This window comes from Malaclemys terrapin, chromosome 4 (assembly GCF_027887155.1).
Source record: "Malaclemys terrapin pileata isolate rMalTer1 chromosome 4, rMalTer1.hap1, whole genome shotgun sequence".
In the NCBI taxonomy this organism is placed as follows: domain Eukaryota; kingdom Metazoa; phylum Chordata; order Testudines; family Emydidae; genus Malaclemys; species Malaclemys terrapin.
Window position 1 is genome coordinate 43,952,644 of NC_071508.1, and position 105,507 is coordinate 44,058,150.

At 43.1% G+C, this 105,507-nt stretch overlaps 1 protein-coding gene across 1 annotated transcript; it reads left to right on the forward strand.

The window, feature by feature from the left end:
* Positions 1 to 22,412: 22,412 nt before the first annotated feature.
* LOC128836123 (mucin-2-like) lies at positions 22,413 to 78,781 on the forward strand. The gene is made up of 48 exons (XM_054026138.1): positions 22,413 to 22,507; positions 24,064 to 24,135; positions 24,613 to 24,874; positions 25,275 to 25,389; positions 26,396 to 26,486; positions 27,512 to 27,621; positions 28,241 to 28,457; positions 29,111 to 29,236; positions 29,784 to 29,901; positions 30,357 to 30,495; positions 31,130 to 31,240; positions 32,165 to 32,234; positions 32,900 to 33,037; positions 33,124 to 33,288; positions 33,848 to 33,942; positions 34,596 to 34,722; positions 35,555 to 35,810; positions 36,355 to 36,407; positions 36,842 to 36,942; positions 38,033 to 38,184; positions 41,005 to 41,143; positions 41,238 to 41,351; positions 41,941 to 42,120; positions 43,116 to 43,355; positions 47,806 to 47,962; positions 48,240 to 48,368; positions 48,941 to 49,085; positions 50,108 to 50,151; positions 50,253 to 50,447; positions 51,745 to 64,677; positions 64,907 to 65,142; positions 65,917 to 66,085; positions 66,667 to 66,914; positions 67,283 to 67,466; positions 67,894 to 68,098; positions 68,581 to 68,759; positions 69,191 to 69,260; positions 70,153 to 70,253; positions 71,117 to 71,148; positions 71,788 to 71,965; positions 73,247 to 73,351; positions 73,621 to 73,664; positions 74,668 to 74,790; positions 74,895 to 74,993; positions 75,495 to 75,623; positions 76,077 to 76,128; positions 76,590 to 76,701; positions 77,826 to 78,781. Exons 1-48 carry the CDS (start codon positions 22,435 to 22,437, stop codon positions 78,040 to 78,042), a joined length of 19,350 nt encoding a protein of 6,449 aa, XP_053882113.1. The 5' UTR covers positions 22,413 to 22,434; the 3' UTR covers positions 78,043 to 78,781.
* Positions 78,782 to 105,507: the final 26,726 nt, after the last annotated feature.

The window sequence follows — 105,507 nt, forward strand, 5'->3', positions numbered from 1 at the left end:
GGCTGTGCCCTAGAAGTGGCCAGCAAGTCTGGCTCCTAGGAGGCGGGGCCCACAGGGCTCCCACGTACTGCCCCTACCCCGAACACCGGCTCTGCACTCCCATTGGCTAGGAACCATGACCAATAGGATCTGGGGGATGGTGACTGCTGCGCACAGAGCAACGCACAGAGCCTCCCGGCCCCCCGCCTAGGAGCTGGACCTGCTGGCTGCTTCCGAGGCACAGTGAGATGCCAGGACAGACAAGGAGCCAGCCTTAGCCCCACTTCATCGCTGCCTGGGAGCTGCCCGAGATAAGCCTGTGCCCAAACCCTGAACCTCAACTCCCTGACTCAGCCCTGAGCCCCCCCAAACCCAGAACACCCTCCTGCAGCCCAAACACCTCAACTCCAGCCCCACCCCAGAGCCCGCACCCCCAGCCTAGAGCTCATACCCCTGCCTGCACCCTAACCCCCTTCCCCAGCCCAGTGAAAGTGAGTGAGAGTCGGGGAGAGCGAGCCAGCAAGGGAGGGGGAATGTAGTGAGCAGGGGCAGGCCCTCAGGGAAGGGGCAGGGCCTCTGGGAAGAGGTGGGGCCTCAGTGTTCAGTTTTGTGTGATTAGAAATTGGCAACCCTACCCAGAGAGCCCAGAGCAACAGCAAACTGCAGCCTACTGATTGGTCCATGCTCACTATTTAACCCTGGAGGGAGCTCCAGGATGTTGTCTGGGCAACCACACAGATTTCTGGCCTGCTGCGACTCCAGCTGTCACCTCGCTTACTGATCTCTGGCTTCTGACCCCACCCTGACTGACCCTGACTCTGGCCTCCTGATTCCAGCCTGGTGCTATGTCTCATCTCCGGTCTCCAACCCCAGTCTGACTCTAACTCTGACTCTTGCTTATCTATCCTGGCTCTAGCAATTACTCTGTCGCTGCTCATTGACTCCTGCCTCTTGGCCATCCTCGACTTGACACCAGTCCAGCCGTGACTGCTAGGTGAGACGTCCTACACCCCAGTCCCCTGCCCAGACCACCTTTCAACCCCCTCCATGGAAGCACCTTAGCAGGATTTGGAAGGAGTGGGTCTACCACAACCCACTGGACCCCCTGGGGGACAAGAGCTGCAGGAGAGGATCACTCAGCTCCAATCCAAGAACCATAGGCTGCGGTCCCAAGTGGCATAGCTCCTAGCAAAAAATCAGACACTCCATGAGCAGCTAGCATGCTTCCAGGAAGAGAAGCCCATGTTCTTTGCTCAGGTTGGGCAACTGCCCTCTGAATAGGGTTCCTCTAGTACGGCTACCCAAACGTTTTGATGGGAACCACAGGATGTTTAGGGGGTTCGTGAAGCAATCCCGTCTCATTTTCCTGCTCCGCCCTCGAATGTATCCCACTGATCAGGCCAGGATGGGAATACTGATCAGTTTGCTAGCTGGAGAAGCACTGGTTTGGGCCTCCCCCCTAAAACAGCAGGACATCCCAGTGTTAATTGACAAATTCTTTCCTGTGAGCATTTTCTGCAATTTTTGACAACCCTCATTGTACTCACTCAGCAGAAGCCATACTATGAAGGCTCTAGCAAGGGCAAGAGCCAGCTACCTCGTACGCTCCCCAGTTCTAGAGACTCACAGCAAATGCTGAATGGAATGAGGCAGCCCAACTGCCCCGGCCAGCTTAGATGCTTTTGTTGACCTCTTTATCTATATCAACAATTGGCTGCATGAGCAAAATGAGGAGAGGAGGGGAACTGTGCCACCACCTCACCCATACCCCAGGCTGAAAACCCCAGGCCCAACCACCAACCAATTCAGGGTGATCTGGTCTGCCAATGATTGACCCTGGAAGAAAAGGAATGGTATCAGCACAATAACTTTATTGTGTAGCACCAGGACATGCACTTGCCTCTTGTCCATTGCAGATTTTGATTAGGAAGGAATCAGGAAACAAACCCAGGCTGTACTGGGGAGAGCTAGCCAGGGCACAACCAGGGTACTATGCTGTGAAACTACCCCCCTACCCCAAACCTCAAGGAAATCCTGATTCAAGACATGTGTGTCCATCCCACACTTCCAAGTACAAATACAGTTATGTTCCATGGGCCAAGCTGATTCTCCGTCAGTGGGCCCTGATCAATTCATGGGCTGCTGATAATTTCATAGATGCTGCAGCCACTCAAGCCCTACAGATCCCCCTCTGTTTAAAGCCTACATCAGTTCTCACAGAGATGATAGATGGGTGACTCCTGTCCCTGGGACTAGTGATGCAGGAAACAGTACACCTAGCGGCTATACCTAAGGGACATCAGGAGGTGCTACAATTCAATGTGATTCATTCAGCACACTTTCCCCTGATTCTTGGTATACCTGGCTAGAGCAGCACAATCCTTGCATCTCCTGGTGAGAAGAGGATCAGTTTCTCCTGTGACTATTGCGAAAAGATCTGCCTGCCACATGAAGGCAACCCCAATCCTCCAGTCCTGGGCTTCTGTAGCCAATCAGAAGTGACAGCACTCGCAGGGGAACCCCAGATGGCAGTGGCCAGCCAGAAGGAACCACTCTCAAACCTGAGTCCCCATCTCCTTCATAAGTATCAGGATTATACAGATGTTTTTGAAAAGAAAAATGCAGATATACAACCTCCGCTCGGGGACTATGACTGCCCCATAGACCTGCAACCTAAGGCAAAGGACCCTTATGGATGGATCTATGCATTGTCTGAGCCGGAACTGACAGCCCTTCCTGTGTACATTCATGAAAACCTGGCCAAGGGCTTCATCTGGCACTTCACCTCCCCACCAGGGACTCTTGTCCTTTTCAAGTAAGAAAAAAGATGGAATGCTACGCCTCTGCATAGACTATCAGTCCCTAAACCAGGTGATAGTCTAAAACCAGCATCCTCTGCCCCTAATCTCAGAGTGGCTAGACCATGTGCAGTTTGCCAGAATTTTTACCGAACTGGACCTTCAAGGTGCTTACAACCTAGTACTCTTTATGGCAGGAGAAGAATGGAAGACTGCATTTCGAACCTGCTGTGGGCACTTCAGATATTTAGTAATGCCATGTGGTCTGACTAATACTCCCACGATGTTTCAACACTTCATGAATGATGTATTTAAAGACATCCTGGATGAGTATGTAGTTATCTATCTCAGGGACATACTTATGTTTTCAGACAACCCTGAACAACATTGTTACCACATTCGTTCCATCCTGTTAAGAGTACAGAAGTGTGGCCGGTACGTGAAACTGGAAAAACGTACCTTTGACCAATCCTCCCAGGAATTTTGGGTTATATTCTTACCCCAGTGGGCCTTAAGATGAACTCCCCAGAAAGTAAATGCCATCCGCAGCTGGGTAGTGTCCAGGTCCCCCTGGGAGTTACAGCACTTCCTGTGCTTTATGAATTTTTACTGACAATTTATTCCGGGCTTCGCAGGGCAAATAGCGCCCATGACTAACCTTCTCTGCAAGGCCATCAAATATGTTTGGATGCCTGAAGCTCACCATGTCTTCAAACAGTTCAAGGATGCTTTCACCTCCACTCCTGTTCTAGCATATCCAGACCCTGCCCAAGCATTCATAGTGGAAGACAATGTAGCCAATGTAACCATTGGAGCCAAACTCTCCCAGAGGCATGAGCCACAGCAATTGCTGCACCCCTGCACATACTCCAGAAAACTCACCCCTGCCAAATGGAATTATGAAATATTAGATAAAGAATTACCCACCATTAAATCCACCTTTGATGAGTGGCATCGTCATAGAATCATAGACTATCAGGGTTGGAAGGGACCTCAGAATGTCATCAAGTCCAATCCCCTGCTCAAAGCAGGACCAATCCCCAGACAGATTTTTACCTCAGATCCCTAAATGGCCCCCTCAAGGATTGGGCTCACAACCCTGAGTTTAGCAGGCCAATGCTCAAACCACTGAGCTATCCCTCCCCCCAATACCCAGGATCACATACGTTGATGGGCAGATATACATTCCACTGGGCAGTCCCTGCTAGAACTGCTTCATCTCTCCCACAACATCTTCGTGGGCCACCTTAAGTCTTTCTGCACTATTTTCTGATTCTTCTGGTGGCCTCATATGTGAACCAAAGCCCAGAGCTTCATTGACTCTGTGACCTGTGTGTGTGCACCAAAACGCTTCGTGCTAAGACCCTTGGCACCCTGGTGCCCTGGGTATCCCATGTAGACCCTGGGAATCTGTCACACTGGATTTCACAGTGGAACTCCCCATCTCTGACAGCCACACAATGGTCTTGACCATTGTAGACCAAATGACCAAAATGGTGCATTTCATCCCCTGTCACTGCCTACCATCTGCTGAAACAATGGCTCATTTCCGGATGGTGCACGTTATCCATTTTCATGGACTTCTGACCATATCACTTTGGACCAAAGCCTGCAGTTTGTCTCATACTTTTGGAATGATATTCTCCAGTTACTGAACATTCGCAATTTTCCCTTCTCTGGTACCACAGCCAGCCAGATGGGAAGACAGAGAGGATAAATCAGTACTAGAGCAATAAGCCACTAGCGAACACTTTTTTTTAATATCTACGGCTAGCAGACCCAAAACACTATCAGCTACTGAAGCTGCAATGCTCTAATTTAGATGTATGCTACAAGAAAGGGACTGAGATATACATAGCTGACCTCTTATCCAAAGCGACCTTACAGCATGAAAATATGGCAACTGAAGAAGAATTTGAAATCCTCAGAAGACACAGAAAGACCTAGAAAGCATCAACTAAATTAGTTATATACCAGTTTCATGGCAGGAGCTAGAAAGAATCCAAGAACAAACTATATATGATACAGATATACAAGTGCTCATGTCTAACATTGTATCAGGATGGCCAGACAAAAGGGATGAATCCCCGCCGGCCTACCAGGAACACAGGAACTACCAAGATGAGATGAGCTTACAAGATAATGTTGTATATAAAGCACCCAAATCAGAATACTCAGGTGATTGAGAACAGAAACTCTATGTTGAGTGGTTTGCTGAATGGCTCCAAACGACCTCATTACTGCAGACTACTATTCAAATTTCTAGGAACTAGGCAACCAGTCAGAAACTACCGCAGTGACTATCATAGACCAACCAATAAAGTATTTCAACAGCCACCGTATCACAAACTGTTTAACTTCAGAAAACAGACCCCAGATGACCTGCGGTGAGTTTGTGCAATTTAGATGGCAATGGGAATTCAGTCATAGCCCGTCACCACGTAATTATGGGGGACTTTAACTTCCCAGATATAGATTGGGGAACAAACGCTAGTAGCAATAATAGGGCTCAGATGTTCCTAGATGTGCTTGCTGATCATTTCCTTCATCAAGTGGTAGCCGAACCAACTAGGGGGGAGGCCATTTTAGATTTGATTTTGGTGAGTAGTGAGGACCTCGTTGAGTAAGTTGTAGTAGGGGACAACTTGGGCTCCAGTGATCATGAGCTAATTCGGTTTAAACTAAACGGAAGGAGTAACAGAATTAAATCAAAGACTAGGGTTTATAATTTTTAAAAGGCTAATCTTAATAAATTAAGGGGACTGGTAAGGGAAGTGGATTGGGCAAACATATTAATGAATCTTAAGGCAGATAAAGCCTGGAATTACTTTAAGTTAAAGATGCATGAGCTGTCAGAGGCCTGTATCCCAAAAAAGGGAAAAAGATTACTAAGCAAGAGATTTAGACCGAGCTGGATGAGCGACCGACTCAAAGGGGCGATTAGGAAGAAACAGAAAGCATACAAAGACTGGAAGAGGGGAGTGATCAGTAAGGAAACTTACCTTAGTGAAGTCAGAGAATGTAGAGATAGAGTGAGAAAGGCCAAAAGCCGTGTAGAGTTGGACCTAGCGAGGGGAATTAAAGGCAATAGTAAGAGGTTTTACAGCCATATAAATAGGAAGAAAGCAAAGAAGGAAGAAGTAGGACCGCTGAAGACTATAGCCGGAGAGGAGATTAAAGATAGTCTAGGCATGGCGCAATATCTCAACGAATATTTTGCATCGGTGTTTAATGAGGCCAATGAAGGTATTAGGGATACTAGCACCGTGACAGAGGGGCAAACAGAATGGGGGATTACCATTTCTGAGGTAGAAACAAAACTCGAACGCCTTAATGGGGCTAAGTCGGGAGAAGCGGTCGATCTTTATCCCAGAATATTGAAGGAATTGGCGCGGGAAATAGCAGGCCCATTAGCGATAATATTTAATGAATCAGTAAACTCGGGGGTGGTTCCGTTAGACTGGAGAATAGCTAATGTGGTTCCTATTTTCAAGAAAGGGAAAAAAAGTGATCCGGGTAACTACAGGCCTGTTAGTTTAACATCTGTAGTGTGCAAGGTGCTGGAGAAAATTCTGAAAGAGAAAGTAGTTGAGGACCTCGAAGTTAATGGCAAGTGCGATAAATTACAACATGGTTTTACAAAGGGCAGATCGTGCCAAACGAATCTGATCTCCTTCTTCGAGAAAGTAACGGACTTATTAGACAAGGGAAATGTGGTGGACCTAATATAGCTGGATTTCAGTAAAGCATTTGATACTGTACCCCATGAGGAATTGTTGGTTAAACTGGAAAAGATGGGGATCCATATGAAAATTCAGAGGTGGATAAGGAATTGGTTAATGGGGAGAATGCAGCGGGTGGTATTGAAGGGTGAACTGTCAAGCTGGAGGGAGGTTACCAGTGGAGTTCCTCAGGGTTCGGTTTTGGGACCCATTTTATTTAACCTATTTATAACTGACCTCGGAACCGATTGCAGGAGTGGACTGATAAAGTTTGCGGATGATACGAAGGTGGGAGGCGTTGCCAATTCGGAGGAGGATAGGGATATTCTGCAGGGAGACTTGAATGAGCTTGTGAATTGGAGTATCAGAAATAGGATGAAATTTAATAGTGAAAAGTGTAAGGTGATGCATTTAGGGATGACTAACAACAATTTTAGTTACAAGCTGGGGACGCATTGGTTAGAAGTAACGGAAGAGGAGAAGGACATAGGGGTTCTTGTAGACCGGAGGATGACTATGAGTCGACAATGTGACGTGGCGGTGAAAAAAGCCAATGCGGTCTTGGGATGCATTAGGCGAGGTATATCTAGTAGGGAAAAGGAGGTGCTGCTTCCGTTGTATAAGGCGCTGGTGAGACCTCATTTGGAGTACTGTGTGCAGTTCTGGTCTCCCATGTTTAAAAAAGATGAACTCAAATTGGAACGGGTGCAGAGAAGGGCCACTAAGATGATCAGAGGAATGGAAAACCTGTCGTATGAAAGGAGACTGGAGGAGCTCGGGTTGTTTAGTCTGACAAAACGAAGGCTGAGGGGGGATATGATTGCTCTTTTTAAATATATCAGAGGGATAAATACAAGGGAGGGAGAGGAATTATTCCAGCTTAGTACTAATGTGGACACGAGAACGAATGGATATAAACTGGCCGTGGGGAAGTTTAGGCTTGAAATTAGATGAAGGTTTCTGACTGTCAGAGGGGTGAAATATTGGAACGGCCTTCCAAGGGAAACGGTGGGGGCGAGGGACCTGTCTGGTTTTAAGATTAAGTTAGACAAGTTTATGGAGGGAATGGTTTAATGGTAAAACATATTAGCTGAGGAATACCGAGCAATGGTAGGTAAATAGTATAATGGCTAACAAGGGTCAGGCTGGAGACTCTTGCCTACATGCTCGGGGTCTTACTGATCGCCATATTTGGGGTCGGGAAGGAATTTTCCTCCAGGGTAGATTGGCTGAGGCCCTGGAGGTTTTTCGCCTTCCTCCGCAGCATGGGGCAGGGATCTCTAACAGGAGGGTTCTCTGCCAATTGAAGTCACTAAAACACAGGATTTGGGGACTTCATTAGCAGATTCAAGGAAAGGGTAGGGACGGTTTTGTGGCCTGCAGCATGCAGGAGGTCAGACCAGATGATCATAATGGTCCCTTCTGACCTTAAAGTCTATGAGTCTATGAGAATCACCATATAACAGTGAGTAAGGGTATCTAGCCTATAAGATATCATTCATTTTATATATATATATATATATATATATAGTTGAATATTTGGTGGATACAGTTCTTGTGAATACTGGATATATCAACAGAAATCAGAATCTGTTACCAAATGATCTCCAAACAGAAAAAAAAGCTACATTTGTTGGATAATTTCTTTACAATGAATAATGTTATCAGCTCTACGATCATGCATTACCAGTAAATGTGTCAGTATTATGTATGAATGTTTCATTATGGTTTATGTCAATAGTTTTACTTTAAATAAGGGTGTATATTTGTTTGTGATTTACGGTTTTAATCACCATGAGAAAGTATTCAAGGGTGGACCATGAATTGCTCATCTCTGTATGCTTGGGACACCTTATTCAGTGCAAACAAAGTTGGAGAATCCAGGCAATTCTTGGGCTAATCATAGTTAACTTCCCTAATGAAAAACCTCAGAAAAGACCTTTTGACTTCTTTGTGTGGATTTGCCGACCATAACACGACAATTTCTAATTTTCTCTGTACAAAAGGATTGCATGTTTTTCAAAAAGCAATGTAAGAAGCAGTGGCTGGTTTGTGGCTGTCAGTAAGACTGGGGAGCCAATAATTTTCACAGCATTTGGGCAGCAACTCCCCTCTTCTCCCTCCAAGATCAAATACACTGGAAAGTTCACTAAGAACCGACCATACACTGAGGATAAGAAAGAATCATAAATTTGGTGTGGTTTGATTTTGCAAAAATTAAATGACTGGTTTGGGTGTTGCTAATTCAACTGGATTGAACTCAGGTACCATTTGAAATCAATTCCCTTAAGCATCGGCAAGTTCAGAAAAATAAAAGATGGTCACAACTGGAGCTGGTTTTGATTTTCTTAAACCTAAACTAAGGATTGGTTTGAATCCAAGACTCATTTATTCAAATTTTCACATTTGAGAGGGCTTGATATTAATGGGTCCTTATCCATTATATTTACATATGATGGTATGAGTGAAGTCTTGACCATTGTAGACCAACTGACTAAAATAGTGCATTTCATCCTCTGTGACTGCCTACCTTCTGCTGAAACAACGGCTCACTTCCTGATGGTGCACGTTATCCATTTTCATGGGCTTCTGAACCATATCACTTTGGACCAAAGCCTGCAGGTTGTCTCATACTTTTGGCATGATATTCTCCAGTTATTGGACATCCGCACTTTTCCCTTCTCTGCGTATCACAGCCAGCCAGATGGGCAGACAGAGAGCGTAAATCAGTACTAGAGCAATATCTAAGGTGCTTTGTCAACTACCATCTAGATATATGGTTCTCCCTCCTGCTTTATGCCGAGTTCTCATACAACTACATTGACCATGTCTCCACGTGGAAGAGGTCCTTTTTTGCAAATTACAAGTTCCACCCTCACTTCCACCTAGCCTTGCCAGCAGCTTCCCCTAACCTAGCGACAGTCAACTGGATCCAACGAATTCCTCATCTCCAGGAGGACCTTAAGAGCCACTTTGAAGACACAAAAAAGGACTACAAGCAGTATTCAGACTGTCAATGCCAAGAAAGCCCATCTCTGATAGTGGGCCAAAGGTTTAGTTTGCAGCAAAATACCTCCATACAAACAGGTTATCCCACAAGCTAGGGCACCAGTTCCTCAGACCATTCCAGATTTGTCAGCAAATCAACCCTATCACCTTCAAATTGCAGCTCCCGCCATCCCTTAAGATACATCCTGTTTTCCATGTATCCCTCTTGAAACCTTATATGGAGAATCCCTTTCCCAACAGTTACCCACACCAGTCCAGGCCCAAGTGCATGAGACATATATAGTCTGTGCTATCCTCAATCCTAAACTGCAGAGGGGGAAGACAGTACTAACTCTTTGATTTTCAGGGCTGTAGGTCTGAAGCACACTCCTGGGAACAAGCTGCCCACATCCATGCCCCTGACCTGGTAAAAAGAGTTTTGTCAAGACACACCAGGTCTGGCAGCAACCCAGAGGAAGGGCAATAACAAAAAGATCCTTGGGAAGGGAACCCAAGTGTGTGGAGCCCAGGAGAGCTTTCATTCCCATATTGCCACCAGGAGGCTATGCAGAGCCACATCCAAGGAACACTGTAATGATTAGGTGCTGCAGGAAGTACTGCCCAAAGTGTCCAGAGTGACAGCACCCTGTGGCCTTCCGATTGGCCCATGTTCACTATTTAACACCGGAGAGTAGTCCAGGCAACCACACACACTTCTGGCCTGATGTGACTCCAGACCTCACCTTGCTTTCTGATCTCCAGTCTCATATCAATGCAACCAGGAAGATGTACTAAAAGGACTTTCAGGGATTAGCATCATAGCTGAGACTATTCTAGTGTATGAATGCAGAGAGAGCATGGTGAAAGCTATGGCAGATCACAACCACAACCTCATCTGTGTGCTAAAAAGAGCCATGGAAATAAATCTAAAACTGAATAAAAACAAAACAAAATGAAATTACAATTGACTGCAATCTTCTACATGAGACACTCGCTGAGCTCCCAAGGGCTACAGCCTGACCACCAAAAGATAAAAGCAATACTGCAGTTGTGAACACCTGAAGATATTAAATCAGTTCAGAAACTAGATTTGTAAACTATCTGACAAAAATTCTTCCAAGCATCTTTCTACTGACCTCTGAGGTGACTAAAGGACAGAGATGCAGTATGTACATGGCTTCCTCAACATGATGTAGCTATCATACATATCAAAGATCTGTGATTAATTATTTCATCATAAAATACTGCAATGCCAATGAAGAGGCAACTATATAGTGGGAAGCCAGTGAGATGGGACCTGGGGCATCACTCGAACAAAAGGGACAGCAGGTAGCTTTCACGTCAAGGCCATTATCACTAACAGATTAAAGATATGTTCAAATTGAAATTGAATGTGTTGTAATTGTGCTCACTTGTGAAAAATTCAACCAGTATGCAGAAGCACTGGAAAACTTTTGAGTATAATGTAGCCATAAGTCACTAGCGAACACTTTTTTAAAAAATCCACGGCTAGCAGACCCAAAACACTATCAATCTACTGAAGCTGCAATGCTCTAATTTAGATGTATGCTACAAGAAAGGGACTGAGATGTACATATCTGACCTCTTATCCAAAGCGACCTTACAGCATGAAAATATGGCAACTGAAGAAGAATTTGAAATCCTCAGAAGACACAAAAAGACCTAGAAAGCATCAGCTAAGTTAGTTATATACCAGTTTCATGGCATGAGCTAGTAAGAATCCAAGAACAAACTATATATGACACAGATGTACAAGTGCTCATGTCCAGCATTGTATCAGGATGGCCAGACACAAGGGATGAATCCCCACTGGCCTCCCAGGAACACAGGAACTGTCAAGATGAGATGAGCTTACAAGATAATGTTGTATATAAAGCAGTCAAATCATAATACTCAGGTGATTGAGAACAGAAACTCTTTATGTTGTGTGGTTTGCAAAATGGCTCCAAACTACCTGTCAGAAACTACTGCAGTGACTATCATAGACAAACAATTAGTATTTGGTGGATACAGTTCTTGTGAATACTGGATATAGCAACAAAAATCAGAATCTGTTATCAAATGATCTCCAAATAGAAAAAAGGGCTACATTTGTTGGATAATTTCTTACAATGAATAATTGTATCAGCTTTACTGTCATATATTAGCAGTGAACGTATCATTGTCAAGTATAAATGTTTCATTATGCTTTATGTCAATAGTTTTATTTTAAGTAAGGGTGTATATTTGTTTGTGATTTATAGTTTTAATCACCATGAGGAAGTATTCAACGGTGGATCATGACTTGCTCATCTCTGTTTGCTTGGGACACCTTATTCAGTGCAAACAAAGTTGGATAGTCCAGGCATTTCTTGGGCTAATAGCAGTTAACTTTCCTAATGAAAAACTTAAGAAAAGACCTTTTGACTTCTTTGTGTGGATGTGCCAGCCATAGCACGACAATTTCTAATTTTCTCTTTTCAAAAGGATTGCATGTTTTTCCAAAAGCAATGTAAGAAGCAGCAGCTGGTTTGTGGCTGTCAGTAAGACCTGGGAGCCAAATGATTTTCACAGTATTTGGGCAGCAACTCCCCTCTTCTCCCTCCAAGATCAAATACACTGCAAGGTTCACTCTAGAACCCACCACACACTGAGGATAAGAAAGAATCATAACTTTGGTGTGGTTTGATTTTGCAAAATTTAAATGACTTGTTTGGGTGTTGCTAATTCAACTTAATTGAACTCAGGTACCATTTTAAATCAATTCCCGTAATCATCTGCAAGTTCAGAAAAATAAAAGATGGTCACAACTGGAGCTGGTTTTGATTTTGTGAAACCTAAACTAAGACTAAGGATTGGTTTGAATCCAAGCCCCATTTATTCTAATTTTTACATTTGAGAGAGCTTACATCAATGGGTCTTTATCCATTATATTTACATATGATTGTCTGAGTGAAGTAGTTATGATATACATGGTTTTAAAGGTGATATAAACACCTTAGGTGACTTTTGTATTAAGTTAGTATAATCGGTGTCTTTTATCTTGTACGTTTTCAACATAAAGAGAAAAAAATACAGTGGAATCAAGTAGGAGAGAGTATGCCAGGCACTGGAACCACTGATCAGATAACAACAGATGATGTTATATTTACTGTTATACAAGCCAATGTTAATGACCAGTATCTACTATTGTAGCTTTTAGAGGTTAAGTTTAGATTTAAAGAGTCAAAAAAATCTGGACTCAGTTCCATTGCCTTCAATGGACCCAGGCTAATTTACACCTACCAGTGACCTGGCCCAAACTAATTGTGTGTTATTTTGACAATGACAGCCTCACTCTTAAGGCTTTAGGTTTCTTGAAATATTAAAATGAGAAAAATGGAAAGTACAAGAAAGAAAAAGGAAAAGGTATCATCACCTGCATGAACAAGTAACATTCCCTTACGCAAACCACAAATTTCAGTTTCACTGCCGGCGGTAATACTGGAAAGCAGCCCCTGAGAGAGGGATTCAGACTGAGTACCTCTTAATTATAAGCAAGATAAGGTCTTGTAAAAACACAAAGTAAACTTGTGTTACTAAAACACTTTCAACCTCGTTTTCAGGGTTTTTTCCTTGGTAATTTATTATACCATATCTATCTAGACTCCATATGGCCCTCCTCCCCATAGTATCTGAGCATCTTTGAGCATCTAAGATAACACTGCTCTACAGCCAAAATGCTTCTGAAATAAATGTAGTCAAACTTTACTAATTCTGGGTCACTGAGAACGAAAATGATGCTTAAAATTGTTGATTGGCTCTAGTTTTCAAGTTATGCTGTTGGGTCAGTATATATGACCCTGGACTTGGGAATGGCGGAGAATAAGCGAGTTATAAAGGGAAGGGATCTCAGTTTAAACCAGGAATGACTAAAATACATCTTTGACTGGATCTATGAATAAATCTATTACTGGGTTTGGACAGTACTTGCTTTTTAGGCAAAACAATGAATGATGCAATCTGAAGCTGGTATTGCATCATACATGATATGAATTGCATCATGCTATTCCTAGAAGTCATGGATGATGCAGTCATAACGAAGCTTACATCACTCTGCTGAACAAATTGCCCTATATCAGCTCTAGAAATCATACAGTGTTGTGCTCTCTTATTTGTCAGTGTTTGATTTTGCAAAGGGACACATTTCTGTTTAGCCAAAGTGAGCAGAGATGCCTCATACTTGTGTGAACAGTGCAGATAACTTCTGCTATGTTTGTGATGAAGTGACTTTTGCATCACAAAAGTGCAGTATAACCACTATGGTTAAGAAAGCCTATCACCTTTATTTTGGCTGCAAAATTGGAGATGAGGACAGGAAGTGGGCCCCACACATACGTTGCAACACTTGTGCAACAAATCTTCACCAGTGGTTAAACAGGAAAAGGAAATCTATGCCTTTTGCAGGTCCAATGATTTGGAGAGAGCCAACAGATCATACCAGCAATTGTTATTTCTGCATGGTGCCTCCAGTTGGGAAAGGTGTGTCAAAGAAGAAAAAGTGGACTGTGCATTATCCAAACATTCCATCAGCTATACGCCCAGTACCCCATGGAGAAGGACTGCCGGTTCCTGATGCACCAGAATCATTCTCACTTGAGTCAGAGGAGGAAGAGGAAGAGGATGAAACTTCTGGTCCTGAACCATCTATGTCACAGGACCCACATTTCTCCCATCCTCCTCCTCTGAACCACATCTCATAACACAAGGTGAACTGAATGACCTTGTCAGGGATTTGGAACTACCCAAGAGTAAGGCAGAGCTGTTGGGCTCCAGACTACAGCAGTGGAAGCTCCTGGCAGGTGATGTTAGGGTTTCCATGTTCCGTGACCATCAAAAGGATCTTGTCCCATTCTTCTTCATGGAAGGTGATCTTGTAGCCTGCAACAACATTGATGGTGTGATGGCAGCCCTCAACATCGTTCACGATCCAGATGAGTGGAGACTGTTCATTGATTCATCGAAGACAAGTCTTAAAGCTGTTTTACTGCATAATGGTAATGTTTTGCCATTAATTCCAGTTGGTCATGCAGTCCATATGAAGGAAACCTATGACAACATGAAACAACTTTTGAGGTGCATAAACTATGACCAACATCAGTGGCAGCTTTGTGGCGATTTGAAGGTTGTTGCTCTCTTGCTTGGTCTGCAGACTGGATACACAAAGTACTGCTATTTTCTCTGCGAATGGGATAGTCGTGCAAGAGATTCTCACTACATCAAGAAAGACTGGCCACTCCAACAGTCATTGGAGCCTGGGAGGAAAAGTGTTCAGCATCCACCACTTGTTGAATCAAGGAAGATTTTGATACCACCCTTACACATCAAGCTGGGTCTGATGAAGAACTTTGTCAAAGGCCATTGACAAAACACAAGCAGCTTTCAAGTACCTCCATGGAAAATTTCCATGGTTAAGTGAAGCTAAGATAAAGGAAGGTGTCTTTGTTGGTCCTCAGATTCGTGAACTTCTTCGAGATGATGCATTTGACCATGCATGCATGGCAAGGAAAAGACGGCATGGAAAGCCTTCCAGTTAGTGGCAATAAATTTTCTCGGAAACAACAAGGCAGACAACTACAGGCTGTTGGTGGAAAACCTCCTCAAGGCATACAAAAGCCTTGGCTGCAACATGTCACTAAAGATACATTTTTTGCACTCTCATCTAGATTTTTTTCCACTGAACTGCAGAGCAGTGAGCGACGAGCATGGCGAGCGATTTCACCAGGACATTGCAACGATGGAGAAACGCTATCAGGGCAAATGGAGCCCATTAATGCTTGCAGACTATTGCTGGACAGTGACAAGAGATGCTCCATTTAATGAATACAAGAGACAAGCCAAGAAGCGCCAAGTAGACACTGAATAGGACTAAACTATGTACATAATAGTTTTTTGCCTTTTGTTTCATAATAAATTTTATTTATATAACCCTTTTGCTGATTTTTAAAGTGTTACATAAACTGGACAGGTGAAATATTATCATGTAAAGCAACCATAAACACATGAAAAGACCTAGGTTTACAATTTATGATTAAAACTCTACTATCTACACAATATACATAGACATAAAATGTAAAAACTTAAATATCTTAGAAACAGTAGCCAATCAGTTGTTTTAATTGTCATATTTGAATTCAGCACATCAAAATACATAATAAATAGCACATTTTATCTCTGAAGCAGACGACTCCCCAAAAATTGTAGACCAGTGTAATTTATTCTTTAACCTACAAATATCACTTTAAGTAACTGTCCATTTGGCTGATAAACTTTTCTTTTGCTGCATACTCTTTAGTTGATTTGAGGCCATTACAATCAGTCAACTCTTACAGCGTGACAGTTTTTGCGTTTCACTTTCCATCAGATGGAGTGAACTAAAATTTCTCCAGACGCCTCAACCATGAGTAACAGGTTTCTGATTCCTCAGACAGAGGAGATTGGAAACAGAGGTTGATGCAACTGGGTAGGGTGGACATTGGAATTTCACTTGGATGTTGTTATTTTATTGGAGAGCAAAGATTTCTTGTTGAATCAGCCAAAGACACTTCATAGCAGATGACATTTTGAGCTGATATTTACAAGTCAAAATACCTGATCACTTTATTTTTAATACACGTGCTCATGCAGAGACTAATGTGCAGCAATTTAGTGAAACCAAGCAATACAGTGCACCGTAAAAGAGCACATTAAAGAGGAATGTGCATTCCTGTAGCCACAAAGAGTAGTGAAAAGCCAGAGCTGAAGAGGAGGTGCTGAAAAGGAAAGAGGAGGGGAGGGATAGCTCAGTGGTTTGAGCATTGGCCTGCTAAACCCCAGGTTGTGAGCTCAGCCCTTGAGGGGCCACTTAGGGATCTGGGGCAAAATCAGTACTTGGTCCTGCTAGTGAAGGCAGGGGGCTGGACTCTATGACCTTTCAGGGTCCCTTCCAGCTCTAGGAGATACGTATAGGAGCACATGATATTAATGGTCTGCCTAGCATCATCCCCAAATGACAAGCTGTGGTGAAAGGAAACCAGATCCAATCCTATTGGTATTGTTAACACCTTTCTCATCCATGTCCTTTCCCATCTGAGCTTAGAGTGCACCCAGTGGGATTTTGGCTATCTCCTGCTCATTGAGGGAAGGGCTCTCTGTGTCCCTACCAGCCCTTCTCCACCCGCTAAGACAAGATCTGTGTCCAAGGGTTTAAAGTAATAGATGAATCCCACAGAAGACTATGGGCCTGATGCTGCTCTCATTTACACTGGTGCAAAACTGATCTAAATGAGGGAATGGGCCCTTGTGACTGTTCTGTCTAGTGCTGACACGGTGAGCCCTACAGCCAGCATTCTGCACTCTTTTAAGCTTAGGTTTTGCCGTAGTTTTGCTCCCTTGCTAAGACATTGGGCCAGATTCTCCACTGGCCTGCATCTTGCACAGTCATTTACACCAAGCATCTGCTTACATCTTTAGAGCCTCTCACTTCTCAGCACGTTTCACTTCTTCCCAAGGGACGCAAGTTTTTTGCTATGTCAATGTTAAGAGCTTTTAATGGCACTGAATGTCATGTCCTGAATAATAAGCATCTCAGCTACCCCAGTGACATCTTTGTTTGTTTGGGAATCACTGACTTCTGTGATCTTAATTAAAATTATGTTCATGAATATTGAAGGTATAGTTTCTTACTATTTCCTTATTCTTTGGCTCTTATCCCAACAGGGCATCAATGTCTGGAACCCTATGCTCCATGAAGCACTGGCAGAATCCATTTTGTTAGGATAATTTATTTTTTTTACATGCTATAATTTGAACACAAATTGTCTCCCAGGGTATAAAAATAGGGTCCCATGCTTAACTATGGGAAGTCGTGTTTGTGTTTCCTAGCATACACTGATCACTAGATTGGCCCCAAAAAGGAGTCCTGACTCCTGACCATGGTGTCACAAGAGACCAAAGAGGCATCAATTGATTTCAGCCTCAACTATAGGCCAGCTAGAGCCCCAGTTGGCATGTGCATTGAAGTGCATGCTGATGTAGAACAACTGTTTCTGTGTGTGTCTGAGTAAATTGAAAATTCTGTTCTTGCACTGAAGTCAGTGGAGTTACTCCACATTTACACCATTGTGAGTAGAGTTTGGCTCTAAACATCCAATTGCAGAACAATGCTTCTGATTCTCTACAGCCATGTACCTCATGTAGTAATTTAAAGCTATGCAAAGCATAGGCATCAACCCCGTGGGTGCTCCGGGGCTGTAGCACCCATGGGGAAAAATTGGTGGGTGCTCTGCACCCACTGGCAGCTTCCTGACCCATCCCCCGCCCCAGCTCACCTCTGCCTCCGCTCCGCCTCTGCCTCCTCCCCTGAGCGCGCCGCCGCATCCTGCTTCTCCCCCCTCCCTTCCAGTGCTTGCACCATGAAACAGCTGTTTTGCGTGGCAAGCGCTGGGAGGGAGGGGGAAGGAGGAGGAACGCGGCACGCTTAAGGAAGAGGCGGGGCCGGGGTGGGGATTTGGGGAGGGGTCCAATAGGGGCAGGGAGGGGGTGGAGTCGGGTGGGGGCGGGGCCGGGGCCGGGGAGGGGGAGCGCAAGCACCTACCGGTGCCAAGGAAAGTTGGTGCCTGTGATGCAAAGCAGCTGTAAAACACTGCCCCAGTTAGAATTTATACGTGGGTGGCAGAGTTTACATCCACTTCACACTCCCTAGGCCCGATTCACCACTATGTCCTTCCACTTTTAGACAGGTGTAATTCCATTGAATTCAATGGAATGATAGCATCTTAAAACTAAAGTAATGTAGTGGTGCATCTGGTCCACTTTGTACCAGTACAAATCACTGCACAAGTGGAGAATCAGACCGTAGGGTATCAAACACAGGACTGGCCCTAGTAACCAATAATATCAGAAGTTGCATGGGGCACCTACAGGGAAGGGGGCAAACAGAAATGCCAACTCTGTCACTTCTGAGCACAGCGTAGAACACGATAGATTGACTAGAACTATATGTACAACAGTAGCAGGATGCCCAATTTGACATACTGTAGATATCTTGTTCAAATATCTAAACAAGCCTAAAGTATATTTATCTAAAACATTTAACTGGTTTGAGCCAACACAAAAACTACATGGCATTTGCCTTCCCCACATACAGATGTATTGACATTAATTACAGGGACTGGCACAGAGTAAATTAATGTCCTATGGGCAGGAAGTCCAGGTTTTTTTCTTTTCTTTATTCCATTTTCCAGGGCTTCTGAACCATGAAGATGTAAACAACTTATTACTGACTCTTCAGATATGATTTCATCAGACATCCTGGATGTCTCGATAGGGATCATATACCGTGCGTGGTATAATAGAAAGGTTAGCATGTTGACCTTATGACTAACGCTTGCGCATTTGGCCACCATCTGGAATTCAGTCCAAAAATCTATTAGAATAAAGTTTGAAAGTATTATTCGGTTTTGTTCATTTTAGTATAATAAAATATTCCATTAGGAACCTGTATTCTTAACATTACATGGGACTGTTGTTAAAAAACAGTTGTACTAACAGCACTTAATGGAATGTAAAAGGGAGCCGAGGTGCAATGCAGTAGCATGCAGAGTGTTATAATTGAAAGCATTATGATTAGGGAGAATGTGTTTCCATTTATAATTGCAAGCAGAGATTTTGAAAAAAGCCTAAGAGAGGGTGGACAACCTGAACCTGAGAAGGAGCCAGAATTTATCAAAGTACATTGCCAAAGAGCCACAGTAACACATCAGCAGCCCCCCACCCCCACCCCCCAGTGTCTCCTACCCGCCAGCAGCACCGCTGATCAGCACCTAACCCTCCATCGCTGCACCTCCCGCCCACCGCAAGCAGCTGTTTTGTGGTGTGCAGGAGGCTGAGGGGGGAAAAGGAATCATAGAATATCAGGGTTGGAAGGGACCTCAGGAGGTCATCTAGTCCAACCCCCTGCTCAAAGCAGGACCAATCCCCAATTTTTGCCCTAGATCCCCAAGTGGCCCCCTCAAGGATTGAACTCACAACCCTGGGTTTAACAGGCCAATGCTCAAACCACTGAGCTATCCCTCCCCCCGAAGAGGAAGCAAGGGCGCAGCAGACTCAGGGAAGGGGCAGGGGCCTTGGGGGAAGGAGTGGAGTGGGGCTGGGGCATGGGGCAAAGCCAGGCGTTGAGCAGTGAGCACCCTGTAGCAATTGGAAAGTTGGCACCTGTAGCTCCAACCCCAGGCTTGGCACCTATGCAAGAAGCCGCATATTAACCTCTGAAGAGCTGCATGTGGCTCCGGAGCCACAGGTTGCCCACCCTTGGCCTAAGAGAATTAGATGCCCATTTCCCACTGAAATTCAGCCCCTAACTTCCTTAGACTCCTTTGACTATCTCAGCTGTAAGAAATTATAGCTACTTAATATCCCAGTTGGTCAGGCAGAAGGGCTCCAGACTGGCCTGTGAGAGGTCACCAGTTTGAGTCCCACCAGACATGCTGGAGATGATACTTTCCCATTCTCCTGGAAACTTCCTCTCTCCTACAATTTTCCTGTCTTATCTCCACTTCCATATATCCTCATCTGCATGATTTTCCTCCAGCCACCTGCAAGCTAGACACACAGTTGTGACTTCTCCTCTCCCCCTACACACATCACACATGTGATCTTTCAGCTATCCCCACACATACTCTCTCTTTCTTTGATGCAATAGTCCTCCCACCCCATCCCACACAATGAACACACAAACACAGGCATGCACATGGAAAGAGTGGATACATGCACATGGTGCTGACTCCTGACTCGGTCTGCCAGCTCCATTCTTACAAACTAGCAGGAGATTGAAAATGATAAGAATCAAGCTCTAATATGCTCTCAGAGCAGGAATATCATCAAATACACTCCTCTGTGGGCTCAGAAAAACAGAGCAAACAGATACTACAGATAACTGTTGCAATGTTTATGTTATACCTGACAGGTGTATAACCATATTGGTGATCCTGACCAACACAATGTACTGGACTGCATGTTGGCTTTTGCCCAGTTCATCAGGGTTTTAAAGAATGCCAAAGCCCTAAATTTGAAGATGGATGGGTTTTTTTCCCTAAATAAAAGGAGTAAATTTTAAAATGGAAGATTTAAAAGGCACAAAGCAAGAGTCCAGAAATGTTGGCATTGTCTCTTTAAATATAAATTAATTCACATTTTTAAAATGATAAATTATTAATATCGGAGGTAACAATTGTGGAAAGGATTTGCAGGTCCACATCTGTGATCAGTACATTAACAGGTCTTGACAGATTTCTATTAACACAGAACATACACATACAGGGCCACAGTCCACACTCTGTAACACCACTTTTAGCTGTTGTAATTCCAATGATGTGAATGGAGTTAAGCTGGAGCAAAATTAGAGTAACACATTTGAGATTGAATCCCGCAAACATGATCACCCTGATTCTCCTTTCCCTTAAACTGGTGTTAGGCTGCTTGAGTTCAGTGGAATTACTCCCGATTCAGACTGGAGCATGTGAGAGCAGATTCAGACCCATAACTGACAATGGGATGACTCAGCAGCATATGGATGTGATTCTAGTTCAGCAGACTGCCAAAGTAAAAATGTGGGGTCCAGATTTTCACAGTAACTCATCTCTGAATTTGGATCCAGCATCTAAAACAAAATGGAGGGAAATCTTGTGAAGACAACTAATTTCTCTGGTTTTCACCTCAACCCTCTCAGGATTCCCTCTTACCATTGTCATATGATGAGTTGAGAATCCACAGGCCCCCCAACAATCACACAAGTGTTTCTGGGGTCTGAACTTCCAGTGGGTGGTGAGAGCAGTGTGGAGTGGACTGCAGTGTTTCTCACCACCCATGTCAATATGAAGGTCGGGTCAGGTTCCACCCTCAGTTAGACCCTTGTGAAATTACAGGGACAGTGGCCTGAATTTGCAGGACACAGAGAGGCAGCTGGGGAAGCGCCCAACTAATACCCCTCAATAGTCCACGATGGGGGTGGGGACCCCATGGGCTTCCTCCCACAAGACAACAATTCTGAGTCGAGAATTAAGGTGGAAATGGGGCACTGGGAAAAGAGTGTTGGGCAGAACTGAAGGTATAACCTAGCAGGGACAGAGCCTAATTTCTACTTTCAAACCTTGGCCGTAGAAATCAGCCTTCGATGGGCTCTGGAAGCCTGGAAGATAAACCCAGAGCCACACAACTGGAAAATCTGAAGAGTGTTTGGATCCAGAGTGCAGGGTTTGGACCAATCTTTAATATAAATCAGGATATAAAGCATGGATAAAAACAGCTCAAATCTCCCCAGGAAGATGCATAATGCTTGTTGTCTATGCAGCATGGAGAAATTCTCACTGTATGTGCTCACATAGTACCTGTCCTTTAGGGCTACAGGTCGCTTCGTATCACAAAAAGAATATCCACATCATGAGGCACCAAATTGTTTCTAAAGCAAGGAGGGTCCCCCATGCTGAAATGTTGCATCCTCTTGAGGACTAAGGAAGAACTGGTTTTCACCAGAGAGGAAACTGGTATCATTTACAGAAACTAGAAACATATAAGGTGACCTGCCTGTCATTCAAAAAACCACCAAGTGACTCAAAAGATCTTTGACTATTTTTTCAGGATCTGCTGTTAATGGGACAGGAATTGTTCTACTGTCATTCATGTTATGTTCCTTTATTAGCCAGAACCTTTAGAAAAATAATACTCCTCCCAAAATACAAACAAGCTTGGTCAGTCCCTGAGAAATAAAGAGCATCCTCTGTTTAAACCCCAAACCTCACCTTCTCAGTCCCTGTGAAACAATCTGGGAGCAAAGCCAAAGTTTCCTGCTATATAAGACCCAGACAGTGCAGGTGAACTATTTCTCCTGACCAACATCTGACTCAGTATCCTTGTGCCAAACTCCACTCAGGATGGGGTTTGGTCAGGGGATACGGGTGTCCGTATGGGCCTTTATGTTAGGTGTCTGCTGTGCCCAAAAACAAGGTAAGAACCCATTCACATTTCATTTTGCTCTGAGAAAAGAAAAGAAAAAGTCTAATTTAATTGGCTCTATATGGATATAGTTTAAACAGTTTTATTTCTTTTACTTTGCAAACCTTCTAGATGGTTGCATTTAAATGAGATTTCTTTGTGTCTTTTTATTTTTGTACCATTTCCATTAAATATTTAATGTTGTGTATTAACTGGACTGATTTAATTTCATCTTGCCTCAAGCCAGTACAATTAACAACATTTAGATGAAGATAGCTTTGAAGATCAAAACAAAATAATAACTATCCATCTCTTGAAATGTCATGATTTCACTATCAGTTTAAAATGTTTTAAAACATTTTATTTTTGGTGAGTTTTCCACTAGGATTGTTGTTAAATCCTACATTTTTATGTAATCATAAATGTAAAAATTACCCTATACTTGATCAGACCCCCATGGTCCATCAAATTCCAGTATCCTGTTAATCACACTCTCCAGTACCAGATGCTTCAGAGGAGGGTGCAAGAAACCCTGCAATAGACAGTCATGGGGTAACCTGGACCCAAAGAAAGTTTTCCTCCTCACTCACAATTGTTAGAGGTGGTCTCAAGCTCTGAAACATGAGGGTTTATATCCTTTTCAAATTATTTATGTCTGTTAGTATCAGTTATTAATAACTCTAGTTATTCTTGTGATCCATATAAGCTCTTGGATTCAGCGATATTGTGGTAATGAGTTCCCCCGCCTAACTGCATGTTGTTGAATTTGCCACTTTTCATCTGAGTTTCAAATTTGCCACTTATATTTGCCAATTTATATTGATTCTTCCCTTGTTTTTTTGTATAATCAGACAGGGTGAACTGAAGTACCTGATCTGTCTTCTCTATGTCATTCATCATTTTGTATGCTTTGTTATTATGATAATGTTACATTAATTAGAACTAATCCCAAAAGCCCTTACTCATGTGAGTAGTCCTATTAAATGTAAAGATTACTTGCATGATTAAGGGCTTGCAGAATTCCTCCTATTCGTATATCATAATTATTGCCACTTCTTGAGAAATGTTTCCATAATCCTTTGTGCTAATGTAAATTTTCTCTTTCTTGTTCACCATTCTCTAAACACTGTCAATTGTAAATATAATGATTTTCAGTGAATTTTGTTCTTCATAAAAGTAAGGGCATGCAGCAAATTGAATCAGGCATAAAATGGAGCAAGCAAGAATTGTACAAGCTTTTATTTAGAGTTCTGCACCTCAGCACTGATCCTTTGCTATTCTGGCCCAGGGACTCTTCTGGGCAGAAAAAGTTATTTCTACTGGATAATGATTACCTGACAGGTGGTTTTGTGATATGGACAGGTGGAGACTAGACTGAGGCCACCAAATTCCTTTTCTCTTGCATCCTACTGTTATGCAAGTGTCTCTTCCTCACATTCTCTGAGTAGAATGACTACAAAATAAGGATGCAATCCTGCTTTGTTAGAAAATGTTAAGGCGGGTGGATTCCTCCCACTACCACCACCCATAAACTTTCTATACTGATTTTTTTTCTTATTTGTCTGCAGCATTTACTACTAATACTCCATCTGGAACAGTGAACTTCATCCCGCCACTGACAACAAGCCCAGTAATAACATGTAAGTTAAGCAAATAGTCTCAAAAATTCCTCCATCTTTCTGAAGTACTGATCAGAAAGTTAAAATAAACAGGGAAACAGACTGATTAATAAAAAAAATGGGTAGATCAGTGGTGTAAGGAACAAATAGCTGGATAAACATGATATGATGGCAAAACAATGAGTTGATTGATAGGTAGATAGGTGGGCAGACATATGATAGATAAGTAGAAACCCAGAAATATAGATAGGGTTGTATATTATAAATGGCAGACAGAAGATGGGTGGAGGAACAGAGATGGGTTAAATAAGTAGGTGGATAGATGGACAAATTGATTATGTATAGTGTCACAATTGATAAATGGACAGAAAATAAATGGAAGGGGACAGAGCAATGAATAAACTAAGGAAATGAAGGCTTGGGCAGACTGATATAATAATATTCACATTAAGTCAGAGAATTTCCAGTTAATTCTTACAAAGAGTTTTCAATCCACAGCCTTCAACCCTGCTCACAATGGCCGCGTATGCAGTACGTGGGGCAATTTCCACTTCAAGACTTTTGATGGGGACATCTTTTACTTCCCTGGACTCTGCAATTATGTCTTTGCATCCCACTGCAATGCTGCCTATGAGGATTTCAACATCCAAATCAGGCGCACTGTGGTGGAAAATGCTCCTACTATCAACCATATCACCATGAAGCTCGATGGGGTGGTTTTTGAAATGGCAAAAAACTTTGTTGTTGTCAATGGCAACAGGTAGGTTTAGACATATCACTGTGTGTGCTGAACATAGCTGTTTCCTCAAACCAGGCATATATTTCAGCACTTTCTTGGAAAAACTTCTAAGCATTTTGATAAACCATGTAACTTTAACCATACACCCATCTCGCCATTCTTCTGTTAAGATATCACACTGTAAAGATGGGCCCAAACCAGAACGCCAGATCAAAATACCCCTGAACTTTGAGGAAGTTTGAATCCAGATCCAGATCCATATTTTTTTGGCTTGGGCCCATCTTTTTTTAAACTGCTTTTTCTTCCACAATACTGCATTGTCGAAGAATCCACATGGACACCTGATAACACAAGCAACCTTTTCTTCGTATTCTGCATAGCAAAGCAAATACTTAGCATCTCTGATACTTTTTTTCTCCAGGGTTCAGCTGCCTTACAGCCAGTCTGGAATCATGGCTGAGAGAAGCAGCATGTATATAAAAGTGACTGCCAAAATGGGCCTGGTTTTCATGTGGAATGAAGATGACAGCATCCTGGTAAGAATAAATACTAGATGCTTCAGAGAATAGGAAACAGGCTATTAAAACATTTAGACTCAAATTTTTGATTGGCTTAAGAATTTGTTTGGGCACCCATTTGCACGCACTGATTCCACACTTGTGCACACAAACAGCCATGGCATATGCAAATCAAATAGGTAAAGGTGTACAAAAGAGAAACTGCCTAAATATTTGACCATATTTGCAGGGAGAGGGATAGCTCAGTGGTTTGAGCATTGGCCTGCTAAACCCATGGTTGTGAGTTTAATCCTTGAGGGGGCCATTTAGGGTTCTGGGGCAAAAATCTGTCTGGGGATTGGTCCTGCTTTGAGCAGGGGGTTGGACAAGATGACCTCCTGAGGTCCCTTCCAACTCTATATCTTAAAAAAAAAAAAAAAAAAAACCTAAATCTTGAGAGGTAGTACGAAGATATATGATTAGTCCCTGGATATACTTGCCCCCAGCAGTTTGGGAGCTGCTGTTTCCCCGTGCTGATTATTTCTCCTATTACAGAGCTATGATTGCATTCATGCATTCCTGAAGAAAGCAACTGTGCTGTGTTCCTAGTGGAAATCAGGCCTCCCACTTAAAATGGAAAAAAGCACTTCCCTCACTTCATTAACATAATAGCATCATTACATCAGGTGCCACTCACCTCCTCACATTTTATTTTCCAGTAGAATTCCACTGTCATAGGACTTCAGTGTCACAGTGGATTTGATTTTCTTTCTGAAGAAAAAAATAGATAGTAAAAAGGCTTATTATAATACAGATATTGCAGTGAAAACTAGTTCTGCACAAATAACTTGGATTCGATGAATCAGAAATCATATCCAAACCCCGTCCATATTCTATCAGCCAGGTTTGAATTGGTGTGCCAAAACATCTACACAACACTGATGAAAATTATGTAGGTGTAGCAGGCACAGCTGCTTGCACTGATTTTGAATACATTGTGGAATGTGTATATTAACTTCTACCAACTTTTCCCCCATCATTTTAGCTGGAACTGAGTGACAAATATGCCAATTATACCTGTGGGCTTTGTGGGGACTTCAATGGTATTCCAACGTACAATGAGTTCTTTTCAAACAGTAAGTGTTAAAAATAATGACAGACTGTTGGTTTCTAGTAGCGCCAATTTCTACACCATCCATTTTTTTGTGTTCTCCTGGTTATACATCTTCAGCAGGCCTCTCTTCCAACCTGCTGAAAGATTTGCTGAGAACATCAGCACATTTGGATCTTTAGTAACTTGAATTATATATGTATTCATGTATACCAGTTGTCTATTTATTTCATGTGTTAGCCAGTTAGATGTGGGCAAAATACTGATGTTCAAGCATGATTAAATATAGAAATACATCCACAGACCAAAAGACAATAACAATACCAAGCAAAGCAATCACAACAATTTTTGGTTAAGAATGTTCTATTTTAACATGCTCCAAGATGTCACCTCTAAATTACATTTACATAATTTTATATATAAACTATATTTGCAAAGCCGCACACATTTTTGTCCATAATTAACATGCAAACATCAGCCCAACATCTCGATCCTGAGTTGCCCGATCCTATTCCACAGTGTAATTCTAGATTGGCCTACTGATTTACATAATCTTTACACTACCTTCTCCCATCCTATCTTTCTGACTTTATCACTCCCTCCTCTCTATATATTCTTCCAATCAGCTGGCTATAGGCCTCTATCCATCTCTCTTTTCCCACTGTCAGTATCACCATTTTGTTTACAAAGCTTTTAGGCAATTTATTCAAATCTCACCTTTTCTCCTAAATTCTGTCTCACAATAGTCTCTTCTATTCAAAACCTGTCTAAAACTTTCTCTTCTGTTATCTAACTATGGGGTCATCTAACCTGGAATGAGTTTGTCATTTTCCAACACAAATTCCAGTTTGCATGTTCCTGAAATTGTTTTCTGATAGAAGGATGATGTCATTCAAAGTAAATAGAGTCTATGATGTCACAGTATTAATTTTGTCTATGGTGCATCAGTGTTAATTTTGTCAACATGCCAAATGTAATGTCTACATGAAAGAACTCAAAGAGAACCAACTCCATTAAAAATCCTATATATTATTAATGTATTTATTGCAGATGCCAAGCTGACTGCCACGCAGTTTGGAAATATGCAAAAGATGGATGGGCCAACAGAAGTCTGTGAGGATCCTACATCATCCTCCCTGAACAACTGCACGGACAATTTTGTAAGGATCTTTTTGTTTATTCATGTGTCTTTCATTTAAATGTATCCACTCTCTTTTCCTGTTTCAGGAGGGACACATGGAGAAAACTATGAAGGGATTGGAGGTAGAAGGAGGAGAATACAAGATGTCATTAAAGAATAATTTTAACAAATGGATAACCATATTAAAAACTGATCCTCTCTATTTTGACAGGTTTCAGAGTAGCAGCCGTGTTAGTCTGTATCCGCAAAAAGAACACGAGTACTTGTGGCACCTTAGACACTAACACATTTATTTGAGCATAAGCTTTTGTGGGCTACAGCCATTTCTTTGGATGCATAGAATGGAACATATATTGAGGATATATATATATATACTGGGCTATCTTGATTATCACTTCTCTTACTCAATTGGCCTCTCAGAGTTGGTAAGACAACTCCCACCTTTCATGCTCTCTGTATGTGTATATATATCTCCTCAATATATGTTCCATTCTATGCATCCGAAGAAGTGGGCTGTAGCCCACGAAAGCTCATGCTCAAATAAATTTGTTAGTCTCTAAGGTGCCACAAGTACTCCTGTTCTCTATTTTGAAGAATTTGTGGATTTAATAAATTGTTCTGTTTTGTTTTCTCTCTAGGATGACATCTGCCATAAAGTATTGACTGGCCCTGCATTTTCAGAATGTAATGTACTAGTTGAGGTTAGCGAGTACATTAAGTCTTGTGAACAAGACTTGTGCCGCTGTGACCAGTCTAAGAATGCCTTCTGTATTTGTAACACCTTTGGTGAATACTCCCGGCAGTGTGCCCATGCCGGTGGACAACCTCTGAACTGGAGAACCCCACAACTGTGTCGTAAGTGTCTCTAGAACTGGCCTTCATCTGTGCTTGCCAATTAGTCAGCAACAGAGTCCTATAGTTTGTTGGGGATTCATGGGAACTAAATGTTATTAAGTACTGGATTGGTTTCCAGAGGGCTTTTATATGAATTCCGTACTTCGGGCCAGATCCTGGGGTGCAGCTGATCTCCCTATGGTTAAACTTGGTCATTAATATTTATCAATGTAAATTCTGGAGTTTCATTCCCCAGGGTATAATTGGATACTTCAGTGATTTCCACAGAACCCAAATATGCATATGCACTGGAAAATTGACGCTTCCAAATTTCACTAGAAATTTAGATTCTTGAAAAGAGGGGATGGCAAAACAAACGTGCCAGAGTATATGCCTCAGAGATCTGTGAGACAATTACTCATGAATCCATAGAATTCCAGACTTTAAGTCACAAATCCAACATCATACAGTTCTATCTGATGCACAAGTTTTTGAAAAACACACCTAAACTACAAAATATGGATTGAGATTTCCAAAATCCAAGGAATCCTTGGACCTCGGGTTTGGTGTGGCCTCATCTCTAGTGGGGAAAGGTTGAATGAGCATGCATTCTAATATGTAGCAAATGGGGATTACATTTGAATTCAGAAACCTGTCTTCCTTTAAAATTCCAGCCAAGAAGTGTCCTTTCAACATGCAGTACCAGGAATGTGGATCCCCCTGCACTGACACCTGCACCAACCCTGAAAGATCTCATGTCTGTGAAGATCACTGTATGGATGGCTGCTTCTGTCCCCCAGGCAAGTTTTTATTTACTCCCATCTTTCATAGTCTCAATAAAGAGCACTAGCAGATTTACATGTAGGAGTTTAGTAGCTTTCTCAGGGGTCAGGGCTCCTCCAGCTACCCTCTTCACGGCTTCAAGTGGTAGGCCTTTACCCGTGCACAACAAGTGACAAAACACGTGACTGAATAATTAATTTCCTGTAGATATGCAACATCTGCAAAGTAGTGAGGAACAATCAGGGACCAAAATAGAACATAAAATGCTACCCGTCTTATAGGAATTAGGTGGTTTTACTACAGCAATTCAGTATTATTCAATTGAATTCACCTTACAGGGCAGGAAACCCCTTGAAAGACCAATGGGATTTTAAGACTCCCAGGGCAAGACCCTCAGCTGGTGCAATTTGGCATAGCTCCCCTGACTTCAATGGAGCTATGACCATCTATGAGCTCCAAGACCGTATTTTATATTTGTAGTAAACTTTTTAAAACAAGAAAAACTGCATATTGTCTATATGTATAAAACACCTTTGTAATGTATCCGTTTCTTTCTTCATTTAGGAACTGTGCTTGATGACATTAACAATGCTGGCTGCATCCCCCTTTGGGAGTGCTCCTGTACTTACAATGGCAACTCTTATGCTCCAGGGACATCTTTTCACGCCCATTGCCATTCCTGGTAACTTACCTATTTTGCTGTTTCTTTTTTAGTAAAATGAATTAGTTTAATGGTTTATTATACACAATTTCATCATTAACCACCTCTGAGTGCATATTACTGACTTCCCTGCAATTCTAACAGAATCTCAAAAAAACGTTTGTCTCCTTTAGTGTCATTATTTAACAGGCTTTGCATCCTGACTCAAGTTAAAATAAGGATTTGTGATATATAGGTTTCTTACCTCTCCATTAAAATTCTCTCTCTTTGTTTGCTCCCTTGAAGTATTTTGACTTTTCCAAGACAAAAGAAACTGCAGCCACTCACTTATTTGCAAACATAGATTTCCCCTGAAGAAGCCAAGAATAATATGATGGGAACATCAGTAGCAAAACAACAAAACTTAATGACATTATAACTCCTTTCCTCCAAGCTATTATCGCTGATTGTGATTAATTTCTCCGCTTTCCTTCCAGTACCTGCAATGGAGGCCAGTGGATTTGCACAAACATTCCATGCCCTGGATCTTGTACAGTTGAGGGAGGTTCACACATCTCCACATATGATGAAAAACGTTACAATGTCCATGGAGACTGCACTTATGTTTTGTCTAAGGTAAGCACCATCAGGTTTTAATAGGTCATAGAGTCCTATGCAGTTATATGGAGGAAGGAGTGGGAGGGCTGCCTGAGTCAGGACTAGAGAAGCTAACCACACTTAGGAAAGACCATTGGAGAGTTTCCTGTTAAAGCAGAAGAGCACTGTATTGAGCGAGAATATACAACAATTCATGCAAAATGTATGAACTAGTTGTGATGTTGGGAGAAAGGTAAATACTGATGTATTTCAGATTCCAGGATGTGGTAATTGTTGGTAAATGCTGAATATTTGCAAGCAACTGCTGTATTTGGTCTATTTTCATAGCTGTCATACAATTCAACCCCCTTGCTGCGTGGCAACTGTTTTTGCCATGTTACTAGTCCTTGGTCATAACAGGTCAGGCAGGAAAAAATGGGGATAGAGAGTGAAGCGGAAGCACATTTTTTAGAGGGGGTTGAAACAAAACTTTGAGTCTAAACACCAGAACCAGATCCAAATTCTGTGACTAGTCCCAGTCTCTATCACTATAACACTAGCTCAAAATAGCCCTGAGCTTTGGGAAAGTTTGGACCAACCTCTAAAAAATAAATATTTTTCAGACCTGGGAACAAGCCTTTAAAGCAATAGTTGTTGGTATGGTTTTTTTCAGCTCTGTAAAAATGACACATTCGCTGTTCTGGGAGAACTCCGCAGATGTGGCTTGACAGACACTGAGACATGCTTAAAGACAATAGTCCTCAGCGTTAATGGAGGACAAACTGTAAGTATCCAAAACAAGTGGTGAAAATGCTGCAGGAATATTTTATAAAAATGTGGGGAGCATAAAGATTAAGCCAGAATGAGTCAGGGATAGAGCTTTGTTAATCATTGATTTTTCAATTCAGGTCAAAGGAAATGTTTCATTTGAGACAAAATGAAAAGATTTGTTTCGTTTTCAAGTTCTTTTATCTTTTAAAAAAATTAATAAAACTAAAGTTAAAAAGTCATTTGGAGTCAACAAATCTAAACAGTTCATTTTGAATATGTCCGAATGAAAGGTTTAAACTTTTTTCTTTTATTGAAACTATTTAGCAAATGCGACGTATTTGGAAAATGTTTGTCCACTTGAATCTGCATTTCTCAGCATAAAAAAAAGTTTAGTCTAGAAAATTTCACCCAGATCTAGTCAGGGAGTGGCATTTATCCTTCTAAGGATCTGCAGGTCTGGAAAGTATGTATTAGTTTTTAAAACCAAGGTAAAATAAATGTATCTTTATTTATCATAATAGTGAGGTAAGTAGTATGTTCAGCCCTGTGCTAGTTCAGTCAGAAAAGATACTTTATTCTCAAAACCGGAGAGAAGTTCTCTTTCTATTAAGTAAACAATGACACCATGATCTTCTTGGCTTCTCCCTAAAACTACCAGCTGCACTAGCTGTAAGTCAGTTCAGATACAGAGGCTCTGCATCACTGCAAACCAAGATAGCCTGACCACTGCTGCGGCTCTGTAAAGGACAAAGAATGATTCTTTAAAACAATTCCCTTTCTGAAGGGAAGGCAACCGAAGATTAAAAGGAAGGACAATTAAGATTTTAAAGGAAGGGTAAAAAAATCAGAAAATCAACCCCCTTTCATGAAATTCTTTATCATGCTGATATTACCAATGCATGACATAATGTTCCTTTATCTCTATCTTCCTTGCCAGATCATTGTGATCAAGCCTGGAGGTGGCGTGTTTGTGAATTGGATCTACACTCAGTTGCCCTTCTCAGCAGGTATGTTTCTCTCCCGGGGCCAATACGTGACACTCTCAAAACTTCACCTAGACTCCTGCTTATTATTTTAAACTTCAAAGGAGTTGATGTGATGTCAGTATAATGAAGAATCCCATAGCCTAGCATGTTCACACTAGATTCTCACTATGATGATTCTTGACACAAATGGTGATTCCAGCAATAGAGGTCCAAAGTCTCATGATACATTACAGCCTGTTGTCCAACTTGTTAAGATACTAATTTGTTTTTTGCTGTCTATCCTCATAAAGAATGATCCTTGCTGAAGATTTTTATGCCACCCAGAGCCTGCTCATTCTCCTCTCCACAATGGACTTGCAAGATACGAGATTAGACACTAGAACAAAATTATTCTTGTTAATGCTTGATGTAATCCAATTTTTCCCTTCATTAGTCTGTGGGAAGGAGCAGACAAAAGGAGCATTCTATTCCTGTGTAACTTTAATACAAACTTCACTTGCTAGCTCCTAGGCAGTCACAAGCAAATATTGCATTGTATTTTTCATTCAACTTTAAGCATATCTTGGCTTTACTCCACACTAGGGGTCTCTATAGTTGCAACAGTAATCCAAGAAGAGCCATAAGAATGGGGTGTTTCCAGCATTTGATCTCTTCTGAAATCTGATTATCCTGTTCTTTGTCCATAGCTAATGTCACCATTTTCAGACCCTCATCCTTCTTCATCATGGTGGAAACAAACTTTGGACTTCAACTGGAGATCCAACTTGTACCCATCATGCAAGCGTTTGTGCGACTGGATCCATCTTTCAAAGGGCAGACTTGCGGTAAGTGAATGTAACAAAACCAGTGACCTGCCTGAAATCCCCATTGGTCTTGTATGAATGATTCAAACTTTGTGTTTTTTCAACAGGTCTCTGTGGAAACTTCAACAATATTGAGGCTGATGATTTCAAAGCCATAAGTGGTGTAGTGGAAGGAACAGCAGCTGCATTTGCTAATACCTGGAAAACACAAGCTTCATGCCCTAACATCAAAAACAACTTTGAGAATCCTTGTGCCCTCAGCGTAGAAAATGGTAAATCCATTATAGAAAATTGTCCATGACATGCGGGCAATTTGAAATTAGATTTCTAGTTCTCCCTATAGAGCTAATGGAAAATACTTGACATAAAGCAAAAATTAGAAGAAATAAGAGATTTTAAACATGGTAAAACATACATTTGGAATCAGAAAGAAATGTTAATAATAAGAGAAGAAAATTAGAGAGAAGCTAAGTAATAAAATAAGTGCAAGAAGCATGGATACTTTCCAACAACAGTTTATCTTCACAGACTTAGGTTTAGTGCATAAGATGACAACTTGGTGCAGAATGAGTGTACAATAGCTATATGTTTATAAGGCTTTGGTGAATTCTTTGTTCAATCCATGGTAAGAAACTGCTTTTTCATAACTTTGGCTTTAACAAGTCTTTACCAAATGTTGCAGTGAGCAAAACAATGTGATTGCTATGGTACAATTTCAGAATTGAGTTTACAAGAGATCATGAGTCACACAAGGGCACATTAGCACTAGGTTTATGAGCCTAATGAAATAAAAAGAGTAATATGGATTTCTTTCATTTCCTCTATTCACAGAAAAGTATGCTCAGCACTGGTGCGGATTGCTGACGGACAGCACAGGACCTTTTGCCAATTGCCACTTAACAGTGAATCCAGCTATTTACCACACGGTACTTAGCTATTTTTCTTTTTCCTTTAAAAACCAATCAAAATTGGAGCCTTAAAACCAGCTGTTTGGAAAGAAATGTCCGAAACACGTCTCCCAGATTATGCTGTGTCTATATTTTAATCTGCATAATACATCACTTCTTTTTCTCTATATATGTTTCTTACTCTATGTGTATATTTCCTACTCTTATTTCAGTCTGCAGTCTTGGTTTTATCATCCTGAATTGCTTTTACACTCTTTGTTAAACAAGAACTGCTATTTGCCACAGAGCAAGAAAACCAAAATGTAAACATATAAAGAGGAAATTATATATAAAGTATATAAAATATATGAATTCTATATAAATTTTTGCTTACTAAAGCATAATATCTTCAGAATAATCCATATATTTAGGTAAAATGGGAGATTACGAAGCATACAATAGATTCTTTGGCTCTTATTTTTCAATAATAACTGCCAATATTTGGGGGTCTCCATTATCGCCATATCAAAAAAATCCTAAAAGGAGGTAGGAAAATATTAAAGATATGTTGACACTGCTCACAACTGAATGTATATGGAGAAGAAGCTGATACATAAGACCAGACATTAACAGGACCTGTTTTTGGATGGGCAGTTCTGTGATGATTAATTAGTTTGTTTCTGCACCCCTAGAACTGTCTGTTTGACACCTGTAATTGTGAAAAGAGTGAGGACTGCATGTGTGCTGCCCTCTCTTCCTATGTGAGAGCCTGTGCTGCCAAAGGAGTCCAGCTGGAGGGATGGAGGACTGATGTCTGTTGTAAGTGTTATAGCCCACTCCCTCAGTCTTCTATTCTGAAAGAACCAGTAGTAGAATTTATCTATCAATCATCATTTTATATCAATTTCTAGCCAATCCAGGGCTCTCCCAGTAAATTTTGAAGGAAAGATATTGAAAAGTAAAATTCTAACAATAATTCCCTATTTTTTTTTAATGTATTGGAGGTTAGTTATGGTGAATACAGATGGAAGATACAGTTGTGGCTAGGAAAGAGACAACTGCTGCTGAAGGGGCTCTAACTCTCTCCGCAGAGGCTCTAAGTTAACTAGAGTTTCATCTGTCACCGGTTGCCATGGAAATGAATGTGTCAGATCACAGAAACAATATTAATTCTAAACAGAACACTTTATAAATAAAGAATGCTTAAACAAAGGGTTGTTTAAAGTCACCAAGCTGTTTTCTTTGATCCAACATGTCTGTTTCCAGTGCAGGAGTATTTATGTACCTCAGGAGGCCTCATGCCTCGGACTGCACCAAAGGTTTATAGGTTTCTGTTGTAACTGCCAACCTGATGTGTGGTTTCTCTTTCCAAATCTCATTTGAAGACATATCTTTTTTTCATTTGCATATATCACTTCATTTGTCCCCCATCTACTGTTACCTTTTTTTTTTAATATAATGCTGTGCATTATTTAACTCTGAAAGCATGCTGGGATAGATTTTGTCTGAAAGAAATGTGATACACAAAAAGATATATAGCATTGTTGTTTATGTTATTCACACTACATATTGCCCCTCTCTCCCCACCAAATAATATCTGGAACTAACAAATCTGTTCATGTAATTTTTGTTTTTGTTTTTCCTTCTCAAGCCAAATACACAACCTCGTGTCCCAAATCCTTGAGCTACAGCTATACCATCAGTTCCTGTCAACCCACTTGCCGGTCTCTGAGTGAGCCCGATGTCACATGTAACATCAGGTTCATTCCAGTTGATGGTTGCACCTGTGAAAAAGGAACCTACATGGATGAATATGGCAAATGTGTGTCTGCTAGTGAATGTCCTTGTTATTACAAAGGATCTCCCATTCTGTCTGGGGAAGTTATTCATGAAGATGGTCTTGTATGGTAAGAGATTCTTTTATAAAACACTAAAGCTGCATTGTATAAACTTTCTAAATAAAAGAATACACCTCAGTTAAGCTGGCTGTACCCAGCCCTGCATGATTTTCAATACAATGCTCTGTCCACAGAATAGTTCTGTTAGACTATGAGAGCAGTGCATTTTTCCAGACATATGAGAACTATTGTATTTAGGCGAGATTCCTGTTGTATTCAATGATTTTTCCCAGCATAAAATACAAAAATACACAGTGAGAGGTTTTTAGTATAATAAACATCAAACTCACCGGGAAACACTGTCTGTCACATTTTCGGTCACAATTTTTCCTGGACATCTATAGCCGAGATCATAGGGAAATACCACCAGTTGTTGGGTTGACAAGAAACTTTTTTCTGTAACCACAAGGTGGCATGTTAGAATCTCATGTCCTATTGGAAAGTTCTGTAACAGCAGAAGAGAAGCTCAGTATGTGGGGCTTAGAACAGAAGGCGCTACAGAAATACAAAATAATAAATAAATATTATTATTATTCCCTTCCATTTCTGACAGCACTTGTGCACAGGGTAAACTGAGCTGCATTGGAGTTGTGAACCAAATCCCAGGTAAAAACCCTTCTTTAGCTTCTCTTTGCTCTCTAGCCTGTCCTTGGCTTTGAGTACGTTTTCTCTTGGTGCAACAGAACAAAACTGAAACACACAGGAAAGTCAATAGGGTGGAAACCGTTGCTTAATTTCATCTACTATTTTTAAAATAAAACATCAGTCTATACAGTGTGACCAGTTAAAAAAAAAGCACACAAAAATTAACATGCAGGTAATGAAATAATAATTACATGTAATTTCTAAAAGATTATATAAATTAAAAACTGCTGCTTCCTAGGGAATTCATAGCGTCCTGTCCCATAAGCCCCTGCATTCTTTTTTTAATTGTGCTGAATATGAAGAGCCGAGACTCCTTATAGCAAATTGAAAACGTGTTATTGTTGTGCAAACTCTGGTGCCTTTTCTCATCTCTCTCATATCATTCTCTCCCCTAGTTTGTGCTCCTCCCATGGTCTACTTCGACTGCAGAAATGTCACTGCAGGCACCACTGGAGCCGAATGCCAGAAGAGCTGCCAGACGCTTGACATGCAGTGTGTAAGTATGAAGTGGCTGGACACTCCTGTACACTAGAACTATTCATTGTTCACAAATATGGTCCTGAAGCTGTAATACTGATAGTCTGTTGTTTGTGCAACGAAACCCTGGAAGCATGTTATGAAGCATTAACAATGGGATCACTAAAGGTCAAGTTCATGAGCAAATAAAAGTCAACTTTACTTGAATCTCTCACATAGGTACTGACTGGAGATGCATCAGACTTTGTAGATCTAATTCAGATAACAATACCTAGCAAGAACTAGTTCTCAGCAAAACATCCAGAAGTTTGTCATGTGCACAATCTGTTCAGTAGAAAATTACTGGATGTAATCTTGATTGAAATTGTTAATATTTTTTGTGCCGTGATGCATTTTTTAATAATCTCTTACACATCCAATTATATTACAAAGGTTAGGAACATGATAACAGCCTGATTGGCTGTGTCATTTTATGAGACAGCATCACATGAGATAAATGGCAATCCAACTTAATGCATCAGAAAAAAATTTATTAAACTATTCTTTTTTTAACTTATCATCCTCTCAGACACAGATCAGCAGGTCCACAGGTTCATCAGCAAGTCAGGCTGGTACCCAATTCAATATCTTTCCCACTTTCACAATCCATAGACCACCTATGGAGACTGGGACACATGAAATATTGATGTTTAGCAGGTTTTATCTTCCACTAAATCTTCCTTTAGCAACCAACCATATGTTTGAGCAAAATCCATATTTTCCTTCAAGCCATCTCTGATTTTAACTGCATGTAAATCAACAGTCCAGAGACAGGTTCTAAGAACCTAATCTTACTCTCTCTCTACTTGAGTAAGTAAAAAGCAACAGAGGGTCCTGTGGCACCTTTAAAACTAACAGAAGTATTGGGAGCATAAGCTTTCGTGGATAAGAACCTCACTTCTTCAGATGCAGGAAGTGACATTCTTACCCACGAAAGCTTATGCTCCCAATACTTCTGTTAGTCTTAAAGGTGCCACGGGACCCTCTGTTGCTTTTTACAGATTCAGCTTAACACGGCTACCCCTCTGATACTTGAGTAAGTAAGTTACATTTTCTGCTTGGCTTTACAGTACAGCACACAGTGTATGTCTGGCTGCATGTGCCCCTCTGGGCTAGTGTCAGATGGTAAAGGCAGCTGTGTTGCTGAAGAGGAATGTCCATGTATTCACAACGAGGCTACCTACAAACCAGGGGAAGAGATCAAAGTTGACTGCAACACCTGGTATGTATTCATTGAACTGTGTGGTTCATGGAGCCACCACATTGCCCTTTCCAAAGATCCATATATAAGCAGCACAATGGCGAAAAGAAATGTTCATTGGATTGGGTTGGCAGATGGACTTTTCAGTATATTAACCATAACAAGCCAGTTTTCTGTCAATCAAGGTAGATGGTAAAAGCAAAGAGTGGGAGCCAGGAAATCTTTGGGTTTAAGGTTTTCATAGAAACAGATTCATAGAAAAATGGGGGTGGAAGGGACCTTCACAGATGATCTAGTCCATCCCCCGTGTTGTGGCAGGACAAGTATACCTGGACCATCCATGACAGGTGTTTGTCTAACTTGTTTTTAAAAACCGCCAAAGATAGGGATTTCACAACCTCGCTTGATAATCTATTCCAGAGTTTAACTATACTTGTAGGTAGAAGGTTTTTCTTAATATCTAACCTAAATTTCCCTTGTTACAGATTAAGCCCATTACTTCTTGTCCTATCTTTGGTGGACATGAAGAATAATTGATCAAGTCCTTAATATATTTGAAGACTGTTAGCAAGTTCCCTCTCCATCTTCTTTTCTCAAGACTAAACATGCCCAAGTTTTTTTTTTTTTAAACATTTCCTCATAGGTCAGCTTTTCTAAACCTTTTCTCATGTGTGCTGCTCTCCTCTGTACTCTCTCCAGATAGTCCACATCTTTCTTAAAGTGCGGCATTCAGAACTGAACACAGAACTCCAACTGAGGCCTAACCAATGCTAAGTAGAATGGGAAAATTACGTCAGTCCTGTTAATATAGCTCAGAATTATATTAGCCTTTTTTGCAACTGCATCACATTGTTGACTCATATTCAATTTGTGATCCAGTATAATGCCCAGATCCTTTTCACCAACACTACTGCCTAGCCACTTATTCCTCCTTTTGTAGTTGTGCATTTGATTTTTTCCTTCTTTAATATAGTACTTTGCACTTGTCTTTATTAAATTTTATCAACAGTTCTCCAATTTGTCAGCGTCATTTTGAATTCTAATCCTGTCCTCCAAAGTGCTCGCAATTCCTTCCAGCTTGGTGTTATGGGCAAATTTTATAAGTATACTCTCTATTCTATTGTCCAAGTCATTAATGAATATATTGAACAGTACCGGACCCAGGACAAACCTCTGCAGGACCCCATTAGATACATCCCCCGAGTTTAACACCAAACCATTTATAATTACTCTATGAGTACAGTCCTTCAACCAGTTTTACACACACCTTACAGTAATTTCATCTAGACCACATTTCCCTAGTTTTCTCATGAGAATATCATATGGGACTTTACCAAAAGCCTTTCTAAAATCAAGATATATTACATTTACAGCTTTTCCTCTATCCACTAGGCCAGTAATCCCATCAAAGCAGGAAATTAGGTTGGTGTGGCATGGTTTGTTCCTGACAAAATCCATGTTGGCTATTACTTATAGCCCTATTATTCTCAAGGTGTTTACAAATTGATTAATAATTTGTTCCAGTATATTTCCAGGTATTGAAATCAGGCTGACTGATCTATAATTCCCCAGGTCCTCTTTGTTACACTTTTTCCTTCTTCAGTCATCTGGGACCTCACCCATCCTCCATAAATTCTCAAAGATATTCATTAATTGTTCCAAGATTGCCTCAATTATTCCTGAAGTTTCCTAGGATGAATTTCATCAAGCCCTACCAACTTGAATATAGCTAACTTATCTACATATTCTTTAACGTGCTCTTTCCCTATTTTAGTTTGCATTCCTTTCTCCTTGTTGTTAATATTAATAATGTTAACTATCTGGTCACAATTTACCTTTTTAGTGAAGACTGAAGCAAAATAGGCATTAAGCACCTCAGCCTTCTTGATAATGTCCATTATTAACTCTTCTTTCCTGCTAAGTAGAGGACCTCCTTCGTCTTTCTCTTGCTCATAGTGTATTTATAGAACCTCTTCTCGCTGTCTTTTATGTCCCTTGCTAGAGGTAACTCATTTTGTGCCTCAGCCTTTCTGATTTTGTTCCTACATGCTTCTGCTATTCTTTTGCTCTCATCCTTAGCAATTTGTCCATGTTTTCACTTTTTGTAGGATTTTTTTTTATTTTCAGTTCATTAAAGAGCTTGTGATAGAGCCACATTGGCCTTTTACTATTCTCCTATCGTTCCTTTGCATCGGGATAGTTTGCTGTTGCTCCTTTAATATTGTCTCCTCGAGAAACTGACAACTCTCTTGGACTCCTTTTCCCCCTAGATTTCCATCCAACAGGACCTTGCCTACCAGTTCTCTGAGTTTGTTAAAATCTGCTATTGTTCTTAGTCTGCTGTTCTCACTCCTTCCATTCTTTAGAATAATGAAATCTACCATGTCATGATCATTTTCACCCAAATTGCCTTCATCCATCAGATTCACAACCAGTTCCTTCCCTGTTGGTCAGAATCAAATCTAAAATGGCTGTTCCCCTGGTTACTTCCTTCACCCTTTGAAACAAAAAGCTGTTACCAATACATTCCAAGAACCTACTGGACATTTTGTGTTTTGCCATATTACTTTTTCAACAGATGTCTGGGTGGTTAAAGTCCCCCATTACTACCAGGCCTTGTGTTTTCATACAATATTATCTATATTCCTATTAACCCCTTCATGCTGATGATATAGAGCTTTTGCATTAATTGTTTGTTTGGAGAAATTCTAACTTTAACACTAGCGTGAACACAACATTTACCAGGACTGATACATACTGAATTAAATAAATATGTTGTGGGAATTACATGTGCATCAAGTGAGTAATTTTATGATTAAAATGTTTTCTTCTCCTTCTTAGCGTGTGTAAGAACAGGATGTGGAAATGCACCAGTGAACAATGCCTTGGTACATGCACTATTTATGGAGATGGGCATTACATCACATTTGATGACAAACGGTTTAACTTCAATGGAGGTTGTGAATACACATTAGTCCAGGTATTGAGCTTTTGTCTTAGCATTACTACTTGTGGAGTCACCTGTATCCTCCATATTGCAATTATCCATCTGATAACTTCATTTCTCTCTTCAGGACCACTGTGGGAAAAACAGCACAGTCAATGGAACCTTTCGAGTTGTCACTGAAAACATCCCCTGTGGCTCCACTGGGACCACCTGCTCTAAGTCTATTAAAGTCTTCCTAGTGGTGAGTAGCTTTTTTGGTACATTTTTGAAAAGAACATTTTTATTATGTATCCATTTGAGACTCAGGAGGAGCCAGAAGCTTCTGAAGTGAAGACTTTCCAAGGTTAGTAAAATACAATTTAAGCCAAAAACAAACAAAATATTTGGTAGTGCTTCCAATCTTTATTTATTTGTTTGTTTGTTTATTTGGTGGCAAAGCTATCCTATGTAGTATTTGGGCCAAATTTAATTTTCCAGGGGAGTTATGTAAAATAAATAATTTTATGGTGCACCCTATAGTACCTCTATAATTGTAGGCATTCTCTCCTTTGATTGACTTAAACAATTTAAAATGTATGTTCTTAAAACAGTTGTACGGTCATATGATTTGAACTATATAAATTAGATTTATCTCATTTGCCTCAAAAATGAATAATTACTCATCTTTGCTGGATAAATAGTATTGTTCTCTTTAAAATGGAAAACAGACATAGTTAAGATCATTCCCAAACGTTTGTTGTTGGGAGGTGTCTCCTATACCAACAAACCATACTAATTACTGAAAAACTGATCCTTAGTCATTCCTTTGATTTTTTTTCTCCCCATTTTAGGGCTATGAATTGATACTCAGTGAGGAACACTTTGAAGTGGTAGAAAGAGAAAATGGAGGGCAAATGCCATACCAAGTCCGCTATATGGGCATGTACTTAGTTATTGAGACCAACAATGGACTGATCCTCATGTGGGATAAGAAAACCAGCATCTTCATCAAACTCAGCCCTGATTTCAAGGTAAGGCTTAAGAAGACAGGAGTTTGCTGCCAACTATCATTGACACAAATGATGAATTATCGTCCTTCTTGAGTGAGAAAGCAATATTGATTGAAAGGAAACAGAATACAGTTGAAAGTCTTGTGTAAAATGATAGGAAGTATGTTTAACCATGTCTCAAATACAGATGTTAATGGCAGTGTGTGGTACTATACTAGAGTTTGTCAACATAGCTATTGATGTGTGAGAAGGGTATTATATACCATAGGAAATGGGAACTTTGTCATCCTATTTGCATACTACACTGACTTTTCCATTAGGGAAATGTATCAGGGAGTGGTTCAGCCAGCTTCAGAAATTTATGTAGAAGTGTATTCTAATGCTATGAGTTCTTTAGCTAAATAATACACCAGAATCAAATAATTTTCCCCCACAAATATGGAATGTATGTATTTTAGATTCATACATACAGCCTAGTATTAATGTCAGCCTTGCTAAATTTTACCTGCTCACTTGCCTAGGGTGACATTTTTTGGATGGACAAGCAAAGTATTCATTTTTATCACTGTCATTAATTTTGGTAAAGAGCAAGTGAGTAGATTTTGTGCCTGGGGTGGGCTGCTCATTTTCATGACAGTTTTGTAAGGCTGTTTTATCTATGTATGTCTATTGTATATCTGTACAACACAAGACAAACAAAAGAATATGCAATTAGCTAACTGTAGATTCATCATCGTAACTCACCAGTGATGGGGCACAATAACAAAGCAATTTTCTTATTGTTCAAATTTTTAAATAAATTACTAGGCGTATACCCCTCAGACCAGTCATCAGGTCCTTTTACTGAGATAAAAAGCAGATTTAGTGGAAAGTATGTTATCTTAGAAAAACAGAGAGTCAGGATATTACCAAACAGTTAGAGATAACATGCAAAATAGGGAATTCCAGAGGTGCTTTTAGTCTGTGATGTTGCTGCAAATTTTCTATCATCCTTTTGTGTGTGTGTGCACGTACAGGGTCAGGTCTGTGGCCTGTGTGGCAACTTCGATGGCAATGGCATTAATGACTTTACCACCAGAAGTCAGTCTGTGGTAGGAGATGTGCTGGAGTTTGGAAACAGCTGGAAAGTGTCTCTTACTTGTCCTGATGCCAACTCTACAAAGGACCCTTGCTCTATCAACCCTTATAGGAAGTCCTGGTCACAGAGGCAGTGCAGCATCATCAACAGTGAAGTCTTTGCTGCATGTCACTCTCAGGTATAGCAAATCCTCAGAGCAAAATTCTCCTAAATAAAGACTATCTTTTTATATTCCTCAGATGCCTGTGCACTTGACATTGAGTTGTCACTCCTTACATTCCATTGAATACAAGTAGTCTGCTAGACATGGGTGTGAACAAGAGCAACTGGATCCAGCCCCTTTGGGTGTTTGGATCCAGCTCTGAATTTTACAACTAAGGCTCATCTCTAATATATTATACACTACATTGTTGAAGAAACCCATCCCTTAGAAGATGGGAGTCAGAGCTAATTACTAACTAAATTGCTGACTATCCAGAAGTTTCATTTGGGTCCATTTTCTCCCTATTCCAAAAGAACTACCCCCATTGAAGGTTGTTCTCATACATTCTGAAACAGGTGCACAATTCATCAGCTAACATATGTTTCACCTTGAATTGTCATAGGTAAATTTCAGGCTGGATTATTCTACCCAACAAGAATGGGCACTGCACCTGTAGAACAATATAACGTTTATTTTCATAGAATCATAGAATCATAGAATCATAGAATATCAGGGTTGGAAGGGACCTCAAGAGGTCATCTAGTCCAACCCCCTGCTCAAAGCAGGACCAATTCCCAACTAAATCATCCCAGCCAGGGCTTTGTCAAGCCGGGCCTTAAAAACCTCCAAGGAAGGAGACTCCACCACCTCCCTAGGTAACGCATTCCAGTGTTTCACCACCCTCCTAGTGAAATAGTTTTTCCTAATATCCAACCTGGACCTCCCCCACTGCAACTTGAGACCATTGCTTCTTGTTCTGTCATCTGTCACCACTGAGAACAGCCGAGCTCCATCCTCTTTGGAACCCCCCTTCAGGTAGTTGAACTATAACTCTGCCAAACTTTAATCATTTGGGCTGAAATTTTCTATGCTGGATGTTGGCCTTAGGCTGGCAATTTTTAGAAAGTTTTAGCTAAAATGATGTAGCTGTTTCTCAAAACAAGGCTAGGGAACACGTTTTGCCCATTGATTGGAACTGGTGCCGCCATGTTTTGGAGCAGCAGCTTCAAATTTGTCTAGGAGTTCAGCTCTGTGTCAAAAATATACTCTGACCATCCATGTGAAAATCTGTCCAAATTTGGCCAACCTATGAACTTCTGAAAATCTCATTTCTCACCTGCTGATTAGAGACCTGTTAGAGTTTGGCCACTAAATTCTCCAAAGATTCCATTTGTACTGAGCATGCTTCATCCCAGGGCTACTGCCAGTAAGCAGAACTTTCCTTTGCAATTGCTCCTCCTAGCCGCCTGACACCACTGTGGTGTCTGACTCAAGAACCGAGAGCAAGGAAACAGTCAATATTCCTTTCCTGTCAGCAAATAGCCATGAAATCGACTGGCAAAATGTAGTAGGAGAACACTTCAACCTCTCTGGTCACTCAGGGTATGGCTACACTTGCAGCTGTACAGCGCTGAGAGTTAAACCTGTCTTCATACAGCTAAGTAGGGAAAGCGCTGCAGTCTGTCCACACTGACAGCCACCAGCACACTCTCGTGGCCACATTTGCAGCGGCACTGGGAGCGGTGCATTATGGGCAGCTATCCCACAGAGCACCTCTTCCCATTCTGGCACCGTGGGTTGTGGGAAGGGGGCGGGGGGGGGGCATTCTAGGTCCTGTCCCAACGCCCCGTGATGCATCGCTTCACATCCCAGCAATCCCTGTGTTTCCATCCACATTTGGCGCCATCTTTCAACGGTTTCTGTGCTCCGTTTCGGCCTGCGGGAAATGGAGCCCAAAATGCTGAGGAGAATGCTGACGAGTCTCGCCAGCACGTCACGTTTGGCAGTCGAGCTATTCCTTAAGATCCAAAGTGACAGTGAGGAGTCCAACGATGATATTGAGGAGTCCGACGATGATATCAAGTCGCGTAATGCGTATGACACGAAATTGCTCGTGGCATTCACTGACATGCTCACCACCATGGAACGCCGCTTTTGGGCTCGGGAAACAAGCACTGGGTGGTGGGATCACATTGTCATGCAAGTCTGGGATGATGAGCAGTGGCTGCAGAACTTTCGGATGAGAAAAGCCACTTTCATGGGACTGTGTGAGGAGCTTGCTCCCACCCTGCGGCGCAAGGACACGAGATTGAGAGCTGCCCTGACGGTGGAGAAGCGGGTGGCTATTGCAATCTGGAAGCTGGCAACTCCAGACAGCTACCGATCGGTCGCTAACCAGTTTGGAGTGGGAAAGTCGACCACTGGAATCGTGTTGATGCAAGTTTGCAGGGCCATTGATCGCATCCTGCTCAGAAGAACCGTGACTCTGGGTAACGTGCGTGACATTGTGGCTGGCTTTGCACAAATGGGTTTTCCTAACTGCGGAGGGGTGATAGATGGGACACATATTCCAATTCTGGAACCAGCCCACCTAGCCTCCGAGTATGTTAATCAGAAGGGATATTTCGCTATGGTTCTCCAGGCACTTGTGGATCACAGTGGGCGTTTCATTGACATTAACGAAAGGCTGGCCCGGAAAGGTGCATGACACACGCATCTTTCAAAACACTGGCCTGTTCAGGAAGCTGCAGGCCGGGACTTTTTTCCCCAGAGTGCAGGGTCACAGTAGGGGAAATCAAAATGCCAATTGTGATCCTTGGAGATCCTGCTTATCCGTTAATGCTATGGCTCATGAAACCCTACACAGGGAGCCTTGACAGCAGCAAGGAACGGTTCAACTACAGGCTGAGCCGGTGCCGAATGACTGTGGAGTGTGCTTTTGGCTGTTTAAAGGGCCGCTGGCGATCTCTGTATGGGAAGCTGGACTTGGCCAAAGACAGCATCCCCGCGGTTATATCCATGTGCTGTACCCTCCATAATATTTGTGAAGGGAAGGGTGAAAGATTCAGTCAGGCATGGACCGCCAAGGTTCAACACCTGGAGGCTGCACGGGAGTGAAGTGCAGTGGGTCCAATGTTAGTAGGAATCTGTGTTTGCTAAGCTGATTTGGAGTGCCTGTTTCTTTCCTGGGCTAAAGTATCTTTTACTTTATGCAATAATAAAGAATTTTCAAAGCCAAAAATCCATTTATTGAAAAAAAACACAACTGTTTGGGAATCAGAAAGGGCAAGGGGGTGGGGTGGGGAATGGTACAATCACAGATTTGCAAACGTCCTGTCTGGAGTGCTGTGCAATGAGTGCTGCATGGATGGCTATACTGCATGGTGATGGGGGTTGAGTGCAGTGGGTAAGGGTCGTAGTTTTCAGGGCTGGGTGGTGAAGATACAGGTGTTGGAGGCAGCTGGTGGCGGTAAGAACCCGGCTGTTGGGGAAAGTGGGTTGGAGGTGACATGGGGGCACAAGGGAAAGAGTTTTGGGACAAGGGCTGCAGGGGGAGGGGGGCGGGCGCGGTAGCGCTCTGCCTGCATGGCTACGGGTGCCTGGATAGAGTCCGCTTGGCGCTCCATGATGCTTATCAGCCGATCCGTGCTTTGCTGCCGGTGCTCCGCCGCCGGTGCACTGCGTTTTCCTGGTGGATCCTGTTTTCGCTCTTCCTCCACTCCTGCGCTTTTTGATTCTCTTTAAGAGATTGATGCATCACTTCTTGCAGCATGTCTTCTTTGCTTTTTCGCAATCTTTTCCGGAGTTTTTGCAGTCTCTCAGCCGGTAATAGCACGGACGGCTGAGATCTCAAAGTTGAATCTGTAAAGGCAAAACAGGAAGCATTCTTGTTTTTCTTGTGTAAAAGAAGGATAATCTCAAGTCAGTCTGAGTTTTATTTTTAGTGTGGGTTAGTTAATATTTTCGTCATATGCCATGTACAGAATTCAAGTGTAACGCCAACAAACCCCGGTCATCAGCGGGTGGCATCGAACCGGGGATTTCTGGAGCTTAGTGCATGAGCATCTACCTCATGAGCTAAAAGCCAACTGGCTGTTAGCAAAGGCTGTAGAGCAAACTCATTAATCTCTCTTTCTAAGTGGTCTTGGTGCCACTAGATGGGACAGAACACTACATCCAGAAGTTACACAAGCTCTTGGGTTACACAAGCTCTATCCCTGGGTTAATTAACAACATGCTGGAGTAGCAGGGAAAAAGAATCAGTGTAGATATCAGCAGCCATTGCTAAAGCATACGTAAAACAATGTAGCCTACCTGTGTTATTTGTATCTTAATTCTTTCCATAGATACAAATCCTAATTTTCAAACATAGTTGCCTGTTTGAAACCTGCATTTTGGGTCTCAAATCTGCAATTGTTTGCAAATCTGCTTATGTGAATGATCAAATGTATGATTTAGACATATTGTTTCAGCATCCACATGGGAAAATTGGGCCTAGTTTGTCTAGCAATGCAAATACAAGAAAATGAAAATTACAGATTTTCCCTTTTTGTGGCATGTTAATATTCTAGAAGCATTACTCTGGCAAAGCAAGATGACTCCAGAGAAAGTAAAACTTACATTTACTGCTTTCTTTGTCTAACAGGTTGAACCAACTAAATATTATGAAGCATGCATGACTGATGCTTGTGCTTGTGACAGTGGGGGAGACTGTGAATGTTTCTGTACAGCAGTAGCTGCATATGCTCAAGCATGTAGTGAATTTGGTGTCTGTGTAGCCTGGAGAACTCCATCAATCTGTCGTGAGTATTAGCCCATAGCTCAGTGGTGACTGAAAGAGTAGTGTATCAGTTTCAAGGCAATTGTTTTGAGAATGTTATTAAATATGTTATTAAATATTTGACAACAATTTGTTCTCAACCCTGTGTTTCATATCAAACTGGGTTGACAATTATGCAGTTTCAGCTCTTGATTCATGACTTTCAAGACTACCCAAATGGTATAGTAGTGGTATAATGGAGAGCTATGAAAAAAATGAGGCATTTTGTTCTGAACATGTGTTTTCCGGTTTCCCCTCAGCTCTGTTCTGTGATTATTACAACCTAGAACGGGAATGCGAGTGGCACTACAAGCCTTGTGGAGCTCCCTGCATGAAGACCTGTAGGAATCCAAGTGGAAGATGCCTTCATAAGTTACCAGGTTTAGAAGGTGAAAAGAGCTATGACACAGCATGTTGCTTATTGTAGAGTGCACAACTGGTTACCATTTTTTTCCAGCTCAGTCATTGTTGCATCAAATTCTCTCTTCAGATACACCCCATACAATCTTATTTTCTTCAGTGGGTTGCATTGGTATAAGTGAGGGCAGAGTTTGGTCCATGGGGTTTGAAAACATTTGTAGGACTCAGGCCTGGTGCGGTCTCCGAATGATAATAGTTTGTGCTACGTGAGAGAACTGTATTAGTATCTTGGTTCATAGGCTAGCATCACATCCACATCTTAGGGGCTAGGGGAGCCTTGTTTGCTAAATAATAACACTGTGCCAGCCAACAAAGGAGCCATTAACAAGAATCCAGAAGCAGTAGTTTCCTTTTATTTAGAAGGACTCATCATATTATAAGGAAGGCAAGCCATAGAAAGTGAGCCAGGGGAAGGAGTACAAATTTGTGCCTGAGAAATATAGCCCAAAGTAGAAAAATAAAAAGGAATTACCTTCTGCGTAAAGTTCCAGCTTAAACTCTTCCAGCTTATACTCTTTTTTTTTTTTTTTTTTGGTCTCAGGCTGCTACCCAAACTGTCCAGCAAACAAGCCATATTTCAATGAGGATGAGATGACGTGTGTTGATAACTGTGGCTGTTACGATGCTAAAGGAAACTACCACAAACCAGGAGTGAGCTTCTACTCACGGGACAACTGTCAGTCATGGTAAGATTTAATGTACAGTCTGACCATGTTAAGGAGAAAGGACCAAAGCAGTGTTTGAAAGTTATGCGCCGCTATCCCACGGTAAGGTGAGGATGTTGCCTGTGCAAAAGCGAACCCTTATTGTCACATACCAATTTTCGTAATACTAGTGAGCAATATTTGATTCTGTTGAATTTGTTCTCAGTATCACAGTAAATTCTTCAGCTTAGTGCCCAGAAAAAAATATGATGTGCTTTATAACCCGGTTTGTTCTATTCTGTGCTCCTATCTCATGGTGATATTCCCTTAAGGTCACTCATCACCATGATAGAAGAGTGCAGAATAGAACAAACCCAGTTATGTAATATATAATATAGATTTGTTGCTGGGGTTTATTCTACATCCACATATAATTTAAAGTTCATAACTAATATGATCCAATATTCAGACTTTTTCCTTTTCTAGCCTCCGGGCCAAAACACTTGACGAATGTGACAAGTAGCCTCCCTAAAGACTTGTTTCTGTAGTTTCCGATGGTCTTTGACTTCATTCTCGCACAGGAGGTCTGATATCAGGGAGATGGTTGGGTAAAGAATGGCAGTCAGAGGAACTGACATGAACTGGCTATAAGGGGGATGGCATAAGAAGAGATTGGTCTAACAGTAAGGGGGTGGGAAAGGAATGGACCCTCTTCTTAACCCTCCCTCTGATCCATGCTGCTCTAATGTCAGAATTGGCTTTAGGGAGGAATCAAAAAGCAGCCTCTAAGCTTGACATGCTGCAGGTACTGTGGAGAGGGAGCAGCACCTCCTCTTAACTATTCAGCGGGGAAGAGGTATTTTAATAAGAGCTGACTATGAGAATATTAGCTGGAAACTAAACAAGTACTTCTCTGAACTTCAATCAAACCGTAATTCAGAATAACTCCTCTCTGGCTTATGATTAGTCTCTATAAATTCAGTGAAAATACCATAACAGTATAGGGAGTTCATCACCCTTCATGCATCTTCAGTCTCACATTTCTTCTCTGTTATTTCTTTCAGCACATGCACAATGGAAGGCTTACGGTGCAAGTTTGATGCTGAAGGTAAATTGGCAAAGAAAATTTATGAATGAAAACAAATTCTTGAGCTTTTTTTTCTTTTGACAGGTAACTAACAATGTCATTCCACCTCTTCTGTTTTACAGCATGTTATTGCTATTATGAAGAACACAAATATAAATATAAGGATGTCATTTATAACACCACAGATGGGATTGGAGGGTGTTTGAGTGCAATTTGTGACATCAATGGAACAATAACCAGAACATTCTTTGAATGCGGTGGAATTACAACTACCATCCCATTCACATTTAGTACAGTTCTACCTCCGAATGCTGCAGGTATTTCTATGCATTTCTCAAATCTGAAAAAATCTTTGCATACCAGGGGGTAAGGGCCACTTACTCCTCTAATTGCACATGTTTGTACTGTAAGTTGGTAATTTCTACCATAACAGTCAGAAACTAGAGCTGGCAGCTCCCCTCCCCCACCTCATCTTGAGGATTCTCTGCCCAGCTGGTGCAGAGAGATACAGCTTCTATAAATTCTCTCCCTCAGTTCCCACTGTTACCCTGGGTAACACCAACACCAGGTGCTCCCAGAGGAAAGAAAGTGTAGCTAGTTCATCTTTATGCCCTGGAGATCCCTGGCTGCCATGAGCATGAAGTAGAGCAGCTTTAAGGGCAGCTCCCAGAAAGCTCTAGACTGGGCGGGCATCTTTACTACCTCTCCCTATATATATGCTGAACAACAAATAACAATTTTAAAATAAACTGAACACATTAGTGCAATCGCAAAGCTAAAAAATCCAGTATGAGGGAACATTTCAGAATGTCCTTTGACACTCTTCCTGATTGCCAAAGATTTTTTTAACCAGCTAATGCTTTCTTCCAAAAAGCTCATTTACTCCTGCTTGATCCTGCAGTTGATGCATCATGCTGAACTTGCAAAAATGACAAATATATCCATAGCATTGTACAGTAATATCATGAACTCAACATGATGAATTCAATGTTGGATCAAGCAGGAGCAACCATTCTGTGAACAAGATGGTGTTTATTCAACATAAATATCTCAGTAATACCAAGATGCAACAGAAACCTACGTTAAAATAAAGAGAAAAGTTCTAAATATGACTGTCCCAATTGCCATTGACGACTTCCTTTAGTAGTCACAGTGATGTGTGTGTACCGTTTTGATTGTCTAGAAATCAATTGTAAATGATTACAAAAGAGATAATACAGTGGAAAATCAGTCCCTCTTCTTTACACTGTACACAGTAGAAAAGTGCCTCTTAAAAATTCATTGACTCCTTTATATATTGAGCCTGGATACACAAGACATAACTTGGAATATTTTTAACTGCAAAAGCAGAGAGAAACAGACTATAAGTCAAGTTAAGTTTTGATACTACAGGCACTCACACAGGTGATTGAAATTGTTCTTCCAAAACACTTTGCTGGAGAACAGCGTCTAAGATAATAAAGGTCCCCCATGTGGCCTAAAATAAATTCTCTGAAAGATTAATACCCTAATCTTTCCAAATGCAGTAGTAATAATTAGACATTAGACAGTAATTATTAACAAGAATATTGAATCTGAGGACAAGCAAGTACTTTTTTTTTCTTTCTACCACAGGAACAACAACTACACCACCAGTTACAACAGTGTGTGTTCACAACGTATGCCTTTGGTCAGAGTGGTATGATGTCAGCTATCCAAGAGACTCCAACGATGGAGATTTTGAAACATTTGAAAAAATAAGAGCTAAGGGATTTAGTGTTTGCGAAACTCCAAGGGATGTGGAATGCAGAGCAGAAAGCTACCCTGCCATACCACTAAAAGACATGGACCAAAACGTGACATGTAGCAAAGACTTTGGACTCATATGTAATAATAGCGATCAGATTCCACCACAGTGCTACAACTATCAGATCAAAATATTATGTTGTACTTATGTACCATGTGACTCTTCAACATCTACCCCATCAGTCACAACTAGTGGACATCCAACTGCTTCAATAACTACAGAAAGTCCAACTCCATTCCCACTTCCCATCACTTCATCTGTCACCACCACGCTTGTACCCCCAGTTTCCACTACTGTATCAATCACCTCCACTACTTCTCCTCCAAGTCCAGGGACAGCAACAGGCTCAGCTGGTACAGCACCGCTGCAAACAGGCACAATCCCACCTCTGACAGGCACACGTCCACAACCTTCACCAGGTTCCACTCTTCCTTCTTCGGAACTAACAACCACTGAAGGCACCACACTACTCTCTACACAGCAAACATCACAGGGAAGCACCACCACGCTTGTACCCCCAGTTTCCACTACGGTATCAATCACCTCCACTGCTTCTCCTCCAACTCCAGGCACAGCAACAGGCGCAGGTGGTACAGCACCACAGCAAACACGCACAATCCCACCAATGACAGGCACGCGTCCAAAACCTTCACCAGGCTCCACTCTTCCTTCTTCGGAACTAACAACCACTCAAGGAACCACACTACTCTCTACACAGCAAACATCACAGGGAAGCACCACCACGCTTGTACCCCCAGTTTCCACTACGGTATCAATCACCTCCACTGCTTCTCCTCCAACTCCAGGCACAGCAACAGGCGCAGGTGGTACAGCACCACAGCAAACAGGCACAATCCCACCTATGACAGGCACGCGTCCACAACCTTCACCAGGTTCCACTCTTCCTTTTTCGGGACAAACAACCACTGAAGGCACCACACTACTCTCTACGCAGTCAACATCACAGCGAAGCACCACCAACCTTGTAACCCCAGTTTCCACTACAGTCACAATCACATCCACTGTGTCTCCTCCAAGTCCAGGCACAGCAACAGGCTCAGCTGGTACAGAACCACTGCAAACAGGCACAATCCCACCTCTGACAGGCACACGTCCACAACCTTCACCAGGTTCCACTCTTCCTTCTTCGGGACAAACAACCACTCAAGGCACCACACTACTCTCTACGCAGTCAACATCACAGCGAAGCACCACCACTCTTGTACCCCCAGTTTCCACTACTGTATTAGTCACCTCCACTGCTTCTCCTCCAACTCCAGGCACAACAACAGTTTCGGGTGGTACAGCACCACAGCAAACAGGCACAATCCTACCTGTGACAGGCACGCGTCCACAACCTTCACCAGGTTCCACCTTTCCTTCTTCGGGACGAACAACCACTGAAGGCACCACACTACTCTCTACGCAGGCAGCATCACAGCGAAGCACCACCATGCTTCTGCCCCCAGTTTCCACTACCATATCAGTCCCCTCCACTGCGTCTCCTCCAACTCCAGCCACGCGTCCACAACCTTCACCAGGCTCTACTCTTCCTTCTTCAGGACAAACAACCACTGAAGGCACCACACTAATCTCTACGCAGACAACAACACAAGGAAGCACCACCACGCTTGTACCCCCAGTTTCCACTACAGTATCAATCACCTCCACTGCATCTCCTCCAACTCCAGGCATGCGTCCACAACCTTCACCAGGTTCCACTCTTCCTCTTTTGGGACAAACAACCACTCAAGGCACCACCCTACTCTCTACACAGCCAACATCACAGGGAAGCACCACCACGCTGGTACCTCGAGTTTCCACTACCGTATCAGTCACCTCCACTGCATCTCCTCCAAGTCCAGGCACAGCAACAGGCTCAGCTCGTACAGCACCACTGCAAACAGGCACAATCCCACCTATGACAGGCACGCGTCCACAACCTTCACCAGGTTCCACTCTTCCTTCTTCGGGACAAACAACCACTGAAGGCACCACACTACTCTCTACAGAGCGGACATCACAGGGAAGCACCACCACGCTTGTACCTCCAGTTTCCACTACTGTATCAGTCACCTCCACTGCTTCTCCTCGGACTCCAGACACAGCAACAGCGTCAGCTGGTACAGCACCACTGCAAACAGGCACAATCCCTCCAGGGCCAGGCACGCGTCCACAACCTTCACCAGGTTCCACTCTTCCTCTTTTGGGACAAACAACCACTCAAGGCACCACCCTACTCTCTACACAGCAAACATCACAGGGAAGCACCATCACGCTTGTACCCCCAGTTTCCACTACCGTATCAATCACCTCCACTGCATCTCCTCCACCTCCAAGTACACGGCCACAACCTTCACCAGGCTCCACTCTTCCTTCTTCGGGACAAACAACCACTGAAGGCACCACACTACTCTCTATGCAGCCAATATCACAGGGAAGCACCACCACGCTTGTACCCCCAGTTTCCACTACCATATCAGTCACCTCCACTGCTCCTCCTCCAACTCCAGGCACAGCAACAGGCTCAGCTGGTACAGCACCACTGCAAACAGGCACAATCCCACCTATGACAGGCACACGTCCACAACCTTCACCAGGCTCCACTCTTCCTTCTTCGGAACTAACAACCACTCAAGGAACCACACTACTCTCTACAGAGCGGACATCACAGGGAAGCACCACCACGCTTGTACCTCCAGTTTCCATTACCATATCAGTCACCTCCACTGCATCTCCTCCAAGTCCAGCCACAGCAACAGACTCAGCTGGTACAGCACCACTGCAAACAGGCACAATCCCTCCAGTGCCAGGCACGCGTCCACAACCTTCACCAGGTTCCACTCTTCCTCTTTCGGGACAAACAACCACTCAAGGCACCACCCTGCTCTCTACGCAGCCAATATCACAGGGAAGCACCACCAGTTTTGTACCCCCAGTTTCCACTACAGTCTCAATCACCTCCACTGTGTCTCCTCCAAGTCCAGGCACAGCAACAGGCTCAGCTCGTACAGCACCACTGCAAACTGGCACAATCCCACCTCTGACAGGCACGCGTCCACAACCTTCACCAGGCTCCACTCTTCCTTCTTCAGGACAAACAACCACTGAAGCCACCACACTACTCTCTACGCAGCCAATATCACAGAGAAGCACCACCACGCTTGTACCCCCAGTTTCCACTACGGTATTAATCACCTCCACTGCTTCTTCTCCAACTCCAGGCAAAGCAACAGGCTCAACTGGTACAGTACCACTGCAAACAGGCACAATCCCACCTGTGACAGGCACACGTCCACAACCTTCACCAGGTTCCACCTTTCCTTCTTCGGGACGAACAACCACTGAAGGCACCACACTACTCTCTACGCAGGCAGCATCACAGCGAAGCACCACCACGCTTGTACCCCCAGTTTCCACTACAGTATCAATCAACTCCACTGCGTCTCCTCCAACTCCAGCCACGCGTCCACAACCTTCACCAGGCTCCACTCTTCCTCCTTCCGGAAGAACAACCACTGAAGGCACCACACTACTCTCTACGCAGTCAACATCACAGCGAAGCACCACCAACCTTGTAACCCCAGTTTCCACTACAGTCTCAATCACCTCCACTGTGTCTCCTCCAAGTCCAGGCACAGTAACAGGCTCAGTTGGTACAGCACCACTGCAAACAGGCACAATCCCACCTCTGACAGACACACGTCCACAACCTTCACCAGGCTCCACTCTTCCTCTTTCAGGACAAACAACCACTCAAAGCACCACACTACTGTCTAAGCAGCCAACATCACAGGGAAGCACCACCAGTTTTGTACCCCCAGTTTCCACTACATTCCCAATCACCTCCACTGTGTCTCCTCCAAGTCCAGGCACAGCAAAAGGCTCAGCTGGTACAGCACCACTGCAAACAGGCACAATCCCACCTCTGACAGGCACGCGTCCACAACCTTCACCAGGCTCCACTCTTCCTTCTTCGGGACAAACAACCACTCAAGGCACCACCCTGCTCTCTACGCAGCCAATATCACAGGGAAGCACCACCAGTTTTGTACCCCCAGTTTCCACTACAGTCTCAATCACCTCCACTGTGTCTCCTCCAAGTCCAGGCACAGTAACAGGCTCAGTTGGTACAGCACCACTGCAAACAGGCACAATCCTACCTGTGACAGGCACGCGTCCACAACCTTCACCAGGCTCCACTCTTCCTTCTTCAGGACAAACAACCACTGAAGCCACCACACTACTCTCTACGCAGCCAATATCACAGAGAAGCACCACCACGCTTGTACCCCCAGTTTCCACTACGGTATTAATCACCTCCACTGCTTCTTCTCCAACTCCAGGCAAAGCAACAGGCTCAACTGGTACAGTACCACTGCAAACAGGCACAATCCCACCTGTGACAGGCACACGTCCACAACCTTCACCAGGTTCCACCTTTCCTTCTTCGGGACGAACAACCACTGAAGGCACCACACTACTCTCTACGCAGGCAGCATCACAGCAAAGCAGCACCACGCTTGTACCCCCAGTTTCCACTACAGTATCAATCACCTCCACTGCGTCTCCTCCAACTCCAGCCACGCGTCCACAACCTTCACCAGGCTCCACTCTTCCTCCTTCCGGACGAACAACCACTGAAGGCACCACACTACTCTCTACGCAGTCAACATCACAGCGAAGCACCACCAACCTTGTAACCCCAGTTTCCACTACAGTCTCAATCACCTCCACTGTGTCTCCTCCAAGTCCAGGCACAGTAACAGGCTCAGTTGGTACAGCACCACTGCAAACAGGCACAATCCCACCTCTGACAGACACACGTCCACAACCTTCACCAGGCTCCACTCTTCCTCTTTCAGGACAAACAACCACTCAAAGCACCACACTACTGTCTAAGCAGCCAACATCACAGGGAAGCACCACCAGGCTTGTACCCCCAGTTTCCACTACGGTATCAATCACCTCCACTGCTTCTCCTCCAACTCCAGGCACAGCAACAGGCTCAGCTGGTACAGAACCACTGCAAACAGGCACAATCCCACCTCTGACAGGCACACGTCCACAACCTTCACCAGGCTCCACTCTTCCTTCTTCGGGACAAACAACCACTCAAGGCACCACACTACTCTCTACGCAGTCAACATCACAGCGAAGCACCACCACTCTTGTACCCCCAGTTTCCACTACTGTATTAGTCACCTCCACTGCTTCTCCTCCAACTCCAGGCACAACAACAGTTTCGGGTGGTACAGCACCACAGCAAACAGGCACAATCCTACCTGTGACAGGCACGCGTCCACAACCTTCACCAGGTTCCACCTTTCCTTCTTCGGGACGAACAACCACTGAAGGCACCACACTACTCTCTACGCAGGCAGCATCACAGCGAAGCACCACCATGCTTCTGCCCCCAGTTTCCACTACCATATCAGTCCCCTCCACTGCGTCTCCTCCAACTCCAGCCACGCGTCCACAACCTTCACCAGGCTCTACTCTTCCTTCTTCAGGACAAACAACCACTGAAGGCACCACACTAATCTCTACGCAGACAACAACACAAGGAAGCACCACCACGCTTGTACCCCCAGTTTCCACTACAGTATCAATCACCTCCACTGCATCTCCTCCAACTCCAGGCATGCGTCCACAACCTTCACCAGGTTCCACTCTTCCTCTTTTGGGACAAACAACCACTCAAGGCACCACCCTACTCTCTATGCAGCCAACATCACAGGGAAGCACCACCACTCTTCTACCCCCAGTTTCCACTACCGTATCAGTCACCTCCACTGCTTCTCCTCCAACTCCAGGCACACGTCCACAACCTTCACCAGGCTCCACTCTTCCTTCTTCGGGACAAACAACCACTCAAGGCACCACCCTACTCTCTACACAGCCAACATCACAGGGAAGCACCACCACGCTTGTACCTCGAGTTTCCACTACCGTATCAGTCACCTCCACTGCATCTCCTCCAAGACCAGGCACAGCAACAGGCTCAGCTCGTACAGCACCACTGCAAACAGGCACAATCCCACCTATGACAGGCACGCGTCCACAACCTTCACCAGGTTCCACTCTTCCTTCTTCGGGACAAACAACCACTGAAGGCACCACACTACTCTCTACAGAGCGGACATCACAGGGAAGCACCACCACGCTTGTACCTCCAGTTTCCACTACTGTATCAGTCACCTCCACTGCTTCTCCTCGAACTCCAGACCCAGCAACAGCCTCAGCTGGTACAGCACCACTGCAAACAGGCACAATCCCTCCAGGGCCAGGCACGCGTCCACAACCTTCACCAGGTTCCACTCTTCCTCTTTTGGGACGAACAACCACTCAAGGCACCACCCTACTCTCTACACAGCAAACATCACAGGGAAGCACCACCACTCTTGTACCCCCAGTTTCCACTACCGTATCAATCACCTCCACTGCATCTCCTCCAACTCCAGGCACACGTCCACAACCTTCACCAGGCTCCACTCTTCCTCCTTCCAGACAAACAACCACTCAGGGCACCACACTACTCTCTACACAGGGAAGCACCACCACACTTGTACCTCCAGTTTCCACTACCGTATCAGTCACCTCCACTGCATCTCCTCCAAGTCCAGCCACAGCAACAGACTCAGCTGGTACAGCACCACTGCAAACAGGCACAATCCCTCCAGTGCCAGGCACGCGTCCACAACCTTCACCAGGTTCCACTCTTCCTCTTTCGGGACAAACAACCACTCAAGGCACCACCCTGCTCTCTACGCAGCCAATATCACATGGAAGCACCACCAGTTTTGTACCCCCAGTTTCCACTACAGTCTCAATCACCTCCACTGTGTCTCCTCCAAGTCCAGGCACAGCAACAGGCTCAGCTCGTACAGCACCACTGCAAACTGGCACAATCCCACCTCTGACAGGCACGCGTCCACAACCTTCACCAGGCTCCACTCTTCCTTCTTCAGGACAAACAACCACTGAAGCCACCACACTACTCTCTACGCAGCCAATATCACAGAGAAGCACCACCACGCTTGTACCCCCAGTTTCCACTACGGTATTAATCACCTCCACTGCTTCTTCTCCAACTCCAGGCAAAGCAACAGGCTCAACTGGTACAGTACCACTGCAAACAGGCACAATCCCACCTGTGACAGGCACACGTCCACAACCTTCACCAGGTTCCACCTTTCCTTCTTCGGGACGAACAACCACTGAAGGCACCACACTACTCTCTACGCAGGCAGCATCACAGCGAAGCACCACCACGCTTGTACCCCCAGTTTCCACTACAGTATCAATCACCTCCACTGCGTCTCCTCCAACTCCAGCCACGCGTCCACAACCTTCACCAGGCTCCACTCTTCCTCCTTCCGGACGAACAACCACTGAAGGCACCACACTACTCTCTACGCAGGCAGCATCACAGCGAAGCACCACCACGCTTGTACCCCCAGTTTCCACTACCGTATCAATCACCTCCACTGCATCTCCTCCAACTCCAGGCACAGCAACAGGCTCAGCTGGTACAGAACCACTGCAAACAGGCACAATCCCACCTCTGACAGGCACACGTCCACAACCTTCACCAGGCTCCACTCTTCCTTCTTCGGGACAAACAACCACTCAAGGCACCACCCTACTCTCTACGCAGCCAACATCACAGGGAAGCACCACCACTCTTGTACCCCCAGTTTCCACTACCGTATCAGTCACCTCCACTGCTTCTCCTCCAACTCCAGGCACAGCAACAGGCTCAGCTGGTACAGCACCACTGCAAACAGGCACAATCCCTCCAGTGCCAGGCACGCGTCCACAACCTTCACCAGGTTCCACTCTTCCTCTTTTGGGACAAACAACCACTCAAGGCACCACCCTGCTCTCTACGCAGCCAATATCACAGGGAAGCACCACCAGTTTTGTACCCCCAGTTTCCACTACATTCCCAATCACCTCCACTGTGTCTCCTCCAAGTCCAGGCACAGCAACAGGCTCAGCTGGTACAGCACCACTGCAAACAGGCACAATCCCACCTCTGACAGGCACGCGTCCACAACCTTCACCAGGCTCCACTCTTCCTTCTTCGGGACAAACAACCACTCAAGGCACCACCCTGCTCTCTACGCAGCCAATATCACAGGGAAGCACCACCAGTTTTGTACCCCCAGTTTCCACTACAGTCTCAATCACCTCCACTGTGTCTCCTCCAAGTCCAGGCACAGCAACAGGCTCAGCTCGTACAGCACCACTGCAAACTGGCACAATCCCACCTCTGACAGGCACGCGTCCACAACCTTCACCAGGCTCCACTCTTCCTTCTTCAGGACAAACAACCACTGAAGCCACCACACTACTCTCTACGCAGCCAATATCACAGAGAAGCACCACCACGCTTGTACCCCCAGTTTCCACTACGGTATTAATCACCTCCACTGCTTCTTCTCCAACTCCAGGCAAAGCAACAGGCTCAACTGGTACAGTACCACTGCAAACAGGCACAATCCCACCTGTGACAGGCACACGTCCACAACCTTCACCAGGTTCCACCTTTCCTTCTTCGGGACGAACAACCACTGAAGGCACCACACTACTCTCTACGCAGGCAGCATCACAGCGAAGCACCACCACGCTTGTACCCCCAGTTTCCACTACAGTATCAATCACCTCCACTGCGTCTCCTCCAACTCCAGCCACGCGTCCACAACCTTCACCAGGCTCCACTCTTCCTCCTTCCGGACGAACAACCACTGAAGGCACCACACTACTCTCTACACAGGGAAGCACCACCACGCTTGTACCCCCAGTTTCCACTACCGTATCAATCACCTCCACTGCATCTCCTCCAACTCCAGGCACAGCAACAGGCTCAGCTGGTACAGAACCACTGGAAACAGGCACAATCCCACCTCTGACAGGCACACGTCCACAACCTTCACCAGGCTCCACTCTTCCTTCTTCGGGACAAACAACCACTCAAGGCACCACACTACTGTCTAAGCAGCCAACATCACAGGGAAGCACCACCACTCTTGTACCCCCAGTTTCCACTACCGTATCAGTCACCTCCACTGCTTCTCCTCCAACTCCAGGCACAGCAACAGGCTCAGCTGGTACAGCACCACTGCAAACAGGCACAATCCCTCCAGTGCCAGGCACGCGTCCACAACCTTCACCAGGTTCCACTCTTCCTCTTTTGGGACAAACAACCACTCAAGGCACCACCCTGCTCTCTACGCAGCCAATATCACAGGGAAGCACCACCAGTTTTGTACCCCCAGTTTCCACTACATTCCCAATCACCTCCACTGTGTCTCCTCCAAGTCCAGGCACAGCAACAGGCTCAGCTGGTACAGCACCACTGCAAACAGGCACAATCCCACCTCTGACAGGCACGCGTCCACAACCTTCACCAGGCTCCACTCTTCCTTCTTCGGGACAAACAACCACTCAAGGCACCACCCTGCTCTCTACGCAGCCAATATCACAGGGAAGCACCACCAGTTTTGTACCCCCAGTTTCCACTACAGTCTCAATCACCTCCACTGTGTCTCCTCCAAGTCCAGGCACAGCAACAGGCTCAGCTCGTACAGCACCACTGCAAACTGGCACAATCCCACCTCTGACAGGCACGCGTCCACAACCTTCACCAGGCTCCACTCTTCCTTCTTCAGGACAAACAACCACTGAAGCCACCACACTACTCTCTACGCAGCCAATATCACAGAGAAGCACCACCACGCTTGTACCCCCAGTTTCCACTACGGTATTAATCACCTCCACTGCTTCTTCTCCAACTCCAGGCAAAGCAACAGGCTCAACTGGTACAGTACCACTGCAAACAGGCACAATCCCACCTGTGACAGGCACACGTCCACAACCTTCACCAGGTTCCACCTTTCCTTCTTCGGGACGAACAACCACTGAAGGCACCACACTACTCTCTACGCAGGCAGCATCACAGCGAAGCACCACCACGCTTGTACCCCCAGTTTCCACTACAGTATCAATCACCTCCACTGCGTCTCCTCCAACTCCAGCCACGCGTCCACAACCTTCACCAGGCTCCACTCTTCCTCCTTCCGGACGAACAACCACTGAAGGCACCACACTACTCTCTACACAGGGAAGCACCACCACGCTTGTACCCCCAGTTTCCACTACAGTATCAATCACCTCCACTGCGTCTCCTCCAACTCCAGCCACGCGTCCACAACCTTCACCAGGCTCCACTCTTCCTTCTTCGGGACAAACAACCACTCAAGGCACCACCCTACTCTCTACGCAGCCAACATCACAGGGAAGCACCACCACTCTTGTACCCCCAGTTTCCACTACCGTATCAGTCACCTCCACTGCTTCTCCTCCAACTCCAGGCACAGCAACAGGCTCAGCTGGTACAGCACCACTGCAAACAGGCACAATCCCTCCAGTGCCAGGCACGCGTCCACAACCTTCACCAGGTTCCACTCTTCCTCTTTTGGGACAAACAACCACTCAAGGCACCACCCTGCTCTCTACGCAGCCAATATCACAGGGAAGCACCACCAGTTTTGTACCCCCAGTTTCCACTACATTCCCAATCACCTCCACTGTGTCTCCTCCAAGTCCAGGCACAGCAACAGGCTCAGCTGGTACAGCACCACTGCAAACAGGCACAATCCCACCTCTGACAGGCACGGGTCCACAACCTTCACCAGGCTCCACTCTTCCTTCTTCGGGACAAACAACCACTCAAGGCACCACCCTGCTCTCTACGCAGCCAATATCACAGAGAAGCACCACCACGCTTGTACCCCCAGTTTCCACTACGGTATTAATCACCTCCACTGCTTCTTCTCCAACTCCAGGCAAAGCAACAGGCTCAACTGGTACAGTACCACTGCAAACAGGCACAATCCCACCTGTGACAGGCACACGTCCACAACCTTCACCAGGTTCCACCTTTCCTTCTTCGGGACGAACAACCACTGAAGGCACCACACTACTCTCTACGCAGCCAATATCACAGCGAAGCACCACCACGCTTGTACCCCCAGTTTCCACTACAGTATCAATCACCTCCACTGCGTCTCCTCCAACTCCAGCCACGCGTCCACAACCTTCACCAGGCTCCACTCTTCCTCCTTCCGGACGAACAACCACTGAAGGCACCACACTACTCTCTACACAGGGAAGCACCACCACGCTTGTACCCCCAGTTTCCACTACCGTATCAATCACCTCCACTGCATCTCCTCCAACTCCAGGCACAGCAACAGGCTCAGCTGGTACAGAACCACTGGAAACAGGCACAATCCCACCTCTGACAGGCACACGTCCACAACCTTCACCAGGCTCCACTCTTCCTTCTTCGGGACAAACAACCACTCAAGGCACCACCCTACTCTCTACACAGCAAACATCACAGGGAAGCACCACCACGCTTGTACCCCCAGTTTCCACTACCGTATCAGTCACCTCCACTGCTTCTCCTCCAACTCCAGGCACAGCAACAGGCTCAGCTGGTACAGCACCACTGCAAACAGGCACAATCCCTCCAGTGCCAGGCACGCGTCCACAACCTTCACCAGGTTCCACTCTTCCTCTTTTGGGACAAACAACCACTCAAGGCACCACCCTGCTCTCTACGCAGCCAATATCACAGGGAAGCACCACCAGTTTTGTACCCCCAGTTTCCACTACATTCTCAATCACCTCCACTGTGTCTCCTCCAAGTCCAGGCACAGCAACAGGCTCAGCTGGTACAGCACCACTGCAAACAGGCACAATCCCACCTCTGACAGGCACGCGTCCACAACCTTCACCAGGCTCCACTCTTCCTTCTTCGGGACAAACAACCACTGAAGGCACCACACTACTCTCTACGCAGCCAATATCACAGAGAAGAACCACCACGCGTGTACCCCCAGTTTCCACTACAGTATTAATCACCTCCACTGCTTCTTCTCCAACTCCAGGCAAAGCAACAGGCTCAACTGGTACAGTACCACTGCAAACAGGCACAATCCCACCTGTGACAGTCACACGTCCACAACCTTCACCAGGTTCCACCTTTCCTTCTTCGAGACAAACAACCACTGAAGGCATCACACTACTCGCTACGCAGGCAGCATCACAGCGAAGCACCACCACGCTTGTACCCCCAGTTTCCACTACCATATCAGTCACCTCCACTGCATCTCCTCCAACTCCAGGCACACGGCCACAACCTTCACCAGGCTCCACTCTTCCTCCTTCCGGACGAACAACCACTGAAGGCACCACACTAATCTCTACACAGGGAAGCACCACCACGCTTGTGCCCCCAGTTTCCACTACCATATCAATCACCTCAACTGCTTCTTCTCGAACTCCAGGCAAAGCAACAGGCTCAACTGGTGGAGTACCACTGCAAACAGGCACAATCCCACCTGTGACAGGCACACGTGGAGAAATGAGAACAGGTTCAGCCTCCACGGGTAAGGATTCTACCATCACTGGAAGTACTATGCTTTTTTCCACAAGTCCAGCACAGCCAACATCACAGGGAAGCACCACCACACTTTTATCTCCAGTGTCCACTACTGTTGCGGTCTCCCCAACTGTAAGCATTAGAACTCCTCCAACATCTACTCTTTCAAGGCTTACTTCTTCAGTATCTGCAACAACAGAAGGCCCCAGTACAGCCTACAAAGCACGTGAAAAAAGTACGTCTTTCACTTCAAGCAGAGTAACACCGTGTTTATGCCACGTGTCTGGTGATTTCTTTTCTCCCGGTGAGTTTATTGTTTCATGCTTTTAAAAACTGAGATACAATATTAGCATTCACCTTTTTAAAATTATATTTTACTGTACAGTGTAACTTAAAAGTGAGAATGTTTTCTTTATATAAAAATATGATGAATGCATACAAGTTAAAACATTTTAATATTGTTTGTTTGATTTTTTGCTGAACATTTTACTCAGCCTTTTTATTTCATTTGTATTATTAATTTTGTTTCATAGGCGAAGTTATATACAACAGAACAGATAGCACTGGTTGTAGTTTTTATGCACTTTGCAGTAAAAGATGTGAAATTGAGCGACTCCAGGGGCCATGTCCTGCAACAACTCCTGTTTCATTAATCCCGTCATCTACAATACCAAGCTTATCAACCCCAACAGCTGTATCTTCTTTAGTGCCAGTAACTCCAGAAACTACTCCAATATCAGGTTGCCCTGATGCTGACCCGCCAAGAAAGGTAATCCAATTATCTATTTTCTTTTTCTACAACACCACCATTCCCAAAATTGACCCAAATTCTGCCATCAGATAGACCCACATCCAACTTTCATTAATTTTACTGGCAGTTGCTCATGTATATGTCCGGGCAGGATTTGGCTATTTGAAAATAATCTGGCAAGATGTAATTTTTTGTGAACTTGTGCTGTCAACTTTTCCTGTTTGCAAATTGTCCACAGACTGACTTGCAGTTTTTACAAATTTGTTCAATATTCAGAATTTCTCAATATTTTATGCAAATAAATTTCATCCTAAAGATTGTTTACAAAGTGTTCCTTATAAGTGTTCCTTGCGTATTTGATATTCAAACTGTATGATTGATCACTGAAGTCATATAGCATAGTTGTCATTCCCTAACTGGATGATGGAACTTTTATACTGGGGTTTTTTTTGTTTTTGTTTTTAAACTTTTATCCTGTTCACCCAAAGTGTGTTTGTTTTTTGGGTGAAGCAAAATTCTATTACGGAAGTCAACAAAATGTCCATGAATAACTTTTTTCAATATTCATTATGCTCTAAACCCGGATATGTAAGGGCAGTCACTCATAGTCAGCTTCCTCTTCAGATATGTGACCTACTTTCTTTGAATTCCATTCTTGCTAGGTCACCCATAGACAATCTTACTTGAAACAACCTGAATCCCAAAGATTGATTATTATATTATTTTAAGATAGACATCTAAATTCTGCCTCAACCCAAACCATCTGTACAAGAATTTCCTTTTCTCTTCTAGATGAATGAATCCTGGATGTTAAACAATTGCACTATGGCAACTTGTGAGGGAGACAACAGAATTGTTCTATTGCTTCCTCCAGCTGTAGAGATGATTACTTGTGCAAGTGGACTCCCACCAATAAAAGTCTATGATGAGGATGGCTGCAACTACCACTATGAGTGTGACTGTAAGGGAACCAAGAAACAAGCAAAGCACTAATGATGCACAATATACTTTAATTTTGCAGAAAAAGAGGTTTTCAGAATGTCTTGATTCATCTAGTGTTGTACTATAGCAGGCTTTACCCGCCAAATTATAGTTTACAAATTTATAATATTGTTGTGATGAGTCAATGCTTTAGGCACTCTATTTTTCTCAGAAGATAGAATCAGGCTAAAATATTTGAATTACAAGAGTATATCATTACATTATAGATTTTTCTATCTAGCTTGGTATTTATTATACATACATTGTAGTAGCATCTGACACTAAGTAAGAATTTAATAATCCAGATCATCAGCTAAAATAAAGCTAGATATATAGACAGAAAAACGGATATGAATACTTAACGCCAACTAAATTCTGCTTCTAGAATCTTTATTTTTTCAGATGTCATACAAGGGAGAAAGATTTTAGTTTAAATATGATATATCACCTTCAATTTCAGTACCAGCAACCAATCTTTCTTTGACTGGCAGATTAAGGAAATTTGCTATTTTTAGCTTTTGATTATAAATAGATACTTTTCTTTTCTTTTCTTCCTGATAGGTGTTTGCAGTGGCTGGAGCAATTCTGACTACTTGACTTTTGATGGAACTCACTACACATTCCATGACAACTGCACATATGTGCTGATGAAACAGATTGTGCCCAAATACAATTTCAGAATCCTTGTTGACAATTACTTCTGTGATGTGGCTGATGGACTCTCCTGCCCTAGATCTATCATTGTGAATTACAACTCCATGGAAATAGTGCTAATCAGTCAGATACACCAAGGAGAGAAAAATAATAAGGTAAACCTTAATGGATTTTCACATTTTATAAATTGCTTCAATAAAAACATTTTAATAATAAGAGAAGGCTTGTTTAATAACACTGTATAAAAACAGCTAAAGATTATAAACACAACATTAGATATGTGGTAATTATATTTAATTTCATAAGAACTCCATAGTGTGTGTGAGAGAGATTATTTTGTAATCTCTTTCTCTTATGCCTCTTTTTTTCATGAGGAACATAATGGGGATCTTCAGATCTACAGAGAGGAACTCTGCTCTTTCTTAACTCTTAACACTGCCATCATGTGTTCAAAGACTTGTCTCCCTGCCTAAGACATAAAATAAACCTGTGCTTTAGCTGCTTTTATTTTGTTGGATTTTAGATTCTTGTCAACAATGAGCCAATCAGTGGAGGCTTCAGCAGAGATGGCATTTCGGTTGCCAATGGTGGAACATACATGGTTGTTGAAATCCCGGACATCAAGTCTTACATCTTCTTCAATGGACTCACCTTCACAGTGAAAATGCCATTCAGCATATTTGGACACAACACTGAAGGCCAGTGTGGTGAGTAGAGTGGTTTAATCCCCTCTTTTCCATAAGGCAATTCTCAGGAGACTTTTTTCTTTATTTATGCTATGGTAAGGTGCACTTTAGCTGATCATTTAAATTTCTAGGTGCTACAGCAAATTAAATAAAATAACCACAGTGGGATTATGGAACATATCACTTTTTCACTATTTCCAGTCTCAGCATCACCTCAAAATGCAATTTACATTAACAAGAATATTTCTACTTTCAGTCTTTCATAAAGTGTTAGGACCAAGTAAGATTAGTGGTATCGTAGTAACCTGAAAATCAGGTAACCAGTCCCTGAGTGTGTTTGTTACATTTAGCGTGAACATTCCCTCTTGTACTTACCTTGCCATGCTGAGCTGCTCTATTGCCAGTGCTTCAATACCTTTCAGACTTGGTTCCATCTGTTTTCTTCTAGGCACATGTTCAAATGACAAAGTGGATGAATGCCGCATGCCAAATGGCGAAGTAATTTCCTCTTGTTCAGAAATGGCTGCCGCCTGGCAGGTTCAGAATGGAAATAAGCCCAATTGTGAAATGCCCCCGGTACCACCTGCCACGCCAACAACTCCACCTGTGCCCTGCAATTCTGCTTCTCCTCTTTGTGAGCTGATTTTGAGCGAGTAAGTTAAATTCAGGCTTAGGGTACATTTGAATCTTGTGTATTGAAAAGCAAAAAAGTGTTTTGGAAGCCTTAATAATGGTCTTTGAAGTGGCATTTAGTAACAAAAATATACACTGCATTATTGATTGTAATAATAGCAAAGTAGTCTTGGTTTGTTTTTTAAGAATACAGAATAGCTGTGTAGTTTGTTGTGGCTGTTACCAGAGCTGGTTCTCTGGGCATCACTTTAGTCTCTTTTAGAGTTACACTATCTAGAAACCCAGTCTGCCCTTGAAGAATTCTCATTAAATATAAACTGTGTCCCACCAAGGGCTATTATTACATTGTCAATAAAACACTCACCTGGGACTAATATCGTATTTTAGTCCTAAAAGACCATCTAGGCAGTTCAATACCCTTTAATTATTTCACTCGGACAAGTCTAGATTTTTATAGTGATTATGCAGCGCAGCTCAAACTTCTCTTCCATTGTATTTAAAGTCTCTTTGCAGAGTGTCATAAGATTCTGACGCCCAGCATATTCTATGAGAGTTGCATCGCTGATTCATGCCACATTACCAATGAATCTATACCATGCTTCAGCTTGGAAACATATGCCTCCCTCTGCTCTGCTAAAGGTGTCTGTGCCAACTGGAGAAGCAAGACCCAAGGACAATGCCGTAAGGAGCATTAAGAGATACTTTGCCTTGGATCTATGACGTGCTTATTACAACCTTATTCTGGAAATGTAAACTTCTTCCATTATTTTGGGAGGGAGGAATAGATACGTATCTAAACTTTACTTTAATTTCATTCCTGTGGAGATGGGTGAACTAGTTCCGATAAAATATAAACAACCCTGAACCTTTGCTGTTCTCTCAAATTCAACCAAAGCCACATCTTTTGTGAGTTTCAAAATCATTCAGTAGCTGTTACAAAATATTTCTGCTTTTCTATTTCCTGATCCAAAGGGTTGATGAAGTGAGAGCACCATTGGTTGTTACCCCTCCACCTACATAAAATTAAAAGCAATTGGAAAGCATCATCTCTGCTTTTTTACCTTCATACAATGTTTCATTTTCATATTGATTTTATTTTTGCTCCCACACAGCATACAACTGTCCTAACGGCAAGATGTATGATGCATGTGGCCCTCTTAATCCTGTCACCTGTCATTCCGGGTAAGGCTAAACCAAATAATTAGCTTTACATTCGTGTAATGTCACTGTGTTCAACTGTGTCTGTCTTTGGACGGGAGACCTCATAGTAAAAACCAACTGCTTGAGGACAGGGTGGCATTGATGTCTGAAAAAAGAACAGGAGTACTTGTGGCACCTTAGAGACTAACAAATTTATTAGACTACAGCCCACTTCTTGGGCTGTAGTCCACGAAAGCTTATGCTCTAATAAATTTGTTAGTCTCTAAGGTGCCACAAGTACTCCTGTTCTTTTTGCGGATACAGACTAACACGGCTGCTACTCTGAAACCTGTCATTGATGACTGAGTAAATCCTCAAAGTGGTGACAGGGGACAATGTGTTGTTACTAGAGATGCCATATTTTATTTGTGGCATTGAAACTGAAGTCCTGACTCCTTTGATTATTAAAAATCCCATGGCACTTTTCACGTGAGTAGGAAGGCCAGCATTTAGGGCCTAGCCAATTTCCTCTTTGGATAATTACATTGTGCTACCTAAATCTCTCTACAATTTCAAATGAATGCTGTATTTTCACTTCCTGCTATTTCCTAAACAGAAAAACATGCCCAGCATTGCTGTGAGCTGTTAGGTCGATGTAGTGCTCCACTTCAGAGTTGCCTATAGTTCAGTGATGGGTAAAAATGATTCCCGTACATAGATCGTTTCTGAATGTTTACAAAGTGTTTTGTAATATTTGGGAATAAGGATTACCATATAATATAAATGTACATTTTTTATATATATTCAGGAAACCTTACCTGATTGTTTAGAGAAATTCTTCTTCATGCCTCAATTATGTTAGTGCTGTAAAAAGTTATTGATCAGATAATGCTGGGAAAATGTACTTTAATATCCATTCCTTTCTTCCTTGTAGAACTGTTAACCATACAAGTGAACATGTTGCTGAAGGATGCTTTTGCCCCAAGGATAAGATTCTCTTCAATTCATACACTGACATCTGTGTGTCAGAATGCGGTAAGTTTGGTGGGGGACAGGAAGGAGGGAAGGAGAAAGGGTTGGAGGAGGATGTAAATAATGTGAATATTAGTGTTGATGAAAAAAAGAGCTGGACAGGACAACCTAGTTCTAGGTATAGCGTGAAAAAATGCTATGGAAGCTTCTATCACACAGCTCTGCTCATGGACCTTAATCCCACTCAGCTTTACCCATTCTTGAATATCCAAATTCTGTTCTTGAATATCCAAATTCTGCTAGCTGAACCAGTCTGACAGGTAGTTTTGTAATTATGACAAATTCACACTAGGGACTAAAACTACTGACCGTGTTTCACTTATAATATATCACATTTAAAGCCTGATCCCTCATAGTTTAAGATTCGCATATTAAACCCATTACTTTACCCTCCTCGCCATTTTATATTACATTCCTAGAATTTAGTGAACCTGCATAATATTTACACTGCCAGTGAAATGCCCCATAGACTGTTTTCAGACTCAGCCTAATAGCAGATTTTAGTCTTGCATCATCATCATCATCGGAGTAAATACACCAGCCACTTAACATGTGAATGCTCAGTGCCAAAACTGACTTCCCCTTGAGAATGGCTAGTTATTTCCATTTCCATTTTTTTAGAAAGTGACTGGTAAGTGGCATTAGCATCTGTGTCTACTTGTTGAAAAAAATGGGTCTGAGCTGAATCATGAGACAAGATGAAGGTTTAAAAGTAAATCCTTTGTGGATAAAGTGTGTAGCAATAATAATATCTGAAAAGTGCCTTTATGAACCCTTAATTAAAAGGGTAAGCGAGATTCATTTGTGTATCACATGGGTCATCAGATCAGCATCAATGTAAATCTTTATCCTTTCATTCCCCTCAGCTTGTGTGGGACCAGATGGAATGCCCAAACTGGTGAGTATTTCAGTCAGCACTTTCTCCAAGGCATCTTTCCCAGAAACATCTCCCAAATACAGCTGTTTCCAGGATTTCATTGCATTTTCCCACCTCTTAGTCCTCACTTTGTTATGAAATGTGCAAGGTTGTGGCAGGTTAAATTCTTAGCAGAAATAAAATGGAAGGAGATGATAGTAAGGACTTGATTACAGCCAATACACTTTGTATTCTGTCATCAACTGCACCCAGTTTTTTAAAAAAATATATCACATTTTAAAACCCCCAAATGCCCAAAAAGAACTAATATGAATTGTGTGTAACAGCTTCAAATTGCACAATGGTGTGTCTATATTGCTTCAGATAAATTGCTAGTACTTCAATTCCAGTGTTGTATCATTCCGTTGCCAAGTATTAGAAATGTTATTTATTTATGGGTCTCCTAACTTGGGAAATTGAAAGCAGCCTGTCTGAAGATTTTCAGCCTGCTCTTTGGGCCAGATTCAAACCCATTGAAATCAATGGGCTTGGGATCAGGCTCCATGAACAGTCTATCTTACTATCCGCTTTGAGGCCTTCATCCAGGTTGACCCTGAAAAAATACCTATGATCATGAGCATCAGAGAACAGGTAAGATAAAATATTTTTATATTTTTACAGCCTGGAGCCATTTGGAAGAGTAACTGCCAGGAGTGTGTCTGTGACCCATTCTCTGTTACTGTACAATGTAAGTCACTGTCATGTCAGACACCCGAGACACCCGTGTGTGAGAAAGAAGGATTCATACCTGTCCCAGTGTTGACACCAGAAGACCCATGCTGTCCTGAAATGGAATGCAGTAAGTACCGGCTACTATCTTTTATAGCCAGCTCATAAAAATATAGTGGGCCAAATATTGTCCTCAGTTACAGCTGCACATCTCTCACTAGCTAATCTAATCTAGTTAAGGTTTTCATATAGTAACTATCACTGTAATATCTAAGGGCTCTTACAATTAAGCATTATTCCTTGATTGATTCATAACTGTACCTAGGTACCAAAAGTTGATTTCTGAGTTAGTTAGATGTACATTTTTAGTTGGTAAAACAAAATCTTTTTGGTGTGTGTATGTTGCAGAAGGGGAGAAGAGAGGTAAAAGGTTTTTCTGAGTCTTAAAGTAACTGATAAATTAGCTCCATATTTGTGGGTTATACAGTGTTTCTTTATACACAGATTTTATGTCGCAGAATGGCAATATTAATTTAAATAGAGCTAAACAGGTGAACAAACACTAAAGCACGAGCCAGTAGCTGTATGTGATATAGTGCTAGCTGTTTAGAGATTTTTTTTTATTACTGATATAGTGAAGTCAAAAGGGAGAATGTGCCCACAGTTTATTAGCCTGGAACTAAACAAATGAGCAGTGGAGGGCTAAGCTTGAAGTGGTCCTGTGAAAAATATGAGTGGGATGTGAGATGCTACCAAATGATTTGATTATGATGGTGTGGCATATTTATTTCCTATGAGGATCAGTCGTCCATCCAAGCCACTTGCAGACAGGTTGCAGAGGACTCAGCCATGGGACAGAGGTGTCTTTTGAATTTATCACACTGCTGTGGTTATAGAGTAAGAGATGATTTGCTCTAACTTGAGGAGGATTTTGATAGCAGTAGGGAAAGAGAGGGCTTTCTCAGGCTCCCATTCTAGTTGAAGGCCATTTATCCTCTTAAATCTTCTCTCTCCCTTTAGGGATACATCCCTCCAGTTTCTTCAAGCTTCAGCCATATGCTAGAATGTAACTCGAGCTTTATGCACATCAAGTTTTTAAAAGAAGTTATCAATAATCTTTCTGTGCCAGAAGCTGGGAATGGGCGATGGGATGGATCACTTGATGATTACCTGTTCTGTTCATTCCCTCTGGGGCCTCTGGCACTGGTCACTGTAGGAAGACAGGATTCTGGGCTAGATGGACCTTTGGTCTGACCCAGTATGGCCGTTGTTATGTTCTGCGCCCTTCTTTGTGTTAGGCTCTCCACATGTTCAAGGAGCCGAAACACCAATTACTTCTAAGCAGGAAAACAACAACTCATATTGCTAGCTTTATCCCATTACGCACTTTTTCTTCTGGCTTATTCCACAGGATGCAATACAAGCGCCTGCTCCCAGACCAAGAAGACTTGTGAGCCAGGGTATCAGCTAGCCACAATCCTTTCAGAAGGAGACTGCTGTGTCAATTATATATGTGGTAAGTTACTGTGCTTCTTCTGACCTCTGGGTTATAAAAGGCTCTAATTTCAATTTCAAAGGAGATATGGAGTTAAGAAAAAATGTATGAGAAGTGAAGAAAGTAAGTTCAGTGTACATTAAATAATCATTAAAAAAACCCACTTACCTTCACTGAACTATATCCAGGGGAAAAACTGAACTTTTTTGTGCATTCAGACTCTGGCAGTTTTAAAGATTTTTTTTTTTCATTTCTTTTTTTTTTTTTAAATAATTGAATCTTTTTTTCAGAACCAATACCAGATGTCTGTGTGCTTAATGGAACTATTTACCAGGTAAGAACAGTAGTACTACACCAAACATACTAACGTATACTGATATTTCAGTAGCTCTCTAAAACCCTGATACAGAGCATCTCACTAGAAGTTTCCATGAGGGAGTTCTTTATCGCCTACATATTAAAGAACCTTTGTACCAAGTTTGCTCCTTGGTCACCAGCCCAGATCTGAAATAGACTTTGTTTGGAGGAGCTCCCCTTTAACAAGGAGCCAAAGTAAAAACTTAACCGTTTTTATTGAGAGGGGTGAATTGGTTCTTTATCCATTCCAGATGTGGGCAATATAACTTTCTGATGGAGCAGAATTTTGAAAGTCTTTTTTTGTGGGGCAAAAGAACTGAAGCCCCTCAAAAAATAAATCTAGGACTTTGGCCTACACCTCCAAGTTGAGACCTTAACTTCTCAGTCAAGATTTTCTCCTTAAGATCACAGCTGCCATCTTGGAATGTGATGTTGGGTCAAATTTTCAAAAGAGGCCTGAAGTCCATGTGTAAAGAATGTGTACATATTTATGCTCATGCAATTGGATACACCAATGGGTAGATGTTTTAATATCCATTTGCAAGAGATGACTGCTTCACCAGCTCTGAAAACAATTCATAATGGAAAGCTTCTTTTGCAACAAGTGTTGTATTGATGAGTTTGCAAAATACTGAGGCGGCTCAAACCAGTCTTATGTAGTACCCAAACTCAGCATGTTCTTTTGATCTTTCTTGGTACATTCTTGCCATCTCTTTACTAGCCTAAGTATTTTGCATAATTTCAATTAGCTTGTTCCTATACATGCTTTTTGCACTGGCCCCACATTTTCATATATTATGTGCAACATAGTTGCTTTATGCTGTCTATTGGGTAACTCAATTTCACTTGTGTATCAGCATCTTTTATGTTCACAAAATTGCTTTAAATTATCTCCATACGTTATGAGGTAACATACAGTAGATCTCCTTAAAATAATGAGATTTGCTCAGACTGAATGTTCTCTCTTTGGCTTCTCCCAGCCTGGAATGTCTGTTCCAATGGACTCTTGTAAGACATGTACCTGCAGTTCTGAAGTAGATCCAGTCTCCAACAGAAACCTTCTGCAATGTGAGCTGGTCCGCTGTGACACCACTTGCCCCCTGGTGAGCTCCATTTTTTATTTCACCTCCCAGTTAGTTTCTAAACTGGTGAAAATGGAAATCTCCCTTATTGACTCAATGTATTTTCTCTCTCACTTCTTGAACAGGGTTATGAATACATGATGAAAGATGGAGAGTGCTGTGGAGAGTGTGTCCAGGTGGCTTGCACAATCAAGCTGACTAACAACACTGTCCAGGTGCTCAAGGTAACTATTTCCTTTGATTCTCATTACACTTGGTTTTAGCCCACAACAGGGGATAAGTGTTGACAAAAGCAAGGGACAGCTCTCAACCAACTTATGTCCATTTTTAGTTTCAGCAGGATATTTTCTACATTTATTCTAGCTGGACACACATTTGAATAACTAAATCACATATTTAGGTGCTCAAATGGACTGGGGGTGGGGGTGGGGGAGGGAATATACATTTTAGGCATCTAACTACAGACCTGAGAGTGCAGGTCTAGGATTTAGCCTTAGGCTCCCCACCTAGGCAGTGAAGTTTCAAAATTAGGCTCCCCGTGTTTAGTGTTTCAGAGGAAGTTAAGAGGGAACAGATGAGTTCCTTCTAGGTGAGAGCATGAAATTGCTCATCGGAAAATCCTACACCAGGCTTTGTCAGAATAATCGCACTATACTTATCATAATTACATCATTGATCACATCAGAAAAGCAATAATGCTAAATTTGTTTTATTCCCAATGTCAGCCGGGTGATATCTGGAAGCCTGAAGATAATCCGTGTAGCTATTATAAATGTGAAAAAATCGAAGATCAGCTTGTTTCAGTCACAGTTCTGAGAACATGTCCTGCCTTTGACCCAGAGGACTGCAAGCCTGTAAGTTTCAATCAGTCCTTTATTGTTTGCTATTAGTTGAGTGCTACTACACAGAACAAGGGGCAAAGTATACAAGACAAGACAAGACAACATGGAACCAGTATCTCTAGTTATTAATGGCTCCCACTGTGTAAACAGCCATTTATCAGGAATGGTTTGAGAGTGAACTTAATCTTGTCACAGTGTCAATTGTAATGGACAATCCCTCCAGAACAGCCCTGTCCTCCCACTTAATAGTCTGCTACCTCTTATTTTTGGATATGTGGATTCAAGAACTACATGGAACCAAGCTGGCAAGATAGCCTTCCTGGTCCACCAGCCATGGTTTCATTCAATATCCGCTGCACAGCCCACCTCCTGTTAATGGTAAAAATGCTAGCCAGTGCTAGAAAGCTCTTGACTTGTCATTCATACGCTAATTCTGAATGCTCTCTCTTTGTTCCTGCACTGAAGGATGAAGTACAGCTGACTCCTGATGGCTGCTGCAAAACCTGTACCTCTGGATGTAAGTAAAGCTATTTTCTGATGTTCTGCTGCCAATAGATTATGTATAATTATAATATTTCTAACCTTTTTCGCGTGGGATGGGGAAGTAGAAGTTTCCTCCAGGATCCCCACTCAGGTTTTCTTTAGTTCTCATTGTCAAGGGCCCCATGTTAGACTGACTGGTCCTTCCAAAGAAAAAGAGAAAACATGGTTGTTTGACAGTGTCAAGATACTCCCCATCTCATCCAAGATCTGTTTATACTGCCTCAGCAGTGCTCTCTGCTACCAATGACTTAATGTTGAAAGATTAAGACTGGGACTTAAACTCAAATCCCCAACTAAATTACTTGTGTGTTTCCTACCTATAGCACGAATCCTGCATAATCAAACATCTTCCTCTCAGAACAGCTTTAAGCATTCGCTTAGCTGTGAATATGAAGAGACGTGAAGCGTTTCTATTTATTTTTTCCTCTTTCTTAGTACCAAGATGCAAAGTTCACAAGAACTCCACTGTGATCCGCCACAATGAATGTGAATCTTCTGAGCCTATTGAACTAACGTACTGTGAAGGTGTTTGTGCCAGCTCCTCAGTGTAAGTGGCAGCGAGTACATTATATCCTCTCCTTGTATCTATTTCTCTTTGTGGCCTCTTTTCATCCAACTGCTCAAGTGGTATTGAGCATGGACTCACCTATGCACTTTCAATTAATTTAATATACACTTGAAAAGCAAGGGTTTCCATTAAGTGTGATGGCTTGTACATCTGAAGTGTGTGTCAGAATTTGGGGGAGCGGGAGAGTGCTTACTGTATACCACAGCAGTTATCTCCCATCACTTTGCCTGACACACAATATAACATGACGATCCCAATGTCAAACAACCAGACTCACAGAAGTAAAAACCTTGTTCAAGTCACAAAGCAGAGTATTGAGTATCTGACAGCAAAGCACCCATGGGAACAATAGTGAGGAAGATGCACACTGGGGTTCTGATTTTCCTCTGACTTACATTCATTGCCATCAGTAGAGTCACACCTGATATATTGCTGTGACTAAAGAGAATCAGATCCTGCATTCATAAATAAGCCATTACGGCTATTTGGCAAATAGAGTACATCATATATAAATTGGCCCATCCTTCCTATCAGTTGTTCTTTAGATCACCTTGATTTCTCTCTCTGTCTCATACATGCTCAGAACTAACTGCCATTAAATGTGTGTGTGTGTGTGTGTGTGTGTGTGTGTGTGTGTGTGTGTAGCTCAATATAATCAGGAAAGATCAATATTCCATTCTATATGTTCCATTCTATATGCATCCGAAGAAATGGGCTGTAGTCCACGAAAGCTTATGCTCTAATAAATTTGTTAGTCTCTAAGGTGCCACAAGTACTCCTGTTCTTCTTTTTGCCATTAAATGATGATGAAAGCCAGTGGAGACACTAGAAAACTCAGACTAACACCACAAAATTTGATCTTTCCTGATTACATTGAGCTACACACACATACACACACACACGCTTGAAAGCTGGAAATAATGGGCCCAATCTTGCTTCTATTAAAATGAAATGCAGATTTGCCACAGAGCACAGTGGGCGCAGGAACAGGCCCTCTATCAAATAGATACGTTTTTTTAAAGTGTGCAATATTTAGCAGAGTGTGTGCTATATGAAGACTTTTACAGAGGGGTATAATTTCTTTTCTTTATCTGGTGGGGCAGGTATTCCTTTGAAACACAGCAGATGCAACACAAGTGTACCTGCTGCCAGGAACTCAAGAGCCACAAGAGAGAGGTGACCCTGACATGCAGCAATGGAACAAGCATGAATTATGACTATGTCTATGTGGAACAGTGCCAATGCATGACTGCGTGCATTCCAGAAACCACAACCACACAACAGTTCCAAAAGGAAGAAGAACAGAAAAGAACAAGATGATCATAGGAAAAAAGAACCCAAGAGGTCTAAAGCAGTTAAAATCAAAAGCAACATAGATAAAATAACCTGTGCACCGGCTTAAAACTCTGTTTCTTACTTATTTCAGCTTCCACTATCACCATTTTTCACTTCTTAAATATGAGAATATTCAGCAGCCAAATAACTAAGTCTTCATATGTATTTTTATTTCTAAACAATACAACTTTTGAGGGGGGAAGGATAAACAAAATTATAACTTGCATTGTTAGAGTCGTGGGTTAACCCAAAAATTACTTTCCTTTACCATTTCCCCTGTGAAGTTTGGAGACCATTTAGTTCTATTCTTTTCACCTATTTCTTTTTTTAGTATTCTCATTGTTTCAATGGGTCACCCATTATGGTTATTTGTGTGCACGTGTATATCTAAAAACAACTGAAGACCCCTGACAAATATCCCGTTTACATCATGGGAATTCGCAATTATTCCAGTCAACCGTTTACAACATTAATGTTTTAGCAAGAAGTAGTAAGATGACTCTTTAAAACAAAAATAATGGTGATGGGGAGTTAATGTTTCATGTAGAAAACTGAATTTTATAGTTACGTTGCACTGTCCTTTGCTATTTATTTGTGAGTAGAGAAATAATTTTATTGGGGGGGTTCATTGTCTATGGATTTAAGGTTTTGTATGGGGTGAACATGTAATCTTTTCCTGTTCATTTTGTTCTTACATGATTAATAAAACTTTCAGCATTTTCAATTTTGGTGACTTTGCTGTTTTCACTTGCTGAAACCTAGCCTGACCATGTATCTGATCACTTTGGCTGCAATGTGTCTAGCTGCTCCACTCAGGAGGGTTCATGCCTCAGATAACTACAAATCCACTCCTTAGTTGCACTTGGGCAGGGAGGCAAGTCCTTTGTGAAAACCCTTCTCAAGGGCAGCATACTCCCTGCACACAGCCAGCCTGCTCTGTTGATTGGCATGTAGGTTGGGCAGAGCTCTGGTTTTGTTCCCTCCCAGTCCACCAGCTCCTGAGATGGAGGGGCAGCATACAGGGCCTCAGCCACTGCTTTCCACATGCCTGGAGCTGTGATTTAGAAGGTGTTACTGCAGCCCTGCAGGATTGGGAGAACCTGACTCTCTGCTACTCTCCTGCATTACCATGTTAGACCAGGGAACAATCTAGCTCCTGAGAATTAACTGCTGCTCCTTATCATTGATACAATAATGACATATTTAGATATCTTTACATGTCTGAAGGATTTTTAAATTTTTTTTCTCTGCTAACAACAAAATGTTTATGAATGGTGAAGAATGCATTGTTGGTTTTTAAAGATATAAAATGCTATTTAGGATCCCAAACATATTGGTAACTTAAAATGTACAGATAGCTCCATAGTTTACAACTAAACTCATTTTCTTCCTTCGCTTACCTGCCAAATCTTGACTTCCAAGGACTTACACCAGGGAAGAATTTGGCAGCATTTCCCCTCAACAGTTCTTAATATTTGCCTGCACTGTTTTGGGTGGCTGCTGTATCAGCAGCTGTTACAGCTTACACACAGAAGCCTAAACTAAGGATTTTGCAGGAAAGTAAAGGCAGAACTGACTTTTCAAATAATCGTATTCAGTTACAAATTTTAAACACATATAAGAGGAGGGCCAAATTCAGACCCTGAATAAGGTCAATAGCATTATACCCTTTGGCCCACAGAGTATTAACGATATGGGATCTCGTGTAATATTTTTTTCCTGGGGGGTGGGGGGGAGGAATTAAACTCTTCAGTTTATGATCACAAAATTTTATACTGACAGTTTCTTGAGATAAATCAAAGTTACTTAACCGAAAAATTGCAAATACATTGGGAGAGAAAGTATCTCAAATGTGTCACTAAAGAAGTTTAAACTCCTAAGTGTATGTCTGTAATGTAATCTGGAAAAGTACTTGAGCTCCACTCTGTCTTAAGAGAGGCGTTATAGAGATGATGTCTTGGCCCTATGCTATTTAGCATTTAGGATGTTGATAAATTGGAGATGGTTCAGTGCCAAAAGAGTGATTAAAGGATTCGAAAACATGCCTTACAGGAATAGAATTCCTTGAGCCTATCTCTCTAGTTCAATAGAGCAGGTGATGGGCTCTTCAATCTAGCAAAGAAAGGTATGACACGATCCAATGGCTGGAAGTTGAAACCAGACAAATTCAGACTGGAAGTAAGGTGTACATTTTTAGCAGTGAGAGTAATTAACCATTGGAACAATTTACTAACTTTTAGTGGATTCTCCATCATAGCAATTTTTAAATCTGAACTGGATATTTTTCTAAAGACATGCTCTAAGAATTATTTTGGGGATGCTCTATGGCATGTGGTATACAGGAGGTTGGACTTGATGATTACAGTGGTCCCTTCTGGCCTCAGAATCTATGAATACATAGAACCACTCCTCCATATAGCCTGAACTAATTCGCTGGCCACTGTCACCCCTACTTCTCCTCCAATATTACTGCTTCCTGGATTTCTTCTTTCAGTTGATTACTTGTGGCTTTTCTAAGTTTCTAATTTCCCTAGGTCCCAACTGTTTTATTTCTCTGACCTTAACAATTACATATTGAGCTGCATTGGGTAGCCCTACAAAAAAACTGTGAAACACATAATATCTACTACAAGGTGCCTTTACTATTTACAAATTTTCTCAGTAATAAAGAGGAGTAAACAACAAATAAACCCCTTACATAAATGATCCACAACACAGTGCAATCACAATATAAACAAGTGGCTTAATAATTAGGTTCTCTAATAACTCCTTAAATGGCTACAAATAATTACCCCAAATGGTTGAATTCCCAGGTGATTTGCCTGGATAAGGTAAGTAGAGATACATCAGAGCATTAACACTTGGATCCAAATTACCACCCCAGCCTCATCCGCTATCCTATATACAAAGTTAGGAAGATTTGGGATCCAAGGTTTCACTTCAAGCCTATCTCCACGTACACGGATCCCTTTGACCTAAACCAAGCCCCCTTAATCAGCTACCATAGACATTAGGCCCAAAACTCAGAAATTGCTGTTCTACTAATTCATATTTTTAACAAGCTCAAGTAACTTCCTCTATACAAACCAACAAGGAAGCTTTTACAGTGTCTCCCTAATAACAGGGTGAGTCTCCAGCCCAGAAGTGAAGTCAGTCCTCAAGGTAAGCTTAAAAAGAGGGGTCCCAACAGAAGTGACTCTCTAGCCAAAGTTAGAGGGGGACCCGTAAGCTCCCACACCCGAATAATCCTCTATTTCTTCCCCACAAGAAAAGAAGCAGCCATAAAAAATGCTAGCCCAAGGGGTTCATCTACCAAATCTCATCCTATTTCTATACTATTAGTGTACGAAATAGGATTAACCCGCCTCAGCGGTTCTCAAACTTCATTGCACCGTGATCTCCTTCTGACAACAAAAATTACTACACAACCCCGGGCGGAGCCAGAGCTGGAGCCCTGCTGCCCCAGGCTGAAGCCTTTGGGGTCAGCTTCAGCCTGGGGTGGCAGGATTCAGGCTTCAGCTTCAGCGCTGGCCCTGGTGACCCTATTAAAATGGGGTCCAGATGCACAGTTTGAGAGCCGCTGGGTCGGTAGTGTAAGTGGCTGCTTGTCCACGAAGAATGTTACTGAGATCAGTTCCCCCAAACTACAAACAATAGAGATTATGGTAGAAATAAAGCAAAATATGTGAACAGTTCTAGCAGCGGCTTGATTTTTAGTGGTGCTGAGCAAACTCAGCTCCCATTGAAGTCCATGGAAACTGCAGGCGCTTATCACCTTTAAAAATCGGGCCAAAAGTTTGGGTGTTTTTGTGAGACTATTTGGTCCCCTACATTCTGATTTACTCATGTGCTCACCAGTTACAAAGCCTGCAAAACAGGTTATCTGGTTTGTTGGCTTCACTTACAATTATTTTAGCCACTTTATAAAATGTCCTGTTTAGTACTTACACTTCAAACGTTGCTCAGCTGCCCTCTAGTGATGATTAGGTGTTTCAGTCAACAGAGTACTGTATTCCTAGGAGACCATCCAATACAAATTTTAGTACAGGTGAAACTTATTTACTCACTAATCTCGGGGGGGGGAGGGTTTGAAATCCTACAGTACATGCAATACAAAATTTAAATACAATAGACAAAGGGAGACTGGATGGCTCAAGGGATTGATAATGAAATATAGATCTTATCGCCTTTGTCACTATTGAAAAGTATTTTTTATTTTACAGGGTCCAGAGTGTGGTGGGTGGTTACTCAACTTGGGTTAGTAGTGACCACAGCTAATTGCTGTCAGTTGGCTGCTCAGAGGCATGTGAAATGAATTTGATTATCTCAGTGCAGTCCTCGATGGACATGTTGTGACATCATTAAAAAAAACACAACTGGCAACACTGTAGTGCCAGCTGTGGTGAGTTTTGTGCTGTAGACATCTGAACATTGGGAGATAGATCGAGATCATCAAAATTGTACTGATTTCTTTAATTAGTAAATGTCAATATTTTTATGGCAAGTCCTCCATCTAGTATACTTGCTCGTTGCCTCAGCCAGGAGGCCAAAGAGTACATGGGCATAGGGACCAATTACCTTCTTGAGGTATGAACCGGAACTCGCTACTTGTCTGTGAAGTACCTAATACACTTTTTAATGTAAATAATGACTTAAAAAAATAAAAAAGAACTGATGGAAAGAGGGACACAGGCTCCTTTCCCCCCAAAACTTAACAAGTGAAAAAACTAGTCCTTGCATTTCCTAATTAAGGAGTTTCCACACTCTCTTCCCCAGCTAAATTGAGAGTCCAGGATAGAGGAGACAGCTGCTAGAGCTGATCAGGAAATGTTGATTCCTCAAATCCAAAGAGTTTCACAGAAAGGTATCTTGTTTGACAAACTTTCAAAGAACTGCAGCAGGTTTCCATTGAAAATCTGCCTGATTGGCTGCTGGGACCCCAGGGATTCCAGGGTCTGCAACTCTAGGGCAGCCCTGCCATGCAGACTGCCCTATGACCAGGGAGCTCAGGGCTTCTGGACTTTCAGGCCAGCTGGCTCTGCCGGCTGCCTGATTCCCATAGTCTCTAAGACAGTTGTCCAAAATGTCTGACAGCCTGGGGAACCAGCTGGCCTAGGAGTCTGAAAGCTGTGGGAGGCCTGGCCCTGGTACAGTCTGTATGGCAGGCCTGCCCGGAGGCCACAGAACCTGGAATCTCTTGGGTCTCCAGCCCCAGGACAGACCACACGGTGCAGTCTCCCGAGAGCTGTGGACCCTGGAAGCCCTGTCAGTGTCAATCAGATGGTGGGCAGTACAACACTGACAAGAATCATGTTAATTACAGTCAGGAGCTGCTGGAGTCATGGAGAACAAATTTTGTTTTGGAAAAACCATGTGTTGGTGTTTCCAAAATGAAAATTTGACAGAATTTCCAGCTTGTGGGAATTTTTCCACAAACTGGAATATCTGAGATTAGGCCAGTTGTAAAAACTACAATCTCTCAGAAACAATTGCTACAGAATGATCACTACAAAAGATCAATAGCTAGGAATCTCTAAGAAAGAGTGAGAATCAGAGACACAGATCTATCAATAACGGCATAAAAATAACATGAAGATATAAACTTGTGGCTGACAAAGTGATCATTGTTTTTTGCTAAGACACCATATATATCCAGCTACCATGTCTCCTTTTAATCTAGTTAATCAGAAGAAGAAACCTAACTCTTGAAGTACAATTAAACAAATACACCTCTACCTCGATATAACGCGACCCTATAACACGAATTCGGATATAACGCGGTAAAGTAATGCTTCGGGGGGGCGGGGCTGCGCACGCCGGTGGATCAAAGCAAGTTCAATATAACGTGGTTTCACCAATAACGCGGTAAGATTTTTTGGCTCCCGAGGACAGCGTTATATCAAGGTAGAGGTCAGTCTCATGGCAAAATTCTTGAAAACGTTAATTGTGTATTCATGCTATAAATCAATGCAGTTACAGACTAGTGAGGATACTGCATTTGAAAAATGAACAAGAGTATGTCAGATAAAATCAGCACCGGACAACTTTGCTAACAGTTGTTACAATATACTAGATACATTTAGAAAATGTGCACTTTGACCTTCCAAAAAGATGAGCTGATGTCCTGATATTTCATTAGGAACCGTCCATGAGTGTCACTTGTCTACAAAAGAAAATGGGGTGTTAGGATGTTTATCTAATCAAATTGCTAAATACAGGTGCTTTGGGGTACTGTTATTAGGAATGGCCATGTTGTAAAATATGCACATATATGCTTCTATTACCCAGTTGGGTACAGTTAATTGGTCTCTCTGCACAAGGTTTGTTTTGCCTGTTCCTTTATGTAAACAAATCTGTAAGCTGTCTCTTAATATGGTCTCAAGTGTTTGTCCAAAAACAGCTGCCTACTTTACAGCAAATTTACAGTTGTTATGAGTTCCTTATCTAAACAATCCATTGAAAATGTCAAGGTTAATTTTTTCTCTTTTGTAAACCTTTGTGTTTACTAGCTGAATTGTAGCTCTTATGAATGTGAGAGAAGCTCGTGCTACTGAACAAAGGGAGGCAGTGTGTAGGGGTGGGGTGTTTGCACAGTGTTTTCCCAAAGCTCATCGCAATCCTGATGTGCTGCGTGTCTCATTGTGCCCGCCTCGGCTTCTCCTGAATAGGCGCTGTCAATCATACCCAACTTGCTGGTGGTTTGGGAAGTCATAGACTAACCAAATTAGTTTCATTTTGAACAGAAGATGGAACCAATCCCCCCTAAACACTAAGGATATGTGGGTCTGAATTTTAAAGCTTGGACTCACTCTCTATTTTTCAATCTCCCGCAGTCGCCCTCCCCGCCCCCCCCTCCCTTTTTTTTTAAATTAATGTAATCAGGCAGCATTTGATGCCAAGAGAAATATATTGTTGCCCTCCCCACCCTCCCACTCCTGCTCCCCCTTCGCTCTCTTTCCCCTTTATCATTCATTCTCATTTTTCCCCTCAGTTTGCCGATCAATAAATTCAGGGTTTTGCTATCCTGCCTCCTTTGGGATACTGAATTGATAGTACTCGAGACAGTTCCTTCTATTGGGGATTAATCTGAATCCCTCTTTGGTCACAGAATTCCACTCAGCACCACTTTCTTCACTAGGATGTGGTGGCTGTTTCCTATGGTAAGAATTTTTTGTCCATATGCTTGAATGGAATATGATCATGGCTAAGGATTCTACTAGATACATTTGTTCACCTCTTTTACCCTCCCCCTCTCTTCCTGTGCAAAGGTGTGTGGGATTTTTATATTGTTAGTTTTACTGTCAGACAAGTGTTTTTCATGGTGGAATTTCAATCTGATGAGACGGGTATATGGCTACGTAAGGCCATGTTATGATGCTATGGGACTAATTCTGTCACCATTTGCCCTGTAACCGTGGCTGCTTTGATGCTGTGCACCTGCACCTTTGGGTCAGAGCCCTGATATCAGCAACATGCTCACAGTACAATGGCCTCACCGTGGCTTCCACCAGCCGGGTTACTCATTTCAGAGCGACACCAACAGCCTTTCCAGTCCTGTATCTCCCCAAAACCATCTCCCCTCCAGTGTCCAGTCCCTCTTACTGGATATTCACTCTAAAGTTAAGTTCACTGCCTCCAAAGAGACAGAATACACCAGCCTATTACTTTAGCTGAGGACTTCACCCTTCAGTTTAATACACACCACTGAGTTGGTTTTGTAATAAAAAAAAGAGTAAGTTTATTAAGGAAAAACAGATTTAAGTGCTTTCAAGCAAGAGTGAAAGAGATATGAAAGAGTTACAAAGCAAAACTAACATGCTTTCTAGTGTCTAAAACTTCATTCTAGAAAGTTATAGCTTTGCCTAAACATAGTTTCTTACTTACACCAAGTTGTTAGCATTCTCCAGCATGACTGGCTGTTCTAGCCAGAATCCAACCCTCACAGAATCAAAGTTCTTTGTTCCTGCAGGAGATGGATGTCAAAATGGCTTTTTGCTTCTGCTTATATTTCCTAAAATTCATTGTTTTGTCCTCTAGAGTCAGGATGATCTCCTGCTGTACTTCCCTTCCTGTTGGCTTTCCATCCCCCTGCTGATTTATATGTAAATGGGGCTTCTGTTTTGATTCCATAATGCTTAATTTACACTGGAGAGAGGCAGACAGCTATCTTCCCTCTGTCTGCGAAAAAACTGTTTCTCCATTTGTTTGGTCACAGATTTTAAAGCATAATATAAATAAGTATCCATAATTCCTCCTATAGTGTTAACACAAACATTTCACAATGATACCAATTACCAATGTGTCACCCGCTTTAATAAAAGACCTTACTCAATACACTTTTATAGTATGGTAATATTGTATACAATCAATTGATTCAACTGCTTATTCTTTGGGCTTCAGAAATCCTGTTCCCTTCCTGGGATGTCTATACCCAGATTGTCACACATGTCTACTCAGGGGAAATTTATAAAAAATAATCCTCACAGGTGCTAGCCCTGATGTAGGGTCCCTAATGTAGAGGAGACACTGGCAGATTTTAGCATTTTTACCACTCTGATAGCTAAACCAGATGAAAAGGAGGTTTGACACTGTGGCTGGGTCTACACTACCCGCCTGAATCGGCGGGTAGAAATCGACCTCTCGGGGATCGATTTATCACGTCCCGTCGGGACGCCACAATCGATCCCCGAATCGACGCTCTTACTCCACCAGCGGAGGTGGGAGTAAGCGCCGTCGACGGGAAGCCGCAGAGGTCGATTTTGCCGCCGTCCCTACAGCGGGGTAAGTCGGCTGCGATACGTCGAATTCAGCTACGCTATTTGCGTAGCTGAATTTGCGTATCTTAAATCGACCCCCCCCCTGTAGTGTAGATGTAGCCTGTGGTAAAATATATCTGGCCACAGATGCCTTGTCTTCAATAGAGCTCCCGTCAGTACTAATACCAGACAACTGATGTTAGTAGTGGTGGGAATATCTTTATACATTTCCACAGCCCTGACAAAGCTTAAGTTTCAAATGACAGACAAGCCTGAACCAAAATTTCAAATAAAAAAGTTGGTCAGGAAAGTTTGGATGTATAACTTCGGCCTGTCTCCATTTAAAAACAAAATGAAACTCAGAACACATGCATGGAGATTCAGGGTAATTTTTCTGCTTTCAGTATTTAGTTATCCTTTTTCTAAAAATAGTTTGCTATTTTGCTAAGAGATTTTTAAAAGGAGAAAACAAGACTGATATTCCAAACAAACTCATAATATATCTTCTTATAGTTGATTTCTATTCTTTTTCAATCAGATTGATTACATAAAGCAGGGCATTGGCCGTCCATGTCTGGAAGACAGGGATGGTAACTTTATTCTCTCTGCTGTATTCTAGATTATTTTAAAACTTTTTAAAAAACATTATTTTGTGCCAACAGAGAACAAGCTAAACTGCCTTGTGAAAAGCCCCTTCACCATTCTGCAAGGTACTCCAACCAGAAGCCCCCAGAACAGACAATCCCTCAAGTTTTCTGTAGCTCCATTTGAGACATTTCTCACTAGTGAGAAAATGTCACTGAGCCCCACTCTCCAAGACCCTGGTCATTGGGAGCCATGCCAGGGAGACAGGAGCATACCTCAGAAGAAAGGGGTGCACTGAGAAAATCAGAGGTGTTGGGGGAGTAAATAGAGGCTGAGTGTACTGGAATAGGTAGCAGCTCCTGGGAGAAAGTTACTATGGAAGAGAGTCTAGAAGAGGAGCTGTTGGTGTCTGGAGGAAGGAGAAGAGAATCACATAAATCCTGGAAAGGGGGAGGGGGAGCCTGGGGCAACCAGGGCAAGGATGTGAGGGGAGAGCTGTAGGAGCCTCTAAGGCCTGTTTGGGGTAGAATGGAACCTGGGGCAGTGCAGCCAGGGGGCAGGAGGATAGAAGGGAGCTTGGGTCAACAGGGGCTAATAGTTTTACTCAGATCACTACAGCATATCAGCACAGCCACATGAGATAAAAGCAAAGTAACCATCTTGAGCAAAAAAATTACTGGCTTATGCTAGTCCGTTAGACCCTTAATGTTATTTTTGTGTATTGTTTTAAAAATCAGTGTATAATTAATAGCTGGAAGTGTTCTTTTCTGTCTGTATGAAACACACACAGTCAGATTTTTAACAGGATGGACATTTCCATTAAGATACCTAGAGGTGTCCCCTTTTAGACACTTGGCCCAGCCTCTTCTTCAGTCAAACAAAACAAAATATCTGTTTTGAAGGAAGGTGCAAAGGATACACAATCCCAAATTAACCAATCCTGCAGTCTTTAGTCCACTGACAAATATAAGAATATATTCTGAAGAGGGAAAAGAAAGAAAGACAGAAAAATTTGTGGGCTAAATTCATGCCTGGGGCAAGCACATTAGCTTCAGTGAATGCTGGCCCTTTATAATAGGCACAGGATGAGAGACAGTTGATCATAAACTTTTCAATCAGATTATTTAGTGAGAAATGGCTTCTAGGGAGACAAAGGGTGTTGAATTCAATATGCTTCATATGGTCAGTTTATCTCCCTCCCCTCATTGCTGTGTGGAAAGAACAATCCACAGCGATTCCTAGGGCAGGGCTACACTACAGCCTAATTCAATATAATTTAAGTCATTCAGGGGTATGAAAAAGCTCCCCCCTTACCCCTTAGAGTGACAAGTTTTGCGCTGTCCACACTAGCGCTATGTCAGTGGGAGATGTTCTTCTGCCAACATAGCTTCTCGCCAAGGTGGAGTAATTATGCGGACATGAGAGCGCTCTGTGCCAGTGTAGCGCTGTCGGGTAGACTTGGCCCTAGTTCCAAAGCTCTGTGACCATGTAAAGAAGCAGCATGCATGGGGTTTATTGCAACATAAGGGAGACCCTGTGTCCCAACAGGAGAGATTCATCAAACCAGTTCCCAAAGAGAGGCAAGCCTAGGCAGCTCTGGAACTTTCAACCCCAGCCTCTGCTCAACTGGAGGCTCCTACCTCCTGAATGTGCCCCACACAGCAGCCCATAAGCAACAAGAGGCCTTCCCCCAAACTCACTTCACCGGCAGAAGAGTGCATACAGGGCAAGGAGGAGTTCTCAGGTCTCTGTGTCACGTTGCATGTAGCACCCACAATGCCTCCTGCTTGCGTTGGCTGGAGCTGGTTCTATGCCCCTCCTTGTTTCCCTGCCACCTGGAGGAGCTGAACCACAGCAAGGAGGAGCCCAGTCACCAGCACCACTGGCCACTGATCATCTCACAGCATCAGCTCCCCCATAGTGTGGCCCTCCTCCAGCCCCAGGCAGGCACGATCCTCAGCAGCAATCAGGCCAAATTTAAGTAGTCCTGTGTTGCTACGCAGCAGGCAGACTGACCAAGTACCCTGGTATTTTTATGCTGGGGATAACATTATTAAATCGGCCCCTGAGAATTTTTTGGTGTTAAATGGAAGTGTCCCTGACATACCAGGTACTTGGTCAGTCTAGTCTCCAGTGCTACATACAGAGATAAAATCACCTCACTACTCCACTGTATACACCCAAGGACCAAATTCACCCTTTTTGCCACAGCATTGCACTTGGAGCTCCTGTGGAGTTGCTAGTCAAGTGTGCTGTACTCCCCTACATTTTATGTTCCCAAAAAAGCAGAGCACTACCTGGTACATTGCAAGTATTTCATAGGTTCTCAGAGCATCATGAAATTCCTCCATTGTAGCTCTCCCCTTAAGTGCTCCTCTACAGCTGCCCTTTACGCAACACGTACTCAAAGTATAGGAGTTATTTTTAAGCATAATATACCTAACCATCTGTCATAACTATAAAGGGAAGGGTAACAGCTCTCCTGTGTACAGTACTATAAAATCCCTCCTGGCCAGAGACTCCAAAATCCTTTTCCCTGTAAAGGGTTAAGAAGCTCAGGTAACCTGGCTGGCATCTGACCCAAAGGACCAATAAGGGGACAAGATACTTTCAAATCCTGGGGGGGGGAGGGGAGAAAGGCTTTTGTTTGTGCTTTTTGTTTGGGAGTTCGTTCGCTCTTGGGACAGAGAGGGACCAGACATTAATCCAGGTTCTCCAAATCTTTCTGAACAAGTCTCTCATATTTTAACTTGTAAGTAAACATCCAGGCAAGGCGTGTTAGTTTATCTTTGTTTTCTCAACTTGTAAATGTACCTTTTACTAGAGTGTTTATCTCTGTTTGCTGTACTTTGAACCTAAGGCTAGAGGGGGGGGTCCTCTGAGCTCTTTAAGATTGATTACCCTGTAAAGTTATTTTTCCATCCTGATTTTACAGAGAGGATTTTTACCTTTTTCTTTAATTAAAAGCCTTCTTTTTAAGAACCTGATTGATTTTTCTTTGTTTTTAGATCCAAGGGGGTTGGATCTTGATCCACCAGGAATTGGTGGGAGGAAGGAGGGGGGATGGTTAATTTCTCCTTGTTTTAAGATCCAAGGGGTTTGGATCTTGATCCACCAGGAGCTGGTGGGAGAAAGGAGGGGGATGGTTAATTTCTCCTTGTTTTAACATCCAAGGGGTTTGGATTTGTATTCACCAGGGAATTGGTGAAGGTCTCTCAAGGCTACCCAGGGAAGGGAACTAGCTTTGGGATGGTGGCAGTGGACCAGATCTAAGCTGGTAGTTAAGCTTAGAAGTTTTCATGCAGGCCCCCACATTTGTACCCTAAAGTTCAAAGTGGGGAAGCAGCCTTGACACCATCACACACAAAAATTCATTTCCTTTTCCACCCATCGAGGGATGGATAGTCTCCTTTAAATTCCTTTTTAATAATACGTGCACATCATCTTCTCACAAAGAGGACGTCTTTTATTTTAAGATTCTTCCTTAGTTATCAGAGAGGTAGCCGTTTTAATCTGGATCTGTAAAAAGCAACAGAGAGTCCTGTGGCACCTTAAAGACAGACAGGCTCTGCTCCCGGACAGAGACTCCGGGTGCCCTGAAAGGCGAGCGGCGGGGTGGGGGGCAGCAAGTCGGGGCTAGGTGACACTTGGGGAAGGCATGGGGGGGCTGCAGGTGGGGCCAGGGGGGACATATGGCCCCAAGTATTGCTGGAGCTGGGCCCCTGGCTCTGAATATTGCTGGTGCCTGAGCACCACCTGGATCGGCTTTTAGGCGCCCCCAACCACTAGGCGCCCTAGGCGTCTGCCTAGTTTGCCTAAATGGTTGCACCGGTCCTGTCTGTGGCCCATCTTTACTAAAATATTGGATTTGATGTGGGGGGAGAAATCATACAGGGGAACCCATGGAATCAATAACAAACTCTACTAATTTTCTCTTTAGCAGAGATTGCATAATCACATACTTCATCTTAGTTATTTCTTTTCCTTAAATGCAGAGATTAGAGCTGGTTAGAATTATTCAACCATTTTATTTTATGGAAGAGTATAGTTTTGGCAAAAACAAAATATTTCACAAAATGTTTGATTAAGATAAAGTTTTTTATTTTTCCTTCAAAGAATTCAAAAGGAAAATGTTTTTTCACTTCAAATATTTCATCCATAATCCAACTTTTTCTACAAATATTTCAAACAAATCATTTTGTTTGAAAATTTTCAAAGAAATTAGAAAAGCAACAGAGGGTCCTGTGGCACCTTTAAGACTAACAGAAGTATTGGGAGCATAAACTTTTGTGGGTAAGAACCTCACTTCTTCAGATTCAGCTTATGCTCCCAATACTTCTGTTAGTCTTAAAGGTGTCACAGGACCCTCTGTTGCTTTTTACAGATTCAGACTAACACGGCTACCCCTCTGATAAAGAAATTAGACTTTTTTTTAACTAATTTGAGGAGAGAAAGACCAAAACTAAATCCACAAAACCAATGTCCTAGAAAATTTAAGATTTATATCTCAGAATCCATCCTGAGGTTAGCCTATATCTAGACAACACCCTTTCTCCTAAATCAGGTACATGGAAAGACCAAACTGGGTTTTATGTCGTGCCCAGCAGGAAGAGATTCAGGTTCACCCCAATGTAAGCTTCATTTTTCTCTCTCATTCCCTCCTATATCATAGCACAAATGAGCACTCATTTAAAATATAAAAGCAATATCAAAGAAACAAAGATGCTGTGTTCTGATGTCTTGTATCAGAGCAACAGTGTGGGTGTTTTTATGCAGATACATTCACAATGCATTCCTTATGCTCATGCTACTTGCAGACAACCGCCTGTGTTGCTACACTAAATTAATTAAGCTCCCCCGATTTTCCCAGCTGCTATGGGTATTTTGGGTATGGCTATTTTGTCTGCTGAAACAAGGTCATAGAAATGTGTCTTCAGTTTGAAAACATGCCACTGGCACTCACACTGAGCTGAATTGTTTCTGATGTGCACTGAATATAACAGAGGCATGAAAGTGAGACAATGTGTTTTTGTTTTAATTTCTGCAGGATCATATACACGCAGCAACAAGGCTCCCTCCTGACCTTACAGGACCTATATCACATGCATAAGCCCTGAGGTCTGCCAGGAGGTACTTAGCTTTTTTGCTTCCATGCTGTGCGACTATGTCAAAGCCCTGAAAAGCAACATAAATCATCCTTCCTTTTCCTCTAAAGTAAAATGCGCCCCACAGAGAAGCTAGCAGGGGAAATGTTTAACTGACTTTCTACATTACGAGCTGTTTCAAACAATGGAGTAAAAATGACAAGCATTTAAAACTAAATTTAAAGTTACTCCCACAGGATTTCATTGTCAAAGAAGATTTATCACCATGATTTTGGCACCAGCATGCTGAGTGTTTTTGAGATATGCACCCATGGTTTTATCATTTGGAGATGGACTGTTTAGGATTAATAAGAATAGTATCTGCAGTTCCAGGAGCGAGGATAAAAATTACAAGGGCTATCAATCCTCATGCTTCAGGGCATTAGCTGATTCCTAAATTCAGTTGGCAGAACATCCTCCACCAGCATGGGGAAAAAAAATCACACACAAGTACATTATGTTTTTTTTTCACCCATGTGAAAGTCATCCGCTATAGACCACTGGCCAAGGCAGGATAACAGACAAGACAAACTTTTGGCCTGTTTCTGTCTGGCAATTCTTTTCTTTCTATGTTAGTAAGATTCAAAGCTGATGTTAAAATACCTAACTAGATCCAATACCTGTAGACATCCAGGCAACTTGACCCCCCTGATAGCCAAAAGATGCAGCTTGAAGAAGATAAATGGTAAGAGATCTAAAAATTTTTAAATATCCACTAATTCACACCCTCTACAGTGCTCACCACTTGAACTGCAATATCCAATATAGAGCCTGATTCAAATCCCACTGAAATCAATAGAAAAATTACCATGGCCTTTGGATCAGACTTATAGCCCCTTATCTCTGTTTTCCCATTGCGCTTCACTCTTTTCACTCTTTATATATATATATATATATATATATATATATATATATATATATAAAAGAAATGAATTGTTTAAATAACTCTAAACAGATGGAATTTTAAAAAGTTCTGTGCATGAATGAACCGTGCATAGACAAAGATGCTATGAAAACTCTCTCTCTCTCTTTTTTTTTTTTAAACATGATGGCAAGGTATTAACGTAATGGATTCTGGCAATGCGTTTGGTTGTTGTGTTGGGGCTCCCCACTTAATTGATTTAAGGTCTCTTCATTTGATAAAATATTTGTTGATTTAAAAGGTGTTTGTCTACACTACCTTATTAGTCAGCATCAAGTCGTAGGTGCTTTGGCTGCAAAATATTTAAAAACCTAGTTTATGGCATTTCACAACATAATTAAAAAAACCAGGCTTTGTTTGGAGTGGGTGGGGAAGGTTGTGTTTGTTTGCTTTTAATTTTAAATCAAAGGGGTTCAATACAACGACAAGGACAAGGAGTGATTGATTACTAAATATAATTTCTCTTGCGTTTAACATTATTTGTAAGTTGTTAGGGGTTTAGAAAGGATTTTTCTTTTTTTTAAATCTGACATTCATCCTCTAAAATACAGATGCGCAATGGGTACTGGATATCCAATGTGAAGAACACTAGTACAATCTCTTACTCTAGTCAGAAAGAAGAAAACTCTTCAATCTCCAGAATGCAGAATGAGAAGGTTGCTCACCCACAGGGCCGGCTCTAGGATTTTTGCCACCCCAAGCAAAAAAAACTTTTGGCCACCTCCCCTTTTTTTTGTGCCCCGCCCCAACTCCACCCCTTCCGAACACCTTCCCCAAATCCCCAGCTCCACCTCCTCCCCCGGGCATGCCACATTCCCCCCCCCATTGCCTCCTGCAGGCCCCCCACGACCTCCTGCCCTAACTCAACTCCACTCCGCCTGCTCCCCCGGGCATGCCACCGCTCCGCTTCTTCCCCCCTCCCTCTCAGGCAAGGGAGGGGGGAGAAACAGAGCAGTGGCGAGTTCAGGGGAACAGGTGGTGCGGAGATGAGCTAGGGTGGGGGGGGGTGCAGGAAGTAATGGGGGGTAGATGAACCGCTCCCCACTCCAGCTCACCTCCGCTCCACCACCACCGCCTTCCCCGAGCACTCCGCCACTCCGCTTCTCCTCCCTCCCAGCCTTGCTGCGTGAAACAGCTGCTTCCCGCGTGGCAAGCCTGGGAGGGATAGGGAGAAGCGGAGCGGTGGCGGCGCACTCAGGGGAGCAGGCGGAGGCGAGCTGGGGCGGTGGGGGCACTTTTTCCCCATGCCCCAGAGTCAGCACCTATGATGGCTGGTGCCAGAATGCCGCCCCTAGAAATGTGCCGCCCCAAGCACCTGCTTGTTTTGCTGGTGCCTGGAGCCAGCCGTGCTCACCCTGTACAGTAACTGAGGTTCTTCGAGATGGTTGTTGCAGGTGCAGGGATGCAGATTCATCTAAAATGGAGCACCCACAAGGACACACCTCAAAGAAGGATCAGTTTTAAAATGCTGTACATAGCTACTGTTACCATAAAACTTCAAATGCACATTTTTGAATTTGTGTAGCCAGAGTTTGGCGTTTAAAGCCATATTTAGGCACCTAAAAAAAAATTAAATATATTCTCGGATGTGCTGAGCACTTGCATTTTCCACTGACTTCGCTGGGATTTGTGGGTACTCAGCACTTCTGAAAAACAAGACCACTTTTAATTAGGTAAGAATTACGTAAGAATGCCCATACAGGGTCAGACCAATGGTCCATCTAGCCCAGAATCCTATCTTCCAACAGTGGCCAGTGCCAGATGCTTCAGCAGAAATGAACAAAATGGGGCAATTTATTCAGTGACCCACCCTCTGTCATCCAGCTTCTGGCAGTCAGAGGTTTAGAGACACCCAGAGCATAGGGTTGTGTCCTTTGCACATGGATTCAGCAGCATAAATTTGGGCACCCATTTATGAAAATACTGGTTTAGATCTACAGTGGTTCTGCCTCCCTCTACCTCCAGCAACATTAAAAAAACCCAACTTCTTATAAGAAGAATTCTTATACTTGTACTTGGAGTTTTAGGGTAGCAGCCGTGTTAGTCTGTATCCGTAAAAAGAACAGGAGTACTTGTGGCACCTTAGAGACTAACAAATTTATTAGAGCATAAGCTTTCGTGGACTACAGCCCACTTCTTTGGATGCATATTCCATTCTGTATGCATCCGAAGAAGTGGGCTGTAGTCCACGAAAGTTTATGCTCTAATAAATTTGTTAGTCTCTAAGGTGCCACAAGTACTCCTGTTCTTTGTACTTGAAGTGTTCTTTTGTAGTTGGCAAGGTCTTTTTTTGTTTTGTTTTGTTTTGTTACCACACTGTTTTACCCTGCTGTTCAGTATTACGGTAACAACCTTTTCTATCTAAAAGATAAGCAAACAAAGCAGTTTCTGCCATTTGTTATCAAATCTTGAAATCACATTGTGTATTCCTCTACTTGAAACACTTCAGGCTTGATTACAGCAAAGCGATCTGGATCAGGGGGCTTAGCAGAGTGGAGGAGGAAAGAATTGTCATCCTTTTGCAAAGAGTTGTTAAGCATCAGTGAAGTGCTCTGCATCTCTACCCTGAGCTGTTTATTATGGAAACACCACAGAGAGTGTCTCTCCTAGGACAGAATACCGCCATCTCCAGCTCTTAAACCCTTGGTTACTCACACAAACACAACCTGCATTTGTAAGTAAAAGTAACAGGGCTATTTTATTTTGGGCCACTACCATCCAAAGTGGCCATGTAGAATTTAAAAGATGTATCAATTGATCACCAATTTACATCAAACTCTTCATATAAATCACCTTTGTGAAAGTATAAGAAAGAAAAGCAAAGATTTGTCTTGAGCTTTGATTAAAGTGACCTGACTTGAGGGAGCACGATCCTAGCACACAAAGAAGATGGACTACCCTTACTAGTCGATACAAATGAAGTTATTTGGAGCAGCGTACACCGGCTTAGAATTGTAAGGAGCCAAAAGACTCCAAATGTAGCAAACATCTTCACAGCACTAAGATAAAATAAATTCACTATGATGGATCACAAGTGTGTTGCTTTGCCTAGTTTCACCGTGACCATTGAACTATGACCAGTACTGAGACCGGTCCAATATGGGCACGTCAGGACACTCAGAATAAACTGCAGACTGCATCACTGTTGAGCAACTTGTGCTTCCACCACAAAGCAGTGTTTTACAATGGACCAGATTGGAGATGGGTGTGGGTGCGTGAGATAAGATACGGGCACTATCCCCTAATAAATAGCTTGGATCAGTGATGCAGTCACATTTGCTACCATGAGACTTGGGAGAGTGGTGTAAGTGTTCTTACGCACCTCTTTGGATCAAATTTTGATGAGTGTTCCAGCCCTAGGAGATACTGTCAATCTTCTTTGCTGCAGCAGCAGGCTATGCAGCTGGAATGCAGCTACTAGAGAGGAGATATGGAGTTTGAGCCTAGTGTTACTCAATGATAGACCATATCAACTATTCATAGTGACCAAATAATTTCCAGGGCTTTTTACCACTTTGCGAATAGTGACAATACCTTTGAGCCGCACTCAGGTTGAGTGAGTAAAAAGGGAAGGTAGTGCTTTGGGGCTTCCAAACAGCTCAGCCTATAACATATCTGGGTTCCACAAACAAGTTTGTTGTTTGGAACAAGGGCCACACCACATTAATGCTTGTATATGGCAGGAAAGAACAAGAGTTAAATAACAAAATTTCATTAAAATTTCTAAAATATATACACACATCCACTTCCAGTGAGTACATCTATGATGGGTTTCTTCATTTATGATCCTACTGATGATTAGGTAAGATATTTTGCAATTAAAGTATCAGAACTCTCCACAAACCAGATAATAAATTACACCAAACCTATTTAAAATGCTTGATATACACCCACACTGCTCCCAGGGACAGTGTTCTTATGATTTAAAGAATTCAGTCTGTTTACTTCATCAGAAAGCAGGTTGAGAAGTGACTTCATTATACTATATCTGTATCTTCATAAGGAGAAAATGTCAGGTACTAAAAGGATCTTTAATTAGGCAGAGAAAGGCATAAGAACCACCAATGGCTAGAAACTGAAGCCAGGTAATTTCAAATTAGAAATTAGGCATAATTTTAATTTTTTTTCAAGAATGGTGTTAGAATGGTTAATCGCTCTCAAACTAGCAAGGCAAGTAGTGGATACTCTCTCTCTTTATGCCTTCAAATCAAGACTGGATGACTTTCTGAAAGATCTACTTTACCCAAATACAAGTTATGCGTTAGTCGAACTAGTTATTGAATTCATTACAAAAACAACAAGGAGTCTGGTGGCACCTTAATGACTAGCAGATTATGCATCCGAAGAAGTGAGGTTTTTACTCACGAAAGCTTATGCCCAAATAAATCTGTTAGTCTTTAAGGCGCCACCAGACTCCTTGTTGTTTTTGTAGATTCAGACTAACACAGCTACCCCCTGATACTTGAATTCATTACAGGGCTGCCTATCTCCTCTTGGGATTCCCAGCCATGAAGCTCCTCTCTTGGAGTTAGGTGCCTAAGCCAAGTTAGTTCTTTCTCACCAAAAATGAAGATGTGGCATCCTCTTCCCACCTACCTTTCCCTCCACAATACCCTACTGGGTAAAGCACTCACCTGGGATATCAGAGACCCAGAATCAAATCCCTGCTCTGCCTGATTTGGAGCAGGGACTTGAACCCAGGTCTCCAAGCTCCCAGGTAAGTGCTCTAACAGCTGGGCTATAGGGTAAGGGGCAGCACTACCACCTGTTGTGTTTTGTGCAGGCCCCAGACCAGTTGGCCACCTCTGAAAATGCCTACCAGATGGTGCCCTGCAGGTGAGAAAGGCAGGGCAATGCCTAATTTGAGAATTCCTTTATGGCTTAGGTGCTAAGCAATTTGGCAGCATCAAGACTTAGGTGGCTTTGCACATGCCCACCAGCAGAAATGTAAGCACATGAGGCACTTTGCCAGCAGAAGTGTAGTCACCTCCAGGATCAGGTGGCAGCTGAAGAGCGGTTTTGAGGATCTAAATTTTGAATTCAGGTACCTACATCCCTTTGTGACTAACCCTGACTCATGAACTGCAAGAAGCCCTTTCTTTGTGCTATGGGATGTAGTCAAGCTACTACATTTTTATAAGAATTTTGCAGGTCTGGCCTAATGGTACACCAGCATGCAAGAGACTGGCTCAGCTTCTGACACCAAGAAGGTCTGCAAGCATTACAGAAAGCAAACAAAATGCTTACTTCACATACCACTCAGTGCTGGCTCCTTTAGACTAATTCAGTTCTTACTGTGGGAAGCTACGCAAAAAGTTTCAAGTTTGAGGACATATATTAAATTAGGAAATATAGGGATTCTCACAGCTCTGAAACAGACCCCCAGAAAATTCCCCCTTGGATTTGTGGGGTGGGACTGGAGAAAAATAGTAAAGAAACAAAGGAAATAAGGTGAAGGCTTCTTTGGCAATGTGTCCACTAAGGAATTAAGTCGACTTAAGTTACATCAACGATCATAAACCGCTGTAATTACATCGCTTGTGCATGTTCACATGACCCTCCTTGTATCGGCAGAGCAAGGCCACAGTTGGTGCTCTACCGCCGACAGAGCAGTGCACTGTGGGTAGCTATATCTCTGTGGAAATCTCCACCTTCTCCCTCTAGGAGGTCTGGGAATGGATCACAGTGCATCACAGGGGGTGGGATCACCGCCCCATGATGCATTTTTCTCCATCCCATAATTCAAAGGGCTTCAGACTATGTTTCACGCCATTTTTCAGCTGCCCTCATAAACTTTGCACCCGCCATCTCTGACTGAAAGCATGGATCCTGCACTGCTCACCAGTCTTGTAATAAGCATTATGAACACAACACGGCTGATCCTTCAATATTTCATGAGTTGTGAATCTAAACAGAAATGCATGGTACCTGACCTGCTGAATGCCATGGAAAGAAAATTCAGGATTGATGTTGGCATTCACGGAGCAGCTGCACATGGTGGAACATCAGTATTGGGCTCAGGAAACAAGAACTGAGTGGTGGGATCGGATTGATGAGCAACAGCTGCAGAACTTTCATATGGGCAAAGTCACCTTCCTCGAACTCTGTGCGGAGCTCACCTCCACCCTGTGGCACAAGGACACCAAAATGAGAGCTACCCTAATGGTGGAAAAGAATTTGGAGATTGCTGTGTGGCAGCTGGCAACTCCAGACTGCGACTGGTCAGTCACAAATTCGTTTGGAGTAATGCAAGCGTGGAGGGCCATTAATCGCCTCCTTCTTCGAAGGACTGTGACTCTGGGCAATGTGCAGGAAGTACTGGATGGCTTTGCAGCAATAGGATTTCCTAACTGCGGCATGGCCATAGATGGCACGCATATCCCAATTTTGGCCCCAGACCATCTTGCAGCAGAGTACATCAACAGAATGGACTGCTTCTCTATGGTGTTGCAGGTGTTGGTGGATCACCGGGGTCGTTTCGCTGACACCAACGCCGAGTAGTCAGGGAAGATAAATGGTGCCTGCATCTTCAGGAACACTGGCCTGTATAGAAAGCTGCATGCAGGGACTTCCTTTCCAGACCAAAAGATTGCAATAGGGGATGTTGAAATGCCCATAGTGATCCTGGGAGACCCAGCCGATCCCTTACTCCCGAGGCTCATGAAGCCCTACACCAGAAACCTTGACAGCAACATTTCTTACAAGAGACATGACAGTGAGCAGCACTCTCCGAAGTGAGGATCTCACAGCTGCGTGTAAGTCCAGCTGTCATTATAGAAAATGTCCCTGGGGTGGCATGCAAGGGGGACTGTGAGAGGTCGGGAACATGAGAGGAATGAAGAGCTGCATGTGCAGGCTAGATACCTTGTGATCCTTACCCCAGAAGCAAACATTTGAAATATACAGGTATAGAGCCAATACTCATAACTTCAAATGCAAACAGGATACATGGATACAAATAGCATAATCATATTCAGCAAATCATAACCTTTCCATAGACATCTTACATGCCACATTTTGTACAAGATTTGTTGCAATTATATAATAGTGGTTGCAACAATGTTCTGTATGGTCATATTTTAATCAGATAGCATCACAGCAGCAGCAAAGCAAAATGAGTACTTACTGGAGCTCCTCTCTCCTGTTTCAGGCATGCCAGAGCAGGAGTAATGGGACTGGCTAGACTCCTCCGGAGTCAAAAAGAGGTCCTGGCTCGCCACACCACATCACGCCACCAGATGAGCCTGTTGCCTGTCACACATCCTCCTTCAACTCGACCTCCTCATCCACCACTTCGTCTTCAGGGATGACTCCACTGGCCGCTGCCTCCAGTCCCCCCCAAGTATCCACAAGACTCTTGGCGGTGGAGGATAGCATGCAGCTCCTTGTAAAAGCAGCATGTTTTCAGCGCCGCACCAAAATGACAGTTGCTTCCTTTGCCTTCTAGTACACCTGCCTCAGCACCTTGATCTTAGCATGGCACTCCTGCGTGTCCCTTTTGTACCCCTTTTTATCCGTGCCATGAGCAACTTGCTCATTGGTCTCAAAGTTCCTACAGCTGGATTGGAGCTGCGACTGCACAGCCTCCTCTCCTCAGAGTCCCAGTAACTCTGGTGTACTCGAGGCAGGAGGGCGTTTGCTGAGGAAAGCCAGCATGGTCAGCTGGGAAGATATGATGTGAGCTGTCCATGCTGATCAAACAGGAAGTGGAATTTCAAAAATTCCTGGGGCTTTAAAGGGGCAGAGGCGCATGCCTGTGTACCTGGCTGCAGGGCAGCAGAGTAAAAACTGTTTGCCAGAGCACTCATGACGGGCATTGAGGGACACCTCCTGGAGGCCGCTTAGGGTGACATAAGCAAGTACACTCTCTACACAGACACTTTGTCACTAACTTTGTTGTAAAAGGCTCTATGCTGCTTGTCGAGGTGGTTTTATTATGTCGGCATAGCAGGAGAGTTAAATCGGTGGGAGAAGCATTGTTGGAGCACACGTCCACTGTTTTGTTGATGAAACCTGACTTTTGTCGATAAAACTGTGTAGTGTAGTAGGGTTACCATCCATCCGTATTTCCCCAGACATGTCCGGCTTTTGTGTCTCTAAATAGCCGTCCGGGAGGAATTGGCAACAAGGTTAAAATGTCCAGGTTTTTTTTCTCCCTCCCTTCCATGCAGAGTGCGGCTGCTGATTGGGCGGCCAATTGAGGTCTCACCAGTGCCTTGTATAACGGTTGTATAACCCATTGGCTTCCAGGAGACCAGAACTGCACACAGTATTCCAAATGAGGTCTCACCAGTGCTTTGTATAACGGTTGTATAACCCATTGGCTTCCAGCAGCCAGAGCCCTCCCCTGCTCCCCCCTCCCTCTGTCTGCAGCCCTGTGTAACACACAAACCGACCCACCGGGCAGTGTGTTTTGCCTACACGTGGAGCCAGAATAGTAAGGGGAGTCGGGGGGGGGCAATCAGGGAGCGGGGGAGTATTGGATGGGTCCCCGGCCTCCACCTGCCACCTCCCTCCACGCATTCCCCCCCCCCCGTGGACCCTCCCTCCCTGCCTCTCCCTTGCCTGCTTGTACTGCCAGAGCCAGCAGCAACTGCTGTCTGCTGCCCCCGGGTCCTAGCATCCCCCATCCACTAATGGGAAGACAGGCTGCCCTTACCCTGCCCGTCCACCCTAGCCCTGAGCCTCTCCAACGCCCCAAACCCATCAGCCAGAGCCCTCATCCCCCCACACCCTAATCCTCTGCTCCATCCCTGAGCCCCCTCCTGCATCATGAACCCCTCACCTCAGACCCACAGCCCTCACCCCTGCATCCCCTCCTATCTCCAAACTCCCTCCCCCTTCCCACACCCCCCCTCCTGCCCTCAAACTCCCTCCCAAAGCCTGCATCCCTCACCCCCTCCTGCACACCCACCTCCTGCCCCAGCCCAGAGCCTGCACCCAGCACCCAAACTCTATCCCAGAGCCTGCACCCCTCCTACACCCTAATCCCCAGCCCAGGACCTGCACCCCAGACCTCCTCCCAGAGCCCTAGGCAGGTGGAGGGGGGGTTCTGGGCACCACCAAAATTTCTACAACCCTGCCACCCATGCGAGTGGATAAGGGTCAGGGCAGTCAGGGGAGAGGTAGGGTCCTAGGGGGGCAGTTAGGGTGGGGGGTTCTCAGCAGGGGGCAGTCAGGGGACAAGAAGCAGGGGGGTTGGGGTTCTGAGGGAGGCAATCAGGAGGTGGGAGGGAGTGGATGGGGCAGGGCAGGGGCAAAGCAGGGCAGGGCTTCCCCTCCCCAGCGTCCTCATTTTTGATTGTGGAAATATGGCAACCCTATAGTGTAGAAAAGGTCTTAAAGAGGCATGGCCAAGTGGCCTGAGTATGCAACTTGGAGCCAAGAACTCCTCTGCACTAATATTAGCTCTGATAGCACCTTTGGCTTTGGACAAATCAAATCTTAAGTTTCTGCCTCTAAAAATAGGATAATATGTACTTACTGTGATGCTGTTAGACAATTCCAACAAATCTTATACAAAGTGTGTCATGTAAGATATCAATGGAAAAGTTACAATCAAATATGATTATCCTGTTAGTACACATGCATCACCTTTGTATCTAAAGTTATGAATATTGACTATGTACCAGTATTTCAAATGTGTTTGCTCCTAGGGTAACACCCACAAGGTAATTTACATGCAGTCTGGCCAGCACATTGTGAATGAACTATTCAATTTGATGGCCCATCAAAGAATACTTCGTTCTCACAATGGGTCATAGAAGAAGCTCCTCTCTCTGCCCAGTGAGCCTTCCTGTCCAGTGGTTCTCAAACTTTTGTACTGGTGACCCCTTTCACATAGCAAACTTCTCAGTGAGACCCTCCTTATAAATTAAAAACACATTTTTGTAAATTTAATACTATTATAAATGCTGGAGGCAAAGCAGGATTTGGGGTGGAGACTGACCGCTCACATGCCCCCATGTAATAAGCTCACAACCCCCTGAAGGATACCAACCCCCCAGTTTGAGAACCCCTGCTGTAGACCCTTTAGCAGGAATATGGGTAATGGCTATTCCTATGAGTCTTCAAAGAATGCAAGGGCATGTGATTTGTTCATGTGACCCTGGACTCTATCTTGCAACTATAATTTCCCACAGCCTAAGACAGAGCAGTCAGGCACATGGGAAAAGGTATAAAAAACCTTGGAAGCATCTCCATTTTGCCTCTTTCCTGCTCTGATCTCTGGACTATGGACTTTACACGAAAAGGAGCATTCCAACCAACGGGCTGAGGACCTTCCAATCTTTTAGAAGTTACCAGACTTTACAAGCCAGCAGTTTATTCCATCACTGCTACAAACCTGATCCAAGAACTTTGCAATGATTGTATGTATATCATTTCTTTGACTATTTTAACTTTTTCCTCTTTTCTCTTACAAATAAAGCTATTAGATACTAAAGGATTGGCAAAAGCATGATTATTGGGTAAAATCTGAGTTATATATTGACCTGGCTATGTGGCTGATCACTTGGGATTCGAAGGACCCTTTGTTTGATGAAATTGGTTTTCAATAATAGCTTGTGAAGTTAAGTGTCTGGGTGATGGAACAAGGGCTGGGATGCCTAAAGGAGACTGAAGTTTGAAATTCTTGTTAATCAGTGTGGTGAGACAGAAGTTTATTTTTGTTTCTGGCTTAGTCTATCTAATAATAGAATTACCGCCAGTTTGGGGTGAGTCTGCCCTACTTCACAGCAGTTCATCCTGAACCTGGCATCCTAAGTCATGACCCACCGATACACGATGACACCTACTTCACAAGGATAGTGAAGTTTTTTGTTTTTCTGTAAAGCACTAAGCTGGGGTACTATTAAAAGCCAGTAATAAAGAACAAACAGTGGAAGAATGCAAACTGTAACAACAACAAAAACCTGAAGAACCAGAAGACTTGTTAAATTCACACCATATTAACTGTATTTTCTCTGAGGAGATGAATTCCACCTTATCAAGGGACTCTAAGATCTGCACAGCTCCTGTTTCCTGCTGGCCCGCACTGTCCCCAATGTTCCGTATTTCTATCTGGAGTTTCATTGTAAAACAATTTGAAAACAAAACAAATATTTGACAGCGATTGTCCTTTACCTTAAGCAAACGATTTGTGTGTGTACCCTGAAGAGGTAATGCGCTTCAGCTCTGCCATGTAAATACCACTCCTAATTCCCAATCCATAAAGTTGTATCAGCACCAACCTAGAAGACTACAGTGCCTCATGCTGTCAGAGAATGAGCAGACACTATTCCTAGTAATTGAATAATCCATCATGCACTCCCAAAGTAACTGAAGAATAAATCAGTATTGTAAGTCTTGCTTTGCACATTTTATATCTAGTCTGCTTTGTACTTAATCATAGACTTTAAGGTCAGAAGGGACCATTATGATTATCTAGTCTGACCTCCTGCACAATGCAGGCTACAGAATCTCACCTACCCACTCCTGTATCAAACCTATGTCTGAGCCATTTAAGTCCTCAAATCATGGTTTAAAGACTTCAAGGTGCAGAGAATCTTCCAGCAAGTGACCCGTGCCCTATGCTGCAGAGGAAGGCAAAAAAAACCCAGAGCCTCTGCCAATCTGCCCTGGAGGAAAATTCCTTCCCAACCCCAAATATGGTGATCAGCTAAACCCTGAGCATGTGGACAAGACTCACCAACCAGACACCCAGGAAAGAATTCTCTGTAGTAACTTAGATCCCACCCTATCTAGTGTCCTATCACAGGCCATTGAGCATATTTACCGCTAATAGTCAAACACCAATTAATTGCCAAAATTAGGCTATCCCATTATACCATCCCCTCCATACACTTATCAAGCTTAGTCTTGAAGCCATATCTATCTTTTGCCCCCACTTCTCCCCTTGGAAGGCTGTTCCAGAACTTCACTCCTCTGATGGTTAGAAACCTTCGTCTAATTTCAAGTCTAAACTTCCTGATGCCAAGTTTATATCCATTTGTTCTAGTGTCCACATTGGTACTGAACTTAAATAATTCCTCTCCTTCCCTGG

What these genes read in the sequence shown, in the direction of transcription:
- LOC128836123 (XM_054026138.1), top strand. Translation starts at nt 22,435, where the DNA reads ATGGGGTTTGGTCAGGGGATACGGGTGTCCGTATGGGCCTTTATGTTA. An exon ending in CAATGAGTTCTTTTCAAACA is followed by an intron (nt 26,487 to 27,511) that starts GTAAGTGTTAAA and finishes TATTTATTGCAG; the next exon opens with ATGCCAAGCTGACTGCCACG. An exon ending in GTGCAAGTTTGATGCTGAAG is followed by an intron (nt 50,152 to 50,252) that starts GTAAATTGGCAA and finishes TCTGTTTTACAG; the next exon opens with CATGTTATTGCTATTATGAA.